The 141,795-nt window shown below is 40.9% G+C and overlaps 11 protein-coding genes across 18 annotated transcripts in view; 3 read left to right on the plus strand and 8 right to left on the minus strand.

Moving 5' to 3' along the window:
* cep131 (centrosomal protein 131) overlaps positions 1–1,921 on the minus strand; it is a 16,320-nt gene extending 14,399 nt beyond the window's left edge. Inside the window, exon 1 of one of the 5 annotated variants that reach the window (XM_040014450.1) lies at positions 1,310–1,716. The gene's annotated coding sequence lies outside the window, so the exon portion shown is untranslated. Of the gene's footprint in view, positions 1–906; positions 1,040–1,085; positions 1,248–1,309; positions 1,717–1,766 lie in introns of those variants that run through there. The other 4 variants (XM_040014449.1, XM_040014448.1, XM_040014447.1 and 1 more) reach the window with 4 other exon arrangements.
* Positions 1,922–2,448: 527 nt separating this feature from the next.
* Positions 2,449–35,581, minus strand: rnf213b (ring finger protein 213b). 2 transcript variants are annotated; one of them, XM_040014441.1, is made up of 65 exons: positions 35,481–35,581; positions 34,790–34,938; positions 33,967–34,700; positions 33,731–33,889; positions 32,928–33,094; positions 32,560–32,834; positions 32,224–32,468; positions 31,694–31,900; positions 31,392–31,605; positions 31,250–31,296; positions 31,012–31,177; positions 30,777–30,926; positions 30,406–30,504; positions 30,133–30,261; positions 28,708–28,876; positions 28,445–28,612; positions 28,099–28,248; positions 27,375–28,003; positions 26,327–26,486; positions 26,003–26,220; positions 25,763–25,906; positions 25,511–25,663; positions 23,841–25,104; positions 23,570–23,754; positions 23,316–23,468; positions 18,896–22,696; positions 18,674–18,810; positions 18,079–18,177; positions 17,866–17,978; positions 17,639–17,752; positions 17,000–17,058; positions 16,748–16,904; positions 16,442–16,577; positions 15,821–16,009; positions 15,318–15,451; positions 15,050–15,225; positions 14,511–14,714; positions 14,239–14,426; positions 14,030–14,150; positions 13,377–13,477; positions 13,073–13,249; positions 12,497–12,642; positions 12,306–12,405; positions 12,058–12,169; positions 11,632–11,836; positions 11,305–11,492; positions 11,061–11,183; positions 10,593–10,694; positions 10,268–10,513; positions 9,643–9,727; positions 9,523–9,557; positions 9,302–9,402; positions 9,057–9,201; positions 8,805–8,961; positions 8,620–8,714; positions 8,285–8,533; positions 6,892–7,024; positions 6,704–6,787; positions 5,566–5,749; positions 4,968–5,169; positions 4,811–4,888; positions 4,459–4,656; positions 4,179–4,268; positions 3,644–3,822; positions 2,449–3,163 (listed from the first exon to the last, which is right to left on the minus strand). In XM_040014441.1, exons 2-65 carry the CDS (start codon positions 34,889–34,891, stop codon positions 3,025–3,027), a joined length of 15,369 nt encoding a protein of 5,122 aa, XP_039870375.1. In that variant the 5' UTR covers positions 34,892–34,938; positions 35,481–35,581; the 3' UTR covers positions 2,449–3,024. The 2 variants fall into 2 exon arrangements, with proteins under 2 accessions (XP_039870375.1, XP_039870374.1); XM_040014440.1 differs by having other exon boundaries at positions 31,250–31,302.
* A 4,904-nt stretch (positions 35,582–40,485) lies between these two features.
* Positions 40,486–55,792, minus strand: nploc4 (NPL4 homolog, ubiquitin recognition factor). Its single transcript, XM_040014461.1, has 17 exons — positions 55,593–55,792; positions 54,887–54,967; positions 51,259–51,368; positions 50,883–51,110; positions 50,757–50,805; positions 50,584–50,678; positions 50,385–50,508; positions 49,704–49,883; positions 49,471–49,557; positions 48,134–48,205; positions 47,919–48,045; positions 45,849–46,009; positions 45,629–45,700; positions 45,432–45,524; positions 44,809–44,925; positions 44,374–44,476; positions 40,486–43,156 (listed from the first exon to the last, which is right to left on the minus strand). Exons 1-17 carry the CDS (start codon positions 55,605–55,607, stop codon positions 42,996–42,998), a joined length of 1,875 nt encoding a protein of 624 aa, XP_039870395.1. The 5' UTR covers positions 55,608–55,792; the 3' UTR covers positions 40,486–42,995.
* Positions 55,793–59,642: 3,850 nt separating this feature from the next.
* Positions 59,643–82,557, plus strand: LOC120723137 (endothelial zinc finger protein induced by tumor necrosis factor alpha-like). 2 transcript variants are annotated; one of them, XM_040014492.1, is made up of 4 exons: positions 59,643–59,647; positions 73,340–73,344; positions 79,324–79,466; positions 80,696–82,557. In XM_040014492.1, the coding sequence occupies exons 3-4, from the start codon at positions 79,346–79,348 to the stop codon at positions 81,844–81,846; spliced, it is 1,272 nt and encodes a 423-aa protein (XP_039870426.1). In that variant the 5' UTR covers positions 59,643–59,647; positions 73,340–73,344; positions 79,324–79,345; the 3' UTR covers positions 81,847–82,557. The 2 variants fall into 2 exon arrangements, with proteins under 2 accessions (XP_039870426.1, XP_039870423.1); XM_040014489.1 differs by lacking the exons at positions 59,643–59,647; positions 73,340–73,344 and adding an exon at positions 78,454–78,461.
* Positions 59,654–63,723, plus strand: LOC120723133 (zinc finger protein OZF-like). The gene is made up of 2 exons (XM_040014484.1): positions 59,654–59,910; positions 61,967–63,723. The coding sequence occupies exons 1-2, from the start codon at positions 59,790–59,792 to the stop codon at positions 63,271–63,273; spliced, it is 1,428 nt and encodes a 475-aa protein (XP_039870418.1). The 5' UTR covers positions 59,654–59,789; the 3' UTR covers positions 63,274–63,723.
* On the minus strand, positions 71,473–74,009 carry LOC120723134 (histone-lysine N-methyltransferase SETMAR-like). Its single transcript, XM_040014485.1, has 2 exons — positions 73,793–74,009; positions 71,473–73,406 (listed from the first exon to the last, which is right to left on the minus strand). The coding sequence occupies exons 1-2, from the start codon at positions 73,974–73,976 to the stop codon at positions 72,199–72,201; spliced, it is 1,392 nt and encodes a 463-aa protein (XP_039870419.1). The 5' UTR covers positions 73,977–74,009; the 3' UTR covers positions 71,473–72,198.
* Positions 82,558–84,676: 2,119 nt separating the features above from the next.
* Positions 84,677–89,357, plus strand: LOC120723128 (gastrula zinc finger protein XlCGF57.1-like). The gene is made up of 2 exons (XM_040014476.1): positions 84,677–85,051; positions 87,237–89,357. Exons 1-2 carry the CDS (start codon positions 84,892–84,894, stop codon positions 88,697–88,699), a joined length of 1,623 nt encoding a protein of 540 aa, XP_039870410.1. The 5' UTR covers positions 84,677–84,891; the 3' UTR covers positions 88,700–89,357.
* A 4,176-nt stretch (positions 89,358–93,533) lies between these two features.
* Positions 93,534–96,903, minus strand: pde6gb (phosphodiesterase 6G, cGMP-specific, rod, gamma, paralog b). The gene is made up of 4 exons (XM_040014437.1): positions 96,782–96,903; positions 95,161–95,382; positions 95,025–95,065; positions 93,534–94,939 (listed from the first exon to the last, which is right to left on the minus strand). Exons 2-4 carry the CDS (start codon positions 95,304–95,306, stop codon positions 94,863–94,865), a joined length of 264 nt encoding a protein of 87 aa, XP_039870371.1. The 5' UTR covers positions 95,307–95,382; positions 96,782–96,903; the 3' UTR covers positions 93,534–94,862.
* Positions 96,904–102,261: 5,358 nt separating this feature from the next.
* On the minus strand, positions 102,262–105,347 carry oxld1 (oxidoreductase-like domain containing 1). 2 transcript variants are annotated; one of them, XM_040014397.1, is made up of 2 exons: positions 105,008–105,347; positions 102,262–104,222 (listed from the first exon to the last, which is right to left on the minus strand). In XM_040014397.1, the coding sequence occupies exons 1-2, from the start codon at positions 105,056–105,058 to the stop codon at positions 103,875–103,877; spliced, it is 399 nt and encodes a 132-aa protein (XP_039870331.1). In that variant the 5' UTR covers positions 105,059–105,347; the 3' UTR covers positions 102,262–103,874. The 2 variants fall into 2 exon arrangements, with proteins under 2 accessions (XP_039870331.1, XP_039870332.1); XM_040014398.1 differs by having other exon boundaries at positions 102,262–104,219; positions 105,008–105,251.
* Positions 105,348–123,074: 17,727 nt separating this feature from the next.
* gprc5c (G protein-coupled receptor, class C, group 5, member C) lies at positions 123,075–136,104 on the minus strand. Its single transcript, XM_040014154.1, has 6 exons — positions 136,051–136,104; positions 133,778–133,949; positions 130,315–131,322; positions 128,257–128,357; positions 126,049–126,172; positions 123,075–124,240 (listed from the first exon to the last, which is right to left on the minus strand). The coding sequence occupies exons 1-5, from the start codon at positions 136,102–136,104 to the stop codon at positions 126,083–126,085; spliced, it is 1,425 nt and encodes a 474-aa protein (XP_039870088.1). The 3' UTR covers positions 123,075–124,240; positions 126,049–126,082.
* A 4,321-nt stretch (positions 136,105–140,425) lies between these two features.
* gpr142 (G protein-coupled receptor 142) overlaps positions 140,426–141,795 on the minus strand; it is a 10,735-nt gene continuing 9,365 nt past the window's right edge. Inside the window, exon 3 of the mRNA XM_040014495.1 lies at positions 140,426–141,795. This exon is cut by the window's right edge and continues 1,464 nt beyond it. The gene's annotated coding sequence lies outside the window, so the exon portion shown is untranslated.

Raw genomic sequence — 141,795 nt, forward strand, 5'->3', positions numbered from 1 at the left:
ACTATTGTTGCTTCTTTCCATAATCCTAACAACTGACAGCTTTACATTTGAGCAGATTGAATACAGAAAAATAGACTCACATTGCTAAATAATATTGAACAAGCACTTAGATATCTCAGGCTCTTAATCAAGGGTGGGCAAAGTTTTTCCCAGAGAGCCATTAATTAGTTGAGTTTGCATCATTACACTAAAAAAAAGGGGGAATGATTTAGAGGAGTATTTAACTCAATGATAAAAGGCAAAAAAAAGCAACCATAACAGTTTGCACGGTTAATATTTGGTAAGACTGCCTTTATTGTTCAGCACAGCCTGAACTCTTTTCCAAGCATCTTCAGGAATAGTTCTCTGGGTTTCTTAAAGACATTCAAAGCTCTTCTGTGGATGTTCGCTGCTTTTTCTTTCTCTGTCAAAATGATCTGACAATGCTTCAGTAATGCTGATGTCCAGGCTCTGTGGAGACTGAGCCATGATAGTGTGTTTTTCTTTCCATATCCCTTGGGGATAAATAAAGTCTCTCTGATTGTGATTCTGAGTCTGATATGCTTTTACTGCAAAATGAAGCAACTGCCAATCAGGCTTTTTCCAGAAGCTGCTGCATAATTCTATCAATTTTGACAGTCCAATGGCTGAAATGCACTCCCAAAGAAAAAATTTGAACGACCTTCAGAAAGCCTGGAGAACTATTGTTCAAGACTACTTTAAAAATGGCAAGACATTCTGAGTCACTGGAGCAAAATATTAAGAAATGAGTGGGATGGAGTTTATCACAACTCTTCTCTTTCAGTAATTGCTTTAAAGCAACCGTGTCTACCTGCTTCGTGGATGAATAACTCAGCAGTTAAAAAAAAGAATCCAACAAACAAACAAAATGACTTTACTTGTCATTTTATGATAGCTGCTCCCCACCTGCACTGTTTGAGAACCACTGGACTGAAGGAAGGTCAAAATACCGAAACACCTTCCACAACAAAGTCGCGCAGTTATCTCAATTTTTATGAAAAATATTCCCAAACTTTGGAATCTGAAAATCCCAAATCTTTAATTACACCTCCAATCAACCTGTGCTTCCTGCCACAGGTGCTCACCTGAGACTCTTCACCTGACGTCAGCTGCAATGCCCCCCAACAAATGAAGAATAACACCAGTCACGTTAGTTTTAAATACCTCCAATTAAAACGTCGTGCTATAAATAACGCGACAGTATCGGTACCGTGAATTATTTTTTGACCTTTTATTTATTTAGACTGGTTCGGCCCACTTAGCCATAAATAAGGCATGTTTGAGGCATGAAGCTACCGTGAATGTTTACCTTTCCGAGCAGCTCTCTTACAACATGCTCGCTCCCGACACTCCGGCAGGTGTACCTTTGTTAACTACATTAGCCAAACGTCTGTTCTCAACCACAGAAGTCTCTATTGGTTGTTACAAACGAGAAACTGAAGCAAAACAAACCCCCAGCACGCTAACGTTAGTTTCACTAAGCTAACGCAGTTATTACAGCTGCGTAAGCTTGGTCTCCCTGTTGGCTAAACCTGTGAAAATCGGTGTGTTTGTCTGTTTTACCCTTTAAAAGCATTAAAACACTGCTTCTGATTTGCAAATCAAATCTGTAAAGCTCTGATGTAGCTCAGCTGGAGAGAAATAAAAACGGCTGTTATTTAACTGAAGTCTGGTCAGAGCTAACTGTTCACTCCTTTAATGTTGCCCCATCAACCTGCCAAAAACGCCCGTCGTAAAAAGCAATAACGTCAGCGTCAAGTACTTACTTTAAAAGCGGGATGGCACCATAGCTGGAGAGCCTGAGGACGCCTCACTGATAGTTAATCCCCAACACAATCCTCTGATAACCAGTGAAAGTAGTCCGTTGACTCACAGCACAAATATAACGCTTTAACATCATCGCTGTGGCAACACTGACAATCGCCTCCCTTCGACGTTTCTGATTGGCGGAAACCAAACTAAAGCTTCCTCATTCTTGCACCTGATTGGTAGTTCAGAGGCGTCTGTATGCTGCGCATATTTCAGGGGGCTTGGAGGGGGGCGCGTCTCAAACCACGGTTAGGTTGACATTGCAAAAAAGGAGACGTGAAGGAAAAAACCAGATTTTCTCTAAATTATTATAAAATAATCCGCACATTGCACCGTTATACGCTTTGAGAGTGAGCTGACCCAACTTAATTTAGCATTACATAAAGTTTTCCTTTAATACAGCTCCAGAATAAAGGCTTCATTCTTTATATTCATTACATGCTACTAACTTTGTTTGTATTGCTGACCGGAAAGGCAAGAGACCTGGCACAAAGTCTTCAACAACTAATAAGCAATTATTAAATATTAACTATAAATTTACCTTTTAGGTACTTGTGGTTGTGATGGCTAATATAACAGGTTACCCTCAGCAGTCTGGTTTACATAATAAGAGCGTGAGAAAGAAGCCAGACATTCAAGTTGAGCTAAAATGTGTCTACAATTTGTATATAAAATTCAATAGCTGTACAGTTAGAGCAAGAATGTGCAGTGTTCACACCAAGAGAATTTATCACTTCATACTAACAGACTCAGACCATTTTTTTTCCCAATCTGTTTTATTTGGCATTAAATCTCCAAATCTATCATTCTTTGCATTCAAGGAAAACAGAAGAAATAAAAGTGTGCAATATCTTTAAAATTAAGTGAGCATGTTCCCATGCTAACATTTCTTTATTATCTTTGATTTACTGGCTTTCCGCCTGATGCTTCATACTCTGTGTGCGAGTGATTGTCATGGCTTCCAATCACTCTGCATGTGATGAAAGTTTAAAATAAAGATTGTGAAAATGCTGGGAAATACCTCATCTGTATTAGGTCCTTCATTTATTCATTAACTTGTTCCCTAATTGCACGTGGCACAATTAAGTAATAGAAATTTAACAACTGTAATTATTTACAATATTTACATCGTATGAAGGCACATTTAATAACAACGTATCCAATAATGTGGAATGAATAATTAGTGGCAGCCAACTCTAGAAACATTTCTGCTCTCTATCTCCTTTTAAACTCCACAGCTGCCCTCCACACATCAGCGCTCTGTCCCAGCCTGATCTCCTCTGGTAAAGACTCGAGCTCCGGCAGGGGTGGAAGGTCTTTCACCTCCAGATGGATCTCTAAGGTGGACCTGATGCTGCACACAGCAGGGAGGGAGGACATGAAGAAAACAACTGTTAGCACTGCATCCATTGTTGTCATCCTTAAGCATTCCCATTCACTTCCCACCCAGCTGCTGCTGCTGCTGCAATAGAAATGACCTGTGGCTGAGGGGACACAACTTAAGCTGCTTTCCTCTGACAGATGGCTGCCTGGAGGGGTCACGCTGTTGTCCCTGGAAGTCAAAAGGCTCCAAATCCCAGGGGGGGAGACCGCCACACTTTACTCTCATTAAAGCTGTCTACAATCAATGGATTCCTTTAGACTGGGGTGGTAATCTTACGCTAACAAAAGGCACACTTTTGAAAAAAAGAAAGTCCAAAAATAGCTGTTGGGTAATCTCAGCTGTAAAAACATCAATAACGCTGTTGTTTTTGTGTTGTTTTACCATTTGGTGTGTTACCTCATACAACAACTAATCTCACAAATGGTGCATTTGTGATGTGTACGCTCTTACTCCCAGTGTGGCTGGTAAGCCTGGTCAGGCACAGCGCTGCTCGTCTTCAGCAGAAGAATTTCATGCAGCTCCAAAGAGAAGGTGTCGACGTCTGTGACAGCGAGGAAGGCCTTCAGGTCTTTCTTCTGCTCTTCCGAAAGCTTCTCCTGGAACTCAGACGGCAGTTTCTGAAACGGATCCTGCAACACGATCATGAATTAGATGTAGCCGTCTGCTTGATTTCAGGTATCAAGAGAGTTTTTAAAGAGAAAATAATTCTCTGTTTTTATTGGGGTGAGATTCTGGGCGCCTGCCGTGTCAGACGGCACACTTTCCACAGATTACAGCCACGAAAAATTCACTCTCCATGGTGTGGTTTGGGTCAGTCCCTGGCAGCCAGCAGGGGTCACGAGTAACAGTACTGACTCGAAAACAAATTGTGTGGTCACCATGGGTGGAGTTTTGTGGCTCTTTAATGAGCGCTGGTGAAGCCGCACACTGCATAACGAGCACACCGAGAACATTCCTTGAATTTTAAGATTTTCTTCACACTTACTTGCTTCCTGTTGAGCATCAGCTCTGATTTCCAGCAAGTCAGAAGCTGCCAGGTGAATATGCTGTGCTCCAGTTTGCTTTGGCCAAGACCCTGAATAGAAACAGAAGTTTTAAAAGACCTTTGAAATGTTGTTTTCACCTCTCAGTCACAGCTCAAGTATACTTCAGATTTACAGAACAGATTTATGTCAAAATTCAAACAATAATTGAAGTTTTCAAAGACAGAAACATAAAAACATTCTTTGCATAGCGGACAAAGCTGCAGATCTGCAACATTATACCTTGGCTACGGTGCTTGAAATCTGCGGGCCCATCTGCAGTGAATCAGTGAGGTAGGACAAAAGCTGACCCTGGGGCTCTCCGCCTGTTTTCCCGAGGAATCGGAGGCCGATCTCCATCACAAACACAGCATCGCAAACATCCGTGTAAGAGCGCAGCACCGTTTTCAGGGCACTGCTCACCGAACCCTTCAGCGGTTCCTGCAAGACAGACGCTGTCAGTGGGCCCGAGGAGCGGAACGTCAGGGGAGGAATTTAACTTGAACAAAGTGGCCTCACAGGAACTAGTGAGAACATTCCTCAGCTGGCATTTGTCAGTTCCAGATAACAACAGCAGTGTGTAAAATGGTTTTACCTGAGGAATCTTGTTTTTGACTTCAGTTAGAACCATGGAGAAATCCTGCAGGTGTCGGTTCAGGTACCTCGAGGTGTCCTGATTTAGACCAAAGAGGACAAAAGGTCAGTAGAGAGTTTGGCTTTACCTGACATCCACGTGCATTTTAGATTATTACCGCTTTGATAAGTGGTTTTCCAGCCAGGAAGCGGCGTGCCAGTTGGGTCTGGATGATTGGCAGGTCATAGCTGCTGTCAGTCTCGCCCCCTTTCTTCAAGGTGTACTGGCAATGGGCTAAAACCAGGGGCAGCAGCTCTCTCTCTGGGTGGCACAGTGTCAGCTGGGTTTCTGATATCCTCTCCAAAGGAACGCTGTACTCACTGAGGAAAAAACAGGAGAAGATTTTAACAGTTAGAGAGGCCAGAGGGGGTCTAACAGGATGTTACATCAGTTACTGGAGGACAAAATGTAGTTTTTTATCATTCTGAAGCATGAAGTACACAGCAACACATGCATCACTTTGCAAGTTATTTTCCTGCTAATGTCCAAAATCTAGCAGCAATTCACAAGAATTTTGTTCATTTATTTTTATTGATTGTATATAGTTATCTGGAATCTTGTTAGATTTCTAATTCATCTCAGTGCGATCCCTACAAAAGACTATTTGCCAATTATGCTGTAATTTAACAGTTATTTAATTAAGGAAGCTGAGAAGAAAACGGCACTTTGATTTAGTCTTGTGGCCCACGAGCCTCTGCAGCTGATGTTGGACTGACCTGTCCTCGGTGCCGCTCATTCGCCTGGCCTTTCTCACCAGGCTGTTGTGAGTCTCCGACAGGAAGTCGACCAGAGTTTGGAGAACGGACCCCGGGCCGTGTCGGCTCGGAGTCAGAAACTCCCCAGAGCTCTCGGCTGTCACCTCCCTCTCACACAAGTTCACATCCACACCCAAGTCTGCTGCTGTATACACACAGAAGTCAGAAGAATGAAACAACACACAGCGGCTCGGCTGAATGAAAACATCTTTCTTTCTTTAAGTCGAATTTATTTTTGACACGTAGCTCTGACATCTTCCCAAAACAACTGAATCTTTCTGCCAAGAAACACAGTGTTCCCTCATCATCTGTGCATTTTGTTGTTTCATTTGAAAGGAGTCACACATGTGCACATTAACCAGAATCATATGAAGACTGAAGACTTCACATTCTTCCCAATAAGCAGTGCCACCAGTACTCCCTGGAGCTGGATGTTCTTTGGCCCCACCAGCCTGCGTAAACTGTAAGTCTCCTAATACTGGACTGTTTGTCCTTCACGGCTGTCAGAATGAGCCCAGGTGATGATTTTGGAAAACCAATCACCCAGACAGAAATCTCCTTCTCGTTCATGAGTCACTTTAGTAACTGATGCCCCGAAAATATTAAGTAACTCTTGCAATACGAACTCTAAACCCAAACCATGTTGACATCAAATAACACAACTGTACCTGAGGTTTTCATTTTCCAAAATAAAAGTCAAAATGTAATGTTTCCACCGTTTAACTAAATATTATGAAACCAAACACTGAAGACTTCCCACTGTTTATATTAAACACTGTGCTGGAACTGAAAACTGCTCTGACACTCAATAAACACCCCAACAATCACTTCACTTCTTTTTAGTAATCATGTGACTGAGCTTTAAATATGTTTAAATATGTGCCAGTGTGTGATTATTTTTCTATTATGAAGCACATCTGGACCTAGTTACATCTTTATGTTTACTCTAAATGAGACTTTGCTTGATAAAGTGTTATTTTTTATATATAAAATTGGTGGATATGCATTCAGTTTATAATATAAAATAAAATAAACGACACTGATAATCATCAGATGGAGATTCGTTGCTTGGGTTTAAAGCAGACATGCAGATGCTTACAGTTGTTTGCCACCTCTGCTCTGAGGGAGTTCCACACTGTGATGAATCTGCCCACTCTCTCACTCAGCATCTTCTTCTGGTACCCTAGTGAGGATGACACAAGAATTCAGTTTGTGTCTGTGAGTGTGTTTGTGTCTGTGTTATGTTGCTGCTGGTGTTGATCAGTCACAGATGAAAGGCCGATGTACCTGCTGGTATCTGCTGTAACCTCTGCGCAATAGTCTGCGGTGTGGAGTGTGACGCCAGAGGAAACACCCTCAGCAGGTCAGACTGTAAAGCAGCCAGCTCAGGAAGGTGATGTAACTGCCGCACACAGTGAATCTGGGAAAAACACACAAAGCCAGCGTCAGCTTTTCTTCTGCAAGTTAATGGCTCCACTAACCTCAGAGAATTTTATTATACCCCGAGACAAGGAGGTTATACAGTCGACTCTTTTTTTTTAGCCAGGTGATAAATAATAAATAAATGGATATGCACGAAGCTTCTCTGGATATGGGGCTCGACCCAATAGGACACATTTAGAGACATCCTCCTGATGTTCCCAAAAAACATTACAGTATCCAGATATGCTTTTGGATTCAGAGACTTAATGGTGTGGGGGGATTTTCAGCCTTTGCAGAAGTATGCTCTTGCTGTTGCTGTCCTTAACGTTTTGGCATATGCTTTCTTTTCCCCTTTTGCCCCGCCTTAAGAGTTTTTTGGGTTTTTTTTACTCCCCATTGTCACTAACTGCTGCTCAAAGACAACTGTTGGGTTTCTCTCTGTAATGTTCTCAGGTCTTTACCTCAGATCTTTGCACAGAGATCAGTGCTATGATTCAACACCCTAACAGCAAACATGGGAAATACTGTGTAAAGCCTGTTAACGCAATGGGCATTAATATTCACGGCTTGCTTTCCTGTGTATGTTCTCAGTCATCCAGGCCATTGTGGTGTTAAACATTTGATCTGAAGATAACTGGACTTTTTTCAGGTTTCAGCTCTCATCTGAAAGTCCTCTCCACTGTTTGCATAGTGTAGCCTGAGTCTGAGGAAAGCCATAAATCGAAGAGACTGAAAGAGTACAAGGGCTTTACAGTTTAGAGTAACAGGAGGAGGCCTGACATTGTTTATTCAGTGTAGAACTAACCGCTGAATATGCAACGCCCTCAAAGCGTAGTCACATTGTTTTGACTCTTAGCTTGATGCTGACATGCTGACTCAATAATATAGCAAACTACTGTTTTGCTGTCTTATTAAAAGTGGTCTTGTTCCTCCGGTGCTGTTTGCTGTGGTCTTGTGCCCTCTCCCTCTGTGTTTGCGCACATCTTGTCTCTGTTTGTGTGTAGATCCCTGGAGGCATCACCCTCTCTGGTTCCACCTGCCTTGACATTCACTTCTCGCCAGATCATCAGCTAAACTACTGTGACAGACAAGCGTTCAGGATCACTTCTGATATTTTCTTCTTAGTTGAATTTTCTCTGACACTCCTCAGCAGATTTCAGTGAAATTTAGGGGAGAGTTGTGCCATCCTCACAGTACCTGATCTGTTAAGGTAAAATCTGTGAAATGTGGTGCACATCGGCCTGATGATGGCTGATACCTTCTTAAGAAACAAGCTGAGGAGAGGTAAAGCACTCTGTCCCTGTTTTTCTTCCACCAACTGAGAAAAACGCTCCACTGTGATGATCTCGGGTAGAGTCCAGAAGGACGAGCGGTGTGTCGGGCAGTTAGAGGGGGAGGACAGCATTTTCCCAGGATCCCCAAAGAGGAGATTCAGCAAAGGGCTTCCAGCAAGTCCATCATCAGCTCCAATTCTGTTCTGAGCTTCAGTCAGATTTTTCTGCAAATCCTGAAAACAGGCAGAAGAAACAAAACTTTATCAATCTGAAGCACAAAAGGTCTTTTCATGTCTTTGAAAAACATTGTGTTCCTTACCTGAAGCACTGGGCTGATGGCAGAATCACATATAAGCTTCTCCCACTGCTGCCGTCTCTGTCTGGAGGACAGATCGGGTCTTGCATTGTGGGAACCTTTGTTAACGTTCAGCACAGTTAAAACACGTTTATTCTACAGCGACATTACAAGCAGCATGTTAACAATCATGGTCAAGTCAGTATCACCTGCAGGGAATCGTGCCAGGATCAGGTGAACTGTAATCGCTGTGTTGTCCATGTTCTGATCCAGAGTCTGCCCCAAAACCTTCATGTCCTTTTCAAGATGTTGCCACAGGAATTTAAAGACATCATTCGGTGTGGGGTGGATCAATGTACCGACTTCCTACAAACACCCCCGCCAAAAAACAGGAGTATTATCACATGATGCAAGCCTTTAAAACCACAGATATGCAAAGCCACACTCAGGTAAATTCTCACTCTCTGATTTTTTATGGCACCCTGGAGCATGGAGAGGTGCGTGAGCAGCCGCAGGATGCAGGACTGAGCGTACGTCATCTGCCTTTCTGGGGCTTCAGAGCGCTGATGAGCTTCTCCTAAAATGTGTCCTGTCCGCGTCTGATCTCTGACATGTCACACAAACATGGAGGAAAGCAGATATTAGATATATAGAGAGATATTTGACAAATACTGTAACACGTTTGCTTAACTGAACAAAGAAATACCCCTGCACTGTGTGCTGTGTAAATCCAGACACTGGGACATGTCGTTCTCCACCGATTGGCTTCCCACAGTGACAGCTCGATGTAACCACTGGTCTTCCACACTATGGGACAGCACATGAATTTTGGTTAATTTTGTTTTTGCTTTGTTGAATCTGAAATATTTTACTTGTTAAATAATTTACTTTTAATTCAAGCATTAAGGAAAGAGTAATAGCTCATACCTCTCCCACAAAACACACATGCCCGTTGGCACACGCTAAAATGAGAAAAAAGAGAAAAAAAAGACAGATTTGAAAGAGTCAGTAACAAAAGTAACAAAGTTCAGAATGTGAATCACTCACTGTAGCTCTGTAGTTTCCTCTCGCCTGTCAACCACTGTCTGGCTTCATTTGTGTGATCATCCGGCATGGTCGGCAGGAAGGCGTTCTGCCGGGAAGAAGGAAACGGAGTTAATTTTATCCCCTTCCTCAGAATTTTATCATTTAGCTAAATTTATGAACACAAATGTATGACCTCACGAGACAATTTAAAAATCTGCAGTTACTTTTCCCTTAAAAAACAAAATTCTACATTCAACATAATGAAACTTAACTGAATCTTTTATTTCCTGGTTTTATAAAATTCAAATGTCATTCTCAGGTTATCCAGAAGCCATGAAACAACCATGTAAACTGACATTTATTCTTCCTTTGTATACAATATTCCAATGGTGGACGCTCACATTAAACATGGTTCAAGTTTCCACAATAAGGTCACTGTAAGTGCAGATAATCCCTGAGAGCTAAAGGCTCAGGATTCATGCTGCTCTGTTTTTTCTGCCTCTAGAGGAAGGCAGCGTGAATATTCCAGATAGAGTCAAGGCTTAGCATCAAATAAACAATGATTATTTTGAGCCTCGAGTCATGCAAAGCTACTCTAGCAGGGTGGGACAAAAAATAGTGTAAGTGACTGTAAGAAGTGTCTTACTGTGACGTTCTCAGGCTGGAAGGCTATCTGACGAAGAGGAACGAGCAGAGGACTTTCACTGAGGAGCACAGAGACCAGATGGACCAGCAGCTCCAGGAAGGTTTGCCTCTGAGCTGGCAGGTTCTGGCTTATATGGAGACGTGAATGTGGTCCGCCAATGTGACTGGAAAGAAGTGAAGTGCAGAAATTCCTGAATTCCCCTGATTTGATGTTTTTTCCAAGGAGCTCTTCCAGCCTTGCTGTGTCCTGTATATTCAGAGTGCAACACGTCAGAAAACTGTAGATGGACATTAAATATACAAGGTTGATTAAGTCAGACATTTACCTGTTTGGAGGGATGTATTTTGACATCAGGTGACTTGTAGCGACAGGTGACCTGTCTGAACAAGGCCAGGGCCAGGAGGCTGATCTGAGAGCCTTCAAGTTTCTGTAGAGAAAGACAAAACAAATATTACGTTAAACAAGTGAACAAGCTGAAGGTAGGAGCTTGTTTTAAATGTAGAATTTAAAAACACACGAAAAAAACAGTCAATAAATCATCCTAAATCTCTTTTGTTAAATGTTAAGTGCTAAAAATTTGAGTTAATATGAAATGTTTATGTTCCTTCAATGATTAACTGATTATTTCCTTTCAGACACTCTTTTAAATGACCTCGCTGACCCCTGGTGGTCATAGGGAGACATGACACATCTACAGACAGCTTTAAAGCTCTTTCCTCTTCTGAACTGTGCACACTGCCCCAAAAAAGAAGTCAACATAAGATCCTCATCCACCTCCTGGCATCTTCCTCACCTTTAGCTCTGTCACAAAGGTGTCAGAGGTGTTCTCCAGAAGAACTTGAGCTACAGCGTCTCTCATGGCTCGATAAGAAGCCCCGCAGCAAAGGAAACTATCCACGCTAGTCGGAATCATTCTCTGTAAGGAAAAAAAGATTTCAATGTTTGATTTTGAAATACTGTAACCTAGCCTATGATGGATGGGTGGATGGATGGATGGATGGATGGATGGAGCTCTGTCGTTTTAGATATTTTCTTACCTGAAGTCGAAGCACCTCTGCAGGGAAGATCCACCTTGAGGCCGGACTGTTCATCAGGGACAGGATGCGCTCGATGCCAGAGCGTCTGTGGAGGGCTCGCAGCAGGTAAACCTTGAGCCAATCATTACCGCTGTACTCACACACACCCCTCACCTGTCGCAGGTACTGATTAGCCTCCATTTCTCCACCTTTGAATGCAAGACGAAACACTCAATACCTGCCTGGGATAACTGACTTACAGCTGATCCGAGCTCACAGCACCACAGTATTGGATTTAACATTTCAGGCATGCACGCATGCATACATGTGACTCAAAGTGTAGCCCACCTTGAGCTGTGGCTCTCTCCAGCAGCTCTGCAGCGGTGCTCAAACAGATTCTGAGCCTGGCGGTGTTGAGCAGGAACTCTGCCGGGTCTTCCTGTCTGTCTGGAGTCTGTTTCCTGGCGATCCTGCTCAGGAAGCTGATATCGCTTTGTGTTCGCTGTTCTACGCTCTTCTCCACGTCTCTCGCTTTGAAGCACAACAGAGAATCCTGAGTGGCAAACAGACAGTTTAGGCTGAAAATTAGTGCAAAATGTGAATTTTGATTTCTGGGAAATGAAGGATTATGTACAAAAACTCAAAGTTGAATTCTCTCATCATGTGAAACAATTCACTTCTGTTAAATTACATGAAGTTAATATACAAATATAAACAACCCAGGTGAAAATTGCAAAGAGCACTAAAGGGGAAGGAGAGTCTGTCTGTTTTCACCTGGAAGCAGTTGACGAACAGCAGGTAGAGTTCAGTGCGGTCTTCTATATCTAGAAGATTTTCCTCCAGGTTCTTCAGGTAGGTGTGAATGTGAGACTTCACCTGGGCAAAGCTAACACATATACTCCAATGATCTCCACATACAGGATGTTCAATGAAATCCCTTCTTTGAGCCTTGGTTTTTCTTTCACACTCTAGTTTTCATGCCATGTTTCTACAGCGTCAGTTCTAATTTACCCTGACCTCACCTGTACTGCAGCAGCAGCTTCGGCAGCACAGATCGGACCACCGGACTGTTATCCACACACTCCAGGAAGGGAGTGAGCTCTCTGGTCTTGTACACGTCTCCTGCAGCACACAGAGGCACAACAGAGAATGCCTCACTGCCACAGCATCATCGGTTATCTGATTAATATCACTGAGTAATTTGCTCACTGACCGGTAGCGAACACAAGTAAAGAGAAGAGCAGCTCCACGACCCCTTCTTCTGGGTTCTGACCCTCCGACAGGCAGAACCTGGACACCACCTCCAGGAAGAAGGCGTTACAGCAGCGTCTGATGGCCGCCTGCTGTTCTAGTGATTTCCTGAGCCACACAAATTCATACAGTTAGCCATTAATCAGAAGAAAGCTTTCAAACACTGCAGGACAGCATCACTGAATTAAGACTGACTATGAGAGTGAACATGAAATTATGGCATCCAGGGTCAAACTACATAGCTCAAAGAACAGATGTTTAACCGAAGGATTATTTGTTTGTATATCTGGAGTATGTGGTTGTTGTTTAGTTTTCATCTTAGGACATTTGTGGCTGGATTCTGATTGGCTGTGGTCCAGGTGGGGCAAGCACAGCGGTGACAGGTGCTCCCAGTTAGAGAGTTATAAATGTAAAACCTCACTATGACCACCTTAAAATACCCCTCAGTGGTATTTTAAGGTGGTCCATTAAACTATTATTGCACAGACTGATCAGTACATGACCCACTGTCGATTCTACATTATTTTTCCCCACTCACTTGATGGTGGGAGAAACAGTGGGGTTGAAGTTGGATGGCAGTTCCTTCTTGCATTTAGGGCACCGACTGTGGGCCTGAATGCAGCGCTGGAGACACGGCAGACAGATAACGTGCTGACACGGCAGGACGGACGGCTCTTTGAACTCAGAGAGGCAAACCGGGCAAGAAATGCCAAACCTGCACAGAAACATGATCAGGTAAGATATTTATTATTTAATTTAAGATTCACACCATCAATGCAACAGAAATACTGCTGTGAGATTAGGCCTAAAATCAAGTCTTGAACTGAAGTCTGGAGCCTGACCTCAGGTCCCTGCTGATGCACTCCTCGTGGAAGGAATTGAGGATGCGGATCAGCTGCTGCAGTGTGTCCACGCTTTTTACATCAGGAGACTCTTGCATCAGCTGTTAGAAGATCAGAAGTGGAAACATGTTTTTTTTGAGTCATCAACAGTTAGTTTTTTGTTTCTTCCTATCCAGCACCCTCCTCTCTCACATCAACCCTCTGCATGTCCTCCTTCACCACATACATACATCTTCGTCTTCTTTGCTTCCCGGCTGGCAGCTCCATCTTCAACAATCTTTGTCAAATATATCCACTATCCCTCCTCTGCACATGTCCACAACGCCTCAGCCTTGCCTCTCTACCTTTGTCGACCCTCTGATGTACTCATGTCTAAGCTCAGCAACATCTGCCATATGTATGTATTAAATAATTAGTTGCAGTTTTGTCAGAGCGAGACATTTTTCCTGCATCAGGTGTTAAATTCCAGGTTACGTTCAACCTCTGCATTTCTCTGATCTTTTACTTTCTGTTACAGCTTTTAAACTGTTTAAAAGAAACTATTAAATCAAAAAAGCCAAAATGTCAAAATGAGAGAAGTGTTCATGCTGTTATCTGCTCAAATCTGTGAAATCCAGAGACACACAGAAGACGCAGAAACCATTTTTACATACGTTCAGGTGAAGGTTGCAGTGTTTGAGAGCCAGATCTTTCAATCTCGAGTCGTCCTGTTTAACTTTATAGGTGACATGCTGGATGAAAGATGCAACGACCAGCATGCCATGCCACAGTGACCTGAAATGGCAGATGAGAATAAAAATGGACCCAAGAAACACTGAAATGTTTTTCTTTTCCTTCTCTAGATCTTGTCACCTTGACTCACCTGATAGAGTCCAGGTGTTGTAGACTGGCAGGGCCACACAGGGCGCTGTATTTCTGACCGAATGCTCTATCCAAACACGGCTGCAGCAACTCCACCCTGCGCATAAAGGACTCACACTCGTCCAGGGAAGTCACGGTCAGAAGTTTGGTCTCCTCGACACAGATACCCAGAGCTAAAATGTCCTCCACCTGCCAGAAATAAAATACTTAAGAACACAGAACAGATAAGTGTGACGAGAATGTTTAAAATGTAGCCAAAAAGATGATCCTCGCCATTTCCTCCGGCTCCCAGTTTGGCCCCTGCTGAGCGACATGATTGGCTAGCTGGGGCTGCAGCAGAAATATGTGGCAGAGGGTGTCCAGTCTGGGTGCAAAATGCTTTGAAGCTGCCATTATCCAAGCAGGAGAGACGTCAGCTTTGGTGGCTGTGGACGTCTGAAGCTCACACACGCAGCCCAGCATGGCCTCGGTGAACACCTGCATGTGACACGTATAATTAGCGCCACTGTAAAAGCATCAGAGCAGGCTCATTTCTCATTGCTGCTGAAACAAAACAAAAGCTGTTGCAGGCCCTCTTTCTCGTCCTCAAAATTAATTTAAAGTTCATGGTTGTTTTCATGACTTTTTTAAACTATGATCTTCACATTCACCACCTTACATACAGTATATTGCTTGTTTAATGGCAAGAAGCTCTTATTGTGATAAAAAGATGATTGGCAAAAGTGAGTTTTGATTTTGCAAAAACTTAAATAACTCCAAGACTATTTCACCCAAAACATGTTTTACTGAAATATGACTGATAATATTTGTACCTTAAGCTCCTCCTTTGACTTGATCTTCAAAGAAAGCAGCAGGAAGTCATGCAGATAGCGGCGGGCGTAATCCAAACGGTCCCCATCTGAGAGTTTCTGGAGGTGACTGCCGAGCCTGCTGTTGTTGAAGGTGCTCACAAACTGGAGAATCCTCTCTGCACCACCCTCTTTTATTACTGAAGAGCGACAGACAGACAGACAGATGTCCATTTCAACGCGCTCTACATCTACCTCATTTGTTTGATTTGTTTTTGAGTTTGTCATTAACCTGGCATAAATTCAGATTCTTCCCACAGAGTCTCGAGGTGCATGCTGACCAGCCAGCTGAACGGGGCCGAGCAGGGCTGCTCTTCACCATCCAGCATGAAGTGGTGCTGCACAAGCACCTCCTGATCTGACTCACTGGAAAATATTATAATTAGAGACAAAAATTGCTTTATGTTCACAAAATGCAGTTTTTATTACAGAGATGAACCAAACAGATGAACCACTCTCAGGTGACGTGATTAAACGTGAATATCTCTGTGATATATTAGACAATAAGAAAATAGTTGGTTTTAATAAAATGAATGTGTTAGATGTAAGAGGAAGAGGAAGTTAGACCGGCTCCCGATTTCTCAGAAAGTGCAAAGCTTTCACAGCGGAGCATGTGGTGTAACTCCAAAACACAGCTTACATTACGTGCTGGCTTTGGAATCACACAAAAGACGAACAGCAACTGTTAGAGAGGTGGTGATAATGTTCACACACAGAAGAGGTAATGCAAAGTACCTTTGTTTTTGGGGAGGTGTTAGTTGCAAAACCTGCGAGTCTCCCAGGATGTCCAACCACAGCTGTATCAGGCCCGGACCGGTCCTGTCATCAGAGAGCAGATCCAGATTCGCATACCGGTCCATAACCTCCAACATGCTGGCCAGGATCGGTGTCACGGTGGACTGAAGACAGCGCCACAGGGTGTGTCTTAAATCCAAAGATATGACAAGTTTATTTTATATGTATTCCTGAAAATGTCTCAGAAAACTGCACTGACAATAGAAATGAGCACAAAATAACGTAAAATGTGTTGTTTTGTCATTTTTACTTGAACATTTTCTGAAACAGTTATTTATCAAAACAAGTATTTTTTTTGTTTATACATAAAACAGAAAATCACAGCATATGAGAGCCTAATTTGTACAAGTGCACGAACAAGTAATAAAAATGTCCAATACTATCTGGAGCACCTCTCACCTCCAAAAACTGATCAATTTATAAATATTTGTTTTTACTGGATTTACTGCAATTATGGATTCATACTGCATAGACAGGGATAAAGTCAAATACTTTGACTGAGTTAATGATGCCTCACAGGATCTTGTGAGGTTTGTTGTCACATCTGCAGGAGACTTTTACCTGAGAGTCCCTCCCTCTTGCAGAGCGTGGCGTTTCTTGGCCTCTGAGCACACCCACTCTTTAGGAGCGCCCATCGTTTCTTCTCTTTGTGCCAACGCCTCAACCAGTCTGCTCAACAACAACCTCTGAAAGTGAGCTTTAAACAGAGAGCAGTTTGATTAGAAAGAAATGAAGAATCTAAGATTAGTCGAGTGATATAAGTCATCAAACATTTCAAAATTCTGCATATTTAGAGCATCTTTTGTTGTCAGGCATTGAAAGCGTACTTCAGCAATATATAAATAGAGATCAGCATTGGATATTTACCTCCTGTGTGGTTTTCACCAGTTCCTAGAAGGTTCAGAAGGACGTGCATCCTCTCCATACTTCTTGGAGCCACGCCGTCGGGGTCCCTCAGCAAACCCACTGCTTTCTGGATGCAAGACCTCACTAAAGACAATCTGTCAAGCTGAGCTCTGTCGCTCTGTAAGCAAAGAGAATTATATTATTTTTTCAAGTGTAAACATTTAAACATAATGAAACATGCTTTCATTATCATCTCATTTCACATTAACTCACATGTCTGTCTTCCTTAGAGGCCTCTCCTCCCCTCAAGGTTTCTATATCATCTTGGTTTGCTGATGAAGATTAAAAATACTGTTTATGTAACAAGAAAATGAGGCTTAAATTGCCTTTTGAAGGAAAAACTAACCAAAACTATATATTTATTAAAAATCTAGTTAAGAGCTTAATTTTACTTTTTAGATTAAATAAATAAATAACCGTATATTAAAACCAAACACCTGTGACGGCACTCAGGCTTATTAAAGCTGGCCGGTGAGATGTTAGTAACTATAAGTAATTCACCCACTTTCTCCTGTTGCATTTAACATCAAACATCAAACGTCTCAGTAACAGTTTGATAAATCACAGAAAAATTGCAGAAACTTAAATGAATGAAACTGTAAAAAATAAAAGGTACTGTTGTTAAGAGAGCTAGCCTAGCTAGCTAATTAGGTTAAATGAGCAAGAAATATAAACAATAGCATCTTTCATCCTTTGTTATTCTGTGGGTACTTTGGGTTAAAACACAGTGTTGTATGTAATGATGATTAATAAGCTCCAGGTAGCGTGAAAACAGGTTTTTATTTCCTTGACGTACTCTCTGTCATTACAGAGTAGTATAATACAGTATAATACTTCCTGCACAGTGTTTACCTGTGAGGGCAGGTTTGAGCAGGCTGCTAATCAGAGTTCCACAGAAAGCCGAGAGGTTCAGGCTCATGTCCTCCGAATCTCTCAGGTCGTCAATATGCACCGAGTGCCAAACTCCTTTGATAGAAAAGATAAAACATTATGTTATTATTGTAATACATCAAGCATAATGCTGCAATCATGAAAAGTACTGTGGTGGAACAATAACTGTTGTCCCACTTGGTCCTCACCTCCTTGGAAACCAATGTACTGGGAATGACTTGGGATCCTTGAAACCTTCACAATGAAAATCACCCAACAAGTGTGATCCTCCGGTGACATCAGATAATTCATGGTGCAGTATCTGTTAGCAGACAAATACAACGCAAATGCCTTCAATGTCCCGTTTCTCACCGACCCTGCTTTAAATCAGATCTGTTCACGAGTTTGAGGTTGAGACCTACTTTGCTGATGCAATGAGCTCGCTGCTGCAGCGGGATTCCTCGAGGTCCATTTGGATTAGCAGAATATGAAGAGAGTGGCCAGCGTTTTGAAGGAAACCCCTAATACAGACAGATGAGCAGGAGCAAGATTAATCTGCATCAGCGTCTCTGATACCGCTGCAAAGAAAATGCTACTCTGAACTAAACCGGTAAGCACCTGCAAAGCCAAACTTGCTCATTTCTGCATCACTGTCTGTGTTTAGACACTGCAACATTGAAACTCTGCCATCATCAACTAAAACTTGAAATTACACTGGGTTTTTTTTTTTTCAATTACAATAATAACTTGGGTTTCACTTTAGCTCTGTGAGAGATTGGCAACCTGTCCAGGTCCAGCACCCCGCCTCTCGCCCTATGGCAGCCTGGATTTAATCAATACGTGTTACTATTCCAATACTGCAGAGTAACACAAGGAATACCAACTGTGGTCTAAAATGATTGAAGCTCAGTGGCAGGTCGAGACTCATGGGAGAGCAGCTTTATTTTACACAAAGATCTCATTGAAAAATAACTCGTTAAAACACTGTAAATCCTGCTTTATTTGAAAAATCGTTACCGTATTTTATTGCAGAAAGAGACTTCAGTGTCGAACTGGTGGAGCGACAGTAGTAGGATCCTGTCTGTGTGCAGTCCTAGAGCGTGGGCTACAACCTTGACATCTGATTTGGTTAACAAGCTGGAGAATGTAGTAACCTATGCAGAACCACAAAGCACACAGTGCAGTAAACAGACTGTAAGGAATATGAAGAACAAACTAGAGGTTTGTTTTGCGCCTTACCTCCAGAAACTTGCTGGACTCCTGATACACCTTCAAGCAATCTTCCAGAAAATCCCGAAGTGAGTGGTGATGCTGTTGCTGGAAGTACAATCTCTGGAGTTTGTCTATTTCTTGCTTTGCTAAATCTGAATACTTGAGCCTCACCACGGCATCAGGAGTGGCACAGTTTAACAAGAGACCTTTGGCTAAATCCAAGACTTTGTCCTCCTCACTTTGTCTTGCAGACTCAAAATCACTTTCTGCGTCCATCATCGCTTCACTTTCTGGCATCACTTTGTTTTCATTACATACCTCAATGGAGTCATCATCATTCTTTTCACATGTCTCAGTTTCTTGATCTGTTTCCATTGCATCACCCACATGATCATCTTCCAGCTGAATTACATCTTTCTGCGTGCTTGTCTCAAGTGTTTTGTGTTGTTCTCCCTGTTGCTGCGGTCCTTCTTGAGTGCCTTGTGCTTCTTGAGTGTCTTCCACTCTTAGTGCTCTCCTTTCCAGGGCTTGCAACAGAGCGCTGGCACAGGCATCACCATGGAAGCCAATAAAAATGTCAGATTGTTTGAAATCTTCTGACGCCTCGCCGGAGAACTCCTTCACCCACTCTCTCAGTTTGTCAAGAACTCTGTGCTGCCACGGCTCCAGATCGGTGCTCCTATCCACTCTGTGTTTTTCCAGCCTGTTGATAAGGGGCACTGGAAAGTGCTCATACACCTTCTTCTGGTCCTCCACTACCACCAGTCTGAAGTTTGTATGAACACGACATTTGACCCTATGGGAGCCAAGACCCAGATCAACGTACTGCTGCTTACTGAGGTAAACATAGTACTGGTTCAAGGCATCGTAGAGGCTTTCATAGAGATTCTGCATGTTGAGGAGGATGACAGTACGTCCAGTCTCCATGCATGTTTTCACTCGGTTCACATTACGGCAGATTTGGGCATATTCCTGGTCCTTTGGGAATCCTGAACCAAAAATGATTTCTGGCTGTGGATTGTCTCCTTTGGCAAACACTTGTTGCTGAAGGATATGGAGAGCTGCATTGTTGGTGGTCAGTAAAAGGAGGTACCGGCTCTCCTCAGCGGTGCCATGATCAAGATTCTTTTTTACCATTTGCAGGGTGCTTGGTCTTGGAATTTCTTTAAGGTCTTGGAGAATCTCTTGGAAAAATATGACAGGGTCAAAACCTTCTGGCTGCCCACTGAAGTTACGTAAGATGGCCTCTACCATCTGCTCACCATCCGGCTCACGCTGTGTAGTTTTGACTGCAGCAAAGAGCATTTTGACAAGGCTGTAATAATCCCTCAGGCCAAAGAACTGATTCTTGGAGGTCTCCTTACAGATGCTCAGAAAGGCCTTTGCCAAAGCTGGGAAGAGGTGTTTGATTTTCAGGAGAATTGGTTTGGAGGATGAACAAATGCCTTTGGCAGTTTCAACTAGTTCATCCTCACTTGGATCCCATCTGGACACAAATATCCCTCTGTTCATCTTGGCTGGATCCAGAGCCCAGTTGGAGATGCCAACAAAGCCGACCTTCATGTGTGGATCTGGCTTGTCATTGTCGATGCAACCATCCTCCAAGAGAGGGTGAAGGGTTTTCAGTGGCATCTGAGGAGAATCTTCTGCTAGTCCTATCTCATCAAGCACTACCACTGACACATACTCGTCCATGTTTTTATCCTTCTGGAAGCGAGCACAGTTCCTGAATGTTCCTATGATGCCCTCTGGACTTGAGTGAGGGCTGCACTGGAAGGAGACCATATGCACTTGCTTGAGATTCTTGAATAGCTTGCAGTGGGAATTCTGTCCCTGCATGGCATCAGCAACCACAGTTTTTGCAAGTGACTTGGAGCTGCCTGGCTTGCCAACCAGAAAGAGTGGGATCCTGAGCTCAATACAAACCACCATGAGAAACACATTCTCTTTAAGTGCAACATTTTTGGCTATAGTCTCCCTGGTTTGTATGTTCTGAAGGAAGAAGTCTTGACAGGAAGAAATCTCTGTCTGCAGTGCATCTGAAGAGCGGTAACAATCCGGGAAGTACCCACAAATGTTATCCAGGTACTCCTCTTTGTTCACCAGAGATGGGTAGTAGCAGACTCCAACTGCAAGAATCAGGCACTTTAGTGTTTTATCATCCTCACTGAGACGGGTGCAGTTGCTGAAAAGGACATTGCTGTGCTGGTAAAACCAAATTAGCACTTTCATGGACCTCTCCACATCTCTGAGACTCACAAAGCTGCACTCGTTTTTACGACTTCTCATGTATTTCTGGGAGGCTGCTAACACATTTGAAATGATGCTCTTGCATGATAGTGGCAAACGATGGTCAGCAACTTTCTTCTGGACAATCTGTTGGATATAGGAAAGCTCAGTTGAATCACTCAGCTGACCAAAATCCCACACCAAAGAAGCCATGCTAGGAGGCAGAGGGTGAACTCTGTAGACCAGCTGCCTTAGAGGGACTTTGCCAAGGCGGTCTTCTGTTTCATCAGCCTTCACTCGGTATCCCAATCCAGCACGTTCCAAGCGTTCCACCATTTCAGGTGAGTGCTTCCTGTAAGGATTGCAGGCAGCTATTACTTTTAAACCGCTGTCAGCCTTCAAAGGTTGTCCTCTCACTGTTCGGTCACACAGGATTTCCTTGATGGCAAAAATGGCCTCTGTGGTGTTGGCTTCATCAAAGAATAAAATGGTGTCTAGATTGTGCTTCACACGGTTCTGGTGAGCAAGTGCCTCGGCCTCCTTCACCTTCCTGTAGATCATTTCTGCAGTGGTTCCACCATGCACCTTAACAAGCACCATGTTCTCGACTGATCTTCCCTCCCTTTGTAGAGTACAAAGGAAACGAACCAATCTGGTTTTTCCACAGCCAGTCTCACCCATGATGACAACGGGAATTTCACATCGGAATCTCATGTGTATGGCCAACATCTTCATCACATTGTCAGCAGTGAGCTCATAGGTAGGGTCTGGATCAAATCGCTTGTCTGCAATTCCTTTCTTTGCTCCAACAACGCAAGAAATCCTTTTGATTTTGTCTGCCCGGGGTAACTGATCAAAGTCCTCAGTGAGAGATATCCTCTGCCGCTGCAAACCTTGAAAAAGCTCTTGTGACATCACATCATGTATCAGGACTGCATTGCTGCGAGGATCAACTGCATTGAGTGTGTTTTGCCTATAACTTTGTACATTAAAGCCGAGGAAAGACATTGACATGTGGTCCGCATTGAAGAAAATGTATGGATGAGACTCATTTTCCCAGCGCTTACGAATTGTCAGACGGGCCAGAAGTTCCTCTTCCTGACTGTTCTCCATGAGTGGCATGGGACTCTCGTCGGACATGTCCAGAGATGGCGAGGCAAAATCTCTTGCCATTAGAATCATGAACTTTACGATGAACCCTTTGAAACCAGGAAGCTGGTCAGCAAGGAATTCTCGATCGCAGAAAATTGAGTTCTCACAGTCTTTCAGTTGCACATTGAGGAACCAGGAGAAGTTCTTCAGCTCACCCCAGGATGGATCTTGCATTCCACAGTAGGACAGGAAGAGATTGAGACAGTCACTGGGATCCCCCATTCTGGAACCCTCCTGGTAGTTAAAATGATCCAGATCCTGTTTCTCCTTGTAACGCCTTAAGTACTGATAGGGTCTTTGAATTCCCTCACTGCAAAACTCCTGACCATCCATCAGTGGATCAAAGGTCTTAACTCTTAATGACCTTCGATTGGCCAATAACTGCATCACCTCTCTTGGAGGCCTACAACGAATGGTGGGCAAAACATCAAGAAGTCCAAGCTTCGTCTGCATGAAAAAAATCAAACATTAAAGAAAAAATTAAATCAACAGGAGATTCACAAAATGTTCTCAAATCGGCAAATGATTTATTTGAACCTTTTAAAAGTTTACAGATATAATAAACTTGCAGATTTAGGGCACTGAATTAAAATATACTAGACTCAAAGACAATGTTGGAGTTGTTACTCAAAAAAAATGTATTGCACATTACTTGTTACTTTTATTCAAAGTAATGCAATATAGTACTTAATTACTTGGTAGGGAAAGTAATTTGTTACACTACCACATTACTGTTGCAACTCCTCCGGTTGCAAAGCATCCAGCTATATAAAAGTCTAAACAACCGTCAAAATCAGAGTCCTGTGGTAAGATTCACCACTCATTTGTGACAACAAAAAGACTCATCATGAGGTTTCACAACTTCACTAACCAACAGGCAATATCAATCTTTTACACATGATGGTTTTGTATGAGTTCTTTACCATCTAAAATATTTTAGCATTCAAAGTTAAATCCATTTATAAAAAAAATCTAGTTAAAAAGATGAGTTTTTCTTAAAGACATGAAATGTGACGTGTGACGAGTTCTGAAGTTCTATTCAATGAGGGTCTAAAAAGCTCATTACCTCTTGTTGATGATTTGGGGGGAATGCATATGTTTTCAGGACCTCAACTGTGATTAAGTGAGCCACATTTCTTCTCCACAGCATGCCATGGCTGTCGTTCAAACACCCCAGAACTAACAGGTGGAACAAGAGCTCCTCCAAACCTGAACGAACCTGAGAGGTGTCCAAAGTGAAAAAACAAGACAGACTGTCAAAGTCAAGCACAAGCAACAGCAAACCAAACGGCCTGCAGCTGTAAATGCTTGCATACTTACTCCAGCAGTGTCAATGTGCAGAATGACGGGATCCTGCTCTCTCAAAGGTTCCAGTTTCTCTGACAGACTCCTAATCAGTGAGTCTATGTCAACGCATGGCTCAATCAGCTTGAGGCTGATATGTTTTGCTCTGGGAGATATCTGCTGGAACTTCTCAAACAAACGATCAATGTAAAGTGATTTCCCTAAGAAAAGAAAAGATGCCAACATTTAAATATTGTAACTGAACTGCATTTTTAATAATTTTAGTGCAAGGAGGGGTTGTCCTTACCGACTGCAGGGCGCTCAGATGACACGATCCAGACTGAGAGCTTGTCTGGAGAAACCAGTGTGACGGGGTTTTGCGGAAGCATGTTTTCTGTGAAGTGGTGATGTAGATATTTCCTGGCAGTGTCGGCTGTTATACCCACACCAGCCTGCACTTTATCATTGCTGAAGAAAGAGGGCACGTATCTGTGCTGGTGCACAACCGGACTCACTATGACCAGACGATAATGCGGGCCGGCACTTCTCTCAAGACTGTCGAAGATCTCCCCTAAAGCTACACTGACATCATATCCCAGCAGCCCTGGATTCACCAGAGAGTATATCTTCTGGCAGTTTTGTCTGGAGCCTTGACTCAGAGCACGGCGCAGAAAGATCTCCACCTCCTCTTCTGTGGTTTCCTCTCTGCAGACTAGAACCTCATCAACAGACGGCAGAGGCTGCTCTGGACTCTCCATGTAAAAAGAGAGGGTGGTGGTAAAAACCTCTCCAATGGGGCACAGAACGAGATTGGGCTTTCCTTCCTGGAGAACTGACAGAAGGTTTCTGATCGTGTGCTGCTGGTTCATCTCAGAGAGGCATGAGAGGAAGTTGGCTAGTGTCAAGATATCCAGCGACTCACTCAGGTAAAGACTCATGTCTTTTTTGAATTGCTGCCAGAGATTCTCAAGACTGTCCTCTTCATCTTCTTCATCATCCGAAGAAAACTCCATCAAGTCGGAAGCCTCTTTCATGTCCACTTCAGCCTGTTGTGCTGGCATCACATCTTTTGAAGGTTCGTAATACATGTCGTCGTCATCAGATGAAACATCTTCTAACTCATCAGCGTTTGAGCTCATTCTTGCTGCATTACTGTAGGCGTGTCTGACATCATTTGGCGTGCACTCGGGTTTTATGGGAAACAGTAAGTGCCATAACTGCTGAGGAACAGACGCCTGGCGTTGACACACTTTGTGTATCCAGTGGCACAAATAAACCATCTGCTCCGAGGTGTAGTGGTTCAGCAAGCCAAAGCGGGAGCGCATGCTGCTGATGAAGGAACGCCATTCCTTCTGGCATGTATCCATGGACTGCGCAAGGCTTTGCAGCTGCGCTGTCACCTCACCGTAGTATGTCATCCGTTTATCTTTCAGGGACAAGAAGGTGACTCTGATGCATGGCTGCTGTTGTTGGCAGCACTCGACCTCAGCGTGCCAGTCTCTGAAGAGCATGTTCCCAGATGTTTGCATCTGAAGAAGGATGGTGCCCAGTCTCTGAACTCCCTCAAAAACCTACGAGGACATGGCAGCAGGAGTTTTACAGTTAATACTATCCTAAACCACAGACACCGGGTCTACAGCTAAAATGTTTAACTCTCTTTAGCTTAGGTTCTAGTGTCAGTGGACAGAACTGCATTTATTGCACAAAAAACTAGTGATGGTGTCAGATATGATGACTTATCGTCATGCTAACCAAGAGTACATTAAAAGGGTCTGCTTTTTTTCTTGAATACTTTTGAGATCTCCTGCATCCTATTATCTCAGCTGTAAAAGTGGTGGAGTCAAAGCTTTAATTCGAGGACACAACAGGTACACAAGTCTGACAAATAAGATGAAACACAATAAAGAAGCTGAGAACCTTCCAGTGAGTTTCCTTTGCTAAGAAGAGTCATAATTTAACCGTTTAAAAGCCGCTGACCTCTGTGAACCTGTTGACTTGCTCTCTGCCGTGCTCCCCTTTGGATGACATGAGCATGAGTTTGTTTTGTAGCTCGAGCAGATCCTCAAGCTTGTAGCTCTTCTCCTCTCTGCTGCTTCTCACTGTGACCTTCACCATGTTTTGAAGACATCTCTGCAAAGGAATCGGAAAAAACCGACTAATAAGAATTTGAAAATCACTTCAGTTTGTAAGCCCCATATTCTGTTTGTCAAAGGAACACTGTGCACTCACCCTCTGTGTGTTTTTATCAGACCAGTTTATGTGATAAACTCCATTAGCATTAATAGAGGAAGCCAAGGAGAGGGAGGACTGCTCGACAGAGCCGTGAGTCTCCTTCAGTGCTTGTAGCCAGCTCAGTAAGCGGGTAGACTCGCTCTGAAAAACAAACCAAACACTCTTATAGCTGCTTTGCAACATCAGCCAGGATGTAGGCGTAAAAATAAGAGAGATGATGTAAATACCAGTTTTTACCAGTTTGTCAGGGAGCTTCTCATCTCTACTTTGGGTGTCCCACACCTGCCGAGCACACCTCATGAATTCATTAAAGCCAGCTTGAGGGGAGAGGGAGTAGAGCAGAGGGGCATAGCCCATCACTGCATCATGGAAGCAGGCCACCTGATCGATCTCTGTGTCGTTCTCTCCAGCAGATATGGAAGCCAGATCCACGTAAACCTTCACATCGCTCATGTCTGTTGACGGGAGAACAAAGTGAGGATGGAGGCATCTTCTGCAAGGCCACAAGATTATTTATAACCAAAAAAGGGACGCTTTGTGTTTTTCATGAGATCACCTTACTTTTAAGGTTCTTTTTGACCCAGGTGACAAGAGTTTGGCTCGCTAGAAACTCTTCCAGACAGGCGGTGTGCTGCTTGGTGACCTTGGAGAGTTGCTGTCTGGCACGAAACAGGTCGTCACTCAGAGAGCTCAGAGCCCTGTGCTTAAAGCTGTCCTCTTCCTGTGAAAGGTACGAATATCGTCATAGAATGAAACATTATTTAGTTAATATCAATATAAATGTTTGGGCTTCTGTGTAACTTATGTTTTATCCAACAAATATCACTTGTTTTAGTATTTATTTTTACAGTAGGAGTCAAGATAGCTGAAGACACCAAAACTATGAGGAGAGCTTTGCACACATTTAGCACGTGAAGTTGCTCCTTGATGGTTTTAAGAACTTCAGTTCAGTTGTGCAGAAGATAAATAAAGAAGCGTGACTCAGCTACTGTAAACATGCACATTGTGGCAAGATCTGCTCAGTGAGCTTAAATACAGTAATTACATTAATACATGAAGGTCAGTAGGTCCAGAAATGTTCTCTCTGCTTTTCAAAGATCAAGCAGCAAATAGATATAAGTAAAAGCTGGGAGGAGACTGTATCAGCAGGCCTGTGTGATGAAAGTGCTACGTGAGGCCCCGCCTTCTTGAGATAAAAAAGAAAAAGAAAACTGCCATGACACAGAGAGGGTGAACAAATGGCATCTGCACATGTGCAGGAGGAGCTGTGATGATGTCTGGGGGTTTGCTACTGCCACTGTTCCTGCAGAGACACACAGTCTCATCTAGTTCAAGCTCAGAGGGAAATACATTTGTTTTTTCAGCAGGAGAATGAGCCAAAAAAACCCTCCAGGCTCTGTAAGGGCTAGAAGCCGAGAGTCCCTCCAGGCTGATGCCTGACTGAAACTCCAGGTTACAACATTAGAAACTGTTAAAAACAAATTCTGGAAAATGTCGCGTATATTTTTTTTTCTACACAAATCTATTAAACGTCTTCAGTTTTGGTCACCACGTCAACGAGACTTTGAGAACATGCTTTAAGTAAATAGTAATATTCATAGAGTATTACCAGTTGACTGAGTGTTTCGATCTCAGTGAAGTTTCCAGAAAGCCTCATTTTTCCTGCAATCTTCAGCACGGCGCTGGCTGCAGCCGCCGCCTCGTGGAGCTGTCTATACTTCTGGATCTGATTGAGTCTCATCTTCATCCAGTTGACCTCAGGTTTGGACCCTCCTGCCTCAGGAAACATCTCCGACATCAGATCCAGCTCTGTTTTTATGATTTTCCCATCACCCTGGTCCCCAGACTCAAGCAAAACCTGATCGAGCTGCCTAAAAGTGATATTTGCTTCTGCAATGCTCACGGCGAGGTCACCAAACTCGGTGAGCAGGGGGTTCCAGATGTTGTCGCAGACCTGTGTTAGGTTCACTGAAACAGGAGCTTGGAAGGGATTTCTGGCTGCCAAAGACGCAGCTCCTTTGACCCACGAGGACAGAATCAGGTTGCTGTCTCGCAGTTTGTGCATCTCTGTGGCCATTTTTAAGACATTCATACTGGTTTTATACCAGAGGATGCGTGGAGAGCCGGCACTCTTTAATTTGCCTTCAGCATCAAAGGGCTGAACAAGCATCAGTTTGTTCAGGCTCACAGCGTGGAGATCTGCATTGTGCTGCTCCTCCAGGGCCAACATCTCAGGAACTATTGACATAAGAACCATGTTAGTGTGAAGAAGCCATTAAACCACCACACAGCAAAAATATTTAAAATGATGAAATGAACGACATTCAACTCACCTGTGATGCTTTCTGTAACCTTTGCTATCATCTTTATGAGAGCTTCAATCTGCTGTTTCCTCTGCACGAACATGTTCAGATCTTTCTCTCTCTGAGCTAAAACCTCGTCTGCACTGACAGCAACCTTCTCAGATTTAGCGTTTGACTTGTCTGTGGAAAACACGATGCAGCTCATATTAATCAAGACAGTTTGCAAGCATGAGCTAAAGAGGCAAACGGAGAAAATTAGTTAACTTTGCATCCCTCTTGTACTTAAATCTTCTGAATATCTCATTTATATAAAAGACAGGATGTGTGAGATTATTAAAAACAGAATGAAGGAATAGCAGACTCTGATGGTTCTCACATTGCTGGAAAAGCTTTTTAAACTGCTCCCGGTGTTTCAGGCAAGTCTGCAGGTCTCCCAGAGCCACGTCTCCTTGAAGCAGAGACCCCACCAGAGAGTGTACGGCCTCCACACAGCTGTGGACCACCTGCCCTGCGGTGTCGTCCACCTGGATCGCTTTCCAGTCACCTGGACCAAAGCAGCAACACCGCAGCCATCACGAAACCCGAACAGCAGCGAGTAAAAATTTAAAGAAGACGTAAATGAGCAAAGAAATGACGTACCCTTCAACAGGAGATGGCTCACGGCGGACTGAGGGTCGAGCAGCTGAACTACCGCGCTGTCTCTGAACCGTGCAGCTGACTCGACCACCACAGCAGACACAACAGCAGCAGGAAGTGCTGATCTGTCCTTAGAGGTCAGACTTCGCATCAGGTCTCCCTCCTGCCTTCTCTAAAAACAGAACACATGTTTACTCTCCTTCTTCATAATGTATGCTACATACAGTGGTTCACTTATCAATACTGACGTTAATGGGAATGGGAGAATTTTCCAGTGAGTGGTGTTAAAGTCCAAACGCCACACATTTATTCAAAGCTGACATTTTACATTCACATAAAAAGAATTTTACTGGAGAAAAATTACAAATTTTGAGAGAGAAAAGTTTATTATAACCAAAAATGAACCTTTTAGTTAACTTAAACCAAAAATATGTATCTTAAGTTTTAGTCTTTTTTAATAGGGTCATATTTGCAAAGACAGCAATGGCCAGATTTCCTAAATGGGGCAAAATGCAGTGTGTGCACGATCTCCAAATAAAGCTCACAGGCAATGTTATAGGCAATATCAAGTGCAAAAAACATGCTTTTTTCAGCATTAAATATCGGTGCCGTTAGCAGTAAACTGCATGTCGTAAACAGTAATGTCAGCAAGTCATTTTCACCTTTCTTTTAAATTTCCCCGCCCTATTTTTGGCGTCCTGATAGAGGAACTCTCTGAAATGCATAAACAACAGAGTCAGGTGCAAAAATCTCTGCGTTCTCTCTTACACACAACCCTGTCACTGAGCTTAAATAGTTTGTACTCAGTAAATCAGGCCCTACACTACTGTGAGAGAAGTTTGGGTGCGTAGTTCCTGCTCCGAACTCCTTAAATCTTTTCCTGACTACTGTTACAATGTATAAATGTTATATCATATTATATAGTGAAACTAATATGTAATAAACTAACAATAAAAATGAACGAGAAACCAGTTAATCAGTTTCAGAGCTCAGAGATCATCATTAAAAACACAAAAGCTCAATCTTACATTTGACCTGCTAAAAGCTAACTGACCTAGCTCGGCACCATAGAATAAAAGGTTACGTTTAAAATCACATCTATCAACTGATCGATTTGTTAAACCAGCTCTCTGTTACATTATTTGTTGTTCTGAGGTTTTTGAGTGTAATGTAGGGAAAAGACAAGTCAAAGCTCGAGACACAGACTGTGGGAGAGAGCGAGGGCTCACTTGGCCGTGAAAGTACGGTTGCTTTTCTACATTGTGACCCTGGTGATCATTACCTCACTTAAAACACTTAAAAGTGCATCTTAATCTCTACGCGTTTGATAAAAGAAAATAAAGTCTATAACTTTGGAAGTGCTCTTTAAAGGTTTTAAAAGCGAATATTGAAACTGTGCTCTGACTCATTTATTAATTCACAGTGTACCTGGCAGATTGTCTTGATCGCAGAGCGACACAGCTCGTCCAAACAGGCCTGTATGACTTCATGGTTTTTACTTAATGCAGTCTGGGACGACTCGAGGCAGCAGAGCACGACTTTGTCCTCGTCACTTATCTGTAAATTAAAACAGCTCAGGTGAGTTCAGAGGGAAAACATCTGCATGCTGAACCGACACCAGTCTGAAAGAATAGAGCTCAGGTGTTTCTAAAACGAGACCAGTAATGTTGGTCTGACACCGATCGGTGCACGGGTCCTGACCTTGGACACCCTCTTCCTCAGGTCTTTTTCCAGGCTCTGCCTCCAGCGGGATGAAACTTCCTCAGAAGAGCACTCGACCTTCAGCAGCGCGTCCCACATCTGATAACATCACAGGCATTAAACGAGGTGAACTGAGTGGTTAGAGGCAGGGCTGATGGGTAACTCTGATTATCTAATCAGAATAAATTACTAATATCAGCCCAGATTACATTTAAATAAGTGCAAAGAGATTATAGTTACATTATCGAGGATCCCTTTTTTACATTTCAGTAATGTCTTTAGAATGTGCAATTATTGACCAACAAAAAAATACATTTAAAAATCATTATTAGCAACGTAGTTTGATTTTATCAGCTGTGTTTGCTACATGCCTCGATTTCCTTTGGATAGCGGAGTGATTTTGATGATGTCAGGAGCAGGTCTGGAAGCAGTTCGTCTCTCTTCCCTCTGATTCGCTCCTGCGTTGCAAACAAGTCCTTCAGAAGCTGCTGCTTTAAGGTCTCAAACTCATCTTCTTTGGACTAGAAGACACAAAACAAAGATAACAAATTTAAGATAACAGATCACACTGAGGCATTATGGGACATATAACATGTAGGGTTTTACCTCTTTTCTTAGTTTAGCCTCCAAAATCTCTGCCACCTTCAGCACCAGCTGGTAGGACAGGACGATGGCCTGGTACCACAGGACGATTCGCACTAAGCGGCACGTGTTATTTGCAACATCAATGCTGCTTGCGAATGCATGTTTGATGGTTTCACTTTCAATAATTCTGCAGAGACAAAGTTAAAGTTACAAAAAGCACAACACCAGAATGTATGAAGCACATTTCAGGTGTCATTACCTGTCCTTCTCTCTGTCTACCTTCAGCAGGATGTGGGTTAAGCACTTCTGATGTAGGAAGAACAAAGGTGATCACAGAGGACTGTATTAAAGATGGAACAAGGTCATTTTGCAAGTTTATATTAGTTAGTTGGGTTTTTCACCTTTAAAATCTCTTCCTCTTTCTTTAAATCTGGTCTTTCACCACATTTTCTCAGTCTGTACAACAGACTCTGGATCAGCTGTTCTGCAGATACTCCTGTCACGTCCGAAAACTCAGGAAGGTCCTCAAATGCAACCAGAGATAACCAGCTCACCAGGAGCAGAGGCGTCTCTGTAGCCAGTGATAAGTGCTCCTGGATCAGAGAGAGCATCCTCCTGTGGATGGAAAATGAAATAATTCAGTAAATCAGATCAACACTTCAGGGAAATAAAGAAAGCTACGATGGGTTTGAGACAGACTCACTTTCTTTTGTCCGGAAAGAACTTGACATTCTCTCTGAATCCACTGAAATTGATGCTTTGTAGTCCAGACCAGTTCTCTTCTTCAACAGTGGGACCCAGTTTCATTGCATCAGCTCCAGGCTGTCTGAGTCTGAAGAGGAGAGGAACGAGCAGGACGACCTCTGCCACCATGTACTGGGCACAGCGGTTTATCAGACCCACCACAGTGCTGAGGGGGGAAACCGAACCATGTGAGGATACAAGCTCAAATGTCAACACCTCAATCAGCACACCAAGATAATGTTTAAAGATGAAGGTTAACTTAACTTAGAAGTGGAGTTTAATTTAATTTAGTTTAGTTTTTAAAGTAATTAAAGCCTTTGAATTGCTATGCTGCTTTTTTATTAGTCCATAAAATGTAGCAAACAGCAACATCTATTTCACATCAATTAGATGGATTTTTCTTAAACAAACAAACAAAACGTTTGTCAGTGAGAAACTGTTGTCTAACCAGGCCAAGAATTACTTTTCTTAAAGATTGTAAAAACCTACTGTTGTGTGTTTGTGAAACAACTCTGCAACCCATCCAGGTTTTTGTTGTCCAGTGCAGACTGTGAGACCAGCAGACACAGCTCAGCCCAGCCTTTAACTCCAAGGTTGATGCTACAACTTTGGGTAACCATGAAAACAGAAAGCCCCAGAACGAGAGGACTAGTGTCCCTGCAGGAGCTCGGGAGCTTCTCCTTCGGCTCTCCTTTTAAGATCTGGAGCAAGTTCTCTGAAATCAACTCTGACACCTGAAAATAAAATCATGTGTTAATGGTGGTTTATAGAAGCTACTGTAGATAATTTCTACTTGGATTTTTTTTGTCCTTTTGCTGAACACACCTTGACCTGAGGGGGATGTGAATGGTCTGGGTATGTCATCCTAGTGTGAGCAGAACCGAGACTCTGCATAAAATACTTCAAACTTTGACACAAGCTCTCAGTGCTCTGTTTATCTGACGGAGTCCATTCCTGGAAGATTCTGTTCAGCAGAGTTGTAGCTGAGGACTGCCAGGCATTTGAAATCTCCACACCCTTTGTATTCTTCCAGCTAAGCATTTTGTGAAAAAAACCTTTTTCATCATAACGGCAAATGAATCCTTCATAAAGATGCATCTCTGTATAAAACATTGACATGTGATCAGTTTATGCAGAAAGACTGGAACCAACACTGGTGGGCTGACATTAATATAGATGATAGATTTCCTTACCTTTAATGCTTGGGTTTAAAGGAATTTGAACACGCCTCATGGCCATTCCCCAAATCGCTTTATTTCGTTGATGTACACCATACCAATAAGACCATACCGCACCTCGTACTAAATCTCTTTCTTCAACAGAGAGGCGTGCTTCCACCAGATAGCCTCCCTTTACTCCACTAAACATAAAACATTGAACAAGAGATTTCCATCCATTAGTAAATTCTCCACCCTTTTCCAACATGCTTTGCTTTAATCCTGTCCTTGAAGCTCTGGCTAGATCTACACTATAAAATCTACCCCATCATCTACATCCACAATTTTTCTTTTCTCATTCAGTTTCTTTGCTGACCATGAAGCTGCTTGCTAACCTCACTCTGTGAAGATGCAGCAGCTGTTACATGGAGTAAACACCACTCACTATAACCTCACTGCATTGACCTCGTTCTGTGATTTTATGTGGCCTACTACAGAGCTTTCCTCCATTGTCATGTCAAAAAAACAGAAAGAGGCTAAAATGCCCCAATGTATATTTTCAAAAAAATTGGTTAATTGGGGGTTTGATCAAACCACAGAAATCCTTCCACACCAAACCAGGAAAGAAATTCTTTATGGACCTATGTTAGTACAGGAACTTTGATGTATAAAGTGAAAAGGCCAAACACAAAATAGAATCACACTATCATCCTAAGCAGCAGGAAAAAAACTGTGGAACCATAGGAGCTTTGCTATTAACCTCTTGTGTATGTTACTGTCCTAAAATCTAACATAAAGACCAATAAAAATACAACATGTAATACATCATAGATACTTACACAAAATGTGTTATTACAAGGGGCGGGAAATACCCTTGTTGATTTTGAAGCTGAAGTCTGTCGAGTTCTTGGTTGAATCTAAACGCTTTGTCCATCACAGCGTAGATGTGAAAGGTGAACATAGGCACTCCGGGTGGAGGTCTCACTGGGCTTTGAGCACTGTGAGTGAAAAAGATAAACGTTTAAATATGAGCTTCAGCTCCAGAGTTTAAATAAACAGTTAAAATCAGTCTTACCGTGTGCTTTGGGATGTTTTTTCTGCCGTGTTAGTGGCTGCCACAGTGGACTGTTTGTCACTCCCTCCCACTCCAGCTGCAATTTTGGCATAAGACTTCTGTTTGGCACCTTCTTCAGTTTGAGATGCAACACCTGAACCTTCTGCAGAGGCATTCTCCTGTTTAGGCTTTGACTCCTTCTCGCTTCTTTGCTCCTTGGCTGGCTCTGATGATGTTCCTTCTGGATTTTGCTCTGATGGAGTCTGAACTGAGCTGTCTCCTTGCAGCTTGGGTCCAGGTGTGTGCTTGTTCTGATCTTCTTGCACCTCAGCAGCTTTCTCTGTGGCGGCTTGAGTCTTTTCACCCTTTCCCTCGTCTTGTTTTGGCACAGGAAAGTCTGTCTGTGTTTCCTGATTCTTCTGAGTAACAACTTGAGTCTGTGTGAATTTATCTGAGCCTTTGAGCTTCCTTATTTGAGTCTGAGCTTGCACCATCTTAGGATCTTTCTGTGGTTGTTCGCCGCTGTTTTCCCCTTTTTGCAAGTTGTCTTCAGTCTGGGGAACCTCAGGCTGTGTTTTTAAAGACTCGCTGTCCTGAGTTTGGCTGCTTTCAGTCTCCATAGCCTTATTCTGATCCTTCTGTATGTTTTCACTTTTGACATCTGCCTCTCCCTTAGCATTTTTTCTTCTTTGATTTCTCCTTCTTCTCCTCTCCTTCTCTCGACTGTTCCTGCCGGGCTTTCCAGCTCCATGTTCCTGGAACACACATTAATTTATATATTTCACGACGGCTCAAACACCACTAACAGGCCCCTGAAAGCTGTTTGTTGTGACTGCATGTCTACCGTATTTGTCTTCCATGGTCTTTTGGTTGCAGAATCCTCAGCTTCCTTGGTTTGCACCTGCTGCCCACTGGCACAGTGGGGGTGTCCTCCCCCCTCCTCCATCTGTAGAGACACCTTTCTCAGGTGAGCCCCTGCTCTGCGGGAACTGTCTTTAAATATAAAAATACAGGCACAGTTACAGCTTTTAAACCCTGCGAGGCTTACTATTCAGGTCAAGGTTGTTGCATTACAGTTAATAAAATTAGTGCAACTGATCTTCTTTATAAGAGCAGAAATACCTTAAAAATACTGCACACAGCATATCATGGCACACACTCTGCAATGACTTCCTCAATAGTCATAAAAACACCCTATTAGGTTGCCTCATCTTATCAGCAGTACAAATGAATATGATAACAATTAATTTATGATAAAATGAAGTAGAACAGCAAATGACAGCATCATATTTTGACAAAATAGCGTCATAAAGTCTAATAAAAGGAGTAAAAACTACCAAAAAGTACCAGAGATGCACAAAAACAGGCTGAGAAGCGACTGTGGCATTAAAGGTAATAAGAATACAATAAAAATAATCTAGTACGCTTGTTATTACTGGATAAAAGGACAAGAATGACCGTAAGATCTGAAATAACCAAGTGACATTTATTAAATAAAGACAAAAACACATAAAGTTCATGATGTGCTTGCTTACCTGTTTGTATGTTAGCTTCGCAAGTCGTACACTAAAAATCTGCCAGACAAACATTTACTTAACTTCCTGATGGACCCGCCCACACACAGGGACCGTCCCCAAAGGTTCAGACTCACAAGCCTACCCGCATCTCCCCAATATTGATCTAACATATACGTTTGTATTTGTAAAATATTACCCGGTTTTGTAAAAATCCGTTTAGGTCAGTAGTTGGTTAGATAATGCAGTCTTTACAGATTCCTTCGTCTTGTTTCTGTAGGTAAAATCTTGAGAGTCCCTAAACCGGAAAGCAACCTTTTCAGTTTCGTTTCTGTCTGACTCTCTGCAAAGAAGAAACTTATGCCGCGTTCAGGTGATGATCGGAAGTTTCACTTTCAGTACCAAAACAAAGAAACCCAGCCTCTTACATTATTACTGTGAATTACATTTATCTTTATTATGTTTTATTCTATAGTAAAAAAAAACAACAAAAAAAAAAAACTACTTCGTGACAAAAGCACAAGGTTTATTTTGAAGAAAAAGACAAAAATCACATCAAATATGTGTAATATATCCACATTATTCTCACTAAAGGATACTGCTGCTACTACTACTACTAATAGTATCTGACGTCAATTTTTAAAAAAATGAATGGATGAATGGGTATTAATAACCATGGGTAAGTATTGTTCATAACAACTTTTATTTAATGAACCTGTGAACTTCCTGCATGTGTAGATAACTTAATTAAAATCCTGGTTAAGGGTTAAGTGAAGTAGCACTAAGGCTATTAGGCTCAATTAACTAGAAAAAATGCACAAACATACAAACACAAAAGTGATCCAAACAATACTGCGCACCGATAAAACTAAGTAAAGAAGAATCAAAACTGAAACACCACCGATGCTGACTAATTGAAGATTGTTAGAAATCCTCAATCCTTGTAGCAAATAGGCTTTTATTTTGAAAGAACATAAGAAAACCATGTCATTATTATCATCATCATTATTATTATTATTATTAATATTAATATTATTGACCACAACAAGTTTAAATCCATTTTGTATTCAGTCAAATATGTCGAGATCGAAGTTGATTGAAAACCAAGTTCTCAATCAACTAAATCACTGTTTTGATCTCTGTGATGTTGGGGAGACATCTGCTGGTGAAGAAGAGTATAACAACTCCTCTGGAGGAAATAGTAATTTTCCATTTATTAAAAATTAGTTAGATGCTATAAGAAGCAGCATGTTGTGATTACTATGGACTGAACAAAGCAGAAAGAGTGCCAACACAGTGCACTTTATTTATGTTCTTACTTTCGTGCTTTTGGTCCAACATCTGAGACTTTTTTGTGCAGATTCGTGTGGACTCAGAGTGGGCTTTCTTTGCTGTTATATTAACATGTGTGTTAACTCAAGCGTTAAGGTGTAAATTAAGTTTATGTTACAGTCTCTCCTTCTCAAGTCCAAGTTATAAATGTGATTTGCACAGCTTTAACGTGAAACTGCACCAGAAAACACAGTGAGGTGAAATATAAGACAAACATGTAACCCCGTCTCGGCCCGGCATTAACAGTATGATGCTGTATCCTCAGTCCTGTGAGCCGGCAGGTTTCTTGATTCTCCGAATTATGACCCGGCTCCTCCTTCCACTGGGCCGACCTCCAGCACCATCCGCCTCCCCTGGCAATGACCCTGGGGGTCGGGGTTCACCTCGGAGTGGTGCAGGGCTCCTCCCTAATCTCACATCGTCCACGAAAGCCTCCACTCCATCAAACTTGGTCGTGAGCTCAGCGAGACGCTCCTTCAGGGAGTTGAACTCTTTGTAAAGATCTCCCAGAGCTTCTGACAGAGGCTGGATCCTGAAAGAACACAAAGAAATTAAAGTGTTTTTTTCCTCTCCAACAGTTTCAGTTTTATATTTCTTCTCTGCGCCCTCTTTTTGTCTCTCCTCTTTCACCTCTTGGTTGTGGAAAGCAGTGTCCAAGTACATTAGTCCATGTAAGTAAAATGCCCCGATGAGTTCATGGCCTCAGTCGCTACTTTGAAATCATACTGAATACCAAATGTTAATTTAAAAAAATAATTGTGGTCACATTTAGAAGAAAATAGATACAGATATAGAAAGATATACTTTCTATATCTTTGTAAACCTGCTCAAATTAAAGCTGACCTTTTAATGTTACAGTTATTCTTTACATTTCGACTGACGCGCAAAGCCCGAACACCCAGACTGATGTAACTGTGCCGCAGGAGACTTAGAAAAGGCCCTAAAACAGAAAACCTCACCTGCCATAGTCGGGCAGCACAGTGTTGTGGTCATGCAGCAGCAGATCTTTGACCTGCGTCATGATGGCGTATTTCCAGTTGTCTAAAACCAGCGTGAGGTTGGCACATCCTCTGGTGTTCACTCTCTCTGCTGCAGATGAGCAAGCCAGGAAAACAAACTTTATTATTTTCTGCTTTTGAACTTATTACATCAGCAACAACTGTACATGACTTCATTCATACAGGTATCATGAATTATTTTAACCTTGTAGAAAAAAGAGGGAGGGAGAGTGGTGGGGAAGTCAGTGCAGAGCTGCAACTAATAATAGTTTTCATAGACTGTGGATGAGTTTCTCTATAAACTGGCTGGTGTGTAAAACTTGCCATGGGTGTAGATTTTAGTGGAGATGCGGATCTCCCGGGAATTATAAAAAATGTTTGAAAATGAAGGAAGCAGATGAACATCAGGGGAAGGTCTTTTCTCTTCAACAGCACTTCTTTTTTAAAATAACATATAAACTTTAAGTTCACAGAACCAATGAATCTGAGCCACAATAACAGAGAACGAGCTCCAGCGCTAGGAATTTCTTTTTTCTTAAAACGTCTGAGTCACTGCTTCTTCAGAATAGAAAGGTTTTTGATAACTAATCCTTAACATTAGTTAAGTAGATGAGATTCTTCTTAAAAACACACAGAATCAGAAAGATGCTTGAAATCCTGTTGAAAAACACCCGAGCTGCTGAATATAGCTGACAAACTGGAATCGATGATTTACCATTTACAACTTCCAGCAGAAAACCCTCTTGATGTGTAAACCTTCAGATCTGTTAACATTCACTCAGTATTACCAGGACAAACATTAAATGAGGAAAACTAAGAATAATTATTTGAAAACACTTCTGGTAACATTTATTCTAAGCATTTGGGTTTTATAAGAAATGTATTTATTTATTTGAAATTAATTTAGTCAGATTAAAAAAACAAAAACAAACAAAAAAGTAAAATGAGCTAAAGCTCTGCTGAAAGAATGACTTTTAAAAAAGACAGGAAACAAATCTTTTTTGGCTAAAAGCATAAATTATGGTAACTCAACTACCAGATTTGTATGTAAAAAGAGTTTACTTGAAACTGTAAACATTTTCAGATGCTTAACTATAAATATCTGAATTCAGTTTCATTTAAATACTAATATTCTATATTTTAATGGTTATTTGTGCTCCAAAGTGTGATCAGGTCATGGTTAACATTCTATGGAAAATATAAATATAACCAGCAGTAGAGTTTTCCTCTCAAAAAGCTCCCTGTAACGCCGAGCTGATAACACTGAGCTGTTAAACTTGCCTTCATTCCTGTAATCCCACTCCGGTCTCCAGCTTGTTTTCTGTCTCTGAGCGATGCACAGAGCTGCAGACAACACGATCAGAGCTCCAGCGATTCTCATCCTGATGAAAAAAAGCCCAACAACACACAAATGAACCCCTGAGAGCTCTCAGTCACCGAGTGTGAGGCCATGAAGGAAAACAGCAGTCGAAGTAGTTAACGTGTAGGAAATCCTACCTGTTCTGGCAGTCAGAGGTAAAACAAAGAGATCTGGATAAAACTGATGCTTTTTAATCTGAAGCAGAGGGAGGGTCTTCAGTCCTCACTCCCATCAGCCGGAGCATCATATATCAGGATTTCACAGTGGAGGGAAACCTGCTTTCTATCTCTGTTAACTCTTTAAGTTTGAGGGGTCAAAATAACAGAAGAAAAGAGGGTTGCATAACCTCAAGCTTAGAAACAATATTTAATGAGGCAGAAAATGTTGAGAGGAGGGAAACAAAACAGCATATGTAAAAATGTAAAAGCTGGAATATGATCTCAGTCCTTTGAGAGCTTCAGCGGAGCTCTTTGATGTTTTAAGGTCAGCCTAAAAATTCCTGCTCTTCATCTGCTGTCCATGTGAGCTCACAGGAGACCAGCCAGACCCGGATCGCCTCCACAGGGTCTAATCATGGCAATTAAACAGTCACTTTATTAGCATTTTATCTGCATGTAAACATACCACTTCATATCATGGGAATTCACTGAGATGCCTTCATGGTGACATAAATATGTTTTAATGTGTGGAAATAATAAACCAGTTGATACCTAGTTATAAAATAACGTCTACAAAACAAATGTAAGACTAAATTATAAAGGCTGTTGTCCACAGGCCAGCAGACTCATGTTAATTCTTCACGAGCGCCATAGAGCAAGACATGGCTATCTTCCCAGGTCTGCCTTCAGGAGGGGCTCCCAGCGAGGTTCTCCTGCCTGGCTTCACTGACGGTTTTCCAGCAGTCACCAGTCATGCAGAAGTTGCAAAGGCCCGAGCTAGAAGGTAAAGCTTTCCATTTACCAGTAGACTGATGCTCCAACCCTCACATATGACCATGAGCTCTGAAAGAACGATGTCACAAATGAATTTTAAATTATTTTTCTCTGAAAATGTATGGTGTCACCGTTTCTTCATCTCAGGAGGCAGCTGAGGTGGTTCAGCATCTGATCAGGATGTAATACTTGGAGAAAACCTGTCATCTGGCCTGGGAGCACATCAGGATCACTGAGGTGTACGTGGAAAATGTTGCAGAGGAAAAAGATGCCCGAAAGGCTCTGGATAAGCCTGGTGCCACTGAAAAAAATGAAGCATAGATTCATCCTCCAGAGATCGATTTACGTTGAACCAGGCAGACCAACAAAGCAAAGACAGCATTTTTCCATCAACTCCTTTTTTATTGTTTCAAATCCAGGTCAACACCATACAACTTTCAGGGTCCTCAGTTAGCTCTGTGGAAAGTGAGGAACGGCTGCAAGTCCAAGAGCATGCTTGCTCAGCAAACGGCCCCCGGGTCAATACAAAAGGAAAAGGTCACCGCTGTCTGTCAGCATGACATCAGAGAAATCACGCTCAGGAGGGGCGATAATGATACCACCGGGCAAAAAGAAAAGAACTCAATCTACAACTAAAAATATATCCTCACTCCATCAATGGAATTACCGTCTTACAAAGAAGCACACGTCTCATAAATAGCAGGAATCTGGCGCCCACGACTCGTCCTCTGACCTGGAGAGCCCTATTTTCAAAAGCTGCAGTTCAACTCTACAGTACTGATGACTGATTTCATTAATGTGGACCATTGTTGGGGCAAATAAAAAAAAAAAAGTGTTGGGGTGGGGAAAAAAGAAACACCCAAACTAAACCTATAAGGTGGCAAAAGATGGACGGAGCTTATGGCCATAGAAGCGCTGCCTTAAACCTGCATTCTCTGTAATGGCCAGCAGGGGGCGACTCAGAAAGACTTCCATATATATAGAAGCTCCGTGGATCTAAAACCTGATTAAGCAGTTTTCTGCTGATTGTTTGAAGTCTTCTTGAACACGTGATGCTCATTTAGGAAATTTTGTTTGTTATTAGAGTCACAAACAGATTACACAAGTCCCTTTCAGTTTCCAGATGCAAATGTTGCAGCAGAGGAGACCCTCAGCTGGGACTTAAATATTGTGGCTAGGTCCATCTTTTATGTATAGTCTGAAGATGGTGTACATTAGCTACTGGGCAGCTTTATGGTATTTGTGTCCCTTTTTAATGCATTAAACAGGTCAAAACTTCCAGAAGTACTAGAAAAATGCAATGTCGTGAAAGCTAACGTTGGCCACGTGTCAAACTCCCCAAAATTCCCTTTAAACAACACTATTAACAAAAAACATCAGTTGGTTTTGTTTTTTTGCTTAGATGTTAGAGAAGATTTGAGCACCGCATGTTCACCAGAACAAAGGAGGGTTTTTTTCTTATGATGCTGTCTTGGTCCCAATATTTGATGCAGAAATAAAATTGAAAACTATCGTCATAAATCAGCGATGTTCAGACTTTTAAGGGTATTTTTAACAGGTACTGGGAATTTTCCGAGCACCACAAACTTCCCTTTACTTCCACAGATCCTCTTTTACAGCCGACATCTCTGCCGGTGTAAGCAGGTAAAATACAGGTGGACTGATTTCAAAAATCACTAATACACCCAAAGCTTTTCCTGCTATAATACTGCAAAGTAATTTGCTGTAAATTGGATGAACAGACTCTGGGTTTAACGTGGATTTTGGGAGGTGGTGCCATCTAGTTTGCAGGTTTAAATTGGGTGTTTCCCCCCCCCCGTGTTCACCTGCGACCCCTCGCACACAGAGTGATTAAGAAGAAAAGAAAACCTGCAGGGGACCATCAGTGGAGGAACATCAGTTCTGCCCTGGCCGGCAGGCAGGGAGGTGAAAGTGGCGAGCACCGGTTGTTTCTAAAGCACCTCACGGATGATACTCTGCGAGTCGGTGAAGAGAACGATGAAGGCGGGTGGTTGTCCTGGGGATGTAGTTTAACAGAGACACAGAACATACAGCTGATAAAATAAGAAGCTACATATTGTGCCTGCTCGAGTTCAAACCACCAAATTCAAACGCTACAAAAAACCAGCAACACAAAAAAACAACTTTAGGCTCATTCAAAAAAAAAAAAAAAGGGCGATCATCACCAACGTGTTCGATCAGAGGAGGGCGTCTTTTCAAATTTAATACTGAAAATAGAAACTCTATTTAAGCGGGATTACTCTGCAGCTCGCAGCGTTTCCAGGTCTGAGCTTTGACTGATGATTGTACTTTAAGGGGCTCATCAAAGAGACCTATGAAAACCTGACGGAGCCGAGCCCACTCTGAAGATTCAAAATGTTAAAGTATACGCTACAATCTGATAAAAAACCAAAAAAGAAAAATGCTTAATTAAATTAACAGTATCAACTCTTAAATGTATTTATACACAGCAAGATTTTCCAGAAGACATTGTGACAGTGAGCGGGGCACTGGTGTGAGAAAAAATCCAAACACTCGAGTCTTCGCTGTTGTCCTGAGTCACAGCAGGATGTTTGAGCCGAGGAGGGCGGCGGGATTATTTGAGTGAAAGGGGTCTCAGCCACAGAGTGCTTTATCTAAAATGTATTCTGCCTCTCAGAAAAGCAACAGTGTGAAGGGATACAAACCAAAAAAAACCTCTGATTCAACTTTATTTTGACTCAGTGAAATTGATGTAAACGAGCAAATCCCTCTGCACGTCACAGCAGCCTGTGAGATGGGAAGGGCAGAGGCTTCGACGCGAGGCGAGAAAAGAAAAGATCGCTGACGCCGTCAGAGTCTCGCAGCTGGTCCTGGTGCAGTGACTGAGCTCGATCGGTGAAGGGTGTGGAAGCAGGGCCGAGGGCGAAGGGTTTTAACTGCGGGGCAGGCTGCACATTTCACAGTGCTCAGTGCCGGGCTGGTTCATGAAGGTACAGTGGAGGCAGGACCACATGGCGGAGGAGGAGGCAGGAACCGAGGGGCCGCCCATGGCCCCGTAATCCAGAGAGCTGGAGGGCTGCCCACCCACTGTACCTGGAAGGACAGCAGAGGAAAAACAGGATATTACCACAGTGAAGAGTAGAAGTGGTTTTATGCAGCAGCCTCTCTGGGAAGATATGCCGCCATCTTTTCTCTGATCAACAGCTGAGTGGACCTACACCTTTATGAGCGTTCCCACTACAGGAAGCTACTCTGCAGGGACTTCTTTCAGGGTGATTTTCAGGAGCTGATTGGTTAATCCGATCATGCTCATGGTGGCACCAGCAGTCTATTTAAACTAGTATTAAAATAAAACTTTCTACAGATGTTTAGATGCATTTCACATTTCCTGCACAAAGGCAGAGTAACACACAGTCAACATCCTCCTAGAAACACATCTGTCCTCTCACTCTTAAAGCATCTTATAATTAACTTGTCACTTGAAATAAGGTTGAAAAAGCTACCACCATCTTTGCTGTTTCTTCTCCTACAGACTTCCATTCAGGATTCTTTCAGTAATAAGTGGATATAAGTGAGTCAGCTGAACAGCTGAAACAGTATCCGGATATAACATCTGTTTGGTTCTTTACTCCCTGTTTTTAAACTGAAACCTAAGTCTTGTCTATAGATGTTAAAACAATTAACAAGAACACCAAGATAAGGAGTTACAAGCTAACTTAGTATTAACAGGGCGTCCCCTTAGACACAGCTTGTAATACCACTGGTGGAAACCTGGAAAATTACAGGTGGTAACGATGGAGAGGTCACAAGCAGGCAGAGTTTATTTCTGTGGTCTGCTGAGTTAAATAATCCCCAATAATCTGCTTACTAATGAGCTCAAATCAGCAGCACACACCATCTGAGTGATTTTCCACTTTATAGAAATGTCTGCAGCTTCTTTCCTCCTGCTGCAGTTCAAAGTCAGTCCAGAGACACATTCGTTTTTTAACCATAGTAAATTATTCATATTTATTAGTAATATTTAATACCAACCATATCAAACACACGTGTGATCGAACATTTTTTATGCAGTCATGGTTTATTTGAGGCGCTCTTTAGAAAGAGCATGTAAGCTTAATAATGAGCTGCAGTTCAACATGGTGGAGTCTATCTGCAGGAAAAGACTCACCCGGGAGGCAGCTGGTTATGTTGCTATATATTTATGGTTATGTGCAGATGAGAACCTCATGAAATGTACCATCAAGACACCAAGTTTACAGGCCCTCAAAAACAGAATTTAAATCTGTGGTTCATATAAAAACCTGACTTACTGCACAGCTGCTCGATGGTGGCCCACTGCTCAGACTTCTTCCAGGTCTGTGCCAGATCCTCATTAGAAGTCTTCACTGCTTCAAGCAGCAGCCCGATGCTGTCCTGCAAATACAAACACAAGCTTTCATCTATCCGCTGAAAATCATTCAAGATGCTGAGGAGTTAAAAGCAAAAACAGTACACCAGAGAGTTTATGTTTGGCAAGTCTGTGCTTTATGTAGGACACCCAAATCTGATCAAGCGGTTCATTACAGAAAAACAATGTTTGCGACCGTCGTGATGGGCCGGTTTGAAAATGAGCAGAAAGGTCTGAGTGAAAACATCCTTGGAGGAGTAACTACTTCCAGACTGGAGAAGAATGCGGTCCAACCCATCGTCTGCATTACAAATGGGAAACAAATGAAAACCTGAAAGCGTCAAGGCTTTGAACTTACTCTCAGAGGCATGACTTCATTGGTGACGAGGAAGAGGAGAAGATGAAAGTCTGACACGATGTTCAGGAATGATGTGGAGGTGCACTGGGACAGGTATGTGGCTAAACTGTGAAAATCCTGCAAACAAACAAGAAAAACAAGATGAATTATTAAACCACACCTTCACAGTCAGTCACTCAGGCATGTCCACACAGTTTCCAGCATGGCTGCTATTTTTAAATTCACTGTCTGAGAGTTCCTTTCTAAACACTTATGCCGTGCACTCTGTGATTTTACCACAACACGGGAGATGAAGAGTGTTTTCAGCTATTGGATTTTGTTGTTCCCTGCTTGCCCACAACCTCCACTGTGGGTTGTCTGGAATGCCAGATTTGTGATGGATTCTTCAGTGTCTCTGCTATCTGTAGAAGATAGCCACACTACGGACGGACGAGCGACTGTCTTTATGCATTAGTGTGAAAACAGTACAAAGACGAAGGGGATGAGACATCAGTTAAATTTCCAAACACCCATTTCCCAAACTGGGACCATCAATCCTCCCCTTAAACCAAATACTTTGATGGCCTTTTTATACCTTGTTGAATCGGATGAGGGAAATACAAGCTCATGCTGACAGTACTTACCTGTGTCTCTCCAAGAATATCCCGGTTTTCAATGGGAAAGCGTTGCGAAGAAGAAAAGGTATACTGGGGGTCCTTTGGAAAAGTTGTGGTTATCTGCGAAGAAAATAATATTTCTCTATACAAGTTTTCCGGAAATTTAGTGTCAGAATATAGTTTGCTGCACTAAAGTAACAAAAAGTATTATTAAAAATACTCACATCTATAATAAGATACTCCACGGGAAGAGGTCGAGCTAGAAACGTGACATCATTTCCAAATTTGTCTTTGTCCTGTTGGATGTGAAAATCAGACAAATCAATCTCAACATCTGGATGAGCTGATAAGTAACATCTAACCCCAAAATAAGTACCTAATATTTATTTTTTTCTTAAACATGCACACTTCATCACATCAGAGCTTTTTTATACGGCACCTCACCTTATAGAAGACGTCTGGTACGTACTGCTCAGGGCTCGACTCTTTAGCGTAGCCCAGCTCGGGAGCGTCTTTGCAGGGCAGTAGGCACTCGTCTCTCACCAGAGCCATGCACTGATTGGACACCTGATATCCTTCAAAGTGCACCTGGTTATCTGGACCACCTGCACATAAAACAGCACAGAGAAATATAAATAAATAATAATAAATAAATAATAACCACTCGCCGAAAAACAAAAATATTATTTCCATTGCAAATAAATTAGGGATGGTGATGATTTTAAAACTAGTCTTGCAAAGGCAACTGCCAGTCACTAACAAAGGCCCACATTAGGAGAGCTGTGCAACAACCACAAGACTATCAAGAGAGCCAAAGACAGCAGTGACATGTGATGTGCTGTATAAAGTGGATCAGGTGATCAGGGATCCTGAGATAAGCCAACCATCAATAATCCACAGGTTCCCCTGAGAACCTTAAGCGTTTCACCCTTTCTCAGTAGATGTTGCTAACTGAATGCTCTATTTTTTAGTCACCTTAGCAGCTCAAGCTGAACTAAACAAAGTGATTTTGAGCTGTTTAACTTCTCCTTAAATAGCTTTCTATTCATACAGTTTACCACAAAATGTAATCTTTGACAAAGCCAGAATAAAGTCAATCTTAATAAGCAAGGACAACCTGATGAGAAGTTAAAAATATCAACAGGGAAATCATGCACACTGCAATAACACTATAGTGTGTAAAGTCTGTTTAGCATTACACATGCAAGTGATTTACAAACAGTAAAACAGATGGACTTCGCCCCTGCTTGCTGCGAGATGCGTAGCCATGACATCAGCTTTGGCTGCCGGGGCCTCACTCATGCAAATAAAAGTGTTGAGGTCACTGCTGGGTGTTTTTTTGGAACAAATACAAAAGGCGGTGAAAACATTCATCCCTGATCCCGCACAACGTTTGGCTCCTCTGGCTTCAAATGGACGCACATGTTTTAAGTCGTAGTTTAACACTTGACAGACCTTACAGTAAAGCTGTAAACTGAACACCTAAACCAGTTTTCCTTAAGATTGTAAGAGTTCTATGGATATATGAAAGGAGAGGCTACAACATGCTGAGTGTTGCATTCTGGGATGTGCAGATTAATGAATGATTTAAGTCTGTTTAGATCAGGGGGTGGGGAACTCCAGGCCTCGAGGGCCGGTGTCCTGCAGGTTTTAGATCTCACCCAGGGTCAACACACCTGAATCAAATGATTAGTTCATTATCAGACCTCTAGAGAACTTCAAGACACATGGAGGAGGTCATTTAGCCATTTAAATCAGCTGTGTTGGATCAAGGACACATCTAAACCCTGCAGGACACCGACCCTCGAGGTCTGGAGTTGGACACCCTGTATTAGACTGACCCAAATAAATTGTCAAGCAGGTTTCTAGGCTTGAGGTAATCTGTGATTGAACCACAAACTTAACTACACCCAGAGTTGCACCAAATCACTTTAAGCCTGCTGAAGTGTGACCTGCAGATACTGAATGTTTTTCTAAGGTCTATAACCGACAGCAGATACAAACAAAAAGAAATGATTAAACTTTACGACTTCCCCCAAACTGCAGTACGCTACTGGCTCTGACGGAAACAGCTCAAAAATAAAGGGCTCTGCTATTTGAAAAACATACAAATACGAAATAAAAATCCAGTTGCATGAGTTGCTGTGTGCCCACCTTTACCTGAAATATTTTTCTACAGGTGTGGTAGATTTATATGACCAAAAAAGAAAAAAAAAAGGTTATCTACCTGCGTAATTGTCCAGTATGTTTATAACTTCAGCAGATAAGAGGACATCGACCCCCTTCTGCTTTTCACTACATAATTTTCCATGTTAACGACAAGTTAGGGTGTGACGTGAGGATTTGATGCCACTGTGTTCCCATTGGAAAAGCCAAAAGGACATTTTGGGAAGAGATGCTTTTTTGTGGTTTATGATCAAGTAACCATGCCTGCATTGATAAAGTAATGAAGAAAATGTTCCCCTGTGTCTCATTCATAAACCACTCACAAGAAAAAAAAAAAACAGTACCAACCTGTCGCGACCACAGTCACAAATTTGGATCCAAAGTGTCCGTCTCGAGAAAGTCTGCAGGGGTTTGAATGTTCATTCTGGAAGTATCCCGCTGTGATGCACTCCTCCGCGCTCAGGTAATACGAGTCCTAACACAAGTAAGGACATTAAGGATACACAGAGGAAAACGCCACAATTAAGACTAACAGATCATCTTTGAGTCAGATGGATCCTCACGCTGTTTCTCGAGTAGCGGACGGTGCCTATCCTCGTATCCTCAGACAGCAGGTCCGTGAAGATCCACCCCACCTGCAGAACAAGCAAACATAATAATTACCAACTTTTGTCCACTCATAAGATTATCTGCTCGAATATTCAGCGATTTTACATGATGTAACAAAACTATAAGTTAAACTCAATTCTCAAAGTTTCATCTTTTTATCCAAATGGAACAAAAACAGCCCTTAGATAAACAAAACCCACAAGACACCAGGTGATACGCAAAAAACACATACACATGCAAGGATTAACATCACTGCATACGCCCGAGTCTTGAAGTTTAAAAATATTTTTGTGCTTCTTCAACCTTTCAAAATAAATTTGTATTTCTCAACACTCCAAATATCCCTGCATGATTTTCTCCCACCACACTAACACATCATTACAGCAACAGCATGCGTCTCCCCATCGCTGTTCCCGTTTTACACGTGAAGGTCACCGTGCTTCACAGTACCAAACACGTGACGTGTGAGCCACTAAACAGTGGTGACAGATGACTGACGGCTCCAAACACCGAGCTACACCTGATTGGACATACGCCTGCCTGTGCTGTGCCCTCTGAGATATCAGACTGAAACCAAGCTCCATAGAAAGCTTTCTATTAACTTACCACCACGATTACAAAAATAGCCCAATATGAGCTAAAAGCAGTGCAGAGAAAGGTATTTTTGAAACTGTCATTAAAAATAATCCATTTCATGACTTTCATTATTTTACTGTCATGTTTTTAATCTTAGGCTGACCTCTGACAGGCCTTACAGATGTTATTTAATTAAAGAGATTTTCATAGAAAATCTGCAGCTTTAACTAAAGAAGTGCTGGAGTCAAGAGGGTGGGTGGGGATAGAGATCACGCCAAACTAACTGGACTTCTGGGGGACAATTGTGGTCAGGCATGTTATGTACTGCCTGTTTTGAGTACACCCTTAAGTTTCATGTCAGATTTTTCTCCCTGGTCATCCATGCCCCACTTGCAGCAACAGGCTAATCAGGGTCATTTAGGTGTCTTGAGCTCTCTGACAGACTCCAACTCGACTCTGACATTAGTCCCTTTAATAGCTGGAAGGCCACTCTACCAGGAGAACTAGTACTGAGCACAGTAAAGCTGCAAAGCAGAACAAGGACGTCTGCCAGCTGCAGCCTAAGTGGTGGAGTTGGAATCCATTCACTGGATTAAGGTCTGACTGTAGAGGCATCTATTTTTTGTATATATGTGCATGCATATAGTTCTGCCTGTATGCAAACATGAATGCAATGTGAGGTCAAACAGAGCACTGAGGGGAAATCAAACCCAACCTTGCACATGCCCAGTTTGGCAGCAATCTCGTCCACGGCTGCAGCTTTGGGATCATCCAACAGTTCCAGGCTGTTCTGGGTGGCATTCTGAAACACAGCCGAGAAAAACAGCATAGTTTTAAATGCAGTTAATGCTCAGTGAGGACTTTAACCTTATTGAGCAAATAAACTAAGACACAATTTCACTTGCAGAGCAGAATCAGGCAGCAATACGCTCAGTGAGAATGTCCCACCTGTGGGGGTTCGTAGATGGCAGCCACTTCCGCTCTGATGCCCAGGGGGATGTCTGTGTGCTCCGTGTATCTGCCGTACAAGTAGCCCATCCTCTGACTGCCCGTCTTCCTCCAGAAGTCCAAGAAGCGGTCAGCAATGGTGTGGTTCTCAAACATGATGTTGTCTACATGTCTGTATTTCTGGGGGGGGGGAAGAAAAACTACATTCACATACACGGTGTGATACTCGGGACTGTTGTTTGGTTTTTTTAGACATGGATCAAGTTTCTTTGAAGATGTGGAAGCAGCCGCTCAGGAGGAGTCTGCATGCTAAAATATACTTGGGGATTAAATTCCCAGTGTTGCTCAGCACTTTGTACTGAAGCTAACTGTAATGTACACCTGCCATTTAATGCGCCTGAAACTTTTACTGTGATCTAAATTATTAACAGGGACAGAAAACATTACAAATGTGTGCAGTATTAAGCAAATAGGCACATTTTCAGTAAAACAGCTGCAGAGTAATCCAATCCATTCATTTTCTAAACCACTTCAGGGTTCTGGAGCTCATTCCATCTTTCATATGGTGAAATATGGAGTACTCCCAGGACAGGAAGGTTCGCTTCAAGTATTTTCGGTGTCATATTTGCTGATAAAAGAAGTAAACGAATATTTCTCCCAACACTTGTTACCGTGACATACCTGTCTGTTCAATGTGATGGCACTCGGCTGGCACTTGGTGCAGATGCCTTCCGGCCAGGGAGGGTGACCCTCGCAGCCTGACTTTATCTTACAGCTGATGTTCTCCAGAGCAGCAAACTTCCCCCTGCAGGAGATCAGAACAGTGTCAGAGTCTGACTTTATGAGCAACCAAACTGGAAAATTAAAAACAGCTCCTCACTTATCAGCGCCACCCGTCAGCTTGCGAAGGTATGCGTGGAATGACATGTGCTTCACTGGTGGGTCGAGGTGATTCAGGTAGTCTTCGTCAAAAGGCTGGAATCAGAGGAAACATGCTTTATAGCCCTAACATTCATCATTTAAGAAACAAAGCACAGGAATGAAATATCTTACCTCTAGCGGTACACAGTGCACACACTTCCCAAGGGCACCATGGCGACATCTGGAACAAGAAAAGAATGATTAGGTATCCAACATCTGCACTGAGGTCAGATGTGTGCAGCTGGTCCTCTTCCTTACAGCTGCGGATCTCTGTTTCTGTAGATCTTGCCATCTTGCTTGGCCAGATACTGATCGATCTCATCTTCCTGGACCTGGGGCGCTGAAAAGGACCGGGGGATCATGGAGGACGAAGAAGAGGACGAGACGGATGGTAGTGACGAAGATGTGTGAGGGGTGGCCGTGTCCATAACCTCCCCGGAGGAGGTGGAGGATTCTGAAGGGAACAAAAACAACATGTCCCCATGCCTACAAAACACGAGAGAGAAGAATAAGATGATTAAAGCTGTGGAGGTCGACAAAGAAGACAGTATTTCTGGGAACCAACACTCCCCGGAGAGGCAAGAGTGAAATTCAGACTCTAATTAAAGGTTAAAGTCTGTTTGTTTCTACTTACTTGATCTTAAGAAGGCTGAGGGTTTTGTTCTGGGATACGAGCTCTCCGGTTTTGTTGCGGTTCAGATAAACCGAAAACCCATTAGAGTTGAACCCAAATTCTTTGGCCACCTGTGGGAGAAGCAGATACCGGATTTTGACAAGAATATCGATACGACACACATTTCATATAGCCTGGAACAAAAACATTGGTAGCCATCAAGACACTTTAAATTCATCATTAAGCATAAATGTCAAAGCCTTGTGCTGCTGGGAGTGAATTCTTATCACATGTGCTGGTTCTTGTGTGAAGACAGTTTGCTCTTGAAAAGATACCAATCACTCAAAGCAGATTAGCAAAGAGCGTCAGCCTGGAGGAACACCTCTTTATGGTTGGCACTCTGAGCGGATCCAACAGGAGGGTCTCCCTCGTAGCACTTTTACATCACATCATGTAATTGTAATACACTCAGCGGGATGCTGATCTTTTCCCTGTGTGGGCCTTTTTTCCACATACATGCATTTTAAGATCTGATAAAGAGGCTTTAGACAGAACCAAAGGAAACTTCCACAAATCCAAATAGTTGACTCTAACCTGTACTGATGGTAAAAGAAAAAAAAACCCCAAAAACTTACATATTGGGTTGTGTGAAAAAAACGAAGAAGTTATTTTTGGTATTCTGTGTCATTCTATAAACACTGTTTTACTTGAGACATGTTGCGCTGCATATTTTGCACCTTGTTACGTTTACTAGTTACAGACAGAGGAGAAAAATACTGACTTCAAATCTGATTAGTCTTTAATGGCTCTCTTACATGAAATATACTGAACTGATAACTGGATTTCACTAGAATTTTGCTAAACACCAATATTTTATTTCCTCACTTTGAGGAAGAAAGTGGCATTGATCCGGTGCACTCCAGAACTCTACACCTATGTCTGAAAAGTACTTCATTCAACAACCACCTAAAAGCTATTTTCTCAGGAGAAAGAATGCTCAGCAGAACATTCTCTCCTCTAACATCTAAACCAGTTGATGACGTTGGGAAGGATTCAGTCTTTAAAGTCCACACTAATAAAATTAGCAGAGAACAGAAGAGCAGTGAGAAGCATAGAGGTTGTCTGGGGATCACTTTTCTCATGACACACCAAAAGAACAGCATAAGATCTCATCACTATGGGAAAAGTACACAATCAGACATTGTTTTCAGCTCCTCTCTTTTCTGTCTGGCTCATAGCTGCATTTCAGTGCGGAGTGAAAACTTTCCATTGAATTGCAAGCTACACAGTCCTGCCTTAACAAATGCATTTTGATGAGGTGCTGCTGCAGTGCTCTGTCTGCGTTATATGCTTCTATTTTAGGCTTTTCATAGACAGTGATTAAAATGCAAATGTAATTATTTCCCATCCTCATGTGTAAAATTGAAGCATAACAGAGAAAATTTACCCAGAAACAGAGGGGAAAGTGGCTCTTAAGTCCTTTGGTAAGTGAGACTTGTATAACTTGGGAGTAATACCATTTGTCAGCTTTACTATAAGTCTTACGGTGCCTTATTCTTACCTCACACTGTATTTTACCACGTTTGTTGTCAATTTGCTAAAACTTCCTATTTTTGCTTTGCTGACTCTTGTCACCTGAATACCTGATATTTTACCAATCAAGCAGATCACTTCATTTTTTATTGTCATTTCACCGGCTTCTGTCCTTTTTGGTAAAGAAGGTCTTTAGATTTAAAGTTTTAACTTACAGTTCATGTTTGCAGGTCTTCAAATTCACATCTCTGAAGCCTGTTTGTGTCAGCCAAACTTCTTGAAACACCAAAGGGCGTTCACAGTCCTGCAGAGTTGGACTGACATCAGATTAGGAGTTGTCCAAATCTGATGTGAGTCCAGCTCAGCAGTGATTCAACACTGGTGCAAATGTTGGGTTCAACATTACCAGACAGCTGTAAATGGATACAGGAATTTCCTGTATTTTATGCACTAGATTTGGGGAAGTGGATTAAATTATTAACAGGCCTTCAGTAAAATCCAAGTCCTATAAAAAAATAGATTATCTGCTTTTATCTGTGCCTTCTGTGATGTGAAGCAATGCCTGGACTCTAAAACATCAAACACAATCCACAAAAATGCACAGGAGCGGTGAAGGACCGACCTGCTCTGTTACTTCCTACACAGCTTCATGCATGTACAGGCACAAGAGGAGGAAAAAAAAAACAAAACAAAGCCCACACACAACACATAACACTCCTGTACTGATTGAAAGATAAAACATTTTCTAATCAGTTTTCTTTGTGGAAAAAATAAGAGGCCTCCACAGGTTTTCAGTGTACTGTGGAAATAACGTACAGAAGGCTTGGATCCAGTTCTGGTGTGGAGGAAAGCAGAGAGTGGGAAATTCTTTGCTTTTTTTGCCAGCACACGACCGATGTGACACAACAGATAAATATCAGCTACTGATGTGGATAAATGCCATCGTACTTGCTGATATGCCAATATCAGCTAATGACTATATTTGGTTCATATATCAGTACATCCTTATGATTGACAGTATTAACATGACTAGCATATCATAGCCCTTTGGTTTAAAAAGACCTGTTTTGAAGCATGAAGAATAACATTCCTGCTGTTTTGGCCACAAGTAACTGCATGTGATGGGTCTAATAACCACTGAGAGAGCTGATAATCTCCCCTTTTGAAACATGGTGTCACCAAAAGGTCAAAACAAAAAGTTGCTTTTTTCCCAGATTTCTATTGGATCAAAGTCTTTTTGCAACTATACAGTGGCTTTCAGATAGCCTTTCATTCTTCCAGCCAGAAAACTGTGACCATTTTATTTTATGTCTATTATTCTTACTTAATTTTACAATGCATAGCAATTTAAAACAATGTGGCACCACTGTACCCTGAAGGCAGCAAACATGGGTAATCTTTGTGAACTGGAGATGAAGTGAGGGAAGGCGTGCAGATTAGGATGGTACTCTGAATTTTGTGACTTTTCAACTGCATGAGGACACGGTGTTACTACTTCCAGGAAAATAAATAATAAGGATGAGCTGACAAAGCCTTGAGGTGAAGGAGTGCTGGTGCCTGGCAGTTTATGGAAACACAAGCTACAGAAAATACCTGTTTCCCCTCCTTTACATCTGAAAAACCTGAGGACAACTGTTTTGAGCTCACTCTCCCTCATCTTCTCCCACGCCTTCGGAAACCCAAAGAGGTCATAAGCAGAACAGAATATGATGACCCCGGCTTAGATGTTATTGTGTTTGTAACTGCTGGACAACTATTCACAGATCATTTTTCATTATCTTATGCAAACATCAAATAAAGCATACTATCTACAGCTGAATTAAAACTATAATGTGTTTAGAAGTCTTTAACTAAACTGTTTTCTTAGCTATTCAGTGGGTTTGTCAGCAGGGATCCTTATAAAAAGGCAGAATGGGGCTTAGGGAAGAAGACAGCAGCCATGACTAATTAAAATCCTGCATTGTTCAGAAGTCAGCCACCACCTTCATTTAAAGCCTGAACTGACCCCCTTATACTGGAGTGCCAGGCCAAACTGATAAATCCTGAGGCTGGAAACCAGCCCTTAGAGCACAGAAGAAAACAAGATGCTTGAGTGCTGTTATATTTACCACATTACCTTCTTTAAAAAAGCAGCAGCTGTCTCCCTCTTTGTAGAAGGAATTTTTTTCATCCCTTCTGGGGACTGCACCCTGATGATCTAAAGGAGGGACAGAAATAAACCCACAATTCAGCCGTTACAGTACAAGCCCGAATCCATTGTAGCATTTCAAACACCTGTCAGTCAAAACCAGGACGCAGCAACCCCCCTTTCTGCCCCCCTCCGGTGTCAGTGTCGGGGTATTATGACAACCGTGACAGTGCAGAAAGAAAAGTCGGGTTAACGTTAGCTCATCAATCTCTGGTTTTTAGCTGCAACATGACGATGTTGACATTGAACTATTCTGGAAAGCTGTCAGTGTGTACTGGCTCATTCACAGACTAACTAAATATCACTTTCGTGGTGAATGTGCAACATCACAGCTCCCATCGTTACCGAGCTATTCGTGTTACTGTCATGCTAAAGAGCTGAAAGAATATGCCAGTCATTTTAAGCCGGCCGTTATTGTCGCTCTCCCATTAGCCAACAATGACTCTTTTCATTCGGATGTCGTCAGCTAGCCTACTAGCTATCATATTAGCCGGCTAGCTAAACAGGCCCTGGTCACTCTTAGCTCATGTTAGCTTGCTAATGCTAGCCAAGCTAATTCTGCTGCCTCATCACTCAGGAGTCCGGCTAACAGGCTAGCTAACGTTAGCCGGAGCCCACCCGCCGCTGTACTTACAATATTATCGGCCATGCTGCTCGGGTAGGTGCGCCCGGTAGATTTGGCTTTGTTAGTGGACAGACAGGGTCAAAACAAATATTCCGTAACGCTTTTGTATATGTGTGTGTGTGTGTGTCAGCGAAACTCCATCCCGCAACTCAAACACCGGGTGTTGCACACATTAGCGCCCCCAGAGATCCCACAGCGGAGCGACCACGGTCGAAACAAAGAAACTGAGCTGGAAAGGGTTCCACTTTTATCATTCTTTCTTTTTCTCCCGTCAGTGACTGCCTCCCACCTGAGCCCCCCCGAGTCAGATCCTTTTTAGTATTAAATATGCTGAAAGGTGGGATACAAAATCTTCCTGAGAACATTTTCAGAGATAGAGGCTCACTACAGCATGTTTGAGCCCTCCTTGTAAGTGCACAACGTTATCTTAATTTTATTCTGCTTTCTGAATTCTTAACAATAACTAACATTTTTCATTTCAAAAAATCACTATCATAAAATATGAAGCATTGTTTTAACATGTGGGATGGATAAAACTACTGTCTGGTCTATGATGATGAAAAGTAGCCCAAACCCTAAACTCTTTAACACTATGGCATGAAAATGTGGAATTTCTGGCTTCTAAAGCTTTTGTACAGTGTTTAAAGGGACAGGGCAGTAATTAAGCATTTAAAGGAGATGTGATGGACTGAGTAGTCAGTAATCAGATAATTTATATTCTGCTTAGTTTTTGCTGTTTTATGTCGCAGTTACTTTTAGTTTTTTTATTTGTAGGTTCAAAGGAGGGTGATTTTATGTTACTTACTGTACTTTCTGCAGCGTTTTGTACTTTTTAAACCATCAGTGTGGTCACTCTTACACTTACTCACACTAGCTGTATTTGGGAATAATAATTTATGATACCAAACCTCTCTCATTCATGTATGTAAAACTGCTATTTTAAATGTGATATGAAAATGTTTTAAATTTCCCAGAGCATCACTACAGAAGAAACAGCATTTATTGAAATAAATTAATTTAAAAAATCAATGTGTTTTTAATTAATTTGATGATTCCTGGCACTGAGCCTCGTATTTGACATGTATTGTGTATAATCTCCAAAAAAGTTCCCATTATAACAACACCTGTAGTTTTACACGCTGTTCATTTATTATTGTTTTGGCTTGTTTTAAGTACCTGCCCCCTGTTTAAATGTGGATGTCTTCATTATGAAGTTAAAGTGACACATGTAGGTCTTAGATGTTCCCTCAACATCAAGGGAACAAACCACAGTACCTGCGTGACATTATGTACTTTGCATATGCAGAATATTTGTGAGGCCACAGAAAAGACAGAAACACCTTAGAATTAGAGAACCGGTGTTATCAGTAAATCCCTACAAGACTCATGAGAAACTCATTTATATGAGGAACCTTGTGGCTTGAGCTCTGTCAGCGGACCTCATAGCTCAGCCACGTATAGAGGAACAATTTGCTACACTTATGAATGTCACACTGTTGTTATAAATTCTGCTTGTTATGTTTTTGATTCTGAAATGTGCTTTATGAATGAAGAGTGTGAGTTGTAACAAAACAATCAAAATTAATCTAATGTGTGCAATAATTTGGTTTCATTGATGCTGTTGTGGCAGCCTTTAGGATTACAAATTATGAGACACCATTCCCTCGGGGTCGGTTGCTTCAGTGAGAGCATCCGGCATAAAAATCAAACATGCGGAGCGAGCAGCTGTGAGTGAGCAGCCGAAAGTAGCTGAACTTCATTCTTAATAAAAGCAGGATGTTCATCGGATCATCTCCCCAGCACAAAGAGAAATATGAGTGCACATGATGAAATCAATCTTTCAAGTCTATAGAAGCTCTTTTACAGTGTTAATTCAGAATAAAGAGCCTATAAGCAAAAATCTAGTTAGCTGGTCTGAGTGTGGGAAAGAGTTTAAGCAAAATAAATCTCTTAACAGCCACATGACAATTCACACAGGAGAGAAACCATTTGGTTTTGATGAATGCGGTAAAAGATTTAGTATGCGGAGTGGTCTGACAGCACATGTGAAAGTTCACACAGGAGTAAAGGCATTTAGTTGCGGTGTTTGTGGTAAAAAGTTCTACCAACAGGCAATTCTGAACGCACACAAAACAGTTCATACTAAAGAACAACGATTTGGTTGCAGCACTTGTAGTAAAAGATTCAAACGTCAAAGTGATCTTACCGTGCACATGAGCGCGCACGCAGAAGGGAAAACCATTTGGCTGTGGTCAGTGTGGCGTGAGATTTACACGACAGGGAAGTCTGCTGAGGCACGCTGTGCTCCACACGGGAGAGAAACCATTTAGTTGTGATATTTGTGATAGAAATTTTTTATCGAAGGGCACACCTTAAGAGACATGCACCTGCTTGCAGGAACGTTCACGCTATTGTGTGCAACAAAACAAAGAAACCGTTTGCTTGTGATGAATGTGGGAAACGTTATAAGAGAAACACACACCTTAGGAGACACATGGTTGTTTTGTTTTTTTCTGGATTTTTCTAGATGATATTCTGTTTCTCTCCATTAAAATGAAAATTTCCATAAAACTTTTGCATGGAACAATCAGTGAGCTCATTACTGCTTCTGATGTTTGTTCTGATGTAGAGCAGTGGTCCAACTATGAATAATTATAGAAGGTGTAGTTTGGAAAATGTATTTGGAGTACAAATTTTATGATTACAACATTACAATTGCATGTATGAACCTAAAGCTGGGGTCACTTTCTTCAACTGTATATAAATAAAAAAATAAAATTTTATTTATATAGCACCTTTCTAGACAGAGTCACAAAGTACTGCACATAAGATATCAGATAATAAATGGTAAAACAGACAATATAAAACAGGCAAAAATTAATCAAAAGCAGTTTTAAAAAGGTGAGTTTTGAGTTGTTTTTTAAAACAACTACTGAGTCCACAGTTCTCAAGGTTTGGGAGAGAGAGTTCCACAACCTAGGGGCCACAGTGGCAAAATCTTTATCACCCTTAGTTCTCATCTTAGTCTTTTTTTTTAGCAAGTAACCCCTGATCGGATGACCTCCGGGACCTGCCAGGGACATCGGGCTGTAGCAGATCAGAGATGTAGACTGGTGCCAGTCCATGCAAGGCTCTAAATGTCAAGACCAGGATCTTAAAATGGGAAGGAAGCCAGTGTACCTGAGGTAGCAATGGTGTCACATGTGAATAGCTGCAGCGTTTTGCACAGCCTGCAGACAATCCATATATAAATAAAATTAAGCCATCCCGGCAAGAAAAGATTCATTTCCTGTGGTGTGAAGATCATGCACTGCATTTTTTTCCTTTTCATATTTTTGTTACTTTATTATTATTATTATTTTTTTTATGTATTCAGTGGTTTAAAGCGGGGTTTAAAAAAAAGTCACTAATAACAGCGACATCTGGTGGATAACTGAAGGCAATACAACTTAAACATTGACGCGGCTTACTGTTTCAATCTCAGGTCATCAATAAAAGTTACTGAAAAGACTGCGTGTCCGTTTTTAATTTCTAATTAATAAATACATCATTGTCATACACTGAAATTAATTTTTTGTTGTTAACTTCAGTTAACAAGTTGTTGAGTCTTCAGTGTCGTCTCTGAATTAAATAGCCGGTAATAAAATGGTAAAAAGACACGACATATGCAGACCCACACACCAACAATACTCCGCAAACACTTTCCAGTTTAAACGTATTTAACAGATTTAGACAAGTTTCACTTAAAAACACACCTGCTGCAGCTTCGCAGCTGACGATGGGGTCCCAAACGTCTTGTTTTTTTCTTTTCTTAGTCTTGTCTAGTCTTATAACAGTGTTTAAAAAAGATTACGTTTGATTTATCAGCTATTTCTGGGACTGTTTAATAAACAGTGTTTATTAACAGAAGCTTCAAACCGAAGAAAGTCGCAGTGAAGGGCTGATGACGTGAAACGTCACTGGTCACGTGACAGTGGTTTTTAAAGAACCTCGCTTCAGGACAAATTTCGGTATCAAAGGTGTCCGTGCGGATGCCTGTGCTAATTTATGAGAACGTGCGCTCTGTTTGTGTCCGGCTCCGATAATACAGTCACGTGGAGAAGAATGTAATCGGCATGTGTTTGTGCGGTGTTCGGTTCTGCCGAGGCCCAGCTTCTCTCAGACGAACCTGCAGTTTATTCTGGAGACGAGACAAACGAAGACAGCATGAAGGAGGTGGATTATTATCGGGAGCAGGGCGGAGAAAGTCTGGATTTAGAAGAAAAACCTGATATTAAAACCCTCGGAGTCCAGCCGGAGCAGGACGCTAATGTAAACCAAACCTCTGGTAAGAATAATCAGATTTCATTGCGGTTAATCGCTGCATCGCGTTATGGCAAACGATTACCCTCATCGGCGAAGTCAAATTTTCTTGCTCCTCTATTGTCGACATTACGGTGCTGCTGATGCAGAAACACAATGAAAGCAGTCATTTTTATATTATTTACAAAAATAACTTTACTTTAGACCAGTACAGGTTTAGACACATATAATACATTATAATTAATAATTTTACACATCATAATAAAATATCAAACATTTTAATGCTGTCTGAAGAAAAGGTCACACAAAATTAAGATAAGATAAGATAAGATGAGATAAGACTTTATTGATCCCACGGCGGGGAAATCTTTGTGTTACCTCATCTCAGGTACAGATAGCAGAAGGAAAATATCAAAAATACAAATAAAATACGAACAAATATAAAATAAGTAAGATAATACACTATATACAACATAGCATACACAGTATGTGATTATGGATATGGTTGTGGAAATATGCAAGAGAAGTGGATTTGAAGTTGTCCACACATTTATCCACAGTTACTGCCATATAATACTGCTATATATTAAAAACAAAATTATTTTGTAAAAACAAAATAAAGGCACAGCCAGCAAATAATCAGTCTATTGTGTTTAAATTACCACATTGTTATATTATTTTTGAACTGTAATTTCAGAAAATCCTTAATATGTTTCTGTAATTTTTAATTTAATTAAATTTTTAAAAATTGATTAATGTTCAAGTTTAGCACGTGTCAGTCCATGGTAACTGTAAAATGTGATATTTCATGATATAATTTTCCACAATCATTACTTCAGTTCTTTGAGAGGTGACACAAAGATTCTACTGGATTCCTTCTCAGGTACACCCCAGTCTACATATGGTAAATGGCGTCTCTGCAAACTGTACAGTGTTAGAAAACAAAATAAAATGCACTCAAATTACATTGTCATAGTGTATGCTATGGAAAAAGCATTTGCCCCTTATTTTATTTTATTTTATTTTTTTGTATATTTGTCACATTTACACGTACAAAAACAAGGGAAAAAATATCCAAACCTACCTGGCCCTGTGTGAAAAGTGTAAAAAATCATGAATTAACTGATTAATCACATTTTTTGGAAAGCTGAGTTCAATTTCAGTGGCCACACTGAGGCCTGATTATTGCCTGTTAAATCAAGTTCCCTTACATCTAGCATAAAACTCAAGCTCAAGAGCACTTGTGCAGTGATCCAAAACACATCAGTATTGTACGTCCATCTCCGAATGGCTCAAAGAAGCAAAACAAAACGGAGCCTCTGCAGTGGTCTGGTCAAAGTCCAGGCTCAAATCTGACTAAGATGCTTTTGCCAAAGGTTGCACAATAAGGTTAGGGGACAATTGTTTTTTTCATATATAACAAATCAGGAATTCACACACTTGGTATAGAAAGTACAACAACGATATCGCTCTTTGATAGCCTAGCTTGAATTTCTATCATAGCGAGAAGCTCACTAACCCATTTACATGAAACATAACAGGAAGAACTACACAATCACAATAAGTTAGGGCTGCAAGAATCCAGCCTTTCCGAGACCACACAAACACCTTTTCTTTGGAAATTTGGTGATATTGAGTGCCAGTCTGATACCTATCCATGCATCTACATGTATTCTTGGGAACGCCAAGACATTCCAAAGCGAGCCGAGAGATGTAATCTCTCCAGCGTGTCCTGGGCCTACTCCAGCGTCTCCACCTGAGAGAACATGTCGGGCACGCCTCACCTGACTTTGATGAATCATATTTTATTGTTTTTCATTCTGAGCATTCTGGACTGATCATTAAAGAGATGCTGTACTACTTCTGTATTTCCTTCAACAACTGTGACATCAGGCCTATAAACACGTTTTTCTGTAGGACCACCGTAAATGCATCACAAGGCTCTTTTCTCCATATTTTAAAATATGTTAATATTTCTTATTTTGTCTTTTTTCTTTTTAGATAATGGGACAGCTCTGTGCTGATGTAGAATTCATATAAACATCACACAATTTACCTACATGTTTCATTGTTTCCTGCAGATATCCCACAGCTGTTGGTTATTAAAAAAGAAGAAGTTTCACCTGAATGGATCCAAACTCTGGAGCAGCAATACCCAAACCTCCACATAAAAGAAGGGCAGGAGGAAACCTGGAGCACTCAGGAGGAAAAGCCACCTAATGGGCTCCTCATCACTGGCGTTCCTGTGAAGAGTGAAGATGGTGATGATGATGATTTGAAACCTCAGTTGTCAGAGCTGCATCAAAGCCAAAGTTTTAAAAAAGTTAAAAAAGAGGAAGAGGATGAGCCTCCAATCAGCAGCTCAGCTAATCACATAAAAACAGAAACAGGTGGAGCACCAGAAACGACCACAAACTCAGATCCACGCAGAGATTCAGAGCCTAATACTGATAAACAAGCTTCAGCTGCTTTTGAGGCAGAAGTCAGTGTTGATGGTAACAACAGTGATGATGATGCTACTGATGATGATGATGAATGGGAGGAACCTTTGTCCAACTTTCGACCTAAAACTAAAGACAGAGACAGTAATCGGAAGGAGTCGGATTCAAATCCTGCTAAAACATCCTTCAGCTGCTCCGAGTGCGGTAAAGACTTTCTCTCCAAGCAGTCTCTTCAGAGTCACGTGACAAGTCATTCAGGAAGAACACCTTCCAGCCATCTGCTTAATAAGAAATGCTCCAGGGTGAAGCAGAAAGCAGATTCAAAGACAAGCGTAGGCAAAGCAGAGAAACGATACGTCTGCAATGACTGTGGACACAGATTCAGACATCGCTTTAATCTTAAAAGACACATGAGAGTTCACACAGGAGAGAAGCCTTTTAGTTGTGACATTTGTGGTAGAAGATTTAAACAACAGTGCAGTCTCAAAAGACACACCAGACGCCACAAAGGAGAGAAATCATTTAATTGCGATCTTTGTGATAAAAGATTTAATGTAAAGGATGATCTCAGGCAACACATGAAGTGCCACACAGGAGAGAAACCGTTTGGCTGTCAGCTTTGTGGAAAAACCTACAGAGCTCAATGTGGGCTTAAGAGGCATATGATAGTCCACTCAGGAGAGAGACCGTTCCACTGTGATATTTGTGGTAAAACATTTAATGAAAAGAAGTCGCTTAGTAAACATGGAATAATTCACACAGGAGAGAAACCATTCGGTTGTGATGTTTGTGGTAAAACATTTAGACATCAGTGTAACGTCAAAACACATATGAGAATCCACACTGGAGAGAAACCATTTGGTTGCAATAAGTGTGAACGGAAATTTAACCAAAGTGTACTTCTTAAGAAACACATGAAAGTTCACACCGAGGAGAGTTCTTTATGAGGGGCTGGTTAGCTGGCTCGAGAAAACCAAAACTCCTGTTTGGAGGTGGCGGGGTGTAGATATGTAAAAGTAACTGATATCATAACATTGAGCTTCTTCGTTAGCCCAGGCTTAGGTGAAAAGGTGGTGTTTGACATGTTATCTCATCCTTCTTTCATATAAAATCAACCAATTGAGCACTACCTGCCTGCTTAAATCAGAGACTTCAGGGGAATGATATAAAATCAATATTCTTGTGAACAGTTAAGTTAATACACTGCTTAAGTCTTAAGTCATATATATACAATTGGAGCTGGGTATCGATGATTTCTACAATCCTCGATTCGATTCACTTCAATTTTGAGTCAGAGTGTCAGAAATATTATAATTCTGATCATTTATCAGTACTGACGCTTGTGAGACTTCATCAGAGGTGTAAGCCTCAGAGCAGATGCCTTTGTGTCAAAGTAACTGACGATGAAACAGAAAAACACAAAGGAGATTTTCCTGGCCTGGCTTTTTATAGCAGATAACCTTAAAAATATTCTGCAGTGGATCAAAAACTGAAGAAAACCATGAATCAACAACTACTACATTACCTGATGCTGCTGAACTGAAGCAGAGCAAAGTTACAGAGGTTTAATTAGAGACACAGCGTTTTGCAATTTAGCAAAAGTTTAAATGTCTTCAGTACTGAACAGCAGAAATTAGACTGTCATGTCGGAGGTCCTTAAAAAAAAAACCTTACCGCCTGGCAGCATTGTACACAACAGTAGACTGGTGCTTAATAAGCAAGCAAATAATGCAGAAAACAAAGATTTTAGATGGGAAGCTGTTCTTGAAGTACACTAAGAGAGAAAGAGCTGTGCAGGAAGTGTGATTTTTATCATGGTGGAAGCAAAACAGCAAAAGTAAGAGGGAATTCGTGACTATGTTTATCAAACGTGAAGCGTAGTTTTGATCTTCTTTTGCTGCTGGTTCAGTGAATTTTGGTTGGCGAGTGACACTTGAATTTCAGCCTCGATGGTGTGTCTGTGTACATGCCATCGAGTGAACGATCCATCTTTGTGCAGAATCCGTTTACCTGCTCACATTTACTTTTTTAGCTGTTTGGCGGTTGTTGAAATAGTTTTGTGAGCTTTAACCTGAGATTCTGCCTAAAATTGATTTGAATCGGAAAATTGATTTTTGAAACCCACCCCTATATATAATGTGAAATTTCTTGACAAGAAAATGTAACAATTCTCAGTGAAAACCAAAATCATCAGTCATGTTATGTAATGTGTCATAATGTGCGGAATGGACCTGTGTCTGTGACCACAGGACCCACTGACGGATGGTGGGATGATGCATAACAGCAGTCAGGGTCCTGTGGGACATGTTATCATTTGGAAATGATTAAAATGTATTATTTTATTACGCATTTCCATATTAAATACCAGATTTTGTATTCAATATAGAAACACTTTTTAGAACTACTTCAAAAATGTGTTATGAATGTATAATTATTTCAGATTCTCCTCGTCGTCACTGGATAAGAATGTTAGTGTTGTGTTTTTATTGCCATGTGTGCATATTTGTGCTTTTTATATGATTTTGGTGTACATTAAATGTTGTTTTTTTTTTTTTTTTACTTGGTCTATTTGATTCACCTTTTATTGTTTATTTTTATTTTATTTTCACTTGCTAAATATGGGACAGATTTGACTGGGGGAAAGAAAGGGGAGAAAGAAAGAGGGAAAGAAAAACAGCGGGGAAGAGGGACGGGGATAAAGGGCAAAAAACAAAAACCAACAAAATAAGCAGACAAAAAAATACATATATCAATCACCTGGATCACCTGGATTTCTTCTGCTTGTTTTCAAAGAGAAAACAAGCAGAAGAAGAAAAAAAAAAGAGCAACATAACAAACAACATCACGATGATCTATGGGAATATAACAGTAAATACTAAATATTAAACATTATTGTGCAGCACGTAAGATCGACAGCGCACAGTGTGCTTTGAGGTAGGAGCCAAAAAGGGTGTAGTTTGTGTGTGTGAGCACCCGTGTGTGCACCTGTGAGCATGAACGCGCTTGTATTCAAAAGGTTCCTTCATGTAATGATCTGCTAGAGGGTGTGGGGGGGCCACAGCCCCGTCCTCCAGGGCATGAAGCAGGTATGGAGGAGATCAAAACTCCAGACATCCAGAGGCCCCCAGAACACAAGAGACCAAGGAAGACCAACAGAGGAGCAGCCGCGCCACTGTCCCAGAAAGAGCTGAGGAGAGTCCCAGATGAGGGGTCACTCAGCAGCCGCGGAGCAGAAGCCAGGGGGAGTTGCAGTGACATTCCCGTCACCAAGGAGTGAGCCGGTGTGTACCTGGACGCCCATCCCCGGACCCAAAGAACCACCAATGCACTGATGTCTGAGGGTGTCTGCCACTGGCAGGGCAAGTGGGGGGGGAGATAGGCCTCCATACCTTGGAGACCCCACATTCCAGACCCCAATCGGACAGCCGACTCCTCCTCCTAGCCCCCCCGCCCCAACAGGCTGCAGAGAACGGGGGTGTGAGAAGACTCCAAACCTCCTTCCGCCTACTCATATGTAGTGTTGATGCATGTGTGTTCTAAGGTGTATTTAAAACCCAGGAGGGCATGGAGCTACCTGCCAGAGAGCAGCAGGTAAGCGCATAGCCCCTCCTGATAGCCCTCAATGTCTACGTGTATTTAAAATTAAGAGGTGGGCAACGACGCCAGGGGTGAGGTGTACACCCTGATGGTCTTTTGGATTCCGTGTAGCGTGCCCACCCCCAAGATCCTATATGTATGTGTAATGAGAGTGTGAGTAATGTGAATGTCTAAGTTGTTGGATAAAATTGAGGGACAGGCAGCCAGAAGGGGACAGAGGGGGGGGATGCCTCCCCTGCACCCTGGTGACACACCTTTACCCCAAGGCCCTGCATGTGTGGGTGATTGTGGTGGAGCGGGAAGAGGGAGGCAGCTGGAGATGGGGAGAGAAGGAAGGGAGGGGCAAGTGACCCCAATAGACGCCCAGGCTGAGATCTTCCTCCACCTCTCCTGTATCTCCCCCTCCTGCAGAGTGAGTTCCTGAAGAGAGGAGAGCTCCTGCAAGATGTAACAGCCTACATATCTTGATATCAAGACTAATGTAATCTAATAGATAATTTCTATATTGGTTAGAATTAAGATTATTTTTATTTTTCCAGTTCATGAGGACTGTTTTCTTGGCTATGCATAGGGCAGTGAAAACCATATGGGCTATATTCTTTTCTGTAGTGACATTATCTAAGCTGCCCAACAAACACACTAAAGGGGAAGTTGGAATGTTACATTTCAGACACTTCGATAAGTCTTCACATATCTCGCGCCAAAACTTCTGAACTGGTGGACAGAACCAAAGAGCGTGGATATACAGTGGGGCAAAAAAGTATTTAGTCAGCCACCGATTGTGCAAGTTCCCCCACTTAAAATGATGACAGAGGTCAGTAATTTGCACCAGAGGTACACTTCAACTGTGAGAGACAGAATGTGAAAAAAAAATCCATGAATCCACATGGTAGGATTTGTAAAGAATTTATTCGTAAATCAGGGTGGAAAATAAGTATTTGGTCACCTCAAACAAGGAAAATCTCTGGCTCTCACAGACCTGTAACGTCTTCTGTAAGAAGCTTTTCTGTCCCCCACTTGTTACCTGTATGAATGGCACCTGTTTGAACTCATCATCTGTATAAAAGACACCTGTCCACAGCCTCAAACAGTCAGACTCCAAACTCCGCCATGGCCAAGACCAAAGAGCTTTCGAAGGACACCAGGAAAAGTATTGTAGACCTGCACCAGACTGGGAAGAGTGAATCTACAATAGGCAAGCAGCTTGGTGTGAAAAAATCAACTGTGGGAGCAATCATCAGAAAATGGAAGACATACAAGACCACTGATAATCTCCCTCGATCTGGGGCTCCACGCAAGATCTCATCCCGTGGGGTCAAAATGATCATGAGAACGGTGAGCAAAGATCGCAGAACCACACGGGGGGACCTGGTGAATGACCTGCAGAGAGCTGGGACCAAAGTAACAAAGGTCACCATCAGTAACACACTACAACGGCAGGGAATCAAATCCCGCAGTGCCAGACGTGTTCCGCTGCTGAAGCCAGTGCATGTCCAGGCCCGTCTGAAGTTTGCCAGAGAGCACATGGATGATACAGCAGAGGATTGGGAGAATGTCATGTGGTCAGATGAAACCAAAGTAGAACTTTTTGGTATAAACTCAACTCGTCGTGTTTGGAGGAAGAAGAATACTGAGTTGCATCCCAAGAACACCATACCTACTGTGAAGCATGGGGGTGGAAACATCATGCTATGGGGCTGTTTTTCTGCCAAGGGGACAGGACGACTGATCCGTGTTAAGGACAGAATGAATGGGGCCATGTATCGTGAGATTTTGAGCCAAAACCTCCTTCCATCAGTGAGAACTTTGAAGATGAAACGAGGCTGGGTCTTCCAACATGACAATGATCCAAAACACACCGCCCGGGCAACAAAGGAGTGGCTCCGTAAGAAGCATTTGAAAGTCCTGGAGTGGCCTAGCCAGTCTCCAGACCTCAACCCCATAGAAAATCTGTGGCGGGAGTTGAAAGTCCGTGTTGCTCGGCGACAGCCCCAAAACATCACTGCTCTCGAGAAGATCTGCATGGAGGAATGGGCCAAAATACCAGCTACTGTGTGTGCAAACCTGGTAAAGACCTATAGTAAACGTTTGACCTCTGTTATTGCCAACAAAGGTTATGTTACAAAGTATTGAGTTGTATTTTTGTTATTGACCAAATACTTATTTTCCACCCTAATTTACGAATAAATTCTTTACAAATCCTACCATGTGGATTCATGGATTTTTTTTTCACATTCTGTCTCTCACAGTTGAAGTGTACCTCTGGTGCAAATTACTGACCTCTGTCATCATTTTAGGTGGGGGAACTTGCACAATCGGTGGCTGACTAAATACTTTTTTGCCCCACTGTAATTGTCCGGTGAGTTGGTTTGGCAGTGTGAGCAGTTGTTGGTAGACGTAAAGCCCATCTTGAACATCCGATGACCTGTATAGTGCACTCTATGTAGTATTTTGTATTGAATTAATTGAAGACTGGGATTTCTAATTAGATGAAAGGTTTTTAAGCAAATCTGAGACCAGAAGTTTTGGTCTAAGTTAACTGATAAATCCGCTTCCCATTTTGCAATAGGAAGTGATATTGATTCATCTGTTTCAGAAAGCATTCTGTATATTTTGGAAAGTAATTTGGGGGTTTTAAGAGTAAGAAACTGAACCACACTTGGTGGTGTTTGTAGTTCAACTTGACCCGGTTTAAATTTCTTTTTTACTATGAATTTAATTTGTTGATATTCTAAAAATCTTTTCTTGTTGATCCCATATTGTGTAACTAGTCCGTCAAATGAAATAAATTCTGTTCCTTCTAATATATGTTCTAAGTATTTGATTCCTTTACCACTCCAATCTGGAAAGTTTATCATATTATTGTTTTGTAGTATGTCAGGGTTGTTCCAGATAGGTGTACGTTTGCATGGGATTAATGAAGACGCCGTCAACTTCAGAAACTCCCACCATGCTGTCAGAGAAGAGCTGATGTTGATGCTTTTGAAGCATTCATGTCGTTGGATGTTTGAGCTGATAAATGGTAGGTCTGAGATCTCTAGATTATTGCAAAGTGCTTGTTCTACATCTAGCCAGGGCTCATCTAAGAGGGTGTGTTTTAGCCATCCTGAGATAAACTGAAGCCTGTTGGCTAAGAAGTAGTGCTGAAAGTTAGGCAGTTCTAGTCCTCCTTTATCCTTGGTCTTTTGTAGTATTTTTAAGCTTATACGAGGAGGTTTATTTTTCCAAAGGAATTTGGACATACATGAATCTAGAGATCTGAACCAATCTTGTGGCGGTTTAGTTGGGATCATTGAGAATAAATAATTTATTTTTGGTAAGACCATCATTTTTATAGTGGCAACCCTTCCCATGGGTAAACATTTCCATCTAGCCAGATCACCTTCTACCTTCTTTAAAAGTGGGATATGGTTTAATTTAGTTAGATCTGCAAGCTTGGGAGAAACATTAATACCTAAATATTTTATATTTAGAGCAATTAATCGGGAGGACTGTAGATTTTGACCAGTTAATTGAATAATCTGATATTCTTGAAAAAAGAGTTTATCAATTCAATCACCCCAGAGATATTGGTTTGTGAGTTTTGGAGAAAAAGTAGCACATCATCCGCATAAAGGCTGATTTTATGTTCCACGTTCTTGCATTTTATGCCCTTGATTACTGAATTCTGTCTAATTGCTGCTGCTAGTGGTTCAATAAAAATTGCAAACAGTGAAACACTTACAATACATAGCGTTTTATCAAGTATAGATAGTTTAATGATTAAGAATCTGCCCTCTGGATCTATAACTGTATCGAGTACTGTGAAATTAATATTTTTATGTATTAAAATTGCTACTCCCCTTTATCTAGAATTATAACAAGCTGAGAACACATTACGAAACTCAGGTGTTTTAAGTTCATTCGAACCTCGACTTCAGGCGTGATGCCAGAAAACCGAGGAAAAGTAATAAATGGTGTAGATTACTTAAAGGCTTTGCTTGCTTTGAACAGTAGATGTTAATTGTCTTGGTTTTTATAATCGTCTTTGGCTGTTGTTAGTTTTTCTGCTCCTTTGTGTTTTTGTAGTTTTTCCTTTGTTCTCATGTGTTTGTGTTTATTTGTACTTATGTGAGATTATTCCTGGTCTCCATTTCTGTTTGCTTCCTGTTTTATTTTGAAGTTTAGCTCCTTGTGTTTGCTCTCTGTGTGTTCACTTCCTTTGTTTATTCTTTCCCCCTGATGCTGTTTGTCTGGAGTTCACGTGCACATTTACCTTTTATTGCCTTTTTATCACAGCGTGAAGGTTAATAACATTTTTTATAACAGCTTGTTTGTAGCTTATCTGACTTTAGGTCTGCTGTAATCTGAGATGGGTTCATTTATTTGCTCCAAACTAAGACTCGTCTTAGTCTGAGTTTCACAGAGACATTTTAAACTAGTCTTCATTATGCATAATTAGATTGCCAGCTTTAAAATTGAAGGTGGATTGTCTCCATTTCCAGTTTGTGTTAAAGATTCACTGCTGTGTGTTGAGTCGTTTTTGAGTTTTTGCAGATAAGTTGGTGTTTTCCATGCAAACGTCTGGTTACTGCAGCCCTCTGCTAGCGACCAAAGAAATGTAAGGAGGTTTTCTGCATATCTCTTTACAATGGATGTCACTCTAGAGACTGCCTGAAACTTCCAGTAACTATTTGCTGATCACTCACAGAATACACACTTTTCTCTAGTGGTGAGTAGTTGTTCAGCGGCGACTGACTGGTCTCCAAGCCTGCGTGAAGGGGCTTTAGCTTAACAGCAATCGCCAGCAACCACTTGCCAGCTTGTTGTGGAATACTCATTTTTCCAAGCACCTGGTTGCTAAATTGTCAGCAACCGACCTCTAGGCCTGTATGACTGAGGCCTTCATTACCGATATGGAAGCGCAGTACATCAAGCCTGTCATACTTTGACCTTCTGATATTTCATAAAGCAGGAGAGTGCCCTGTGAGGATGTCGTACAGTAACCATCAGTGTGCAGACACGGATCAGAGACAGCGCTCACTGACTGAACAGGAGTTTCCTTGGTTTGGTTACTGGAGCTGCCAGACTGGCAAACAAGTTCTCATGAAATCCTGAGAAGGCTGTTTGCGAGGCCTGTGAGCTGCTTCATGCCAAATTAAAGAATGATGTGTGGATGTTGTCTTGGGCATGTGGAGGACAGACACTGAGTCAGCAGTGGAGAATGATGGGAAAAAATGTCTGCTAGTCGGTGCAAACCAGGTCTCTGGGTTTCACTGTGCTCTGGAGTTTAGACATTTTTGGTTATATGTTTGAATTTGAGCTTCTTTGGGGTTTTTCCTGCGTCTCCAGTGTTCAAGGTTTACACTTTTCTGTTTATTGTATTTTTAGGCTCATGTTTATTTGTTCCCATTTAAATTCCAGTATGCTGTGGATCCCTGGGAATACTGAGTTTTGCTTTGTGTTTAATCGTTCAGTTTTGTAAGTTATCCTCTCTTTATTCTTCCTGCATCGTCAGTGTTTCGTGGTCAGCGGTAGTTTCTGGTCTCTGTGCCTCTATTATATTCTATTACGTTCCCAGAGCCCAGCAAACTACAAACTAAAACTATGCTGTGTAAAATAAAGACTGAATGCAGTGACTTCCAAATCTCACAAATCCATATTTTTATTCACAAAAGAACCCAACAAAATACATCAAATGTTTGACCTGAGATGAAAAACATTCGCTCAGTTTGGCTTTTATGGCAGCAGCACATCTCAAAAAGGCTGCGAGAGGGACTAAAAATAAACAGCTGGAGGAAGTTTTTCATGACTAATTACAGCAACAGGTCAACAACATGACTGGAATAAAAAAAAAACATTTCTCAAGTAAAGGTTCACCAGTCTGCAAAAAACAACAAGAAACATCTAAAAGTTGTGGAACAGTTTCAGAATAACTATCAATGTAAAACTGAAGACTTTGCCAATCTAAACATCAACACCACCTATCATCAAAAGATTCAGAGGATCTGGAGAATTAATATTGGGTCGCTCTGATCATGACAATAAGACCCATCCTTCTCTTTTTTGTTGTTGTTCTGTTGTTATTTACATTTTATAAAGTGATCCAATTGTAAATATGCACATGCTGACATATTTACAACGGCAATGTACCACCTACCATTTTCACTCTACTTAAACAATAAAAAAGTTATATGTAACAAGATCAAACATCAGTAAAAATGCATGCTAATGCAAAAAAAAAAGAATAAAAATACAAAAAATATGAAACAAATATACAAAAATATGTATTCAATTCAAATCTGGCCACCATCAGCTGCAAAGCGGTTGCCTTGCACAGCAGCACACCACACCCAGCGCTGCTGCCACGCTCTGAAAGCTCTGTGGAAGTCCTCTTCTCCCAGTGAATCCAGTACTATCAGTGACGCATGCTGGAGCTCTTCCACCGTGTCAAAGAAATGTCCCCTCAACTTGGCGTTGATTTTGGGGAAGAGGAAGAAGTCGCAGGGGGCCAAATCTGGTGAGTGCTGTGGGTGAAGAATGAGATTTGTGTCGGTGTAGCAGAAATAATGGCACTCTTTCAGTGCGTCGTGGGCGGGTGTGTCGTCGTGATGGAGCAGCCAGTCGCCTTTCTGCCACAGTTCAGGTCGTTTGGCCTCGATGTTCTTCCTGAGACGCGTCATAACGCTGAGGTAGAACGGAGCATCAACCGCCTGACCGTCGGGAACAACTTCCCGATGCACCACCCCGTGAATGTCAAAGAAGACGATGAGCTTGACCTTGAACTGGCTCCTTGTCGGATTCACCCTCCTTGCTTTTCCAGGCTTGCAGCCGTACACCCAGCTTTCATCGCCAGTTATGATCCGGGACATGAACGTTGGGTCATCTCGCGTCTGTTGACAGAGATCCTCGCAGGCTCGTAAACGATACTGCTTCAGCTCGGGAGTCAGTAGCCTGGGCACAAGCTTGTTAGCCACTTGGTGCAGGTTCAAAGTGGACGTCAGGATCGCCTGGACCGTTCCGAATGACACGTTGAGAATGGCAGAAATCTCCCTCAGAGAGATCCGGAAATCCTGGCGCACAAGTTGATCGATTTCTCGGATGTGCTTGGGAGTTGTGCTCGTGCTGGGTCGCCCTGACCTGATTTCATCATCGACGGATGTTCTGCCATTTTTGAAACGCAAATACCAATCCTTGCATCTTGATCGGCTCATTGCTTTGCTGCCGTAAACTTCCTGAAGCATTTGGAAGGTTTTCTTCACAGAGATCTTGGTTTTCACGCAGAATTTGATTTTTTCTCTCTGTTCAAATTTGAGGCGTTGCAATGCATTGCGGGACGCAACACTGAATATTGGCATCGGAAAGGTTCTGGGAGCTGTTGCACGTGTGTCATCCTCCTGCAGTCCATCCTGGCCAATGCAGCGTTCCTGGAAGAAGTCCGAGTCTTCAATCGGGCTCCGTTCATGGGAAACCTCTTCTTTAATATCAAACAGATGATGGACACCTGCAAGGTACACACAGATGGATGAGCATATTTTAAAAAAGCCAAAATGCTGGGTGTATGGGGACACTGGTTTCCAGTATCCTGCAGAATGGGCTCTAACCTAAAGCCCATCTCACAGAGTTACATCATCCAATCGAATCACAGCCAACTAAGTTAAAACGAAGAGAAACTAAAATAAAACAAATCAAATTAGTGAGGTGACTGTATTCAATGGATTTCATCACTTGTTCTTAAATCTCGCCCTAAAAATACCCTCCATATTTTAATAACATTACTGAAGTGAAACTAACAAAGCCACAACAGAAGCAGACAAAATATAAAACCTGATTCCTCACAGAGAAAAACTGTTGGTGCAGTTTCATAGTTCAATTGAATTTGTTTGTTACCTGAGCTGCAGGTCTGAGTCTCCTCCTCGTCCTTGTATTCATTTTTAACATGATGAAACAGTGAGTGCACTTTCTCTTCATTTTCACTCTTCACCGCAGCAGCAGCGAGCGGGAAATCAGTGATGTCAACTTCCTCCTCCTCTTCCTTCTTTATGCTGAGGAGCTGTGAGACTTGCTGCTCCATATCAGGGCTCCAGTCATCTGGTTCTTCTTTGATTGGTAACAGCTGCTGAATATCTGAAAGGTACAAGCATCACAAATGTATGAGCAACAATGCAATGAGAAACAAAATTACATTCTTCTGTGTGGCCCTGAAACACAATCAAAGTTTCTTTACTCATTAGGAAAATGAGTTCTCGCCGTTAGTTATCGTTTCGTACACTGACTGGAGCTTCAAACTGGACGTTTCTGTCATTAGCAAAGCCGCCTGCATGATGTTTCTTTGGTAAACACCAAGATACAGGACAAGATCACGTGTATGCTGATGGTTTTGCATCACTTCATCTCAGCAACTATTAAAAATAAAATGTTTCTACTTTGTTTTAAAAAGAAGCCTTCAGAACAATATAAATGTTAAGGTTATTTCTGAACTTGGTACGTTTTTTGGAAGAAAGGTTAGGTCAGGAATAGATGATGATGAAAGCAGTGATAGAATTAAAAGAATCACTTTGTACATTTGTAATAAGAATGACTTAAGTTTAGCGAACATCTAAGTGTTAAAAAGCAGGCAGCCAGGACTTACCCATGGTTGAAGACATCTTTCCTCTCGTCCTGCGGTTCAGACTGACTTCTGGTGACTTCTCAGGTTTTTAACTTCTCCTGATGCCTCAGAGAGTCGTTGACCCACCCATTCACCCATTTGGGTTTGTTCGGTCAAGGTGTGAAATGCTCCGAGTCGTCTGGGATGCCCTGCAGGTATCTGATGAGAGGGGCAAGGTCCAGCTTCCTGGAACAATAACAGTTACTCCAGCATAACTGTCGTTACTTCTTTCACTCGTCTTTCACACCACAGCCGTGAACTGAAGGTGAACACTTAAATGTTAATGTAATCACTGGAACAAAGGTTCTTCTGCTAAAGATGCTGTTGAATCCATTTGTATCAGTGTCCTAGTTTCCAAATCTGCAGGGAGTTGAACGTAACTGGACATCACATTGAATATAAATATTTCCTGTCCACTATAACTAGTCCAAGTACTAATGTGATTAAATCATTTACACAAAAGCAATATTTCATTTCCTCAGCTACGTGTTAATGTGAGCAGGAAGTTGTTTTAGACAACAGAATGAATGAAAACTCACCATCGTCTGTTGATCGACAGGTCAACCTTAAAAACCGCCAACCTCTTGTGGTGCCTGATGTCACATGTGCTGATTAGAGCTTCTAAAAACATAATTGAATTAATCTGTTAAATAATTTTGAGAATTTGGGTCTACACTGTGCTGAAATGAGGCAACTGGACTTGAGTTTCTGAAGCCCTTCAACTCAGATCTCAAAGGCTCTACAGCTGGTGCAGGGCGGCAGTTAATCATCTGATTGGATCGTTGAGAGTCGTTGATTCCCTCATTTTGCCTTTGTGTTAAATTCTGACGCACCCAACAGCAGTGGGAGACATTAAAGGCACATGAGTGAAAGTTTATCAGGCCATAATGGTCCAGTTGTTGTGCTCTGATGTGTTTCTACATTCAGGTGCAGATGGAGTTTTGGGTCCTGACCTCAGCTGCTGGTTTTCCTTTGTTGCCAAGTCAAGTTTACTTTCAAGCACATTAAAAGAAACAGCACCCGTTAACCAAACCGTCCACAGTTAGACGAGTAAAAGACATTTAGGAAGATTTTAAAAGTGTCCAATGTTGTCCTGATGTGAAAGGCAGTTTGTTTCACACACTCAACAAATGATCCTTCACCCTCAGTCAACAGGAAGCAACAAATCTGAGTAGCTGAAATGGGTTTATTTAATCATTAAGGAAAATGTGGTGTCATTTTAATGTATATCAATCAAGTACATTTTACGCACCACTGTTTACAATCTTTACACACCACAAATACACAGAAGATTTGCAGTATTTTAATGCACAGCATCTGCAGACCTTCTGGTGACTTCTCAGGTTTTTAACCTCTCCTGATGGCGGTTTCAGCTCATCACAGCGCTGAAACCGCCTTATTGAGAGTTTTTAATTTGCTTTTAACTGTAGACTCTGGTTGTGCTGCTGTCCTAGTAACCTTAGACCTGACAGCAGCCTTTGACACTGTCGATCACAACATACTGTTATACATTCTAGGCCCCCTGCTGTTTACTCTGTATTTGCTCCCTCTGGGCGATGTGCTGCGCAAACATAATGTGTCCTTCTACACCTTTGCTGATGACATTCAGATCCACCTCCCTCTGAGGTTAGACTGTAAGGACTCTTTGCAGCCGTTATTCTCCTGTTTGTCTGACATTAAGACTTGGATGGCTCTTAACTTCCTACATCTAAATGAAAGTAAAACTGAAGTCATTGTGTTTGGGCTTCCTAAAGACCCCAACCTTTCCTTTGATTTTATGGGACCCCTAACTTCCAAAGTTAGGGGTTCCTCCATTAAGAGCCTCGGTGTTACTTTTGACATTACTTTTAAATTTGATAAACAAATCAGCTCCGTAGTCAAGGGATCTTTTTTATCATCTACGGATTTTAGCTAAAGTCAAGTCCTACCTGTGCAGGAACGATCTAGAAAGGGTGGTCCATGCTTTTATTACTTCACGGCTGGACTACTGTAACTCCCTTTATGCTGGTTTAGATCGTTCCTGTCTGCATCGCCTCCAACTGGTGCAGAACGCTGCTGCTCGCATGCTGACCGGTTCCAAAAAGAGAGACCACATCACTCCGGTCCTCTGCTCTCTCCACTGGCTCCCAGTTGCTTTTAGGATTGATTTTAAAATTTTACTGCTGGTTTTTAAGGTTCTTAACGGTACTGCACCTCCTTACCTGGCAGAGCTTCTTAGCATTTACCGCCCCAGGAGATCTTTGAGGTCAGCAGACCTGATGCTTTTAGATGTTCCCAGGTACAGATTAAAGACTAGGGGAGAGAGGGCTTTTGCTGTGGCTGCACCCAGACTGTGGAACAGTTTACCTCCTCACATCAGATTCTCCACAAGCCTAGGAACTTTTAAAACTGCTTTTAAAACTCACCTCTTCTCATTGGCTTTTAGCAAGGTTTAACTTATTGTTTTAATTTATTGTTTTATCAGTGAGGTGTTTTATGTACTTGTGTTTTATTGTATTTTATATTTGTATTTTATTGTGCAGCACTTTGGTTAGCCTTGGTTGTTTTTAAATGTGCTTTATAAATAAACTTGACTTGACTTGACATGTGCTGATTAGAGCTTCTAAAAACATAATTGAATTAATCTGTTAAATAATTTTGAGAATTTGGGTCTACACTGTGCTGAAATGAGGCAACTGGACTTGAGTTTCTGAAGCCCTTCAACTCAGATCTCAAAGGCTCTACAGCTGGTGCAGGGCGGCAGTTAATCATCTGATTGGATCGTTGAGAGTCGTTGATTCACTCATTTTGCCTTTGTGTTAAATTCTGACGCACCCAACAGCAGTGGGAGACATTAAAGGCACATGAGTGAAAGTTTATCAGGCCATAATGGTCCAGTTGTTGTGCTCTGATGTGTTTCTACATTCAGGTGCAGATGGAGTTTTGGGTCCTGACCTCAGCTGCTGGTTTTCCTTTGTTGCCAAGTCAAGTTTACTTTCAAGCACATTAAAAGAAACAGCACCCGTTAACCAAACCGTCCACAGTTAGACGAGTAAAAGACATTTAGGAAGATTTTAAAAGTGTCCAATGTTGTCCTGATGTGAAAGGCAGTTTGTTTCACACACTCAACAATGATCCTTCACCCTCAGTCAACGGGAAGCAACAAATCTGAGTAGCTGAAATGGGTTTATTTAATCATTAAGGAAAATGTGGTATCATTTTAATGTATATCAATCAAGTACATTTTACGCACCACTGTTTACAATCTTTACACACCACAAACACAGAAGATTTACATGTACATACATTAAATTAGTTAAAGTCAGCAGTCACAGTATTTTAATGCACAGCATCTGCAGACCTTGGTGATCTAGTGAAAAGGTCAGACAGGTAAGAAGGTGCTAAACTGTGCAACCCTTAAAAGAATCAGTAAAATAATTTCTGAAGCTGATTGGCAGCCAGTGCAGGAGATATGTGGTCTTGCTTCCATGTTCCAGATAATAACTGTGTTTTTTGAACCATCTATAGTTGAGTGAACAGTGACAGACTCACACCTGAAGAAAGACTGTTGAAATAGTCGAGTCCAGATGAACTTAAGCCACTGACACCTCTCAGAACATTTCTGAAACACAGAAATGGCGTGTATGTGCGTCACGAGTCTGTAAGACTTCGTGTAAACTTGCATGTTTTCTGTGTTTGAGATGGGAAGAGATGGAGTTTGAAAACTGAAGGCTCTGCCTCTCATTCTACTTTTAAATACTCTAGGAACAACAAGTAAACCTGCAGTGTGAGAGTGAAGTCCTCTGATGGGGTGATATGGTACTACAAGGTCATTAAGATAAGCCAGCTAATTTTTCACGTGTCTGAGCGAACACACAAACTCCCTGAGCGTCCCTTGGACCACTGTGAGCAACAGCAGACGTGTGCACTGTGGTCACGCCAGCATCGAATCCATCCAAGTTACATGGTTTATTAAAATAATCAAATTACAGCATTTATGTTAGACTACTTTTAATTAACTGCTTTAGCCCACTTACAATGAAAATTTAAAAAAAAAAAACCTTGTTCATGACTTGTGTAGCATGTTAACACTATTGGAAGGAAAAATAACTTGAACTCCAATTTTGAAAACACAACTTTCTTTCTTTCTTCTTTTTTTTTTTTTTATATAAAACTCTGACTTATATTATGAGTCTGTGGTCTGGGAGAGAGTCTGTAACTCTCTGTCTGCAAAATACAGTAAATAATGACCAATGTTGGGCAATTAATTTTATAGTTACTTCTTCAAAAAAATAACTGAGTTATGCAAACAACAACATTTTTTGCAGCTGTTTACCTAAAAATGCAGCCAAGGCGTTTTTTTTAATAAACATTTCAAACTATTTACAGAACAATCAGCTGTTCTGCATCAAATCTGATGCCACACAAATTATTTGTGCCGCTCCAAACAATAATTTCTGTCCACTATGAGATGAAGGAGAACAACAGCCTGATACCTGCAGGCCTGACAGCAGCAGATGTATCACTGCTGTAACACCTGTAACACTCAGCAGTCGCCTCATTGTTCTGACGCACACAATAAAACTATTGACTACACTACACACTAACTAGAGGGGACTTAGAGGGAACATTGCTTGTATGTGAGGAGCAGGATTTTGAATTCTGGATTTAACAGGAAGCCAATGAAGGGAAGCCAGTGGATTAATTAACGAACAGAGGCGTGACTGCACGGACTGAACTGCGAGATAATCTGCGCATGCGTCGCTCGTTCCAAGTTTCTTTTGGAAAAAAGGCTCAAATGCGCAGCGGGCACCATGAACACAGTGGAATATCTTCAACAACAGAACCACGAAAGTCTTCTTTCTGAGAAAAACCCGGAAATGAAATTCCACGCAGTCCTTCAACAGGACAAAGAAGGTGTAAACCAAACTGCTGGTGAGAATAATCAGATTTAACGTGGAGAGTTTATCGGACAGGAAACGGCTGCTTAGCGGCTGGTAGCTCGTTTTAGGGGGTCGATGAACTGTTCACGTAGGAACGGAGCTTCCTTTTATGTCTTAACCTGAAGACGTTCACAAATGCAATCAAGCGACTTTGGTAATGATAGTTGTTGTTAATAGTTATTAATGACATTTACGGATTAAAAAGAGCGAAAGTCAGTGGGAGGGTTCGGTGTTGCACCCGGACTGTTTAAAGGGTGCACACAAGTGTAGTTCAAGGCAGCGTTTGTGCTTTAATTACTTAAATAATAATGCTGAACTGGGGTAGGCGTGGTTAGTGTGATGGATAACAGCTGTGCCAGCCAGCCTTCCCTGGCTCTGTCCCCTGAACCCACTGCTCCATCCCTCCTCTGCAGCTGAGCCACAAACCACATCCCACTGCAGAGACAAACCCTGTATCCCATAAGCTGACTTTTTTCAACATCTCTACATGCAGCTCCAATTCTATGTCTATTTATGTGGACGTTTTAAATCTGAGAACAAAACAAAACACAATTAATAGCTTTACCCCAAACCATGATTTACCTTTACAGATGTGATATTTTAGCCCAAAGCTAAACGTAGCTGTGTGTTATGTTTTTGATTTGATTTTAACATCTTGGCTGACGGAAGGATTAGCTCTAAATATTTACTTGTTGAGCTGTAGAAACGTAAGTCATACCACGACAGCTAACCACATGCTTCCAGCCTAATTATTACTTCTTAATAGGAAAACTGCAATACTGTTATCAGTTTGCTTATGATGATGTTCTCTCTTACTTTCCCGAAATACATTTTTGAAACATTTATACTTTTGGTTATAAGCAGCATCCACTGCCTCTAATATTTATTCCAGTATTTGTAAAACTGCATGTTTCTTAATAGCTTAATTTCCACCATGTGTGTCTCATGCACCCATGGCTTCATGATGTAGTGGTTTGGCTGTCATGTGAAAGATCCCCATCTTGAGGCTGGAAGGAGACAAACCTTAGAGCACCAACTAGTGTGCTCTTAGTACTTTTACCAAACCCAGATAAACTGCAAACTCCACTGTGGAGACCCTTCGGGAAATAAAGGAGTAGCAGAGAAAAAAAAAGAATGTCCTTTTAAATTGAGGAGCAAAAAGTTAGTTTCCTTTAAAATAGTTCAGTTAATTACACAACTGTCCATGTCTGTGTGTTTCAGTATTGCCCCCTGATGTCCAGAAGGTTTTGGTGATTAAAGAAGAAATTCCCTTTGACTGGAGCTTCGGTGTGGACCATCAGCACCAGGAGATCCTCCAAATAAAGGAGGAACAGGAAGAACTCCTGACCAGTGTGGGGGGAGAGCAGCTTAACGGGTCGGAGGAAGCTGATAACACCAGGTTCTCATTCGCTGTTGCCACTGTGAAGACTGAAAATGATGATGATGAGAAAACTCAGACTTCAGATCTCCACCAGAACCAACATGACTACAACAGAGAGACTAATCGGATAAAAGCAGAAACTGATGGAGAGGACTATCCAGGAGCAGAACCAGCTGGAAACCCAAATCTGAAGATTTGTGAGGAGCTGAAAGCAAATGGAAACGCTTCTGATTCTTCTGAAACTGACATCAGTGATGATGATTGGCAGGAACCTTTATCCTCTCCTGGACCTGAAACAAAAACCAGCGATGGAGATCAGAAGGAGACGCCTGTGCCTCACTTTCCTAACAGTGTTAACACTGAAAGGTTTACGCAGCAGCCTTACATAAGACTCTACCCACAGAAGAAGCCGTTCAGCTGTGATATTTGTGGTAAAAAGTTCAGTCGCAAAATGCACGTTAAAACACACACGAGGACCCACACGGGAGAAAGACCCTTTGGTTGTGACGTCTGTGGTGAGAGGTTTGCACAGGAGGGGAACTTGCGGAGTCACCTGAGAGTGCACACGGGGGAGAAACCATTCAGCTGCGACGTCTGCGGTAAAAAGTATAGACAGCAGGGTGTTCTGAGGACACACATGAGAACTCACACAGGGGAAAAACCGTTTGGGTGTAAGTTTTGTGGAAAGCAATTTAGCCAACAGACTCATCTCAAGGCACACATCAGAATCCACACTGGAGAGAAACCTTATCAGTGTAACTTCTGTGCCAGCAGCTTCAGCCAGAAGAAGCATTTTGATGAGCACACCAGACGGCACACCGGAGAAAAACCGTTCGGGTGCGATTTTTGTGGAAAACGGTTCTACCGGCAGGAGTATCTGAAGAGTCACGTTACGATCCACACAGGAGAGAGACCGTTTGGCTGTGATGTTTGTGGAAAAACCTTCAATCGAAAGACACGATTTAAGGCTCACATGACGCTTCACAAGTGATAGAAGCTGCATTATTTCAGGGTTCATTGTGAAGGATACATTACCCAAGTGCCTTGGTAAGGACCACACAGAGTTTTTAAATATTTTAATTTTTTTAAATGCCTTCAATCTGATTTTGATGAGTCCTACAAATGTATTGAATTGTCAAGTCAGCTTTTAAGAAGTTGCTTTGCAGAAACTGCAGTTAATGGAGTGTTGTTTAAAAAGTGTTTTGGCAGTAAATCTGAATCAAGCTTCTGTTAATGTTGCTTTCATGAGAAAGTACATGTATAAATCAGAGATTTGCTTTACAAAAGTAAATGAAAGCCCTTTGTACCGTCCGGAGTCATGTACAGCTGTGTCCATAAATATTTGGATAGTAGAAGATGTCTTTGTACTCCAGCACAGTGGATTTTAAATCAATCGATATGCGATTGGAGGTTGACTTTCGCCTTTAATTCAAGAGGTTTTACAAAAAAACGTTCAGGAATCATCACCATTTTATACTTGTGCCCTATTTTCAGAGGCTCAAAACTGGACAACTTAACATAAATGTAATTCTAAGCATTGTTTTTAATACTTGGATGAAAATCCTTCTCAGTTGAATTTGTTGAAATATGAAGAAACACTGAATGCAACAATTAATTGTCTTACATTGATTTATTTTATATATATATATTTTAAGTCTTTTACTTGCCTGCGTGCAATAAATAAGGAATTAAGAAAGAAAAAACAAGTCTTTGTGTGTCTGTTTTTACACTGAAAAGTACTTCAGAGTGCTCAGGATGTGCTCTCAGTGAGTATGCCCCTCCTTGGGTTGGTTGGGTTTGTGTTTAGTCAACCAAGCTGGGCTGTGGAGGTCAAATGTGCTCAGGTACAATATTTGATATTTAATTGTCAAAGTCAAGCACATACCTTGCTTTTATCAGCTTCATTGTATTTGAAGCTTGAGTGGAATGCAACTGATTAAAAATAACATCTGACTGAAATTAATTTGGAAATTTAATTTCACTGTGTGGAGGAAATCTTTGCTGAGGAGCCATTAAGATATGTAAATGAAAGCAATTTATCTTCTTTTCTCATGAATGGCAGTATTTATTTTCAATGAAAATAAGTACAATGAAAAAAAAATGTATCCAGAAAAGGAAATAATTTCTGCGAGGAGCCAGTGAGGTGGTTCACCATCTGACTGGGATGCCTCCTGGGTGAGCGCTTCAGGCACATCCCACCGGAGGATGCCAGCTGAGGGACTCTCTCAGCTGGCTTGGGAACACCTCGGTGTCCCCCAGATGAACTGGAGGAGGTCTGAGCATCACTGCTAAGGCTGCTACCCCCATGACCCTGACATGGGTAAAGGGACAAAAAAATAGATGCATGGAATTTGCAAGGCCTACCCAGTAAAATATTGATTTTGAACAATTCCTAAGTTAAACAGACGTCCTCTTAGTCCACCAAACTGTAGCTACCAATGTGCTGTATATCAGAAAGTGCCTTTCTGAAAACAATGAGGATAAATATCATAAATATAGATGTGTCTATTTTGTACTGTTGTGAAATCTTTTGGTAAATAAAACCAGAAATAAAAGGAAGTGACAGAAAAGGTGTTGTTTCCAGCCACTGTGTGTGTACATGGTGAATGGAGAAATAAGGACCGTTACCTTTACAGAGGCAAACGGTGAAGTAAGAGTTTCTCAGATTTTCAAATGAGATATTTTATGTAAAGAACAGCATATACACTGTTTTTCTTTCTCTGTTTTTGGATGATAAATTAATTCAAAAACGGAAAACGTCAGAGGACAGCCACACCCCTCGTATTCATGGTAGGATAAATTTGAATTGGTACGAGTAGTACTAGTGCTTTTCTTTTAGCAGGCCAGCAGAGGGCGACATCTGCCTGAACAACAGGGGAGGTTGTGGCTTCCAATAAAACATATATGGAGAAAAGAACTGATCAGTCGGATTAATAAAAAAAGAAGTCACGTTTTGATCAGTGTTAATCAGTGGATAATGTTTATGGAAATAATGGAGACTGATACAGCACACAAATTAAAATTAGTGGCAGAAATATCACATCGGCCTGATTTTACTGTAACGGATAGAAACTAGTTTTGCTCTATAGACATGAATGGAAAGAGTAAGAACTGTTTGGATCACAGATGTCCAAGTTGTTTCAGCTGTTGAGTTAAAAGTACGTAAATTCTCATTAGTTGGGCTACTAATTAGAACTAATAAAAATAAATGGCAAGATTGGAAAGAATAAATGGGAAATAAATAGCTTAGATAGGGCCTATTTTAATATATTATTTTAAACTCTTAATTAAAACCCCGGCGCTTTAATAGCTGTATCATTGCTAAAAATAAAACGATCTGTCCGTTCCTGAAGACGTTCACAAATGCAATCAAGCGACTTCCTTTTAATCCTGTTAATTCAAACTTCTACCAGGAATAACATTTTTGTATTGAGTGACTAAAATTTTGAACGTGTCTATAAAAACTGAAAAATTTCACAAATGCTGCAAACAACATGATTGTAAATATGTAATTTGTTCATAGCTAAACATTTAACATTTGTGATCTTTTTTTTACTTAAAAATTAATACAACTAAAAAACACAATAAAAAAATGAATTTAACTATTATTTTACAGTATTTATAATATTATAATTTATTTTGTTTCTTTATTATTTATTTAATATATAATATTATTTTTTACAATACTTATTTTCCTAGTAATATGATATATTTAAAACATATATTTATCTTTTAATATTTGCCTTTGACATGTACGTTTATGTGGTGTAACTGTTTACTGCTGCTGCTGCAAGGCCTGTAGTTACTATGGTGACGGAGACTAAAGGTGTCCGTGCCGATGCCTGCTCAAAAACCAGCGGAGACGGCAACAAATCTTTTAACAAAAGGATTCAGGAGAGTGGATTCCCTGTTGGAATCTGCATCCCGCTCTTATATAATACATCCACGGATGTAGAAGCAGGACAGAAAATGAAGCCAGCGCTTCTTTAACTGTGAGCGGAGGTGATCGGTCCTGCGCAGGCCTGGTTCATCTCAAATGAGCCTCCAGTTTATTTTAAAGAACAGAACAAATGCGGACACTATGAACGAAGAGGAATATTGTCAGCAGCACGACACTGAAAGTGTTCGTTTTAAAGACAACCCGGACAGTAAACCGCTGGGAGTCCATCAGCAGCTGGATGTAAAGCAGACAGATGGTAAGGATCATCACAGATTTAATGTGGAGTGTTTCTACTGGTGAAAAGGCGGACGTTAGGGCTTAGTAAAGAAGAAGATTCACATAAAAAGCTTCTGTAAAGCGGAATATGTTCACAAATACCAAAAACAGTTTTTCACTTTATTTTTCCTTTTTTTTAAACGCTGTAAAAGACGGAACTGAACGGCAACAGTACAGAGCAGCACCCGGACGGTTTACAGTGGGTACACAACAGGGTTATTTTGTAGTTCAGCCTCAGTGCAAGCCAAAGTTTGGGATATGTTTTTACTTAATTAAAAGCTCAAAGAGACTCTAACATAGTGGATGCCTGACTGCAAACTGTCAGTGTGCCTTTAATATGTTATAAGGCATGTAATACAAATATAAGAATTTCACAAGTATGAACTTATGTACTTGTTCTACTGAGATTATACTGCCTTTAATTGTTTAAGTGTGCCCCTGTATGACACGATAGATTATGAATGTTTACATCAAAAACCTGCAGTCTCTTATTTATGTTCCATTTATAGTTTAACCTCCATACAACAGGACATTTTCTGTGGAGCAAAGGTGAAGACATCAGAACTTAGTATCACTGATGTGTCAGGTGTATGACTGTGAGGACTTTGAATCTGTAAATATGTTTTGTTAGTCTTCACATTTCGTGATTGATCAATATTTCTAGAAATAAATCAGGCCTGGTGTTTATATTGTAGGCAAGAATGTTTTTAGACTAACTGCAGCTCTTTAATCTCGGACTAAATTCAGTCTGCTTCTAAGCGTCCATAAAGGCTCTACTAAAGGTGGCTTCATATCTTAAATATTTGTGTGCAGCATAAATATACTTCTGAACAAATAAGAGACTGTTATTTTTTTTATTTGCAAAAGACGTCTTTAACCAAAACCATGTTCTTCTAAAAAAAAAAAAAAAACATAACAAAAGGTTAAAGCAGAAATATATTGGAAGTGCTGTAGAGACAAAAAAACTGGCAGAGAGAGAGAAGGCTGGAGTGGATGGATTACTCAAGAGTGAACACTGAGAACAAAATCCAGTTTTTATTTCCTGTTTTCTGCTGACTGTTTTTTTTTTTTTTTTTTTTTTCAATTTTAGGTGGTGTGACCTAAAAGTTGTGCCACTGCACTTTTAGGACCCTGGTGGTTTCACAGTATATTGTAGTACTAGTATTATAATTCAAATTATTTCTTCTTGCATGGGCCTTTATTTAGAAATTAATCCACACCAAAACAGACATTGGTAATCACCTGAAAACAAGCCAAAGTCTGTAAAACATCAGCAGCTCACACACTGCAGGGCATTCATCCATCCACCGGGGCATTGCAGACATTCTTCTTCCTAGCCACACTTTCCAATTCCTCATGTGGGATCCTAATGATCTTTAATAGATTGTTAACTGCTGAGAGTCTCTGCTCTCTTTTTTTCATTCTCCACCCCTCTTTACTATTCTTGGATGTAGCTCATTTGAATCTGCAATTATTAGTGCTAAAAATGTCTGCACCTCACCAGCCTTTGTGGGATTTTTGCCATGCTTAAAAAGTTATTAATGGATTATGATTATCATTTCATTGCATTTTTTTCTGCATCATATGATTTGACCAATGTATGAGGTTGATACAGATCACCTCTCAGTGTGCTTCTCAGTGCTTCAAGTGAGCAGTTATTCTTTTTATTACTGATAAACCAGTTAAACTCTCTTTTTTCTGTTTGCTTGTGTAGTGAAATCAGAAGTGTCATAGCATGCGTGGAATTGCCTAGCACTAAGTAAGCAATTCTTCTTCTGTATAGCTATAATAACAATTTTTTCTTATTCTTTTCCAGATGGATTGTAAAATTAGAAAACAGCCACATTCTTTTGTGGTTCTGGTAGTAGTGTCAAATCAGATATCAGTCATGTACCGTCACAGTCACACATGAGCTTCCTGTGTGACTTGGTTATTAACTTTATAACTATAACTACGTTTTTTTAGTTATTAATTTCATTCCATTTACTTTGTTATCACTACCATTTTTACCAATTTTACTTTAATTACCACTAGTATAGATAGATAGATAGATAGATCTTTATTGTCACTGTTACCAGAACAATGAAACACAGTTTGGCATCTCTCCCTTTGCAGCTGTAGTTTTTTGCTCATAATGCTCATGTCTGTGTTATTTTTCCATGCAGATATCTCACAACTGTTGGCAATTAAAGAGGTTCCCCCTGAATGGAGCCCCACCTCAGATCCGCAAGACCCAGAGGTCATCCAAATAAAAGAGGAGCAGGAGGAGCTCTGGACCAGTCAGGTGGGAGAGCAGCTAAATGGGGTGCAGGTGGCGGATATCTCCAGGTTTCCAGGCCATACTGTCAGTGTGAAACATGAAGACAGTGACGAGAAATCCGAGTATTCACAAACTTCTCAAAGAAAAACTAAATGCAACAGAGAAGCAGAGGCTTTAAATGCCCCCCCAACTAAAGGAATAAAAATGGAAACTGATGGTGATGACTGTGGAGGACCGGAATCAGCTAGAAGTCCAGATCAAGATATTTATGTACATCCAAATGGTGATGAAAAGGCTTCCAGCTTATCTGAGACTGAAGTCAGTATTAAGGATGATGATGATGACTATTATTGGCAGGAGCCTTTATCAGACTCTGGACCTGACACTGAAGACAGTGACAGTGACTGGAAGGAAACCAGGACACCTGAATTAGGTGTAGATAGTGACAAAGGACAAGACAGTTCTAAAGTATCTGAATGTAATAAAACTTTTCTTTGCAAACAGTCACTTCAGGGAGAGAGGGGAAGAATGTCTTCCTCTGGTTTGGCTAAAAAGGAATGCTTTACAGTATCACAAAATGATGATTCATCAGTGGCAGTACGCGCCGGAGAGAAACCATTTGGCTGTGACGTTTGTGGACAAAGGTTCAACCAAAAAACACATCTAAACACTCACATGAGAATTCACACGGGAGAGAAACCCTTCTGTTGTGATTTTTGTGGACAGCGCTTTAACCAGAAAACACATCTTAAGATCCACATGAGAATTCACACGGGAGAGAAACCTTTTGGTTGTGATAATTGTGGCAAAAGATTTAGACACCAATGCACTCTCAAAATACACATGGCAGCTCACACTGGGGAGAAACCATTTACCTGTGACGACTGTGGTAAAAGATTCAGTCATCAGAAAATTCTGAAGGCGCACATGACAATTCACACAGGAGAGAAACCATTTCACTGTGATGAATGCGGTAAAAGTTTTAGCCAACAGGGAATTCTGAAGGCGCATATGACAGTGCACACAGGAGAGAAACCATTTGGTTGCAGTAGATGTGATAAAAAGTTTAGGCTACATAGTGATCTCACAGCGCATATGAGAGTCCACACAGGAGAGAAACCATTTGGTTGTGATAAGTGTGGTAAAAGATTTAGCCAAAAGGGATGTCTGCAGAGACACCTTAGACTCCACACAGGAGAAAAGCCGTTTAGTTGTGATGACTGCGGAAAACAATTTAAGCGAAAGACACACCTTAAAGCACACATGACAGTTCACACAGGAGAGAAACCATTTGGCTGTAATGTCTGCGGCGTAACATTTTCACGACAGGGAACCCTGAAGAGACACATGAGGGTCCACACACGATAGAAACTGTAAAGTAACAGGGTTTTGTCCAAAATATTTGTAAAGTGTGTTGGTGCAGATCAGAGCAGTGGATTTCCTTCATGGCGCCGTGATAACTGAGAGTGTAGGTTGATACCTCTCAGACAGGTCTACTGTATTCCACTGTCTCTCTTCTGAAGCTTAAACAAAAATGCATAAGGGAGAAATATCCTAGAGAATGACGAGGTAAATGTTGATGCTGACAAAATGTTAACATCCATGGAAAGAAGTAAATTCTCCCCAGTCACGTGTGATGGTAGAGTGAAACAACTTTTACAAGTTAAGAATGCATTGCTCAAAAAGTTAAAGAAATACTTTTTAATCAGAGTATAGAATCAAGTCAGTTAAGCCACTGGGATATTAACCCGGTCAGTCAAGTAGCAGAGGGGGTTATTAGTCAGTGTTAATGAAATTAACAACAGGTGCACCAGGAGGGCGATGATGAGACAACCCCCAAAACAGGAATGACTTTTTTCCCTCCTTTTATCTAATTTTTTTTCTCACTATTTTGGGATTTGGTAAGGGTCAGTGTCACTACACTTAGCAGATGATTCCTGGACCCTACAGAGGTTACATAGGTAGTCCAACTCCTCCAAGATGGCACATCAATTAGGGCTGCACGATTTTGCATAAAATGAGAATCACGATTTTTTGGCTTAGAATTGAGATCACGATTCTCTCACGATTTTCTTTTCCAGTATAAATATTTATTGCACTTATTAACTCCACATCAACTTCGTAACAGTTGAGACTGAACATAAAAACAATAAATAAACATAAAAACAACAAATGTCTCACGTTTTGTTGTTGCCGTAAAATGTTGTACTGCTTGAAATTCTGTCTCCACTGTTGCTCGACACTGCGTGTATAGAGCAGGTAGTGCAACAATAGAAAAATAGTTGCGGGACGGCACTGTGTAGCGTTTGTCTAGGGTGTTGATCATTTTCCTAAATCCCTCGTTTTGCACAGTGTTGATGGGAGCCATATCTTTGGTCAGGTGATAAGTGATAGCCTCCGTAATTTCTTTGTGCCTGCGGGAGTTCGACGGGTATAGGGAAGCGCTGTATAAGGTTCCCGTTATTGATGTTTGGGTGGTTGACCGGGACGGATTTTCTCCTGTCATCAATACTTGCCATTGTCATAAGGTTTGAGATTCCAGGAAGTCCTTAAACCATCAGCAGGACTGGTTTCTGCTCCTTTGTGCAAGGAGGGACAGGATGAGCACTGCCAGAGCTACAAAATGATCTTCAGCAGGACACTGGTATGAATGTCTCTAAACAAACCATCAGAAACAGACTTCATCAGGGTGGCCTGAAGTCCTCTTGGGCCCTATGCTCACCGTGGTGCCTGGTTGGCAGTTGCCATCAAATACCAGAATTGGCAGGTCCACACTGGTGCCCTGGTGCCCTTGGCAAAATGGACCAGTCTGTAGCATCTTTTTTTCACTTTAATTTTTGAGGTGTCTTTGAATTAAGCCCCTTAAGATAATTTTCATTTCCTCAAACAATGAGGCAACCTTTCATTCCTATCTCATTACTCCAGTCCATATCAGTATTAGATAGCCATTATGATTTTTTCCCATTGACATCTTCATAGTAGTCAATTCATGTTTTTGAGCAGTCCATTTAGTAACACAAATAAGATTAATACTGGGTTCAGCCCCTTGTCACATTTGATTTGATAAGTGGTTAAGAAAAAGGATGGATGTACTGTCTGTGAAGGTTCTCAGTCATCTAGGTCATCATATTCTAAAGACCTTGGAAAGAAAAGCGTCTCGACTTCTTTAAGTTGCGAGAAGCTTCTTCAGTTCTAAGGTCAAAGGTATTTGACCTTAGAACTGAAGAAGCTTCTCAGATGAGAGGTGAAACGTCTTCAAGCAACTTAAAGAAGTCCAGAGGCTTTTTTTCTCAAGCTCCTTAAACGATACACGGACTACATATTTAGTTAATATATAGATCAAATATAATAATAATACTATTACTTTTAATAACAGGAAAGCACATAAGAATAGGCTGGATGGAGAACAAATAACAGCAGGAAAGTGTAGCTCGACTGCTAAAAATAAAGTGTTATATCGAGAAAAAGTGTACTTTCAGTGTTGATCAAAACGTATAATACTCCTTCCTTTAGCCTTATACACATTTTGTTATTTACCAGTATTATGATTTTTATTATTGCTCCCAGATTTATTTTTTACTATGCAATGTAACCACTCATGATGGCTCTAAAGGTGAATTTGCCTGATAAATATTTTGTATAAGACAACTGTGTTTCTAATTTCCTTTGACTTGATGGACTGAAGCTGATGTAGACTTGAGGTCCACAAATAAAATGTCTTAACATTTGATAACTTGTCTTTGTACTGTTTTCATGTAATCCCAGGTTCTTAAGCAAATATTGCAATACTGTACATTTCACTGACAAATACAGAGAGTGACCTCATTCAGGTTAAAAAAAGAAACATAAATCACACTAAAACTGTGAATAAAATAAAACACCATTCTTTGAACAGACTCATGTTTTATGTGTATTATTTGCATAAGCTAAGGCGAATATTATGTCAAACAATGTAAGAACAGTTAAATCAACATGAGGAAAGAAATGTTATCACTATCCAAGTGTCTGCTCAACGGTAATCAGTGCCGCTCAGCCTGGCAGTGATTAGAAAAATGAATTTAATTTAATCAGATTACTTGTGGTATAAACGTTTTTTCTCCTACTTATCACACCCATGCCATTTACAGCAGATGACTCCTGTAGCTGTCGCACTGGAATGTGTTTATAAGGTGATTGTAATTTTCAAATTTGGATGTTTAAGCTGGTTCCTATGTTGTGTTGTCTCCACCTACTGGTGGATCTGAGTATGGCGCTTTGTGGTGCGCATGCATGGTTTTTCGCAGTGTTTGCTGGTGAAGAGAAGTAAAATACTGGTTAAACATCAGTTGGAGCATGGCCCTTTATTCTACTCCAAACAAGAAACAAGAATAACCTTCAGGAGCAGTTATAACTCCCCTTCCCTGAGCCAGGCTGTATCAGAGGGCTCTTCCTGTTCAAACTAAGTTCTTCCTCCCCACTGTCACCAAATGAGCTGTGCCCAGGACAAAGCATCTGCCATTACAAAGCATTACATTATCTTTCCTTCTGAAATACCCACATAGTAAGGCCTCAAGAAGAGAGCCCACTACGTTAGCTTCTTAATGGGGTTCTACATTGAGTTTAGGCCACACAGTCTCAGGTTGCTGTTAAATTGTCAAATTAAATAAAGTAAAGAAAGTTTAGTGTGAATGGTTGTCAGGACATCAGTGTGTATGCAATGTCGAGCATCCTAAATCGAAGCAGCAGCACCCAACCAATACCTGGAAGAGATAGAAGCGCATCGCAGTGGTCCCTCTCGCGGTTCACCTTTCGCAGAATCGCTGTTTTTGCTGATTTTTTTGGTGCAATTTTGCATGCTCTTTTTTAAAAAAACCAGCGTATTGTTTTCTGCGCCCTGATTGGCTGTAGACCATTGTCAATCAATCTCGTGCTATGTCTCCAGTCCAGTACAGAATGCGTTCAGCTTGTCAAATTTACATACATCTTCGATCGCTAGCAGTGTGGCTCTGTGCTGTAGTGTATGTTTGTAAGTTTTCTCCCCAACAAACATAACAATGTCGACAAAACGTTTTGCACCGTCAAAGGCAGATGATGATGCCAAACATCGCATAAAAAGGTGGACTTCTGGACATGCTAAAGGAAGGTAGAAGTTACCGTATTTTCCGGATTATAAGGCACATTAAGCGAAACAAAACAGTCACATAAGTCAAACTTTACCCGAATCATTCTTCTTGCTTCCTCCACTACTGTACCATTGATTCATTAATGCTGAATGGTCTCAAAAATAAAGCTGACTACTTTATGGATTTCACCTATCGCGGGTTATTTTTAGAACGCAACTCCCGCGATAAACGAGGGACCACTGTACAAACTAATTATTCTTTTTACTCACAGTGTCACCAAAGAATTAGTTATCCAGTGCTGTACTAAAGCACAAGAAGGATAATCGAGTATACTACAAGACACTTAAAGTGTACTTGAATACCCCCAAGTACTTTTAATGTTTTACTCTAACCAAGTGAACCAAAAATAGCCGACATTACAAAAATATCAATTGAAATTACATTAGCCGTCATTTTCTTTCAATAAATACACTAATAACCTCTAAAACTTAAAGTATATTCACTACATAATAACAATAGTAGGCTGACCAATAAAGTGAAATATAAAGTGGATGTTGGGGTTCTGGCTTCTTGTTAACTGGGTCACTGTTTTTTATTGACATTCTTCCTTTTATGTTAGCATCATGTTAATGTTTTCCCAGAGTTTCCTGTCAGTAACCTCAGATCTGTTAGTTTTCTCTTCCCCTCTCTCCACTTCTTTGTTTGTAACTGCCAGCACAATCCTCATCTTTTCACCCTGTGTCCACTCTGTGTAAATAGTGTCGCTTCACAGCATTTTATCTGTATGCCGGGCTTTATATAAAAAGGGTCTGTTTTTGTCTTTCTGCTGGATTTCGGATTCTCAGGATGGCTTTTTGTGATTTAAAGTGCATTTAGTCCTGTTACCAGTAAATTTATAGCAGTCGATTCAAATATTTTCAAGTCCACATCTCAGTCCTGCATGTGCAGAATTATTACTTGTATCTGCACTACCATAAATATAAACTGATACATGTGAATACAGGTAATACAGTAATACTTAAACGTGCTTTAGTGTAGTGTAACCACAAAAGAATCTGAATAGAAAAAATAACACACTGTTTTTTATTTTCCTCTTTTTATGCTTTATTTTTATCCCTCGTCCTGTAGAGAGGACAACGCTCCACTACACATCTCTTCAGATCTGTACTGAAACATCCATCCCACTCATCCCTCCACCATCTTTTTCGCTACTACAGTGCATCCACCAGCTTTACATCAAAGCTTGTCAGCATTGTCTTGATTAGATTAATGTTTTGAAAGACACAAGTTTGGGGTATGGGCCAAAAAGATGACAGTGATAGAGAGGACTGTAGAGTTGAAATAAAATAAACATAAGACCGAATGATGGACAGTGAGGAAAAATGTACAACCTACTCTACATGAGACTAAAAATAATGAGCTTAAAAACACAAATACACAAACACACACACAGGGCACAGTAGTGTTGTGTGCAAGTTTTAGAAATAAACAAGTATTAAATATGCAATACATAGATTCATATACACTGATGTATATGGGAGATATACAAATAGGGATAATGTTAACAGAACAAAAGTGTGGAAAATGATGGAGACAAGCACACTCCTGGTAGTCGAAAGGAAGAAACTGGTTTCCTCAACATTTACAATCTGCTAAGGTGAGACTAAAGCGGTTTATTTCTTAGTTTGTGTTGTGAAAATAAGGTGAGAGGTTGTTCTTCACATGTGTCAACTAACAGAAGACTTCCAGATACCATGAGGGTGAAGATTTGTGTAATCCTGGTGAAGATGGGTGCAGTTAAAGGTCAAAACAGAGGGAAAAGAGGGATATCTGATTAACGCTTATCCCATCGAAATGTTACGCTCAGCAATAGCAACTGGTGTCTGCTCTCTACAGAATTCAGGTTTAGAATTTTATAGGTTCGGCATCGATGGAAAAAGCCTCTGAGATGGCGAGAGAGGCGCCGAAGCACATGAAATGGGAACCCACCCACTTCACGGGTCTGTCACTTAAACTCAAATTGAGGCTGCCTTGCTTGCATAAGTTTCGTTTTGTTTTTTGTCCGCGAGGACAAGAGGACAGAAGAAAAAGGAAGGAGAGAGACAGAGATAGTGAAAGATAGGAGGAGAGCGGCCGGGCGACGGTGCAGGTCTACTGCGAGAAGTGGTGAGAATTTAAAACGAACAGATCCTAAACATAAGCAGATGTGTGTGAGCTGCAGAATCACAGAAAGAATCCAGAGTTAGAAAAGAGAAAGAGTTTTTTTTGTGTGGCTTTTTTTCTCTTTTTCCATTTTTTTGTGTTGGTTACAGTTCATAATGGTTCAGTAGTTCCACATAAAGATAGGAGATGGATCCTGAGGCAGATGGTTTGAAGTGCATGAAGGTGGTCTGTAATCCTCAGGGGATTGCAGGGAGATGTGGGAAGGCTCAGATGATACCATACTGGGCCAGCTCATGCAGCTCCAGGTGATTGAAGGCCTCCCATGGGCAAATGACAGTGATGTCTGCAAAAAGACAGCACAGATGTGAACTTGTTTAGGTCCCTGCAGAGCACTGAAGCCAATGGTTTCAACCGTAGCATACACTTACCTGTGCCTAAGCCCTCCATCCCAGGGATATCATCTCCAAATCTGCAAAGAAGAGCATTGCAATAATTACAAATCACTTGATTTGATTTATTTGGTTTTTAACAAGACCCCGAAGAAGAAAAGTATTCACAGCATACCCCTGGATTCCCTTCTTTGGAGGCTTGCTCTTGAACTGACGAGTCTGCCTCTGCTTGAACTTGGGGGGTCCCTTGCGTGGGGTGGCGGGGCCTCCGCTGACACGGGTGGCCGACTTGATCTCAGCTTTGGGTGGCTCAAGATTCATTTTGAGCAGTTATGTATGAGGATGTGCGTGCAGGCTGTTAGCGTTAGACACCTCTCTGAAGTCTTGGTGGTGAAGTCTTTATTTTTGGAAACAAAGGAAAAAAAGCAATTAAAAGCACAGAAATAAAGAGAAACTCTCACTAGGTTATTATCTGCAAATCCTTTTAGTGTCAAGCAGCGAATGATCTGAAACTCTCTAACCATGTCTCAGATAGCAGGCGGCTCCTGTCACCTCTGTTTGACATTACCATCAATAATCCTATTACTGATCTGATGAGCACCTGCCAGGACTTACACTCTCATATTTCCCAGCACCTGAATGTGGTGGACCACATTGCAGCTTGTCCTGCTGGGATGACCCAATTACCCATAATCCCTGGCTCAAGTTAATAAGTGCGCTCTCCTTCTCTGTTTCGAGCTGATTGTGAACTTGTAATCTTGTTAAAGCAAGGACACCACTGCAGAAACGCTGAGCTGTGCACTGAAGGTCTAAACGATTAAATCCGCTCACCATGTCCCAATGACACAGACAAGCCTGAACAGGTCTTAACCATTAATGTGGTTATACCAAGGTTATTACAGCTAACGCACGATGCTAACTAAAAACAAACAAACAAACAAACAAACGTCCTGAGTTTTAGTTTTTGCCAGTTTGGTCAAAGTTGCCATCACAGCCTGTCTGAGGAGGCTTTAATGGAAATGTTTGTGTTTCAACTGTAATTTCTATTCTGAATTTTGCCCGGAGAAACACCCTGTGTTAAACAATAAAACTGGCAAAACAAACTAAGAAAAACTAAACCAAAGAAAAAGTAAATATTTTTAGACAATAAAAAAAAAAAATTAAGATATAGAAAGTAAATTAAAGAAAGAAAGCAAAGAAAAGAGTATGTGTGGGTTAAATATACTCACATATACACACTCAGAGATCTGCTTTTGTTGAGCCACAGTTTTAAAATGAAACTTTTTTGACAGCTTTAAACAGGCCAAACCGGAGTGAACGTGCTTGTTGTGAGATCATTTTAAAATATTTTTTCTGTCCAGGTTGCTGATAAATGTATCTGTCAGATAAATAAATGAAGCAAGAACTTGTACATGAAACAACAAGTTGTTATATCCAGGTTTGGAGTAAGTTTGCACTGTAGGTAGTTTTTAGATGCACTATAAAAATAACTGATAACTGAGTGTTAAACAGCGTCGGTTTATAGATTGCAGAATTGTTGATTAACAGAGGTCAGAAACATCTGCGCTAATTTACTCTGTCATGTTTAATCACATTACAAACGACACCATAAATCGCTGTTTACTTTTATTTCTGGAGCTCTAAACTCTTTTATCTGGATTATTTTCTCCTAATAAAGGAAAAAATGTTAACACCCATGTTCTTCACTGAGACACACAGAGCTGCAGAAGAGCAACAAAGTTTCTCACCGACGGTGTCTGAATATCAGCACTGACCGGTGATGATGGTCTACTCACCGGCTGCTTGGGTGAAGAACAGCCAGACGAGTGGGTGTGAGCGCAGCGCCGATCCGTCTAGCAGATGAGTGGACTTCTATGCTAGGCTTGCTGTGAGGGCCAGTCGGGGCTTGTGGTCCCTCTTATAGCCGACACAGATTACAGAGGCACCGCCTCCCTTCTTGACTGTCAACAGTTCACATGTTTGAGGTTTAGGTTAAACTGTAATGTGTACATAGGTGCAAACGTGCACATTGTGAACAGTGGTGGAGCATAACTGTGTACATTTACATTCAACTTCCAACATTTCAGTGAGAAATTTCACTGTGAAATTATACAATTGTTGATATTATTATTGTCTTACAGATGTTTTCTCATATTTTGTAACCATACATTGAATTTGAGTATTTTACAGAAACTACACTACAGAAATATTTTTAAAAAGATAACATACTGGGAAAAATTATCAGTTTTTTATTGATTTTATTGACATTTTGCACTTTTTCAATGCACTATATTTATCTGCAGCTGCGGTTTCTAAAGCTGATATTCTTGTACACAACATAAACGAACTAAAATTATTGATGACCTCTGATCTACACTCGCCAAGTTCTTTTTCACAATATGTGTAAATCAGCCCTGTGCCATCCCTGGGACATAAATACTGATGCTTTCAGAAAGACATGCATAAGACCGCCTGTTGTAAAAAACATCGCTGTTAGCGTTTTAATGCTTTCCTTTAAGGATCATGTTAGAAAAATGAAGATAATACAGAAATGTAGTTCCTTTAGTTTCCATTTGCAAATTTAAAGCAGAAGTAAACATGTTTACAGCCTGCTACAAAGCTTTGGCCTCTATGAATAGTTTCTCTCTTTTTGTAACTCACCTGGTTGATTTTGTTAAGCCTTAAACTCATACATGAGGCCACGTTGATTAACACATTCGGTGGTAGCAGTCAGCTTTGGCCTTTCTCTTTCTGAGCATTTCTGTGGTAGTTATCTAATAAATAATATGTTTTGAAGTTCGTCCTTCAGTTTTGGTCAGTGATTTTCTAGTATTTTATTAGCCTGTTACTTAGGAACAGTGCACTGCACCTGTATATTTTAAGACAGCAGGCAAATGTAGCTGACAACTTAGCATGTCCCTCTATAGTAACACCTGGTTCCCAAAACCCTGTGATGCTATTAAAGCTGCCGATGGGACACGTTACTGTGGCTACGTCCATGATTTAAACCCAGGCCACAGTCTCCTCCTGCACCTCCTAAACTGAATGCTTTCGTTGCTTAAACCTGATCAAGTAATGAGTGAAAACCAGCTGCTTTCCCTTTTCCACCAGAGCCGAACAGCGTGCAACGATGAATGCTGTTTGGGATTTTGGATTAGGTTAAATAAGAAAAGTGTCCCTTATATAGCTGGAGAAAAATAGCAGTTAATAGGACAGAATATCAGCAAATTGATCAAATTAGGAAAATTGTTGCAGTCCCGATGCAGGACTCAGGTAATAACAGCATTTTTGCTTTTAGTTTGCCATTTAGTGAGCCACCTCACTAAATGGCTTAAAATGATAAAGGCATTTGCATCATTAGAGTAAATTACTTAATTTTCTTATCTTGTAAATTAATATTAGGATTTTTAAAAACTAGTTTCAACTTAAATGTATTATTTGCATAGTTTATTAGTTGAAATTATTTTTAGAGCAGCGTTTGTCTAACAGCCTCACAGTTTTGTTTAATGAGCCAATTAAACACATTTCATCTGTAAATAAATGGTTGATGCTGAGCTCTAAGCATCAGTAGGATCTGAGGATTTCTTCCAGAATCGCTTTGGAAATGATAGATTATGGAGGAAAGATGCTCTGTGATAAATGCAGTTTGCCATATAAACATTATCTTTATGTATTTTATAGTATTTGTAATGAAGTTTTCCAGAAATGTCTTTAGAAATCCTCTAGGTAATGCTAATTAAATGAGTGATTTGAGTCAGTAGGATGCAGGATGAGATCACACAGCTTACAATATGTTCAAACAGATTATAGATGAAGCTGGAAGCTTCCTGAAAGCCCCACAGTCCCACTCCATCTTTGTTATGCAATCTCTCCATCTGCTTAAGGTGAAACCCTCCAATCCTCCAACCCACAGAAATATTTTACATTGTCAGTGTAACACCCTGCAGTGGGAGTACTCTCCATTAAACAGGGGACTAGGCCAACATCAGCAGCTCCTATCTACATGCTAGAGACACACTGAACATGTGGAGACATCCCAAACAGCAGCTCGGTTTTCTTTTAAATAATTGAACTGGAACCATCCATCACAAAGCACTGTTAGAGAAATTCTTCACTCATTTGACCTTCAGCTTTAAACAAAACCTGCAAAACATTGCATGTAAGTTTAAGGGAAAATTTAATAAACAATAAGAAAAACACAAAAGAAAAAATAAGAGCAGGTAAACAGGACAAATAACAAACTACAAGAGAGAGAAGACAAATGTTAATACGTGGAGTCAGGGTATATACATGTATATCTGGAGTGAAAAGGGGCAAATTGAGAAGAAACAGATTCAGAAGTACATCATGGGAAATCCCAGAGCAGCCTAAGCTAAAGGATGGTTCAGGGTCAAATGGTCCAGCCCTAGAAGTTTTATCAAAAAGAAAGTTTGAACCCTAATCTTAAAAGTAAAGAGGGTGTCTGACTGAACCCAAACTGGGAGCTGGTTCCAAAGAAGTGGAGCCTGAAAGCTGAAAGCTCTGCCTCCTGTTCTACTTTTAAAAACACCTGGAGCCACAAGTAATCCTGCACTCTGAGAGGGAAGTGCTCTGTTGGGATAAAAGGGCTATACGATTTTTAAGATGTGATGGGATCAGATGTTGCATGTGAGGAGAAGGATTTTACTTCAACTCTAGATTTAAAGACACTAATGTGGAAGAAGTACTGGCCACGTTCTCTAGACCCTGTTCTGTCTCAAACTCCTTGATTCATATCTTTTTGTGGCTTTAAAGAAAAAACAAATCTAAATGTAAAAATTAATGAAAGAAGAATCACAATGACTCAGATAATCCTTCCTCTTTGTTTCAATATTAGCTTGATTTTAGGATCCTTTAAGAAAAGTGATTGTTGATGGAGTTCGGCGGGGCCCTGTTCTTGGCACATTTCTTTCTTTTCTTTGTAGACGACACAGTTTTATACATTTAAAGCAATGTTCCCTCTAATTTTTCACGTGTCTGAGCGAACACACAAACTCCCTGAGCGTCCCTTGGACCACTGTGAGCAACAGCAGACGTGTGCACTGTTTGTGTAGCATGTTAACACTACTGGAAGTAAAAATAACTTGAACTCCAATTTTGAAAACACAACTTTCTTTCTTTCTTTCTTAATAAAGCTCTGACTTGTATTATAATACTCTCTCCCAGACCACAGAGAGTCTCTAACTCTCTGTCTGGAAAATACAGTATATAATGACCAATGTTGGGCAATTAATTATATAGTTACTTCTTCAAAAAAGTAACTGAGTTTTGCAAAGCCAAGGCGTTTTTTAAATAAACATTTCAAACTATTTACAGAACAATCAGCTGTTCTGCATCAAATCTGATGCCACACAAATTATTTGTGCCGCTCCAAACAATAATTTGTGTCCACTATGAGATGAAGGAGAACAACAGCCTGATACCTGCAGGCCTGACAGCAGCAGATGTATCACTGCTGTAACACCTGTAACACTCAGCAGTCGCCTCATTGTTCTGACACACACAATAAAACTACTGACTACACTACACACTAACTACACACTATTTGCGCTAAACGTTGCAAATCTCTCACATCTCCATCACTCCTAAAACTTCCCCCTTCCTAAACAACTAAATGCCATGTTGCCATATCAATTTTTGATTGGTCGACGTGGTACATTTTTCCACCAATAGAAAAGCAGGCTGGGGGGGGGTGTTTTTGCTCACAGGCGGAGAGGTTTTCCTTATTAAACGCCACCGTTTCTTCCTGCAGTAAATATAAATAACGATAGTGCTCAGGAAGAAAACCAAACATTGCAGATATTTTTATCATAACTCTGGTTTTATGTGGCCGATCAACACAATTTAAAAACTGGTATAAAGTCCACACTTTTTCCATCAGTTGTTCCGTCTGTCCTGCTCACATCTCCAGTGGTTGTCCACGTTGTCATTAACGTGGCTTCACTCCACATCAGCCGCTTTGCTCGCTAAAACACCGATGTCGGCACATAAGGACGCTGTCATAGCCTGGCAACCACGTTGATTATATATGAATGTGAATCGCATCATTGGCTGGACTATGGGATAAGGTGGCATCGTTCTAATCCCATACGGGAGCAGCCAGTCACTCACTGACTAACACTGCAAAACAGAATTGTTAAAGTTTTAATTTTAATTTCAATTCAGGTCAGATTTTTTTGTGCGCAGCGCAGATTTTCTGTGCGCAGAGACCGTGCCAGCAATGAGCAATTGCGCGCGCGCGCAGCTTAGAGGGAACATTGATTTGAAGTCATCTGCAGTTAACATTTAATTCTTTCAAGTTATCAGTTTTATGACTGACAAGTTTAACTAGAATGTTTTCCACCCACACCCGTGAATCCGACTACGTTTGGTGCCTAAATGATTCTCGATGAGTTCTTGAGCTACAGGCAGTCTGCGTTTATTAAACTACAGAAAGGTCCAATTTTATGCCAGTTTGAAAGAAACTGAAACAAGAAAACTGTTTAGCGCTAACTCGTGACTTCTCGCAGCTTACTGTTCACAGAACGTTCCCCACTGCGATGATGCAAAGTGGCATGTTGCAGCCTTGGCATCAGCCAATAATCTGTCTTGAACGTTTTCCATCACGTCAGAGTCATTGCTCTACATATGATCAGTGAAACGTCTCATTCTTAATCCGCTGCATAACCTAGATCAAAGCATAACTCTGCACGCTGTATGGCTGGCTGCAGCACTGAACCTCGAGTAATCAGGACTTATAGTGCATCACTATTACTGGACTAATGCTGACTCAGTCAGATCAGGGTCACCTCAGATACTGGTCCAGAGGGACTGGGAGAAGGCTAACTAAAGACGTCATCAAGGTGGCAGGACCGAACGTGATCGGCTTCTTCTCTGACACAACCAGTCATTATTACCTGAGAAGAGATCTAAATCTCATTAACATCATGAGAACAATGCAGTGTTTTACATACTTACTGTAAATATCAATTAAGAACAAAGTTTAATTTCCTGAAGCCACAAAGATTTTGTGTTTATTAAATATTCGGACTATAATCACATCAGAATATAAACAACACTTGGAGCTGGTTGGATAAAAATATATGATGATGAAATAAACAAGTTCGTCATACATATCATTTTTGCAGTACAGCAGACAGTTTTGTGCATATGTAGCTCCTCCTAGTGGCTACAGGGGCTATTAAAGTTTTTCAGGCTTGAACTTGCACGTGTGCTTGTGTGCACCAATTCTCGGCATAAAAATAAAGCACTCTGAATCTGACAGTAAATAAAAAATATTTATTTAACAAGCATTGGATTAAAACTAATTTCTAATATGATTTAAATAAAGTCAAATCCAGAGAGGCAAAGTGTTGTTCGGATGCTTCAAATGTGCAAATGCTGCAAAGACACAATGCAAACCAATCAAACGCCAAACAGCACGTGACAACAATTCAGACATCCCTGAAGTTTAAAACATTGCTCCTCTTGTCAGCTCGTGATGCTGTGCACATTATAACTATTACTTGCAAACATCCACTAGAAAGGGACAAAAACTCATCACACCTTCAAAAAGCTGCAGTTCCAGACCCTGAAAGCTCGAGCTATTTATTTCTTCACTGGACTAGTTTGTTTTATGCTTATTCACAGTAACGATGGTCTTTCATGTAGAGAATCGTTGGACTGTGTTATGATGCACTGTTATGCTTTATAAGCAGACCACTGGCTGGACTGCAGTCTGTGCACAACTTTAACTGTTGGAAACTAAAGTTGTGGCAGCTTTTTATCTGAGTGAGGCCTCAATAATCAGACCTCACTGAATTCTCCAAATACTAAGGAAATGTGCTTTAATACTTCATCACCTCCTTTAACAGAAGACACACTTTATTAAAAGAAATAATACCTTCCAACAACTCATATGACCCACATAAGAAAATCTTGCGCTGAGTGTGAGTAGACAGCAGAGAGAATAACATTTCCTATTACAAATATTTGGTAATAAAGTGTTATTTTCACTGGATTGTCTTTGGTCAGCCTGCACGACCAGCAAAGAAATCTAAGAGGACCTGTTTGTAGTCCAGGTTCATGATTCTGTAGTTTTGCAACAGAACGCCCCCATCAGTAACATCTGCCCTGGTGTTGCTAAGCAGCACCGTCAGGCGGAGACACAGAACACGACCATTTTTAGAAAATATTAGACCACAACTGAACTGGACCAACAAACAAGGCTCTAACAGAAAAAGAACATTTCACACTGTGACTTTCATGAACTACTTCCTTAAGAAAAAAACAAACATGTCAAGATCTAAAAGGGTCCGACTGGCATCTGTTCTCTGCACACTGTGGAGCCTCAGAGGAAGCTGTAACCTTAGATAACTTAAAAACACTCGAAGTTTGGAGAAAGACTTCCTGACCCAACTCTTTTACAATGAGTTGCTTTCATTTTCAAATGAAGTAGTTTGATAATCCTAATAAGCTTCTGCAAATGTAAGTGTTTGTGTTTTTTCTTTCATGGTTGAGATTTCTTGACATCCTGACAGATCTGCACTGTCTAAATGAAATAAAGGCCAAAGCAGGTCTGAACAGATTCCAGTAAAAATCAAAGAGTATTTTTATCCTGAATATTTATGATTTCCAGCAACCTGCCAGATGGCGACTCCTCCCCCCCCCGCTTTTTAGAAGCAAATATTAGATAAGTGCAACATAACAATGACCACCAAAGACCCAAAGTCTTATCTGTTAACGTCTGCCAGCTTTCTAAAATGAGACATATACTGTGGGCCCCACAGGATGAAGGAGGGGTGAAAATGTGGAGGTACACTGTGTGCTGTAAAATCTCAGCCTGCGAAGGGTTTCTGGCAGCACTGCGGTCACTGCCACTGGCTGCGACGGTCACGTCTTTTTTAAGAGTCTGATCTCCATCTTCAGGTAAGTTTTAAGGTTCTCATCGAGGACGTTCTCTTCAATAGCAGCGAGCGCCCGCTCGCTTCCATCGTTGTAGTACTCCAGCAGCTGCTCTGCGTGTTCGATCCACACGCAGTTGTGACAGCCACTCATGCAGCAGTGCGTGGGAGGCGGCGGGGAACCCTGGGCGGGGGTCCAAGTGGAGATGGAGTCACGCTTTCGCTCTGTGTCGGCGGGCTCAGAACAGTCCGTCAGAACAGGAGGAGCAGCAGGCGAATCTGGTCCTGCAGGGAGGTGCTGAACAATCCCGCTGTGAAGATGACTCGTCCATAACTGCTGAGGACAGTGAGAGGACCAGTGAAAATCATGTGAAACATGGTGAGGACACATCAATCTGTCTTTACATTTTAGTCTCTTAAATACTAATGATAATAATAATAATACTATAAATATTAAATATTAATAATCTCTTCATATTTCAGGTGTGTGTATGTAAAGATACTTAAATTAGAAATAGGGTTATAAAAGCCCCATCGTCCATTTTCTATAAGACACTGTAAAGATTTTAGTGAAACTGTGCATGGTGGTGGATTCAGTAAGTTAAAATCAAGCTATTCTGTGTACATGTACAGTAAGTACACTTTCATATATGAGTATAATTACTGAAGAAAGGAAAAAAAGCCTGACGATGCAAGCAGGACCAAACATTTGTTCCCGGGGCTCTGTAACTTCTTGATCCTAGTATGGTCTCAATAATAATGCAATAATAATAATAATAATAATAATAATAATAATAAGGATGATGATAATAATAGTAGACTGAATTCTCAAGGCTCTCCATTTCCTATCTGCTCTTTACAGGGTTCAAAGGTTTGATCCTGGTCTGTAAATCCCTCCAGCCTCTCTGAAATCCTCTCTCCAGCCTCCCTCCAGTTTGTGTCGCTTATCTCGGTTCGGCAGTCTAAGGAGAGCTCCCTTTCTCAAGTAACGTCCTTCAGCTCTCCTGGGAGGGACACCGGGGCTTTCCCAACCCAAACGAGTGACCGTGTAAAGTTACTCCAGTGTTAAAAACACAACGGACATCATCAGCTGTTAAACGAACCGTTAGCTTAGCCACCAACCTTTCGTAATGACGCCGACGACCTCGCGGCTTTAACACCCGCACACAGCATCGCAGAGTCGGGCAGGACGGGCGGTTATGCGTCTGTGTGGTTCATTTTCTAGAGTGAATGTTTAATTAAGCTGTTCCTTCCTGGAGTTTAAAACTTCCACCATGTTAGCTGCTGTGACAGCTAAAGCTGCATAGCTTCCCATTTTTCAACTCTGACCTTTTGAGGCTGGTTGTAAACAAAAGCGGTGATTGGCCAATATAAAGCATATCACCCAATTAAATGGGGGCTTTGTAAAATTTAAACCAATTGAAAGCATTGATTAGGCTTTTGGGCGGGACATAAAAATATTTCCCTCATCTGGCCAGCAGGTGTCAGTATTCTACAATACAAACAAAGCAGAAACGGCAGTAAAGCCAGACAAATATTAAAGACACACATTAAAAGTCAAAAATAATATTTGTCTTCACTAGACGGGATGATTACTATTAATACTACAGTATTCGTTTTATAGTTATAGTGTTTGATCACTTACCGTACTAGAAATGCCATATTTGCCTTGAGAGTGTTGATGGAGAAGTATAAAGAAGGTCAGGAGCTTCACTGCATTTTGGTGAATCAGAGAAAGCCGTGGTACAGCAACTCAAGAGTGGCAGAAAAGTATGTGAGGGTGGGGCAGGACATATAGGGGGACAGTGGTAAGATGTGTGGTAGGAATGACAGATGGGTTCAAGGTGGGGGTGAGATTACATCAGGGATTGGCTATGAGTCTCTTCTTGTTTGCATTGGTGACAGGTTGAGAAATGACATCAGGCAGGAATTTCCGTGGACTGTGATACTTGTAGATGACACTGTGATCTATAGTGAGAGAAGGGACCAGGTGGAAGAGAGCCTGGAGAGGTGGAGGTATACTTTGAAAAGAGAAGCCAGAATACATATGTGTGAATGAGAAGGAGACAGGTGGAAGTGGATGAGTGAACAGTGTGCAAGAGAGGTGAAGAAGACAGTACAGGCAGGATGGACTGATTGAGTTATGACAGAACAATAGCAACAAAAGTGAAAGTGAAGGTTTACAAGATAGTAGCGAGGCTTGCTATGGTGTACGGTTTGTGGCACTCACCAAACAACAGCTGGGGGCAGCAGAGCTGAAGATGACCAGAATGGATAAGATTAGACATGGATACATCAAAGGGACAGGTCAGGTTGAGCAGTTTGGAAACAAAGCTAGAGAGGCGAGGCTGAGATGGTCGACATCAGCAGAGGAGGGATAGTGGATACACATAGCGTTTCCTTTTTGGATGAATAAAGTTCTTATCTTGGTGAAATTCTGAATGCTGCAGAACATAATTATTTTTAATATATATATTTATCCTTAGTGGTGGAACATTATTATGGACATGCACTGAAATAAAACTAGTAAAAGTTACTGTCTTCAACAGCTACAGTGGTGAAATCATGCACGCACATTAATGTCACATATATTAAAATAATCAGTCACAGAGGAGCTTGTTTCTGCGATGAGTACTTCAGGTATACTTACCTTTATTTAAAAAACAAATCAGCTGTTTCTGACAGTAAGAAGAGATTAGATGGTTTAGAAGTAGTCACTGTAACACTGGTTCATCTTTACTGGCTTTTACTGCCGTGCACCACTTTTACATACAAAGGTAAACACACTGAACCAACTGACCAGAAAGCATGTGGCCAATCAGGCCAGACAGCTTCTATTCAGCCGCGACATTTTGATGAGGGTTACGTGTTCTTTTCAATGCATTGTGCACTTTACCCACGCACAGTTATCTCTTTCCTTCTATGGATTAAGAGTGGGCCCATTTAAACAAACAAAGGAGGGGGAGATTTTCCATTTAACTTCACTTCTCCGTTTGGCCTTGTGTTTTAGTGGAGTTTAAGATCAAGGATCAGGAGGTTGAGATCCTCAGGCTAAAAACAGAAATTTGATTAAGAAGAAACTCCTAAAAATAAGAAGTGTGTAACTGGAAACTGGAGTCTAAAAATTTTTGCCTCAGTTGCTCCTGAGACAGACAAAATGATCTCAGTAGCTGGCCGTCTGTTAACTGCTAGGCTATACTGGAAGACATAAAACAAATGCAGTATCCAAAATTTCTCCAGGGGATTCATGTGTAGATAAAAAGATTTTCATTTATGTTTAAATGGATAAACATGAGATTTTTCTTGATGTAAAACCCTTTTTGGGACCGTGTAGTGGGACCGCTAGTCCTCTGAAATGTATCCTTACATTTTGCATTAAGTCACAGCTGTTGGTGATTTGTCTGGTATTTGATTCAGACTGATTGTACATTTTTCATTCTGAATGAAGTGGAGATGATACACACTGATTTGTTTTTAACAAAATGCTTTAAGAATAAAGTCAAATGATCCTTTTACTTGAAGACAGGAGCAGGGTGTCTCGGTTGTCTTAAGAGCTTGAAAAAAGAGAACACCTGGACTCGGTGGTCCTGAGGGGTCGCTGACCTACTGCTGATCATATGACTCAGCACATGAGCCAAGGTGTAAAAAAGGGATGGGTTATTTTCATCACAAGGGGTTAAGGGTGAAACCACCGTGGGACTTTACCACACCCTATCATGTGACCTATTGGCTCATCTGGGGCAAGGTGACCCTCAGGACAACCTTCAAAGGGGACAACCCTCACTAGGGGACTACCTGGGACTCTCCACCTTTTGTTTTGAATTGAACTGTGGATGAGAGGCAAAACATCTTTACAAGCTCAACGAAGTCCAGTTGCTTTCTTTTCTCAAGCTCTTAAGACTTCCATTACCTGGATGACTGAGAATCTACACAGACTAAGCACCTCGGTTGCTTTCCAGGGCGATATTTTGAAATCTCTGTTTGTCAAACACTTCATTCAGCTCTCTTACAGCCTTTGTGCTGTGCTCTGCCCTTTTGTGTCACACCTTTGTAGCATTAGCTCATTTGTCATTCCAGTATTTATTCCACCTGAGCAGCACTCTGCAAATATCAAGCTTTTAAACGGTTTTTGTTCTTCTGTAAGATTTTCCTGTTTGTTGCTCATTTTTAGTTCCTGTTAGATTTTCTCATGCGTGGAAGTAACCCGTTTATGGACACTGCCCTTCGCCTGCCTCTTGTTTGGATTATCGGCCTTACTGACTGACTTTTTTTGTTACTGTACTAAAAGGCTCAAATGCTTTCTCCACAAAGTATTTTCAGTGACCCAGATTTAGGTGAATTATGGCTCAGTGGCCTGAAAGAGCTTTACAGCCACAGTAAAGCAGATTTGGTCGGTGAAACGTCTCCACACGTGAAGACAAACCTTCTGATGTCGTTGTTCTCTGCATGGCCGTGGTTTAACTGTTTGACCAGTTCCCTGATGCATGGAGGACATGTCTGTGTGTGTGTGTAGTGTGAGTCTGAGGTCCCCACAGACTTCAGTGTTTGCAGTCCACATCCATGGTAACGTGTGTGGAAACACAGCAGCTGCTCAGCCTGGCATGAGATACCAGGTGTGTGGTGGGGCATGTTATCTCAGCAGAAGTCCCCTCTGTGACTTATCCTGAGGAGAGGCGCTCCCCTCAGCTGCCGTCATGCTGCATGAAAACTCAAACATTCATTCGGCCACATTAAGGGCTGCCAATGTTAATTTAAAAGAAGAGCAAACAGACAAGAGTAACAATTAGTCTTTGAATGGTAGCTGTTTACACACCCAGTGTTTAAATGGCTCAATGGTTCAGTTTTATCATAACGGTTTTATGGTTTTCATAAAAAGAGTCCACCCCACAAAGGTTTTGTTATCAGGAAGTGTGCCCGACAGTTTGTGATCTTCCCAAAATAAAAGAAGTTACTAATTAATGCAGTCACATCATAATGCACATAGAAATATGCCTTTTTCCATTACACGGGGTCATCTGATCAGCTGCTACTGTAATATAGAAATGCAGAAAGATAAGCAAAGAGGCAAAAACGATCACAAAGACAGTGACACACGTGATTACCACAGTGATACACAACAACCAAAAAGAGACAAATGAACAAATGAAACACCAAGACACAAAAAAGTAACAGCGACGGTTACTATGGCCACAGTGGCATAAAAGGTGACAAAAAGTGTAAAACAATCACAAAAAGACCCCAAATGACCACAAACAAACACAATCTCAAAATAATGACAGACACAGTTCCCACAGTGATATAAAAACACAAGTAAAACACTCAAACTGTTGAAACTGAAACTATCTGAAACTATCAGACTCACCATAGTGACACAAAGTAACCACAAAGAAACAAAACAATCCCTTAATGACAACATATATAAAAATAGAGGTTACAAATTAATGACACAAAACAAACAAAGAGACACAATCACCAAGACATGGAAAACAACTGAAAATAGATCCAGTCACCAGTCAATTACAGGGCCAGTGCACAGAGTCAGACACCCACACATCCACACCCACAGCTGTATTAGCATCACCGTTTAAACGTGCATGTCTTTGGACTGTTGGGTGAAACTGGGACACACACACACAGGTTGCTAATCACTACACGTGCTGCCACAAAACTAAACACAAAAGCCTTTTAAACTGTGTTGACTGAATGCAGTCCGTGCACAGGAGTATACACACATGATAACAAATACTAATAAATATTACACAAAATGTTGCTTTTACATGAACTTAAACAAAAGTTTGATTCATTTGTGGAATGCAAAGTCATGGTTAAGATGATCAGGGAGCTTTGAGAACCTTTTAAGTATGCCAGGCATTTGAGTGCAGTGGAGGCCAAGGGGTCGGTTTTCTCCAAGAGCTCCACCAGCTTCTTTCCTCAGGAGCAGCCTCACCCCTATTTTTGATTTAGGAAAAGTTTCACATGGCCCCAAAGTGCAGTCTCAGCACTCCTCTGGGCTTTCTGGGAATTCCCTGAGGTGCTGCAAAGATGAGTCTTGAGTTATTTTACTACAACAAAGTTTCTCTGTGTGTAGGACGTTTTCATTAGCAGGGATTCGATGTTTAATATCCAAACAGAAGCAAAATGTGCGTTCAGTTTTTGGATTAGGGGCCCAAAGGACCAAAAAACAAACCAGCAGTAAAACTGGTGTGCACATTTTTTGTTTGGGTTTATTTTATTGGGAGTTTCTTAATTTAACAGCTGACAAGTGTTCAGTGAAATTAAATAGGGTTAAAGGATAAAAGCCTCAAACTTTAGACATCGTTTTGACTTTTTAGAAACTGCTTTGACACAAACAACACGCAGCTTTGCAGTGGCTGCAGGCTTTCTGCAGGATTAGCTTTATCACAGATAATCCCAGTGAAAGCCTGGGTGCACAAAAGGTCTGGGAGTATTTCTAACAACTTGTTGCACATTCACCCGCGCGGTGGGAAATATTTTCCAGGCACACAACAACAACGATAAAAGTGCGAGAAATGTGATAAGACATAAAACAACCACAGACTAACTTCTAAGTGATAGCAAGGAGACGTAAAATAGCCATAAAAAAGCACAAAAACCCACAAAGAAGAATAGAATCAGCACAAGTTGAGTCTCAGAACAAGAACTAAGAGACTCAAAATGAAGGTAAAGGGATCAAAACAAGCACATGTCTTGAGTTTATGAACTTTTAGTTTGGTTTTCTGTAATTATCTTCTGGTATCTTCTTAGATTACGCTGTCTTTAGCTCCATGTTTTCCTTTTCCTCCATTCCTGGTCATAGTTTTTGATATATTTATCTTTATGTATTTTTCTTTTTGTTTATGGTTCACTTCCATTCTCCCATGCCAGCTCCTTTGTTTTGGGTTCTTTTGTGTCTGTGTTTTCCCGTTGAGTTATCACGTTTCACTTCCTGTATTATTTTGTCAGTTGTCTTTTGTGCCTTGTGTTCGGTTTTCTTCGGCGTCTCTGTTGTTCCCCACAGCTGCGATCACTTTCTTCTGTAGCTCCGTGTGAATAACAAGCTTAAGTTTTCCCATTTCTTTGCCAGTGCATTAGTTAACACTGCCTGTAATGTTTCTGGTTGTTCTGTGTTCCTGCTTCTATGGTTCCTCCTGGATTTTGTCATCTGCTGGATTCTGGATTCTGAAACTCAGACTGGCAGCAAAGTGTTGATTATCATTTCTGTCATGCTGTCTGACCTCAGATATGAGGCATGCATATTTTCCTCTCCTACGGGTTGGTGGTGCAGAATAGGTTTATTTGGTAATGCACCTCTGATGGGGCAGCACTGCATGACTGAAGAAACAGTTTCTTGCTGCTGGTGTGTTAACAGTCTGGGCAAACAGGGAAGAGTGGCGCTGATAACTCCCGCTGTTTTGTGAGTCCGCGACGATGAGCTCAGTCTAACAGGTAGCATGGAGGTGTTTTGGTGCTCAGGTGTCCTTCCTCAAGGTCCTGATGGCTGACTCACAGCACCAGCTTTGTCCTGAGCGCACAAAGACCACACTGTTCACTCACTCGTGGAGCCGCTGCTTCCATAAAATCACAAGGAAGTGAACAGTGAACGGCCAGAAGTGGCAGAAAAATATTTGTGTGTGCGAGTCAGTTTACCAGGAAAACAAATAAAGTGTTGAATTGCATTTAAGCGTATTTTTGAATAAGAAATCAGTGTAAATTATTGCTGTTGGTGATGGAAAAAACTACATCACAGCACAAACTGGTTGTTGACCTAATCCGATTACATCATCTTTATGGCACATTATCTTTCATTTATGACAAAACTATCTGAAAATGTCTGATAATCAGGATCCAGAATGGAAGTGTACAAATTGCAGTCATGACTACTAACATGTAACAGGCAGTTTAGGGTCATCTGTTATCTGAAATGTAAGCAAGGTTTGCAGCACACAGTCCAGTCCAGTGTCTTTTCTTGGGTAGCTTGTATCCATGGCAACATTATTGTTTCTAAGTTATTTTAGAGGTTACTTCTGTGCAGATCAGAAAAGCATGTAAGCTTAACATTTTGCCAAATATTAGAGTTTCAAAGACTTAAACTAGCGTTGACAAGTCCATCCATCCATCCTCCTGCTGCTCTTCATCCCATGAGGGCAACAGGGCAGAGACATCATTTCTCCAGTGCCTTGTGGATCTACCCTGGGCACTCCTTGCAGTAGAACATGCCTGAAACACCTCATCTATCAGGTGTCTGTGTGTTATGTTAGGCAGTAACTTAAAAAAGGTGATCTATGGAAAATATGATTGTAAAAACTGTCTTTGAAATCTGTAAATCAGCTGAAACAATCACATTTGCTTATATTCTTTATCCCCTCACACCACACAAACACACACCACACTGCACTTATGTTGTCTGAACTTTGTAGCACAATGAGGGGTTTTTCCCTCAGAGGACGAGGCAGTAACAAAGCAAACAAGAGCGAGGCGGCGGAGGAAGTGTCTAATTAAGCCCAAATGAGGAAGGAGCTCCTTCAGGTGAAAAGAGCTTTTCAGAAATGCAGTCAGAAGATAAACCTCAAGCATAATGAGCTGTTTTTGCTGCTACAGTTTCAGCAGGTGCACATCAGCTGCATCAACCCGGGTGATCGTGTAATTTCATTATTGAAAACTTTGAACATGTGCAGTGCATACATGAGGAAGAGGAGTTTATATGTGTGGTAGAGGGTCGTGCACACTGTGTGTTACAATATAACAAGTGCTTTTTCCAAAAAGAGTCAGCTGCCGTAGTCACATTTATTTTATTACACTGCTGTGCTTTAAAGTGTGTTTACTGTTTGCTTTTTGGACAATTGCAGCAGCTAAAAGTAAAAAAAACAAACCTTATTAATCTTATTCTGGGCCTTCGTGTAGCCCTTTCATTCATCCCCTGTATCCAACTTTAGATTTTGGCTTTTGGCTCATACTCTGACCTCAACATTTTAAACTTTGACCATTTGTAGCAGTTATGCCACTGTAAAACAAATGTATACGTAATCCTTTTAAAGCTTTCGGTATTTTACAATCTATTTCTTTTAAGAGAATCTAAGAGAATATAAGACTGGTGTGTTCTGTGAAAGCCAATAGAGCCACATTAGCGGTGTGTTATTTTTTCTTGTATGAGCAATCAAATGTTATCAGAAATCACTGTTTTGGTGCATTGACCCTTTAAGTTAGATTTCCTATAAATCACAGTCAAAATCCATTATTAAAACAAGAAATTAACATCAGGACATGACATCATGTCCTGGTCCAGAGCATCACACAGTCAGTTCAGTGCCAGTCTGATCAGGGAAATCCAGAATCCTGCCTTTTATGAATTAGTTAGAATAAGAATTTTACTCATTATGACCTCCAATTTTTTGTTTTTTATTGTTCAATTTTTCTATCGTGTTATTGTAACATTTGTAACCAGGGTTATACATGTTTAATATGAACATCCACCACTGTAGCACAATATAAATGCTAAAAAAGTCTGTAGTTTTCTTTCCCAGGTGAACTTAAATAGTGTCGATGCTCATTCTTTGAATCTGACAGATTGGACTGAACTTCCAACCAGACTGTGGTATAACTCTGTGTTTTCACCTCAGGTGCGCCAGCTGGTAAATCATTCGCTGCCGCTGAGGTCACATGAAGGTCAGTGATGGTTGAGCAAAAGCAAACTGAATTCTTTTAGTGTTTGTCAGGGAAGCACAGGAACACCGACCAACCAGGTGCCTTAAATATTAACACTTGGGCCACCAGCACAGTTCACTGTCGCTAAAGGAGACGGCTATTAGCTCTGCACGTTTCAGCTGGTAGAGATGCCTTTCTTGATGCAACTATCTCGATAGGAACAGCAGTGAAAATGCTCATGAAAGACAGGCTCTGTTTAATCGTTTTTTATTATAGTGTTAACATAACAGTGTATTTGAACGCTGACGTGAGGCCACCAGGTGATGTCCTGCTCGGTTTGGTTTAGTGAGAGGGGCTGGAAGGCAGCAGAGCGGTGGGAGATATTTTGAAGGGACAGAGGTGCTTTGACTGGAGCTGTGAAGTGGCAGAGTATGGGTCTGGCTGCCAAGTACACCGAGCCGAGTCTATCAGTCATTCCTGGAACAAATGAAGGACAAAGTCAAATTACTTTTATGTTACATATTGACTGTGTCTGGAAGGAAGCTGACCTTAGTGTTGGTGTTTTGCATCATTACAGACATTATTTAATGTTGACAGAGAATTGCCTCATTGCTTTTATTACCAGTGACAGTTTAGCTGACGCAATTTATCAGACTGCATCTAAAACTGATTTTCATCCTCTTAATATTACATATAATGGACTCTGCAGCCTCTGATCAAGCTGTCCTTTTAAATGTATTAACTTTAACTTTTATTGCAGTCTAATTTTTTTTTTTAAATTTAGTTTTATGTATTTGAAGTTGTTAATGAACTTTTCTGTCTACAAAGGTTGGTAAAAAAAAGCCTTTATGTTTCAGGCCTGCTCCAGGTGGAATAAGTTCCCTTTAAAATATGTGTTTCTTGTCATTTTTTGCTTGCTTTGTATGTTTTTTGGCAGCAAAAAACAAATCTATGTAGAGGTGATGAGTGGGGTCATGTTAACAATCCATTCAAATTTGGCTCACATCCACTGAGGTATTCAAGGTTAAATTAACGATTAATTGGTCAAAAATTGAGAAAAAAGCCTTATATCATCTTACGAGAGTGGTATGTACAGAAAGTGCCGTATAAAGAATAAGAATATCATGCCACATTTGACCTCTTACCTCTTCTTTAAGGTCAAATTGTCATAAAATGATTTAATCTTTAAAATTCTGCCCAAAATTCTTCCATCTTTGTTTCTATTTGGAACATTAAGGAAATAATACATTATACATTATAGTCCACATCCAAATATTATGTAACATATGACCTTTGACCCCACTTTTAAATTTCACACCTGCCTTTTTATCAAGTTGATCCCAAAATATCTTTGAATAAAGTCTTGTGAAGAGAAAGAGAATGAGTTTCCTGGTTAGTCAAATAAAGAATAAATGTAATGACTTACAAGAGCTCTTATTTTGATTAATAATACGCTCACTCAAACAAATCCCAAAGATGCTTAGTGCTGCAACTTTTGCCTGTGTGCGAGTATCAGCTCTGGTAAACTGTGAATTTTGGTAAATGCTTGTTAGGGTGTTTGAATTGGTTATCTGCTAATGCACCCCTTGGAAAGTGTGCCTCACCTCATGACGCTGCCTTTCACACTGTGTACACAGTCCATTACTGTACGTCACATCCTCTGTGTTCACAGAACCTAAGTGGCATTTATGGATATTAAAGGCTCAGCTGCAGCGTCGTTTCTTGTTTGCCTCAGTTTATTTCCAGGCTCAATAACAAGCTGTGTTTGTGTTTGACTGATTGGACTGCTCCGTCTCTCACATACCTGGTCTGCCAGTAGCTCACAGTCTGTTTCACTCCTGCCGTAGATGTTCTCACATTGTCGAATATTGTTATGTTTTATGCACCACTTTTTAATAATAATAATAATAATAATAATACATTTATTATTCACTTTTTAATAAAAGAAGGAAAGACCAAACATGTCGAGTTGAGAGGGTAAATCATTCCATTACTCTTTAAGTAATCCTTGAAAACAGGTGTCACCCCTGGATGCTCCACAGGTGTTAAGAACTAGCTCTTAACCAGTCCTTAAGTGGTATTTATGCTCTGTCTGAATTGCATGTTGCATGCACCACAACAGTGATTTAATATTCAAGAGCTGCATTTCTGCTTCTAGTCCTTTTTTCCCCCACCAAACAAGAAGGAGACTAAAATGCAAACTCGAGCTATAAATAGAATGATTTTAAAACTGATTCAATTTTCAAACATCCACAAAAAATAACAAACAGTTTAAATTAGCAAAAAAAAAAAAAAATCATCAAGAAATGGGAATGAAAAAACAGACACATTGAAGAAATACACAGAGTAAGGAAGGATGATTTAAATATAGCATATAAGTGTATCCATTCAACATGAGAGCAGGCAGGCAAGGATTAAGGAGGGAAACAGACAAGGACAGGAAGTAAAACAACAAAGCTAACCAATTACCAAAATAAATCAGGAAGTAGCAAACAAAAGATACAATATATATGTAAAAATAAGAGTAGAAGTGGGTAAAATCTTTGATGTGGGCAGCAGTGAACAGTTATACAATACAAGCATAAACACAAAAAGAAAGATCACATGCAATAAAATGCAATAATGATTTAATAATCTGTGCAGTTATAATATCAAATCAAAGTTTATTTCTATAACACATTTAAAAAATAAAACGTTCAAAGTGCTTCACAGTCGACCACAAGGCTGATAAAAGTCGGGACAGAACAAGCGAACAGAAATCAAACAAAACATTTGCGTAGTGCAGAGCAGACCGGATAAAAGTCAAACTAATTAGATTCAAAAGCCAAAGTAAATAATAACCAAGAGCATTATTTTCTGATCCTCTATCCAGCACACGGCTGCTTGAAATGTGCTACAGAAAGACTGCATGTATGATCTCCCATTGTGCCAAACCACTGTCCATGTGGACTGAACACGTAACACAGCATTTGTCTTTGTATTTTGAACGTTAAACTGTTCTTCTGTCGTGAACCGAGGTTTGTGCAAGGGCCGGACCCAAAAGCGGACTCAATACACTCACTGAGAATTAGGTACAAGACTTTATTTACAGAAAGAATGGGAACAAAACAAGGATAAACAAGAGCGAAGCAGGAGCCGGTGGGAATGGGCACAGCTTATAGGGAAGGCGTCCCGAGAGGCTCCGATCGGGTCCACGGGAGCTCTGCAACAGGGCCAGACTGAGGAGTAACTGGAAAGTAACTGGGTGATGGTTTCCTTAATGAGAGCTGATGACGGAGGTGGAACGAGAAAGCCAGCACTGGAGGAAGCGAACAACAGGCGGTGAGTCAAAGGTGAGATGGTGCAGAGACCTGTACACCAGGAAGCAGAGCTGCAGACAAAGACAGGGCGAGGGCAGACGTGGCCGAGTTACCACAGGAAGTGACTGAACGAACTGGCGATGAGTAGCAGGCAGCGCTGGCTTAAATAGTCCTCCAGTAATTGACAGCAGATGGGGCTCAGGTGTGATGTAGGAGGCGCCGCCCAGGAGAGTAGCCAGGGAACCATCCTGATGACAAAACGCAAAACCCCTGAGCTGCGGATCATGACACCTTCAGTTGCATAAATTTTGTCTCCAAGGGTTCCACCCTTGCATGGGTTCTCTCCCATTTAGGTTCATCTGTGCTTCTAAACTGGTTCTGGTGTGACTGTGAGTGTATATGTTTATTGATACTAGGGTATCTATGTGAATGTTTGGTTTCTCTACCAAATTAAGCTCTCTAACCTGCTGGTGTATTTAAATAAAAACTGTGTTAGTATTACAAACTGCTGAAATCAATTATAAATACAAACTGCCCCCAATCAGCTGATGGGCTCTCGTCTCATTCCATTTTTTGGATTCAAATTTAAAATTTCCCCTTTGGTGACTCATCATGCCAACCTTCATTTTCAGTTTTTCTGTGAGACACAGAAAGTGCTTTTGTTATCAAAAAGAAGTTCATTTAATTCTAACGAAGAACTACACGTCCTCTTGTGAGCCTGCAAACCTTGCATAAAATGTAAGTTCTGTTTTTAGTAATAACAAGTTGAGGTCAGCGCTTTATCATTTGACTCTTTCCAGAACATGTTCTCCTGTCCTGTCTTATCTGTTCAGCAGCTTCGACATTTTGAACAGAATTCTTATTACACCTTCCATCATATGGATGTGATAACCTCTGGTGAAAACACACGTGTGTTAGGCGGGACCTTTCAGCCTAAAATAGATCCACAGCGCAGCCTTGCGTCACCGCCTCAGGACAGTTAGAGGTTATCAGGCCACAGCAGTTGGCTCGGTTATAAATCACAGCCGACAGCATCAAGTGGCCTGAGCTGGTTTAATAAAGACAAGTGAAATATGAGCATGGGGGAAGGTAGTCGAGATCTGTGGGGATACAGTCAGTGGGAAGCAGGAAGAGGATCAAATAAAGCATTTAGCCTCTAATTATGTAAAAGCATTGAAAATGTGGTAAAATGTGCCTTTGAACTGTTGTTTTTATTGTACTAAATATGAAAAACTATAGAGTTTAATAAATCATGATTCTTGGGTCTTGAGTGTATCCAGTCTGACTTTTTTCAGATCAGTGATGTAGGGAAGAGGTTTTACAGTCCAGGTGCTGCCTGCTGTTGGTAACACCTCGATATCAACACTGTATTATTTCCAGCCTGGGTGCAACTCTGGATCTCTAGAAACTTCTGACCACAGTCTGTATATAAATGAGAGACTTACCCAACTGATCAGTAATAATTTAGACCAGGGGTGGGCAATCTCAGTCCACGAGGGCCGGTGTCCCTGCAGGTTTTAGATGTGTCCTTGAACCAACACAGCAGATTTAAATGGCTAAATTAGCTCCTGCAGTTCTCCAGAGGCCTGGTAACGAACTAATCATGTGATTCAGGTGTGTTGACCCAAGGTGAGATCTAAAACCTGCAGGACACCGGCCCTCTGGGCCTGGAATTGCCCACCCCTACTCTAGATGATATACTCTTATGTACTATCGTTTAAACATCTATCATCTAAATTATGATAATTATGATAATACATTTACTTTAGCAGTTTTTGAAAGTTAATTTTATTTCTTTGTTTTCATGACTAACACGATCCACCTGATACTAACCTGATAAAAGTTCCTTCCACGAAATCTGAGGGATGAATAACAAAAAATATGAAAAAGAAAACAGAAATTTGCACAGTTAGTTTTTCATAACCTCGAGCACCATAGACAGATTCCTCCTACACTGTGGGGACTGAAAGCAAACAAAATTATTCATTTATTTTTAATTTCTTTATATTTCTTCCACCTTGCAACCCTTGCATTTGTAGGTTGTAGGGTTTGTGTATGTATTTCTCTTCACTTTCCTCCTTTCTCTGCCTCTCGTTTGCAAATGTTAACCTGTATCTGTGCACCCAGCAGCTCTCCCTCACACACCACACAATCACGTTTATTTCGTTTAGTGTTTACAGCAGTATGGTTTTCTCTTTTTTCTATGTGTAAGTTCAGTAACGAAAATCTGTATTCACTCATTTACCTGCTTTCCAGTGTGTTAATGTTTCTGCAAGCCAGTCAGTCTCTGCTATGCTCTTTTTTCATTTGTGGCTTTCAGACTCACCAGCCTCCCAAGCCTCATCCTAACCTCCATCTTCATCTTCACCACCACCAACACCTAAACTCTGGGAGATCCTGCTCCACTGCTGTGATGCTTCATCTAATTCTCAACACTGCATAGATTTTATTTAAACTCTCCGTTTACATATATATATACACATATGTATATGTGTATATATATACACACATATATATATATATATATATATATATATAAAAACTTGAAAAAAATACTAAAAATAGCCAGTTTTATTTCTAGCAGGAAAGATCATTTGGAGAACATGAACATGATTTGTTCAGACGGAGAGTTTATATATATATATATATATATATATATATATATATATATATATATATATATATATATATATAAAAACTTGAAAAAAATACTAAAAATAGCCAGTTTTATTTCTAGCAGGAAAGATCATTTGGAGAACATGAACATGATTTGTTCAGACGGAGAGTTTATATATATATATATATATATATATATATATATATATATATATATATATATATATATATATATATATATATATATGATAATTATGATTTTGTGATTTTACACTTGATTTTAAGTCAAGTGTCGTATTGATGGAAATGTCAGAGGGAAAAATGAATGTGAGGACAGATCAGCAGGAAATTGGGAGCAGCGTGATCATCCCTGGGTCTGATATGAATCGTATCTAATCAGGAAGTGCACTCACATGTTTCTGTCAGAGGAACACAGCCTTTAAATGGCTGAGGGTTATGGAACCATAGCAGGTTACGCTTTCCTTTTAATGCATGAAGTTAAATATACAAATATTTAAGTATGGAAGGAAAATCTTCTAAGAAAATAAACAAAAAAGTAAGGCCAGTTAAAAATGCAAAGCTGTGTCTCGTGGGAAAGTAAATTTGCACAATAAACATTAACACTTGAAGCAAAGCGTTTGTTTTGTCACTTTAACAGCCAAAAACAAAAGCACGTGTAGTTTTAATGATAACCTTATCTAATCTGTGCTTTCAGAGACGGCATGTGCAACACAGTCAGCAGGTCTGCCTTTGAAAGGCTCCGAGGTGTATCAGGAGAGCTGGCATTTGGCACCTAAATAGCTGAGATGACTCACATGTGCTGGACTGTACTGAGTAAACAGACACCATGTGAGGCTGTTTGACATTGTCAACATCACACTGTTGTAGATTTCTGTGAACTTTCTCTGCACCTCCTTGAATCCTTCCAGATTTAATATTTAGAGGCTACTGGCTGATTGAAATATGTCACTCTGCTTTGTTTTTTTCTAAACAGAGAGTCATCTGATGTTTGTGGAATACAACTGAAACCAGAACCAATCATGTCTCTCCTTTGATGACCTTGATGAGTTCAGACTCCTCTGATGAAGCCAGCCGTCTGACGCTGGATCAATCAATCGGTTTGCAACAGTTGATGAACATGACTGAATTTGGCTCCTGCGGTTATGTCTCTCATGTAACATCCACACAGCATGATAACAACTACATTCTCATGTTACTGGACAGCCAGTGGCTGCACTTTTATTCAAACAGATATGTTATTTGTATTGTTGCGATGGAAAAAAGTCAAACTTCAAGTAGAGGACATGTCCAACTGGCCATTTTATTCATCTTTTTTTCTTAGAAACTGTGTGTACATATGAGCAATTCATGTAATTAACATTACAAGATCATTTTATTTGCTGTACATTAGAAACTATCTGTGCTAGCAGACTGTAATCCCACATAGTAAAGGCAGTAAAGTCCACTTTCTCTTGCTTATACTCGGTTAGACACGCTTTCCCCTGAAAACCTTTCTTTCATGTTTAATTGTGTTTCTGTGTCAATATTTAAACTGAATTTTCATAAGCTGTTGTAAACTGAAGACTTCCTTCAAACGAGGCATCAACTTCACACTGAAGTGACTGTAGTTACAGATTTCACTAGTTTGTTGACATCCATTGTAATAAGGACTGTCAAATCAAACTCGTCAGGCTTGATGCTAAAATGTACAGAGCTTGCAGCAAAAGGAAGAAAACATACTCATTAAGATGCCATCACTCTAACAAGTCAGTGCTAATGTTCCATACTCACATGACCCCCTATTCTGTGAATATATTGTAGATAGTTCTGGCACATTGTTCACGTCATTAAATCTCACTGTTATTGTTACTGAACTTTGACCGTTGCATCAATGTAGCAGTTCTTCACACTAGTGGAATGTGGTGACTTTCATAGAAAGACAAGCAAAGACGATGACAAAATGACAAGAAAATGTAGAAACTTTAAATCAAAAATCTATCCATCAATTTTCTGGCATGTATCTGCATTTCATCCAGGTGAACACCAAGGTGATCTCAGGCCATCCGAGAGATCTCCAGTATATCCTATCCTGGCGACTTTTCCTTCCAGGACATGCCTGGAACACCTCACCTAGGAGAAGTCCAAGAAGCATCCTGGTCAAATGGAAAAATTATCTCAGCTGGCTTCTTTTGATGTTAAGGAGTAGTGGATCTACTCCAGGGGTCCCCAATCCCAGTCCACAAGGGCCGATGTCCCTGCAGGTTTTAGATGTGTCCTTGATCCATCACAGCTGATTTAAATGGATAAATTACAGTCTCAACATGTCTTGAAGTTCTCCAGAGGCCTGGTAATGAGCTAATCATATGATTCAGGTGCGTTGACCCAGGGTGAGAGTTAAAACCTGCAGGGACACCGGCCCTCATGGACTGGGATTGGGGACCCCTGATCTACTCTGATCCCTCCCAAATGACTAAACTCCTCACCCTATAGCTAAGGGAGAGCCACCCTTCAGAGGAAGCTCATTTGTGCCATTACTATCCATGATCTCATTCTTTTCGTCTCTACCTACAGCTCATGTAGGTGGTCTTTAACTTACAATATAAAGTTCCTCGAGGTAACTGTTGCTGTAATTTGACATGAAGTAAATAAAATCGTACTGAATTAAACATGGGTTGCTTTTACGCTCAGCATTCTCTTCACCACCATAGATCAGTGCCGCATCCACATCCAGGGATTAAAAATATTAGTGAAAAATAAAGGTGGTGTATTAGTAAAACAGCTAAACTTACTGCAATGAGTCAACCAAATTATTTCTCATATATGCTAATGTTATAATGCGGATGCAGCCATTCAGCCACACATTTTCTTGGTTAATGTTCCAAAGGAGTTCCTGATCCTGCACAATAATTCCTCCACATCACATGCTGGTCAAGGTGGTTAGTGTTAGGATGCCTGGGTCGTTGACCCAGGGTTTTGAGTTTATTATATTATTTATCATTTCTAGTCTTTGGTTTCTTTGTTGGAGTTCTGTCTTATGGTTTATGTCTCTGTGTAATCCTTAGTTGCTGTCTCCCCTGTCTGCTCTGTGTCTGTAAGTTCAGTCTGTGTTAGGTTTCCTGTTTTACTTTGAAAGTCCGTCTCTCATGTAAATGCGTCTGGTTTTGCTTCCTTTTTCTCGTTAGGCCTGATTTGCCCAGCTGTGTTTCCCTCCTGTTGCCCATTCCCTGATTGCTCCTCTGTGTATTTAAGCCCCGTGTTTCAGTTTGTTGGTGTTGTGATCTACTGTCGTCTTGCTGTGTTCTTTGAACTTGAACCTTGAACTTGTTCTGTCTGCGTAAGCTTATTTTGCATTCCTAGTTTTGGTACCCTTCTGAGTTCAGCATTAAAGCTGTTTTGAGTTCACGTTTCGTTTCTGTGAGTATGCATTTTGGGTCCACCATGCCTGCCTGCACACAGCCGTCACATGACAGTTAGTGAGAGAAAACGTATGCGTTAAGATGATAAATCATTGAAGATTATTCACTGGTTAATGTGAGCTGCAAAAGCAACCAAAAAAAGCAGCTGGACTGCTCGAGCTCGAGCTTTTGTGAAAGGGATATGGGAACACCCATCAAAACAACAGGCACTACAGATTTCAGTGGAGTAGAGTTCACTTTATGGTATATGACATTTATAGGACGACTACTGTACAACAAAGAATGCATACGACTATTAGTAAAGGTAACTGAAAGCTAAAATGTAAAAGACATAATGGCAGATTCTGGTCATTAACACCCACATAGTTAAATAACGTCCCTCTCTGCTGGCAGTACCAATTTTGCTCATACAATAGCAGTTTTTATACAACATTCAACTCTATGATAAACTTCCTTCAAGAATTAAAAAAAAAAAAAATTATATATATATAATTTTTTTTTTTTCAGTTTTTGCTCAAATGAAATAGAATTATTTTTATTTTATCCAAAAAATACTGACAGAAAAGTTGATTTTTCAGAAATGAAAAAAAGTCTTCTATGAGGAAATATACTGATTAATAATAAGCTAGCAAAACAGGCTAACCACAGGCAGGTGTCTTCAGTGTAACATGTATTGAACATAATTAAATGGCACAGCAGTGCTTTAGACAGTATTACATATATACATTTATCCAGTACATTCGTGCATCATGACTCACTGAGAGCATTGTACATTTAAATTAATTCAAAAACTTCATTTCATGTGTTAACTTTGTGGTTATCAACAATAATCACAACCCGGGCTCAAAAACATGACATCAATAATTACATTTAACTGTGCAAAATATCCTTCTAATCTAAGTGAATGCAATCTAACTTTAATGCGTAAATTGAAAATAATGTTGAGTCAAAGACACTTGAAACATTTCCCAGTTTTTGTGGCATCAGTTACGTGACTTTCATCTGTGTGTTTGGGTCCAGCAGAGAGCTCGCGCTTCCCTGTCAGAAAAAGCCGACCACTGCACAAGTTTTTGTTCTGCAGCAAAGCCGCAGCTTCATTCCGTGCTTTGACTTTCAAATGAAGCTCTTGACTGTCTGATACCCAGGGGAACATAATAAATCAGTCAATGGGAGGTTTATCTGTTCCTCAGTGGGATGACCTCCCATTCATCTCCATGTACTGGGGATGAAGGTTCCTCTTAGGACCAGCTTAGGGAACCACAAACAATAGAAAACAAAAGGTCAGCAAGTATAACCGAGAAAATGTGAACCGAAGTTACTCTGATGGGGTCTGGCGAGCTGAGGCACGTTCACCACTGGGATGTCCTCTGCAGACCATGCCCCTGCAAAAATAAGAAAGAAATTATTTGTTTTTTGGTGTTATATACCCTCTGAAGGATTAAAAAGTGTTCAGCTTGCTCACTAATGGAGGATATCATCAGCATGAGTTACATGATCACTGGCAGCCACTCCCTAGTTTCCCTTTTGCACCCTTTGTGGGTTTATTACTGTTTTGTTTGCTTATTCTTTTACATAATGTAAGAGTATTAGTCAGTGGAACCGACAACCATGTCCTTTTACATTGACATTTGCTCACCTGCTATATTGCTCCGCCACCATCGCTGAAACCGAGCTCGTCCTAAAGCTAATAAAAATTGAACAACAGCTACATTTGTGTGTCTCAAAGTTTCACAGGACTGTTTTGTGTTTACCTTTGCTTTTCACACACTGTCTTGTAGGGTTTATTTATCTATCCCATTTGGTGTAAAATAACTGTCTGAATTATAATAATAATAATAATAATAATAATAATAATAATAATAAATTTTATTTATAGGCACCTCTAAGACCCTCAAGGTCACCTTACAATAACACAAGAAAAATAGTAGCAATAAAATCTAATACACATGGCAAAATAAAATTTAGACATAAGGTAACCCCCCCCAAAAACCCCCACAACAACAAACAAATAAACAAACAAACAAAAAAAAAAACCCACAAGCATAAAAGTATAAAAGCTGAGCATGATAAAAAGGGACTAAGACATTACTGTCATAACAAGAGCTTTTTTATGTTTATCACTACATTAAGAGTTATTACTTCTATAAAAATGATCACTTTTTATAGCCACGCTGACAGAACTGCATCTTCTCTGTTTTGCATTTATTGAATCTGTTTTGTTCTTTCGTTTGTCGTCACACTTTGTAAAGAACAGAAACTTATTCAAGTTACATTTTTAGGGTTACTTGTAGAACTTGCAAATAAAACAACTTTTATAAAGGTCTAAAAAAAAAAAAACCTACGGATACAAACTAACCTGAACCTGACTGGATGTTGAAAAACTAAAGAAATATTTATAGAAACTTAAAAATAACAAACTACAAACTGACTGGAAACCATTCACATGCTCATGTTTTACTTAAAACATGGCAGCACGTGCGTGGCTGTTTTTCTTTGCAAATCTAAAAACCAAAACAAACCAGCAACACTTCTAATGACACGCTCACAGTCCCACCTGCATATAGATATCATGACTTCCTGCAAAGAAATCCTAAGCACTCCTGAAAAAGTCTAAATGCATATTTTAGCATCTTTAAGTCAATCTCTACATTAACTAATGCAATTATATTAAATAAAGGTGACAACGAAAAGTCTAATTTTGCGTTTTTGTAGCCCATGAACATAGAAACATTAGCTGCCTTCCTCCATGAATGAGAGAGCTGCACACATTTCAGAGACACCTTTAAAGCCTTTAGGCAAGAATTTCACTTTTTTTTTTTAAGATAAATGACAAACAGTGAAAACCAGTCCCCCAAATCAAGCACTACCTTTCTCATCAACATCTTTTTCTTTGATTTTTTCCCAGAGGAATGACACAAGAAGTACAGAGTGCGCTCAGTCCAGGAGCATATGCACAGAAGAGGCAGACACAAGGCCTATAGAGAGTGAACGGCGCAAGATAAGAAAAAAAAATCCAGACAAAGAAGTGATTCATAGTCAACCTGTAGAAGAAGTTGCTATGGATACAGCAGGACCTGAGAGGTCGGAAATGAGCAGAGGCCACGAAGAGAAAAGCATCTGGAGTCAAGCAGGTGATAAAGAGGAGAACTGCAGAGTGACGAAGGAGGCGAGTCAGCTGCTTTCGACCTACACTTGTGTGTGCGTGCTGTGTTCCCGGTCTCCTTTTATGTTGACGGTGTGCTGCTCCCGCTGTTGGCCGCAGAGCCGATGGAAGCTCTGGGAATGAAGATGTCAAAGGACGGGTCTGGTAGCTGCTGCTGTGTGAAGTCATAACAAGGCCGTGACAAAAACATCCAAGAATAGGGACGAAGTGTGTTCACAACTGCCTGCTTGAATTCAAATGACTTCATAAAGCTTTTACATGAAACATAACCGTCATGCCTTTGGTGGTTCACTGCATTTAAAAACAAACGGGTCATTTTTAAAAGAACTTTTCACAGAAATCGCATACTAACTCTTGAGATATTTCCGCAGCAGGTACCAGGACATTTGAAAAAGTATGACAGAGCTGACTTTATTTTTCTTGCAAAGGAAGCGGCACAGAAAGGAAAAATATACTAAAACCTTTCAGGATAATAGATTTTATGCATGTACAACTGTAGCATTAACTAATTAGATAGCTGCCAGGATTTTGAGTTAACTGAGAACTCTCTGCTTTCCACTAAATAAACCCTGACTGCACTGATACTACACTCAAAATGCATTTGAATGGTGACCTTGTATACAAAGTCATTAAGGGACTCAGTCTCACTTTCCAGCACTTACTCAGATACCACTGACATAAACACTGTGTAAAAAAAGCTTCTGTCACAGATTTTACTTCATAATTTGTATAAAACGTGGACATTCGGTTTAATTTGCAGCAGGGGCGATTCTCTTTTATGGTTAGACAAAAAAAGTTACATTACATAACTTCGGTCATTGTGGATGTGTGACAATCATGGTGACAGTATCGGATCAAGTGAATAACGCCCTGATATCCCGGTGTTGGTGTTAGTTGTGGAACATGGGGGGAAAAAAAGATGCTTCTGTTTATATAAAAGGCTCTTCTGGAACAAATGGTCAGCATGTCGAGTGTTTTCTTTATTCATTTATGGAGTAGAATAAATATTTCATCAAGTTAGATTTGCTGTTAGCCAAATTGATATTAGTCATGTTAGAAAGTTTTTAACAGTTAACTTCTTTGCTAATGCTAACTGCTCAGCCAATGTGATTGGTCAGTTGCAACGTTGATCCTGGACCAAAACTGTTATGATGACATAGGAACAGCACCAGCGTGGGGAAATCTGATTGTGCCCATGCAAACAGGCCTACAGGCCTACAGACCGATCCACGACCATCTAGTAACCAAAGGTAGTAGGAAAAATGAGCATTCCCTGAGATTGTTGTGATTGGTTGCTGGGGACTGAGAGCAGAAAATGATTGCCTAGAAAAACTACAGGCAACAAAATCAGTCTCAAGGAGGTTTCTGGTGCAACAGATTTCATCCACTGACAGCCAGAAACCTCCAACTACTGCCAACCAGCCGGCGAATAAACATTTCACTAGCAACCGGGGGTTATATCACATGCAATATGGTGGACAACGTTAGCTCGTTCAGTTACTTTAATCTGTGACCTCATTGCACCATTTTTAAAGAGTTTGTGATATTAGTCAGTAGTTTCAGGCCTCACAAGCTGACTGGATGTTTATTTTGTGTCCTTATTACTACAGTTTAGTTTAAGGTGGGTCTAAATTATTACTGAGTTGGGTAAGTCTCTCATTTATATACAGACTGTGGTCAGAAGTTGAAAATCTTCCCATGCGACCTCTGCGCTTTTGCTTTTCTAAGAAGAACAAGTGCTCTTTAGTCACAAGGTTGGCTCAACCCTAAAGCGTACCTGGTGTTGTGGTTTTTACAGACACTAACGGTGCGCATAATTTACAAAATAAATGCCATTTTGAATCTACTGATTATATAATGCACTTTTTTCTAGAACCCGAGGAAACGCCTCCAGCTGGATGTTTAACCCCTGGCATCTGTGACGTTAGAATTAAAGCTGTGATTTAGGCCACACGTGCTCCTGACAACTTTTAAATGTCCACCTGCTTTATTCATTCTCCCATTTTCCTTTGCCTGTTGTTAAGTAAAATGCAAATATGGACTAAAGTACCTTGGAAGTGATGGTTGCTGGTGTTATGTGTATCTGGTGTTGATGAGGTTTTCACGCTCTGTAAAAGGTTACTGTCACCACTTATTTCCATAAAAATTTGCCTAGTGCAGGAGACAGGTATGTGTGCGAGTGGACTGGTCATATTCAAATGTGTTTTTCTGTGAATGTATCACTTTTATACTCACATTTCCAACTCCTTTGCTGATGAGAGCCAGCTCAGTGGGCTGGTACACCGAGTTACGCATCTGACCGGTGTAGCCGCTGTATGGAGACACGGGCTTGGAATCTGTGATGAACAGATAGAGATAAGAAAATAAATCTTTTAATCACCCAACAATCAGTGTGTGATATCTGTGGCCCTCTTAAGTGCTACCTGGCAATAATCCCCTTCATCTTCATATTACAACCTGCCTGCCCTCCATCTTTTACAAAGTGCCCTGCAGAGATGGCACTATATAACTAACCCCCATATTAAACAGTTGCCACACCTTTGTCGCCGTGGAGACAGCGCAAACAGATGACGTAATGATTCTAGTGGGAGTGATACAGCATTCACAGATGCAGTCAGACACTTATTAACAAGAATGATTCAGAAGGTAAAATTTTAGGTGGGGATGATGATATTCAGTTAATGGCAGTTTAGTCATACTGTAAGACTTAATGTAAGTTAATGATTAAAGTCAAATGTGCCTTTAGCAAATTCTGAGACTTTTTATGACACACATTAGTCTGTGCTAATCAGGAAAAATGTAAGAGGCAGAACCTCCTCTGCATTCTTACACATTGTGCTTATCTGTATAGTAACATATTTTCCTTACAATAGAATAGCACAAAGCCAAAGCTACTCTTTCTACCTCTACATCACAGCTGCCTAATAATACAAAAAAGTCCCTTACAGCTTATAAGCAGAGACACATCACCATCCTTGCTACAAAGAACCATCTTCCATTAGCGATCCGTGATAACTATCAGACTTACTGCTCTGATCCTTTGGACTGAGCTCAGATCAGCAGATCAGATTCTGTGGTGTCATCATGTGGACAGAAAACAACCTTTCAGGACATTTTGCTGCATATTTTGTTTGTTCTTGTGTTTTCGAGGGCTAGAAAACATTCATTCATCAGCGCAAGGTCATCGTGAGAGGCAGAGTTTGTAATAACACTAAAGCGAACCTCATAAGGATGGCTATTGTCTGAAAACGTGTCAGGGTGAATGCACTGAAGAGCTCAGACACCGCTCGGTTTGCAGACAAATAGCTGACCGGGGAAATGTTTGCCTTTAGGAAACAAACCGAGCGTAGCTGCTCTGAAGAACTTTTATTTCATGGTCATATTGTATATGGCTGCTGCAGGAAAATCAGGAATATTTGATTTGGTTTTATTGCTGCTATGTAAATGTTATTGCATCATATTCAAGGAAATAAAAGACGGAGCTAAACTACCACCAGAAACATCAGCTCCACTTTGCTTTGATGAAACAAATAACACTGAATACCTCGAGGCAACACAACATTTCTTCTTGGAAATTACAAGGACAAAATCACCCCAGCTTGTAGTCTTTATCTCTTTCACAAAGGAGAGAAGATGAATCGATGAATTCATGTATTGCCCAAATCCAAATGATTTTTAGTGTTTTTCTTGTTTGCCTTAAACTGGCCTTGATGTGAGATCCACAGGTTTACCCAATCATAGCTTATAAATTCCAAAACATGATTTTTAAACTTTAGACGAGTTTTAAGTTTGAGAATTGTAAATTTGTAAAAATGTGACATTGAGTCATTCATGAATTCATCTATTCAGTAAAAAAATCACCGAAACATCCATAAAAAAAAATCTGTAAACTGTATTTTAAACAGTCTTAAGCACTTGGAGAACTGATCTCACGTGTTGGTTTTAACATTTATGTACTCATTTTTTATACTCTTATAATCCCCCTTGTCAAAATTATGCTCAGTCTTGTGTTCATCATCTAATTTTAGGTCTTTTGACTGGTTGTCATTTTGACCACTGTAATCAGCTTTGAGTCTATTTGTCCTGGGACCCTTTTAAATGATGCCATAGCGGATTCAGGCGTCCTATCTGAAGGTCTATTTTGGACAAGGTGCAAAATTGTGAAGCCATAAAGACTCATGACGATGTTACAATCCCTTTATAACAGTTGAAAAAACCCTTCAAAGTTAAGCGGACTTGTGAAGTTGCTTGTTTGAAGGTTTTCTACAGCAACTCCAAGGCTAAGCTACATACCTTGGTTGGACTCGTCCATGGAGAAAGCCTTATTTTCCACATACACATTCTGGGAGGATTGTCCCTTCAGGATCGTCTCGTATCCGACTCCTTGGTTTTGGCAAAGATCTTCTGTGTAGTCTTGTTGACTCTCATCGTCACTGTTCAGACAGCAGACGTCAGGAATGGTGTACATGATAATGAAGACCCAGGCGTTTGCTACCAAAGCGATGGCTAAGGTTGGGTCATCCCATGTTGGACCCCCGGTTTTCCCATTCCCATACACGTACATGACGATCCACGCCACCCAAATACCCACTGAAAAGAGGCTTGTCACAAGGATGCAAGCGCCTTCCTTCTTCCACTGTGCGTGTTTGCCCATCATGATGGTCAGACTCGCCACCACCACAGCCAGGATCAGCACCATCACGTAGATGAGCGCCATGACAAAGTCCTCGTTAGCAATGTCACAAGGCACGGCTATAGCTTTGCTAGTTTGAGCTGTGGTGTTGGAAGGCACAATTGTAATTATCAGCCATTCTGTGTTGATGATCACCTCCACCAGCCACAGCCCCAACGCCCCAAGACACAAGACCCAAACTCGAGGCCCGCTGTTTCGTCTGGCCAGGATGTTCAGCCTCACACACTGCATCAGCTGGGAGGCGAAGCAGCCGCTGAACAGTACCCCAAAGAGGAACCTCCGTGAAGCACATGTGGAGAAGTTCTCTCCCACGATGAAGGCAAAGGTTAGGCAGAAGAGACCAGCAGTGCAGATCAGGAAGAAGGCGTGAAGAGCTACCGAGCTCTTGCGGTTGTAGTCTTTATGGAAGGGCAGGCTGGCCAGCAGCGAGATGAAGAGCACGAAGGAGAAGACGATGCCAGCTGCCGCTAAGGCCTCCAGCACGATGCCCCATGCAGCTTCGGTGCTACACAGATTGTAATAAATGGAATCCACGTTTGGGCCGCAGCCCTTAGGAGTACTGTTGCTGGCCATGGAGCCTGGGAGTTGCTCTGGGACTCTAGCAGCACCTGTTCAGATGGACAAACAGGGAATGTCTGGGAGAGACACGATAGGGACAGATTTGAACAAAGAGCTAAACCACGTCACCAAAGCTACATTAAGATACAGTTGTCTACACCCAGCTGAGCAAATATCACACTTGCATGAGTCAACAGACAGAACGTCGTCATGTTATCCAGGAAAACGTTCTATAAAAAGATGCTTTGCTTTTATTTAGAGCTTCAGAGAATTAGGGATCTGCAGTCACACTCCAAAAATGTGGGAGGAATGTCACTGCTGGGCTTTTTCCCAACTCTAATGTTAATGATTAACACATCTGTCAACAGACATTGTTTCTGCACATTTACACAACAGTGAGGAAAAAGTGCGTTGAACCTGAGGCTCACCTGCTAAAACTCTGGTCAACTCAAATCCAAAGGTTTTGCTTTTTAGTGTTTTCTGCTGAATTACATAAAATCTGAGCATCTGTTTTGTGAATAAACATCTCTGCAATCCTGGTTTTGTCTTTCTGCCTCGTCTGGCTGTTTCTTTTCGTCCCTATCAGATCCAATTACACCAAACTGAGGACGGTCTCTGAGTCAAATCGATAGATGCGGCGTGCGGACATTCGGTCTTTCTGACCTTCTGTTACTCAATCAGGAAGACGGATCTTTCTGGAACAAAGAGGCAAATATATTCTTTTTCTACATGTCCTCCACTCTGTCACTCCTCAAACAGACAGAATTAACTAATACATTTACTCCCAGTTTCAGGGCGTGACCACTGATCAAACAAAGTTCTTAGACCGTTCATTTTAATATTTGTTGAGTTGTTTTTTGTAACTGTTGCCAGGGGAAATATTATAAGCATATTTAAGGCGCATCTTCAATTTCAATACTTTGGTTTTCTAAACTTTTTAGGCCTTTTTTGAGGATTTTTGTGCCGGTGAAACTTTAGAGAATGTCAAATGATGTCTTGCCAGAGTCGGCCTGGCAAAGACTCCAACACAGTCTGATGGCTATCTTTGGAAAATGTGAAGAGGGACATACATTTCATAAATGTGACATCTTTTTCATACTACAGCAATAAAGTAAAAACAATCAAATAACAAAGAAGTTCCTGTTTTTTGACTATATACTAAAGAAATATCTATTTTTTTCTATTTTCTAACTTTATACTAACAGGCCATTCTGGACAATGAGATACCAGACTTTTTGTAATTCTGGACATTAACTGCTTTAATTTTAAGAATTTAAGTCATGCTGACAGGTTTCTTTCATTTCTTTCAGCAGCATTTCTTTATCATGTGGAAAAACTGAGACGTACTGTTGACATTGCACTTATTTTTCTTATATTGAGATATCCCAGGGTTTAAATGTGAAGTTAAGTTCCTTCACACTCACAGAAAGTGGATTTTCACCCGTTCGACCCACTTAGGATCAAAGTGGGGTATATGCGGCCTACATCCCTGAATTAATACAAGACATTGAATCTGATTGTTGCAATAACTGGAAATGTAACCACAGAAATGTAATCTGTAAAGTGGATTTTCAAGAGTCAAAAGGTTCTTCAGTTTTCTCTAACTTATGATATATGTTTAGCTACTTTACCACAAACTCGCACAGGTAAAACCTACTTTGTGCGCCTCCAGATGACTCAATAGGGCTTCTACACTTTGACCAGCACAGACAAAACATACACTCCAGGTACAAAATCTAGCATCCAAACTCATACTCCTCTACTCCTTTAAACTCTTATATGGCCTTTTTAATGAAGTCTACTAATCCTATTCACTGTAGCTTTAAAAAACGTCTATATGAAGAAAGAAGCCACTTATAACAGTAAGAATAACTCAGTGAGTCAAAATTAAGAGGTGACACTAAAATGGGACGACAAGTTTACCATTACTATGGCTACAAGCCAAGTGCCAGACACAATACTGCGACTGAAGGTAATACATATTGCATCCTGCACTTTAATCTATTTGATGTGGTCCTGTCCTCAGGTCTAGGTATAACTCTGTCGTCTATTTCTCGTACTGATATCTAACCTTATCGTGAGCCCATGGGATCACAGGAGTGGGTTTTCCATCAGGAAAATGAACTGAAGAGCCTACTTAAATCTGATTTTCTACATAATGCAACTGAATCTTTCTTACATTCTCTACCCCTCCTTTCAGCTGTACAATCAAACACAACAATGTATAACTTAAGTATTTGAAAGCACGAGCTAACGTGTCTAACTGTTGATTTCTCCCTAAACACAGCTATTTAAAATCTATTTTAATAGAATTGTTTTCAGTGAATAACTTTTCTTTAGTTGTTAATTTAGTGGCACAAACGGTCTTCCATAAATGATCCCCTGCTCTCTCTGTCTAAATACACAGAAAATATAGAAATCAATCTGACGCAAAGCTCAGAAACAGGCAGTAAAGCTTCAGTGAGCGTGAATAAAGGCTGTGATGGCTGTGAGGAGTTTAACTACCTGGCTGTTCTCGGCAGATTTCTGCTGGGCGCGGCTCGTTGGTTTTCACCTGCTGCGAACGCGCCGCTATAGTTGGACACAAATTACTCGGAGAAGAAGCAAACTGCGGCACAGCTGATCCGACCGCTCCCAAGTTTAGGAATCCTTTCACGAGCTTTTCCTCTCGGTGTGACTACAGTCATCCCCTCTCCACCTCTCCCCTCTTCGTCTCTCCGAGCACGCACGGAGACGCACACGCGCGCACTGCTGTTCATCACTTCAAAGGACACTACAGCGACCTACCCGCACTTCCGGGAGACTTATAACCCACGAATGATTTTCTTAAAGCGTTTATGGCCCGGCAGTATCTGATTTGTATCAAATATTCTAGGATATTATGTATCATGTTACACAGCTTGAAGCACAAATATCCGTAAAACCAGGTCACAAACAGTCTTTAAAATATTGTTTAATATTAATGAATCACATCCTAACACACTGGATGTTATTGACTCCTATCTGTTGTAGCGTCAAGGCTACAGCTGCCCTGTAAATCAAACACATTTTAAAAACTTTAAAAAACGGCAGAAGTCGGGCCTCGGTGTTAGAAATGCGTGCAGATTAGTGCAGGGCACACTGGGCATGTGCAGCAGCAGCTACAGGCGAAAAAAGGAGTAAATACTGTTTTGTATAAATAACTCATTTGCAAAGAAATTTAGACTCTTGATAGAAGTCATTATCATACTCTGCAAAAGTTTTTAACAACAAAATACAGCTAAAATAAAAGTATTTTCTCACTTGTGGCCCCCTTCACAGTAATGACCATGTTTTTCTCCAGTGAAAGGCCGCTCAGTTCTGTATGAGTACCTCACACCTTCAATGACACCGTTTCTATTTGTTTCCTCTGAAAGGCTTCCACACAGAAGCTGTGAGCTCAGCCAATTTCAGCGTCAGCCTTCACTCATGGGAACAGTTTCTGTTTTATTGCTTTATGGTGGTAGCTTCCAGGACACTGCCACATTTTCCCCACTGAAAGCGTCCCTGTAAGGGTCACACACAGAGGCTCAGTATTGACCATTTTATGTGGCTCTGCTCACAACCAGCTCTTAAGTCACTCTTCCACTGATAATGATAAACAGACATTTTGAGTGAACAGCTGGGCTACCTGAACGTGTGAGTGGTGTGTAGAGACATCTAGTGGAGGATTCGAAGAATTCAGCAGCAGGTGAAGGACGCCAACACCTGCAAGTGTTTATTTCTACAAATCATCTTTAAGAATCTCTCCTCCAATCTCCTTTGCAGAAAATCTGAATGCAGTCCTGTGAAAAAAAAGAATTTTTTTGCGTTTTTCATGGGAAAAATGTACTTCTGATCAATTGATTAACAGTTCATTATCAAGTGTTAGCACCTCTGTAGAGGTTTTGGCAGTTTGTTAGTCTGAAGCATTCAGGTGTGTGTTAACACACCCAGGAGTGGACATCCCAGGAAATTCACCCGAAGGTTATACTGTGCAATGCTCAGAGATACTTCAAAAAGATAAGATGCTATATACAATATGAGTATAATACAACGATGCCAGAAAGAGTATTGCACTTAGTGTTATTGCTATTGCACATGTGTGGATGTGTGTGTTTGATCAGTTGACGTCTTTGTTGTGGAGTCTGACAGCAGTGGGGAGGAAAGACCTGCAAAATCTCTCCGTCCCACACCGTGGGTGCAGCTGCCACTGAAGGAGCTGCTCAGTGCTGTCAGAGTCTCCTGCACGGGGTGGGAGATGTTGTCCAACAGGGATGACAGCTTAGCCTCCATTCTCCTGTCACTCACCACCTCCACTGGGTCCAGAGGGCATCCTAGAACAGAGCTGGCCCTGCGGATCAGCCTGTTCAGTCGCTTCCTGTCCCCGGCAGAGTGGTTGCCGCCCCAGCAGACCACACCATAAAAGATGGCTGAGGCCACCACATTTCTTTTCTTCATTATTCATTCGTCATTTCATTTTTAGTTTCTTGACCATCAAATGAAAATAAAAAACAGTAAATCCAGGTAAAGCTAATAAATAAAAGTAAATCAGAATTCAATAAAGACGAAGCACAATTTCATATTAAATGGTGGATGTGATAAGGTGCCAGTTTGCCCAAATTTGGACAATTCAAGAAAAGCTTTTATTTTATTTTGCTGTCTGGCAATACCTCTGCTAGCCCAGAGAGGGCAGCAAGCTCCTTTTCTGCTCATTCTCAATCATTTTAATGCAGCTTCACAGATAAAAAGAGCTGCTGTGGTTAGCACTGCGGCCTCACAGTAAGAAGCTCCAGCTTCCTCATGCAGTCCAAAGACATGTATATTAGGTCCATTACCGGTTCTAAATCACCCGTGGATGTGAGAGTATGAGGCAGCCTGCCTCTTTGCGATGCCCTGTGACCAGTGGAGCCGGTGACCTGTCCTGGGTCAGGCTATAGCCCACCTGGAGCAACGAGCTCGCTCTGTAGTTCAGAAAAAGGATGGACTCTGATAATATAATACATTCTGACTGTTACATTGTTGCAACTGCAGCCAAAATGTCAACACTTTTATTATTTAAAGCCTCAACATTTAAGGACATAAGCTAGAAATTCTTAAAAGCTCTTCCCCAGTAACAGAATGTTTTGATGCTCGCTGCAGGTGAAAAATGTGCATTTATGTGCTATAATCAACCCTCTGTGACTCTCATGGAGTAAAAAAAACAAAAAACAACCTCTTTTGAAATCGATGTGTAAGCGCTGACAGTACAGGTGAAGCATTAGGTGCATGTGAGGTTTTGGGGGAATGATTAAAAGACCAGTCCACACAGACCCTCATGCTTATAAATCAACTTCTGATGCTTCCTGCCTCATTTACCCTCAGTGAGGCTGCTGGCTTCTTTATTCACGATTCTCATTCTCACTTTTCAGCTCCTCCATCTGGCTATCACTGATAAGAATTATGCTTTCAGTTTTCCATTCTCTAAAATTAGGTCCTTCACCTGGCCTTGGAACCAAACAGTTTTTCTTTGAGAACTAAACATCTCCTTGCTTCCTTCCAGCAGAGCCCTGGTGTCCATCAGTTGTCTGTTTCCAGATAAAGATCAGAAATATTTTGTTAAAGCGAATCCCTGCAGAGGTAGTGATGCATTATTCTTTGTTCTGGCAAGCCCCATTTCATCACTCTGATTTCTTTCTCTTATTTCAACAGGATATTAAATCTGAAACCGAAGAAAAAGTCAGAGTGCAGACAGATAAAAATAATTATTCGGATTCACTGTGCTGGACTAAAAAGTGCCCATAAAACCTATTTTATCAGCTGGCATCTTCCTTTATTACTAATATGATCAAAAGCTATTATTATTATTATTATTATTATTATTATTATTATTATTATGACAAGGCCAGATTTCAAACAAGTTATTTTCGTCTGAATGTCCAGATTGAAATTAACACAACGTCCTCACCTGAAACTACACAATGGAAATTAAACTGCACTGATCCTTTGTTAAACCTTTATTTTCCCTCCATATGAAACTACCCCAGTGTTTACATGCAGGATCAAACCAACATGCACTCATTGTCTTTAGATTCAAAGTCACGGACATTTAAAAAGTCGTTTTTTTTCTTGAGTGGATGTTGTGTGGCAGAAACTCCCATCATCAAAGCATAAAATGATTAATGATGAAAGGCTGAAATCAAGCTGAATGCAAGTCTTTGCATTTTTTAGCTTAGCATTTTTTAGCACCAGCAACCTCAGGGAAAAGTGAATGAAATGTCTTTTGGCCAGTGTTACTTCCTGCGTTGCTACTGAAACTACATAAAATCTGAACTTTTCTTTAAGTAAGTAAATTGGGCAAACTTCCTCCCTTTGTTGTGTAGTGTAAACTTCCTGGGTTTATTGCATAAGTGCATCTGATAGGACGCCATCACTCTCTGCTGTGCTCTGTCTTTTCATTTGATTCCTTGTGACACCTGCTAAGCAACAGGAAGGGCTCAATAGGAGCAGAGTGGGGGGCCATCAGCAGGTGTTTGAACAGGCACAAAGGACAGGTGTCAGGCAGACGTGGGCCGTGTGGCTGCCGGGGTTTACCTCCTCTACAGTGCCCTTCCCCCAGCGTCACCGCTCTGCTGCCTAATACGATCAGCAGCAGCTCTGTTCGAGTAAATCAAAGCCTGCTTGGACATCTTTGCGCTGTGTTATGTTTGATCATTCATCTCTGACTCCCACTCTCATCACCACCGTAAGGTTGCTGCCACCACACGCTCTCTCTCACCCCCCTCTGTTGTTGTGAGGCAGCAGGAGTCATCTTCAAAGAAACCGTTTGTATCTGCATCTCCGTACGAACTCTCAGAACTCAGCGTGAGCCGACAGCAGGGCCACATGAGCCTGCTGGTGGGGCTCTAACGCTGCGTCATGTACCGTTACAGTAAACACGGCGAAGACTCAGGATGGACGAGGGTCAGCAGGGGGCTTGGATTAGAAACTTTTAACCTGAAAGGATGGCCAGATGTACAAACCCAGTATGCACATCTGGGATTTTGTATTAAGTGTAAATAAAAACAGAATACTGTGAGTCACAAATCTCATAAACCCATATTTTATTCACAATAGAGCACAGAACACACATCAAATGTTTGAAAGAAGAAAATGTTCCATTCCCAGAAAAGTATTTACTCAATTTTTAATTGGATGGTAGCAAAAAAGGTGGGATGGGGAAATAAAAAGCTGGAAAAGAGCTGGAGGAACATTTTGCAGCCAATGGTGTTAATTAGCAGCAGGTCATTAGCATGACTGGGTATAAAAAGAACGTGTTAGAGGAAAACTGCATCTACGACTTGTAGAACAATTTAAGAAATAATGTTTTTTGATGTAAAATTGCAAAGACTTTAAATGTCTGTGGTAGACAGTATCAGCCACAGTACATCTGTCTGTGAACAAGAGACAAGGCCAGAAATAAACCGTAGATGTCCATGATCTTCAAGCCCTCGAGCAGCACTGCACCAAAAACAGACACGCACGGGCTCAGAAACACAGCTGACCGTGTCGTCCACAAATGCAGGTTAAAGCTCCATCATGCCACTAGTAAGTGAACATGAACGTTCCAGAAACACCGTCATCTTCTCGGGACCAAAGCTAATTTAAAACGGACTGAGGCAACATGATCCATGCTGTCCAGCCTAAAGAACAGGGTGACCAGCTTGTTTTCAGCACTCGGTTCAAAGGTACAGGGGTGCATTAATTCCTACGCACATCTGGAAAGGCACCATCATGGCTGAAGTGTATATACAGGTTGTGTCACTGCCATCAATTCAAAATATTTAGGAATATTTTTCCTAAAAAATGAACTTTTTTAGGAAAAACATTTGATGTTTGTGTCTCGCACTGTGAGCATATTTGGGTTTGCAAATCACACACTCTGTTTTCCTCATGGTCAATGTAAACTTATTACTTTAGTGCTTTTCTTTATAGAAAAACACTGAACCACGAAGAAGAAGAATGTAACGAATGAATAAATTGTCATCTATATGTTGGTATGATTTGATAGTTATTGATATTTAGAGAGGTTACACTATTTATGTAGCCCACACACGTTCACTACTAACGTTGTCACAGTCACTACTGCAGATACTGATGTCAGTGTGTCTTTGACTGTTTGCTGCTCTCTCAGATCTGCCACTCATCTTGTTGTTCCCTCTGCTCGTCTCATCACTGTGGGGCACAGAGCTTTCAGTCGCTCTGCTCCTCGGCTCTGGAGCTCACTTCCTTCAGTCTTAAGAAATATAGATTCTCTTCTCTTATTTAAGTCACAGCTCAAAACCTACTTGTTTAAACTGGCTCACTCGCTTTAATACAGATCTTACTTACTTTTCAAAACTTGTTTATTTGGGGTTTTTTTTGTGTTTTTCTCATTTTTATTTGTTGTTTTTAGCATTTAAATCTATTTTAATCTACAGTTGTAGTGATATCTTTTAGGTTTCAGAAAGGCACCCTCAAATAAAATGTATTATTATATTATTATTATTACATCTAGGCTCATCCATGACAGCTACCTCTGTAAACAAACTAAAAATGAATTGACAAATATGTGAGAGGACACAAAATGCATAAAATCACCAGCCTTGTGTTCTGCCTGATCCTGAGACAGATGTGAAGCAGTCAGGTGTCTCCGGCAAAGTACAAGCAGCCACGTGGAACCCAAAAACTCTTAACATCCACACGGTCACCAGTGACCTGTTTATGGAGCTTTCAGCTCCTCTGAATCCCCAAATGAGGATTTATAAAAGAAGTCTGAGGTTAAAATTAATGTAAGGAATTTGAAAAGTAAAGTCTTTTAGTTCTTGAAACTGTTTGTTTATCATGTGGCTAAAATGCAACTGAAATCTATGTGAAGAGGTAAAAATAAAGAATGTGTGGGACATTGTTCTTTGCTCCACTGCTCAGTGGAATAAGACAGAAGCAGACCGCTCCGTCACCTCACAGCTGAATCTCATACACCAAACATGATGCCAAGTTTACCTGATAGAAGCGGGAAGTGTTCCCACAATTACAGTTTTTCAACCAATTTTCAATTAGAGTTTTCTGATTTCCCACAGACCCCTCCCCTCTGACCGGGTTCCCCTCTGTCACTCAATTTCAAAAGTCACACGAGTCAAGACTTCTTAACAGTTTAAATACATTTTCGATTTTTATTGAATGCAAACAGTTTTTGACCATCAAAGAAAATCCAACCACAAGAAAAAACAATTCACCAATACAAATAAAAAAACTGACAAATGCATTAAGTTACACTAGTTGTTCTCATCTCTGAGCTCGTTCGTGGAAACTGATCATTTACGTGCAATCCTTGGACACTAGGATGAAATGAGGCTCCAGTGTTGTTTGATGTTGAAAGCAGTGCGGAGGAAGAAAATGATTTGTTCTTTTACATCATAGTTTGTATATAAAGGCTGGAACTTCTAAGACTGCAAGTAGAAATGTGCCCTTTTGGCAACTTACATGCTAAAATGTTGCTGCCTTCACTATTCTGCAAGAGAAATACGAGCCCATTAAGCTAATTAATCATATTTAATTATTATTCAGTACCAGTTTAGCTGTTTCTAATCAGTGCCGTCCTGCAGTAGGTTTACTTTAACCGGTTATACGACAGCTGTGTCAGAGTGAACTGGTATGACTGGAGCTGTGTGTGTGCAGGGAGCGAAGGCTGCTGTCATGCACAGTGTGCAGTCCACAGAATCTCACCATCGAGGAACGAGATTCAAATACGTCCTAAATACACTTGAAATATTAGTACATAAAATATTTAAAAATGTCCATAAAATTGTACACAGTTTAAACCGTTTGCTGATTGTTTATTTCAGAACAGTAACTACTCTGATTTATTTCTTTTTTCTACCATTTAAATGATTAATAAATGATTTTCCAGGAACATCCGACTGAAAATGAGGCCTCTGGTTGTAAAAACACATCTGTTTATATAAATGTCCAGGGGAAAACCTCCCTCGGCTCCCTCGTGATAGGACTTCAGTAAATAGTTTTGTGATGAGTGCATTGACTCAATCACGTATTTGAAGTCTTAATGAACACAACATAAAGCTCATTTGTAAATTATGGTAAATTACAAACAGGGGCGTGCAGTCACGTCTACTTTCAGAAGACTAAGATACCTAATGCTTGAATGTTGAAGGTCAACAACAGTCTTAATTTGTGCATATTTACAATTAGATGGTAGAACATTTGCAACTTTTACATCGTTTGGTGGAAATGCAGTGGCTGTGCATGCAAAAGCGTCCACGCTTCCTTGTGAGTGTAGTGTTAGTGTTAGTGCAGACTATCAGGCTAGAGCTGAGGCCACATTGGTGAGTGATACAGTTGTCTGAAAAGCAGGCCTTCACTCCTGTGGCTTAAAAAACTGAGCTTTCATTTGAGGCTTTGTCAAGTTGGATGGTTTTTAATGGCTGGGAGCACCGTGCAGTGACAGAGTCCTGTCACACTGCCTATTGATTCACTCCTTGTCTTTATACAACTGCAGAAAAAAACTGTTT

The sequence above is a fragment of the Simochromis diagramma genome, unplaced genomic scaffold (genome assembly GCF_900408965.1).
Source record: "Simochromis diagramma unplaced genomic scaffold, fSimDia1.1 OVJJ01000669.1, whole genome shotgun sequence".
NCBI classification, from domain to species: Eukaryota; Metazoa; Chordata; class Actinopteri; order Cichliformes; family Cichlidae; genus Simochromis; species Simochromis diagramma.

Bases quoted from the DNA above. Each gene is read 5' to 3' on its own strand.
- LOC120723128 (XM_040014476.1), top strand. From the start codon at position 84,892: ATGAGCCTCCAGTTTATTTTAAAGAACAGAACAAATGCGGACACTATG. The intron at 85,052-87,236 runs GTAAGGATCATC...TTTTCCATGCAG, and splicing joins GGATGTAAAGCAGACAGATG to ATATCTCACAACTGTTGGCA.
- LOC120723137 (XM_040014492.1), top strand. From the start codon at position 79,346: ATGAACACAGTGGAATATCTTCAACAACAGAACCACGAAAGTCTTCTT. The intron at 79,467-80,695 runs GTGAGAATAATC...TGTGTGTTTCAG, and splicing joins AGGTGTAAACCAAACTGCTG to TATTGCCCCCTGATGTCCAG.
- oxld1 (XM_040014397.1), bottom strand. From the start codon at position 105,058: ATGCTGTGTGCGGGTGTTAAAGCCGCGAGGTCGTCGGCGTCATTACGA. The intron at 104,223-105,007 runs GTTGGTGGCTAA...CACTGTCCTCAG, and splicing joins CGTCGGCGTCATTACGAAAG to CAGTTATGGACGAGTCATCT.
- rnf213b (XM_040014440.1), bottom strand. From the start codon at position 34,891: ATGGAGGAGGGGGGAGGACACCCCCACTGTGCCAGTGGGCAGCAGGTG. The intron at 31,606-31,693 runs GTGAGTCTGTCT...TTCCATCCACAG, and splicing joins TTCTTTCCGGACAAAAGAAA to GAGGATGCTCTCTCTGATCC. The intron at 28,004-28,098 runs GTGAGTTGAATG...TTATGTCAATAG, and splicing joins GGTTACAGAAAGCATCACAG to TTCCTGAGATGTTGGCCCTG.
- pde6gb (XM_040014437.1), bottom strand. From the start codon at position 95,306: ATGAATCTTGAGCCACCCAAAGCTGAGATCAAGTCGGCCACCCGTGTC. The intron at 95,066-95,160 runs GTATGCTGTGAA...TCTTCTTTGCAG, and splicing joins CCAAAGAAGGGAATCCAGGG to ATTTGGAGATGATATCCCTG. The intron at 94,940-95,024 runs GTAAGTGTATGC...GTCTTTTTGCAG, and splicing joins GATGGAGGGCTTAGGCACAG to ACATCACTGTCATTTGCCCA.
- gprc5c (XM_040014154.1), bottom strand. From the start codon at position 136,104: ATGGACCTAATATACATGTCTTTGGACTGCATGAGGAAGCTGGAGCTT. The intron at 133,950-136,050 runs GTGAGGCCGCAG...GGATGACTGTAG, and splicing joins GGAAGCTGGAGCTTCTTACT to TCACACCGAGAGGAAAAGCT. The intron at 131,323-133,777 runs GTAGTTAAACTC...CCATCTGAACAG, and splicing joins AATCTGCCGAGAACAGCCAG to GTGCTGCTAGAGTCCCAGAG.
- LOC120723134 (XM_040014485.1), bottom strand. From the start codon at position 73,976: ATGGAGCAGCAAGTCTCACAGCTCCTCAGCATAAAGAAGGAAGAGGAG. The intron at 73,407-73,792 runs GTAACAAACAAA...TGTACCTTGCAG, and splicing joins GACTCAGACCTGCAGCTCAG to GTGTCCATCATCTGTTTGAT.
- nploc4 (XM_040014461.1), bottom strand. The intron at 50,509-50,583 runs GTGAGGAGCTGT...GATCTCCTGCAG, and splicing joins CTGACGGGTGGCGCTGATAA to GGGGAAGTTTGCTGCTCTGG. The intron at 46,010-47,918 runs GTTGGTACTGTT...TTTTATGTGCAG, and splicing joins TGTGACTGTGGTCGCGACAG to GTGGTCCAGATAACCAGGTG.
- LOC120723133 (XM_040014484.1), top strand. From the start codon at position 59,790: ATGAAGGAGGTGGATTATTATCGGGAGCAGGGCGGAGAAAGTCTGGAT. The intron at 59,911-61,966 runs GTAAGAATAATC...TGTTTCCTGCAG, and splicing joins TAATGTAAACCAAACCTCTG to ATATCCCACAGCTGTTGGTT.